Source organism: Lytechinus variegatus, chromosome 7 (assembly GCF_018143015.1).
Source record: "Lytechinus variegatus isolate NC3 chromosome 7, Lvar_3.0, whole genome shotgun sequence".
Lineage (NCBI taxonomy): Eukaryota > Metazoa > Echinodermata > Echinoidea > Temnopleuroida > Toxopneustidae > Lytechinus > Lytechinus variegatus.
Genome location: NC_054746.1, coordinates 20,613,965 through 20,758,143, shown reverse-complemented (window position 1 = coordinate 20,758,143; position 144,179 = coordinate 20,613,965). Strand labels below are relative to the sequence as shown.

Here is a 144,179-nt window from a genome sequence, read left to right as displayed (position 1 = left end):
GGCACTGGAGGAGAAGCGTAGTGAGGGCCACGCTCTTTCAACTGTGGAGCTTTGCATCAAAGGGAGGCGCGTAGCTGAGGCTGACCGGATTAATAACTTCACTGGGTCTAAGATGTGGGCTAATCGATTCATGGCCCATCACAACCTCTCAATGTGGCGATGAACCCACATCTCCTAAAGACACCCTGACAATTTCGACAGGAAAATAATGAACTTCCAGCGATTTGTTATTAATAAACGGCGGCTCCATGACTACCCAATCAGCCGCATTGGGAAAGTCATTCAGACACCCCTCACATTTGATCTTCCAAGGTGGTCCACTATTGCCAGCAAGGGAGAGAAGTAGGTCAACATCATCAGCACTGGGCATTAGAAAGACAGATTTATGGTGATGCTGGCATGTACAGCTGACGGCGGCAAACCCCCTCAGTATATCGTCTTCAAGCGGAAGACTCTTCCGAAAGAGAGAAGTTCCCAGCGGGAATCGTGAGGGCCCAGGTGACAGGCTTGTTTGATCAGGACATCATCAAGGACGGGGTGAATACGGTCTGGACGAGAGTCGGTGGCATCACAAAAAGACACAGCATGCTAGTTCTCAATGCCTTTCAGTGTCACAAGACGGAAGAGACAAAGGCCCTTCTTGCCGCCATGAACACCGATCTTGTTATCATACCGGGTGGTATGACATCGATGCTCCAGCCCATCGGCATCAGCATCAACAAGCTATTCAAGGATGCTCTTCATCAGCAATGGTCTGCTTGGATGAGAGGGGGAGAAATTCTTCATCCTGTCCGGTCGACAGAGGAAGGAGTATCTACAGACGGTGTGCAGATGGGTCTTGGAGGCATGGAACAGCATCTCCACAGATATCATTTGACGCTCACTCCTGAAATGCTGCATTTTGAATAGCATCAATGGGACAGAGGATGATGTCATCTGGGAAGAGGAAGAGCGAGTTGATGAGGATGATGACTCCGACTCAGATTAGCTTTGTAACATAAACAACATACAGCCCATGAAGAGTACACAAAACAATCTAATCCATTCGGCGAATCAGTGAACAACAGCAGTGCACTTAATAGAGAAGATGTTTTTCATTCATTTGGGCTTCTAAAAGGAAGTGAAAACATGACGAAGCATCCTAAGGTCTTAGATGTATATTTGCTGCAAGGCTACAAAAGAGCAACTAGCAAATCACCAAAACTCAGTTGGAAGAGATTCTCCCTCAGAAAATGACAACAATGAACATAAAATGACATACTTGTGGCACTCTCTATTAGCCAGAGGAAAGTAGCCATCAACAAATTTGCCGACAGTAGCAAGCAAAAAGTATGGTTGACAAGAAAGAATGAGAAAAAAAAGGCTGGAGGACCTGCTACTAAGCTAGCTGCATTGCCAGGTGATGAAACATTGTCTGTGGGAGATGCAGTCTCAGGAAAATTTCCTATGGCATCTGATGGTCCTTCAACACCATCTCTGCCATTTGGGGGAAAAAAGAAGATGGTGCATCTTTGGACACTAGGCAAAAGATATGAGGAGGCGGAAAACCAATTGTGGGCAGAAATGAAAGGAAGAAAAGTCATCAGAACATAACATTATATTCATATCAGAATCAAGGGATTCAAATAGTTCACAGGCTTCAGGATGGCATGGAATGGTTTAATCATTTCAGCAAGCATATTCTATAACTCTTGGGAGAATGAATGGATAAAGGCAGGTGATAGAATCCGCATATGAAGAGCCAGAGGAAATGTAAATAAGTGATTTTAGTAATTGAAAGTTGATTATGCAAAGAAAGAAAATCAGGTAAAATCTGGAAAATTGTGGAAAATTGTGGGAAACCCCCCAAGTAGCAAATCAGGCTCAAGATACTCATTGAGGCATCCCAATGGAAACAGCCATTGGTATTCCCTTTTTCAGCTAATGGTATCAGAGCAGGTCTACAGGAGAGGATCATAAAAGATTACCTATCAAATATAATAACAATCAGGTTGCATCCCATTTGTCTTGTTTGCAATCAAGGACCAAATAACAGGTTGCTGTTCAGTAATTTAGGAATGACAAGAGAGAATACATCATTTGATTATCAAAATCATGATACTTTATATGTACATGTCATGAAGAGTACACAAAATAATCTCATGAAATTGGCCAAATCTCAAGACTTTTATTTTAATACAAAGAACCCTCAATTTGTTCCAAAGATGACAAAGAGTCACTTCAAGATATCATCTTTCAGTAAAATGAGAGTTCTTTTGCAGTTCATGTACTCAGCAGGGCTGTGGTAGCAAGCATTTGAACACATCGTTCTCTAAGATGTCTCTCTCTGGAAACTGAAAATACAGCAGATTTTTGTGCAGAAAAATGCATAAACTGTTTGACTCTCTGAATTTGAGACCATCAAACGCCTGTTGAGACTGAAGGAGAGTAGCAAGAGAAAGTTATAGCCAAATGAAAAGGTTTAAATATGTGATAAAAGGGAAAAAAAATTACTGTACTGTACATCAAAAGGGGACTTAAAAAAAACAACAACACACTTTAGTGTGACGTTGTAAGACGTCAAATCACTGTCGAAGAGTAGTAAGAGAAGGTTCTTTCCATTTGATGCTGTGGAAAGAACTGATTGCATGGTTAAAAAGCTGGAAAGTTGGAAACAAATAAAAAAAAAATAAAATTTTTATGTGGTAATGCCATTGTTACTTAACTTATTATTATGTAACATCACTGGTTGCAGAGTTTGCATGCCTTTTGCATCAACCTGCAACGCGTTGTTATGTAAACATAAGTTCCTTTTCAAGTTTCTTTTGTCAGAGAAATAGATTTCCTTTCGAAAGCAGGAGTAACTTATTTTCTTGTGCTGATCAACAACAATTTATCATCTGAATATTATTTGCATTGTTGGAAAAAGAAAGTTTTACAACGGCTTACTGGTGAGTAGAAGTACATGTGCTATTGAATTGATGAAATGAATATGAACGTGAAATTGTGTGGTTATTTTATTATTTTCTTTTAACTTACTAATAATTAAAATAATGTGAACTGTGGTTGACGATAATTGCAGTTACGAATGAGAGAGCTGGAGGAATGACGGTATAAACTGTAGACTACTATGATAATAATAAGAAAGGGCGATTATCTCTTATTTGTATTTATTAATGCTTAAAGAGAAATTCCAGTAGTTGCAGTTAACACTGATTTCATGAGAAAGTCTGTAAAACAAGGCTTAATTGCAAGTATATCATCGAGGATCTAGATCTGGTACAGTTACATTAACTGGACTTTGTGAAATCTTGAAATCTACGCTGAAAAATGTTCACACCGAAAATCCCCAACACAGATAAGCGCACGTGGGACAATGTATAATTATTGCTCCCGTGCTTATTTGCTGATTTCTCAGCAATTACACAATTTCTTCCAGAATCCTTTGGCACATGCGTTTTATTTATACAAACAGACACTTTAGTGGTCATTTCATTGGATTCTGTACGAACTCATTTTGATATCGTTACCAAAACTAGCATTTACCTTTGAAATTGAATACTTGATTATTACTTGTTTGCCAAAAGTATCGTCACCGATTGATTAGACTTAGTTTACGATTGTTTCAGGACTGTATACACTGAATTCTCCATGAATTGGTTATCAATGGTTTACATGACGTTATGATAATTATCATGTTAAGTTACATAATAATAAAAATGTATTTGTAAAATTTCTGTAGAAATGATATCTTATTATTTGACTTAACCATATATGGTTGTTTTAGACTTTGTTTTGATATATTTTGTGGAAGGTATGTGACAAGATATTATTACTTAATGCCAATTGATATTTCTGTAAATGATTATATGATTTGGAAAATGTCAGCTAGTATCATATTCTGTCCATGTATAATATTCAATTCATATGATATTGAATATTAGTATTATGATGTTTATTTCATATGGATGTAGTATATTATTGTGTTCATGATTGATAATTTATATATTACCAAATGTGTTTATCATACAATTGCTCTTATTTCTTGATTTACCTCTCTGTGCAGGGGCTGTTTTGATTTTGACAAATAAATGTTCCTACAAGTAGACCTACAATTTCATGTTTCGTCTTTTTGAGCCCTCAATACTTAGATGGCCAGATTATCACAATACATCAGTATTTTTGAACAGATTAAACCAAGATTAGGTAGAGAATCTCTTTTTTTCCCACAGGATCGTGACCAAGGAGGAGACAGAGACAAACCTTCAGTGTATCATGTTCAAGCTATTTTGAAATGTGTCATGGTTGACATGCTAATGATGACTGCTGGTGCTCAAAATTGATTGCAGACTTTTTTTATTAGACTAAGGTGATTAATCACAATAACATTTCGTTTCACTGAATTTACAACAAAACAGTGCCGGGTTTCAGGACAAGCAACCATTTGAGGCACCATTTACTAATGCAAGTAGAGATCAATCAATATTATCGTATGTAGCTGGATTTTTATAGTTAAAAATATGCCTAAATCATCATTACAGGTATTGTTATTAAAAAGTACGCTCCAAAAGGAATTTTATGAAACAATTAAATGTTTATTAATTCATTTAAACACATGAGGCATTGATTCATGTGAGTTTGGAGAGGTCTCTGTCACAACAGGATCTCTTTCTCTCAGACACTACACATAGAAGAGAATGTAGTACCTGCCATGTGCAGGTTTATTTATGGCATGAGTGTAATGACAATATCAAGCAGTATGGAATGTTTTCAAAATAAAAATCACTATAATTGTAATAAAATAGGGCAGTGAAGCTGTACCTGTGGCTGGGCATACGACAACACCTACTTATGTGTAAATACCCATGATCGACATCAAGTTCTGGAAGTGAAAGAATGCTGCTTACCTCGGACTCTTGCCTCAAAACCAACTCAACAAAAGCAAACATCACATTCCAAAATAAAGATGGGTAGATTCTACTGAGTCAAAGGTGTAGGCCATCACAGCGATTTTATATAATCTTATTAGTTTGTAGCAGCAACTCTGTAGTACAGAGATGGTATTGGAAAGACAATACATCTAATGAGTGGGAGGTAATTAAGCCTAAGTTTTACTTGTAGACATTAGCCGAGCAAAGGGTAAGGAACAACAATAAACCTGACACTGACCTGTACTGAAATTGAATGTTTGGCCACTAAGCATTTCCGGTGCATTTTTTTTCAGTGGCCAAAAGATGGTTCAAGCCGGATGCAGTTTTTATAGCCCTCAAAATAAAGAGCCTAAAAATTGAAAAGCATCCAATGAAATGACAATAGTAGCCCCACTATATTCCCCTCAAGGAGTAGTGCAGTATGGAGTGTGGTTATGGAAATTCAGCAATGCATTCATAATCCTACCATTCAAATGATTTCTTGCGAAGGATGTTTTCATGTCTTTACTGATGGATGACTATAGGGAGGCCATCATTTCTCACAAAAATTACTATGACACTAGTAAGAACATTGTATAACGTTTTATAGCTCATTAATATAATGACTGTGAGTTACATTCTTCTCTATTCAGACCTTGACTCGAGCATTATATGCCAGACTTCAAGGTATTCACTGCATGCAGTCCAGTTGAATGACCTCTGTGAGACCTGCAGCATTGAGCGAGCTTCGACCTCCGGTAGATTATTACCTTGACGTAACCTTTTTGCTGATTGTTGATCTCTGGATGGTCAGCTACATTAAAACTTTCAACCTACCCTGTTACCTTGTACACCTCCATTGAGGTGCTTGATTTCGGAGTGACCTTTAGTACAGTCCCATTGCTTGACTTCTGTGTGACCATTTATTTCAGTACTGTGGTTAACATCCAAGTGAACTCTGTTACTGGTATGATGGCTGATCTTAGGGTGCCCTCTCTTGGTAAGTGTTATCTTCAGGGGGTAGTGGATATCCTCATCAAAGACCTCTTTTCCTTTGGCTTTGGCCTATATTATAAACCAATAAAAAAACTTCAACATCATGAATCTAGGAATGAAATTCCTCAAGACAAACAATGTAATGTGGTCTATATTCATATAGCTAAAATGACACTACTGCTGTGGGTAAAAAGGGTTAACACTTCCAATGTTGCTTTTTATCATTAAAAAATAGTTTCAATAAAATTAGTCATAGTTGACTTTAAACAAGTTTTCAAACCACTGGCATAAAACACCAAGTGATTTGAAATAAGATGTCAGTGCTGGTGTTTTGGTTGAAAGTCAAATTTGGATTACATTCCTAGCTCCAAAACCTAATCTTATTTTACAAAAAAGATCCAACTAGTGAGATTAATCCCAGGACTAGCTTCATTCAAGTTTGGTGCAATGCACATTGCACCCAATCAACCCAATATCTACACCAAAACGTAGACTGAAAATTGAAACCACCACTGCTTCAAATGTTTTGATGTGCACTACATTCATGATTGCACCTACAGGATACAGGGGAAGGCGAGGTAAGTTCAGCTGCAACCTCAGGCCGATAATGAATGAGTCAAACATAGTGGTGGTGCCATATACTGATGCATAACCCCTAACCCCACATTGTTTTCAACATTGAAACAAGAAATAATTTTTCAAAGGGAAAAATACAAATTTCAGTAAAAAGGTGTGAAATATATTAAGCGCTTTTTACCTACATGCATCTTTTAATATAATAAGGGCATAAGAACAATATTGTTAGTCCAGGTATGGATCCTCATTCTTGTCACAGTCTTTTACACGATGGTGGCATACAAAATGTGTGGATGTGGTAATATCACATTAAGCTCGTACTGGGGTAGGTTGAGCCAGCCAACATGGGGCAAGTTGAGCCATGGTAATTCATATGGTAATGTAAAAAAAAAACCCTCAAAAAGTCATTGATATCCAGGCAGAAAAGACCAAATTCACAAGACAGTTGTTTTATTTTCAGAGGATGTTAGCATTTATCACGAATTAGCAAGTGAAAAGACTTTAAATAAAAAAAAAATTGTCATGCTGGTTGTTGTCCCATACCTTGTATGGTACAACTTACCCGAAAAGAAGGCTCAACTTACCAAATGGAAAGGGTAAGTTGAGTCATTTAACATTTTTCTTTTTTCAAAATGTAACAGTGATCTTCAGTGTGGGGTAGAATAATATATACAAGTAAACAAGTGGAATGCCTCTGGCCGTCTCACCTGCATCACGCGGTTCAATATAGCAGCAGTGCTCACTTTGAATACTACTCTAACTCGCACAAGATGTTCAGTGATACATGGTTACTCTTATTTCCCTTTTTTATGAACTAGACCAATAAACTTACAGAGATATGATAGTTATTCAACAAAAAACCCCAACATGGCCAAAGTTCATTGACCTTACATGACCTTTGACCTTGATCATGTGACCTGAAACTCAAACAGGATGTTCAGTGATACTTGATTACTCTTATGTACAAGTTTCATGAATCAGATCCATAAACTTTCAAAGTTATGATGGTAATTCAACAGATACACCCAATTCGGCCAAAGTTCATTGACCTTTGACCTTGGTCATGTGACCTGAAACGCGCACAGGATGTTCAGTGATACTTGATTACTCTAATGTCCAAGTTTAATGAACTAGACCAATAAACTTTCAAAGTTATGATGGTAATTCAACAGATACCCCCGATTCGGCCAAAGTTCATTGACCCAAAATGACCTTTGACCTTAATCATGAGACCTGAAACTTGCACAAAATTTTCAGTGATGCTTGATTACTATTATGTTTAAGTTTCATGAATCAGATCCATAAACTTTCAAAGTTATGATGGGAATTCAACAGATATCCCCAATTCGGCCAAAGTTCATTGACCCTAAATGACCTTTGACCTTGGTCATGTGACGTGAAACTCATGCAGGATGTTCAGTGATACTTGATTAACCTTATGTCCAAGTTTCATGAACTAGGTCCATATATTTTCTAAGTTATGATGACATTTCAAAAACTTAACCTCAGGTTAAGATTTCGATGTTGATTCCTCCAACATGGTCTAAGTTCATTGACCCTAAATGACCTTTGACCTTGGTCATGTGACATGAAACTCTAATAGGATGTTCAGTAATACTTGATTAACCTTATGGCCAAGTTTTATTAACTAGGTCCATATACTTTCTAAGTTATGACATCATTTCAAAAACTTAACCTCAGGTTAAGATTTGATGTTGACGCCGCCGCCGCCGCCGCCGTCGCCGTCGCCGTCGGAAAAGCGGCGCCTATAGTCTCACTTTGCTTCGCAGGTGAGACAAAAACAATGTTTCCAAAGAATTAAATTTTAAGGCAAGGTACTTATTTCTACAAGATTATTATGTTAGTTCTAAACTGCAAATGCAAAAAATTGCTAATCTTAACCCGCCTTCCCTTATCTACTGACCTGTTGAAATACACTCCAAACTGTAGGATCATAATTATCTTCTATGGTGACATCAAATCTAGACTTTGCCTGCTGACAAAACTTCTCCAGTGTACGGTTCCTACATGGAGCAAATATTATGGCTGTGCCCTGTCAAAAATACACATAGGTCATATTATTATTCTAGATATATTTTCAAATGGGAGCATTGTAATGTTATCCCAATGCAATGGGGAAATCTGAAAAATAAAGTTCACTTCTCAATTTCAAAAATTATAAAATCTATTCTGCTATCATTCTTACATGAATCCATGACCAGAGTTTTAATTTGATTCATAAATGGGTCCTTCAGATATCACATAAGTGGGATATTTTCATCTTTACAGTTGCCTTGTCACCCTCAAAATGAAATGCAATTAATTCTTAAGCTCTATGTCAAGAAACTTTCCAGAATCAATGATGAAAATGTTCTTTTTTTTCAATTATAACATTTTTGCCCTTGGATCTGTATTCTAGAGACAAAAAAAATAATATATATACAACAACCTTAAGAAAATCAAATCGCATGAAGATAAGCACTTCATAAACAGTGAAAAAAGCTAGCCGACTTAACTGTGCAATTCATAACTAGTATAGAAGCATAAACTATATGATTTTTTGAATTTTAAACAATGAACACTGAACGTCTTTGGGGGAAAAATGATACTTACATCAGAAGACAGGAGACAATGAATCGTGTCTACCAAATCGGACCTATACTGGTCAAAGAATAAACTGAAATAAAAGAAAAATATTCAGATGGTTTTGATTGTTACTTCTACAGGCTTGTTGTCGTACATATATGTTCAAAGACCTGAATTTCTTTATGTATTCCAGGCACAATATACCAATACTGTGGTTACTGAATGAATGAGTCTCTTGGACCATGAACTGAACTGTACAGGCTTTGTCAAGAGAGATTTGTTAATATAGTTGAGTTTTAAAGAAACGAATCAATCCTTACACAATGCGGAATTAACCAACAAATAATCTCAACATTTCAAGAATGTTTTTATAAGAGTTGTAAAATGCTGCTTCATGTCAAAAACTTCAATTACATTATATCAAATTTAATAATCAATGAAGAACAGATTAACAAAATGAATACATTCAACTCCCACTCAATGTAGAATAGCAATATTAACATACACATCTGCCAACCATCAAACCATAGATAAAGCTCATTTGGAAGCAAAGTGAAGGTAAAATCTTTTCCACATAATTTCAAGAAGCCCAGAATTATTTTTTTGGTAAATTCAACACAAATTTTAAAAAGAAAATGTCATATTTTATTTTACTACTTCAAATTATGGAGTGTATTTCTTTTGAATATGAAAGAACCTGACAGCCTTTTCAGTGGAGGTACATGTAGATTAAGGCTGAACTATCTGGGTTTTTTTTACTTCTCTCATTCTACCCTTACTGACATAAGAACTTTTCATAGCTTACTTTGTTATTTTAAAAGGAAAATGTTTTTATCTATTCATTTTTCTTTTATCAAATCAGGGGGTGTAACACAAAAAGGCATAATTTACAAGAACAATCAATTTTGTACATGGATACCCATTGTATTACAATCGATTGTATCTACTGTTATGTGTACATCCTGTGAATCTGATTCAGAATTTGCCTGCTGATATTGCATATGCAAGTAATATGAGGTCTATCTATCTGTTTGTTTCTCTCGATCTAGCCTTCTTGAAATATGCTTTGGAAGGGAGTCAGATCGCTTGTCTGTCAACCATCTTGTTAAGGTATAACAGATTAGATGAGCTTTGGTATGATAGCATCATCAACTACTAAGTAAACACAATATTCCACTGCATGATAGAGTGTTCAATAACAATGCTTCTAGACTTGCTACACGACATTTAAAATAAAATTCAGACTGAACTCTCAACAGAATTAATGACTACTTTAAATTTCAAAGAGAGAGAATGAAAGAGGAATTAAAAAGGAGGAAGTGATAGAAAAATAAAGAGAAACAAGCAGAAAGAGAGGTAATAAAAACAATGTTGGAAAGTTGAAAATAATTCAGATAGTGTTTGAAGGAAATGATCAAGAAGGAAGAGAGATAGAGGGAAGAGATCAAGAGAAAGATAGAGGGGAAACATTGGGAGAAGAGAGATAAAGAGTGATAGAAAAAGAGGGGAGAGATCGGGAGTGTGAGAGAGGAGGGAGTGGGAATGAAGTGATGGGATGGCAGGGTGCAGGAGATGTACCACTGCACGGCTGGATGCAAATCACACAGACAAGAGTGTAATGTAGCATCAAGGTATGCATAGCTGGCATACCAAAGATTCCTTACCAGTCTGCACAGATGATGACATCTACACTATCCTTGAGGTCTATGTAGCTACTCTCCTCGTTCCATCTCACATTTCTACACATATCACATGACAAGAGAACAAAGTTTCAGGCACAGGTATTTAATGTCATAATGCTGCAATCAACAAATTCTCCAAATTATTGTTTTTAAAGCTATTTCCATCTAGTAGTAATATCATTTTTTTTTGTTATGACCCAAATAACATAGTTCAATTTTCATTCTCAACATCAACCCCTATGAATATATCTCAGTGAATTGGAGAGCTTGACCCCCCCCCTTTAAATGCATATTACTACTGAAAACAAGGTAAAGGCAAGGAGTAGAGGGCACAGAATACAAAAATGTCTGAAGTGATAATGAAGAAATGTGAAGAGGTTTGAAAAATGGATAAGATTAAAGTATCGATGCAAGACAATTTTTTCCCCTCAAGACATTTGAGTACATAAAGAATTGGCTACATCTAATAGTCCAGAAAGGGGTTTTCATTTTAAAACGATGTAAATCAAATTTTACCTGACATCAACTGGAGTATTTATAAATGTGCCCTTATTTTTCTCTACGATGACTTCTATATCTGGTTATATATTGAATTAAGGATCCATTCTTTTATTTCAAATACCATCTTATTCAAAAGTTTAATGATACATATAGCATACTATACTGCATCATTTATAATCACTATTGATTAAAAGAAAAGGACTAACCTCATATTTGGTTTAGTTTTTGAGTCTTTTGAACAAAGTACACAATTCTTGAGAAAAAATGCACACATGTACCTATGGCAGATACTACATAATCAAACTAGGTTGGTTCTCAAATAAAAAAAAAAAAGAGAGAAAAATGTACATTATTATTTCAACCAAATTTTCTCTCATTCATTTCATATTGTGTAAAATGTGTTTAACTAAAAAGAAACAGTTCAATGTGTGTTTGCAAAAAAATTTACATATATTTTAATCACAATATCTCTACTTATCATACAATCATAATGACAAGGATACTTTTACAGGATAAATCATTTCCATCGGTAAGAATGACCCTTGTAGCATCTGAAGAACATGCAACCTGCAAACAAATAGCACATGTCCATGCATAGTCTTTAGCCATACATATTTTATGGTCACATAAAATATGACAGTATGAGTTTCACAGTTGAAACTCATACTGTCATATTTAGTATAAAAAAATAATTTCTGAAAGCGATGATTGCTCAATTGCAACATTATGAAAAGAATATTAAACTTAAAAAAACTTTTAACACATAATATTACAAGATATACAAATAATCATTGAGATATTGACTTATTCTTTGAAGCAATAAAAAAAAACTGTTGAACTTAAAAATATAAACAAGTGGAATGCCTCTGGCCGTCTCACCTGCATCACGCGATTCAACATAGCAGCAGTGCTGACTTTGAAAACTACTATAACTTGCACAAGAAGTTCAGTGATACTTGGTTACTCTTATTTCCACGTTTTATGAATTAGACCAATACACTTACAGAGATAGGATGGCAATTCAACAAATACCCCCAATTCGGCCAAAGTTTATTGACCCTAAATGACCTTTGACCTTGATCATGTGACCTGAAACTTGCACAGGATGTTGAGTGATACTTAATTACTATTATGTCCAAGTTTCATGAATCAGATCCGAAAAATTTTAAAGTTTTGATTGTAATTCAATAGATTCCACCAAATCGGCCAAAGTTCATTGACCCCAAGTGACCTTTGACCTTGGTCATGTGACGTGAAACTCATGCAGGATGTTTGGTGATACTTGATTAACCTTATGTCTAAGTTTAATGATCTAGGTCCATATATTTCCTAAGTTATGATGACATTTCAAAAACTTAACCTCAGGTTAAGATTTTGATGTTGATTCCCCCAACATGGTCTAAGTTCATTGACCCTAAATGACCTTTGACCTTGGTCATGTGACATGAAACTCTAGTAGGATGTTCACTAATACTTGATTAACCTTATGGCCAAGTTTCATGAACTAGGTCCATATAATTTCTAAGTTATGATGTCATTTCAAAAACTTAACCTCAGGTTAAGATTTGATGTTGACGTCGCCGTCGGAAAAGCGGCGCTTATAGTCTCACTCTGCTATGCAGGTGAGACAAAAATCAAATTTGCTATAGAGTATTTCAATACATCACAATTCAGTTTGTCAAATGAAATAACCAAGTTGCACTTTCTTATATTTTAAGCAAGAAAAGTACTATGAATTTATGTACATATTCTTGAATTCTTATCAAGAAATTAAGATAAAAGTAATTGTATATTTTTGTGGCAAGGAAGAGGACACTGAAAAAACATTTCATTATCTATGGTTAAAATATTATTGAAGTTTTCTGGTTATCAATACCTACATGTACTCCAAACAACTTTGGTTTGCAACATTTACTTGGAGTGTACTAGAAGTGTTTATTATAATATATGGGCGATTCCATGCAACAAAAAGTATATTCTTGACAGTTTTCAAAGGAACAAAGGACAGTATTCAAACGGTTCAATCTCAGTAAATCAGACACACTTAGCATTCAGATACATACACAATGAATTTTTTGAAAATTTTCATGACTGTTATTTCACAAAAAATGAGTTTTCTTTACAACTGTTCAATATTATCGTGTAAAATATATTGTGTATCTAAATAAATGATGAATATGTGTGATAATAATCTCAGCAAGAAGCTAAGAACTGTTTGAATACTGTCGGTTTAAGTGTGATACTTTGAACCTGTCTGAATGCAATATAATACATCTTTAAGCTGGAATCCCCCATATTTGTTATAAAAAAGTGGCAATGATAAGAATAAAACTCATCATGCAATCAATGAAGTATGAAAATGGATGAATTTATGAATGAACTCACAGCAAGACCAGCCAAGCATGTCATGCCTCCTCCGAGCTCACAAACTGTTTTCTCTCTGAAAAATTAAAGCAATTTGAACATTGCACACAACAAAATAAAATGATGAAATGGAATGGAATGTTGTCACGCAGGATCATACCATTTTCTTTGAGATGCTTCTGAAAGAATTAGTTGTAGGCATATGTGGCAAGATTTGAGGCATTTAAATACTTTGTAGTGTAAGCAAGAATCAAATGCGAAGGGTAATAACATATTTCATTGTGTAAATAAATAGGGACTGAGTGAATTTCAGAATTCTAATGTGAATGTTTCTTTGTTTCTAACGCCTACTTTGTTTTGTAGCAATTAATATCTTTTCCGATATAGACGAATAATTCTGAACATTACACAACAGACATCTGCTGTTTACATTACAGCATTCTGGCTAGCCCCTGTTTACGCTTATTCAATCAAAACAATGCAATATTTTGTGGTATAGTGATACATATTCTGATGTGCATAGGTAATATTTCCATATTAGGAAACTGGGAAATATAAGGTGTTCATAACAGTCCTTTGAACATTAAATGCACACACTGGAATAATTTCATTAGCATGACTACATTGAATTTTTTAAGCGAGGAATTTCAAATAAAGATTGTTGTGCTTGTATTGTGCTATCAACACATCACAATCACTGGACACAATTTTATATAAAAGTAAAGACTGCAGAATTTTAGACATGCCAAACTTTCAGAATGTTGTGAAAGTAAATTCTGCTCTTAACGTTAAAAGCAACTTCATAACATACATATGTGTTATTTGTCTGTGACAAAGAAAGTAAACATTGACAAACAAATTCTTTAAACATACTCCTATTTAAATGGCAAAGAGCACAGCACAGTTGAGATCCTGATCAATAATAATCAAGTTGCAAGTAATTTTTTAATCTATCTTAAACAGAACATTAAAGCATGTGTGATGTGGATTCTTAGTTAGAATGATAGAACATGGTAAAAAAAGTCCTTCAACTCAAGGTCAAGTCAAAACAAAAGAGGTTTATATGATGGCCATTCTGAATCATTGGGGAATGTGGGAAGAGTGACTTACAGTGGCGGAGTTATGTGTCATAAGGTTTGTGACAGAAGGACGACGGATGAGTGACAGGTGACATTTGGATCCTTAATACCCCTTTCATATTGCCCTTTTCATTTTTCACCGGCGAACTTCGCCAGTGAACTTCTCCGCCTCGCATTCCTCACTTCACCGGCGAAGAAAAAAATGTACCCTTTCGCACTGACATTTCTTCCCCGGCGAAAGTCAACGGGCGATTGCAGAACAGAAACGAAAGAAAATTGTAGACATTACTTCTTACCTTTTACAAAAAGGTATCAAAAAAATTAATTACAACACATTTTGGAAGTATTTCGAGAAAAACAAACATTATCACCTTGTTTTTATATTTTAGCGCATTTTATAAATGTAAAAAGTGCTTTTAAATAAATAAAAAAAATATTTTCGAGGGAATATACTTGGCCACAGCATTCAGCTGAGCTTGCAACTTATCGCGCGCGGAATCTCGGTACAGGGGTCTTTGGGAGAGAAAAAAAAATTGACCTCTGACGTCATTAAAGAGGAGAAGTTCTCCGGTTTGCTTTCATACTGGCCGTTTCACCGGTGAAGTTCTCCACCTCTAGAGGTGGAGAAGTTTGCCGGCGATTTTCACCGGTGAAGTTCTCCTGTGTACCTTTCATACTGGACACTTTCCCCTTCGCTGGCGAACTTCGCCAGTGAAGTTCGCCGGTGAAAAGCGCAATATGAAAGGGGTATAAGTCTTGCCTTCCCCTCTGGTGGGCGAGACAAAAATGAATGAATACCGACCAAAGGGGTTACTCTGTTATTCTAGACATTTAAAAAAATCCTTTCTGATAAGAAAATAATCACAGTCTCTATTTTTTTGTGTTCAGCTTACCTGAATATGCTTCTGTGAGTCAGGCAGTGATGGGCCAAGACTTCCTCAGAAGGCCAAACACCTATGGGGGAAAAAGTTTCATAAGGAGAGAAGAAAGGAAGAGAATAGTGTGTTAGAAGAGGATGAGTGACAGAGTAATGTTGGAGAAAAAGAGTAGACAAGTAGGCCATCAAAGTGAGAGGCAGATATTGAGGAATAAAAAAGGGTAGAATATATACATGTGTGAATATACATATAACTAATGTGTACAAAGTGAACAGATAATGCACAAGTGACAAAATTCATCAAAACTTTAGAATGCATGTCAGTGCTTCAGTTTAGCCATGTTTTTCCTGTTGTTTATAACCTTTTCAAGGAAAATTCCAAGAATTTAATATTTCAAGATTTTACAATGTTCATGCATATCAATATGATCTTCATGATGACAACAGAATGCTCATTATGGATGGAATACTTGTGAAAGACGGGAGATGATAAAGCATTGTGAAAAGGGTCTCGTTGATGTATGACAATACATGTGATATGAAAAAAAGTAATTAAAATCTGTTTTATCTTGCTAAATTTTAACTTTTATACCATTAAATTATCATGAAGGATCATGTACAAGGTGGTAAAAAGAAAAAAAAATGGAAAAAAAAATCTTGTTTACCCCAGGACTCGAACCTCCGCCCTTTAGAAAGCAAGTCAAATGCGTTATCCATTGAGCCACGATACTCCCCATAGAGATTACACGTAAGCAATTTTGAGAATTACAATTCCAATTTTGCAAGCGAAATACGGGCATGATCCCGGCATCTGATCAATAAATGGAGGGTGCTATCCAAAAGCTTAGAATCTCAGCTACAACATACTAAAAGCTCAGGGAAAACTGATAAGCAAAAATGGAGATATGGCTCACGAAATAGAGGAATGTCGAATCTAGTTTTGACAAAAAGTCATTTCCCATAGACATTACACACAAAATAAGGAAAAATGACATGCCTCTTTTCATCGCTGTTTTACGCAATGATGCATTTCTCAAAACGAAAATTCATGTTAACTGAGGAGAAAGAGTACATTCTAAACTACTTCATATCAAAATCTGGGCGAAAAACGATCTTTTCTCAGGGAAAACTAACAAGAAAAAATGGAGATATGGCTCACGAAATAGAGGAATGTCGAATCTAGTTTTGACAAAAAGTCATTTCCCATAGACATTACACACAAAATAAGGAAAAATAACATGCCTCTTTTTATCGCTGTTTTACGCAATGATGCGATTCTCAAAACGAAAATTCATGCTTATTGAGGAAAAAGATTACATTCTAAACTACAACATATCGAAATCTGGGCGAAAAACGATCTATAAGATAAAGATTTTTATGGATAAATGTGCTTGGAATTTAATGTTAGATCATGGAAAATAAGTCCTCTAATGTTAGATGGCCAAAGCTCTTCATCACATGAATTTACAGTTGGCAGCAAAATTATTCAACCCCCCTCACATTTTCGACATTTTAGGGAATTGAACGATGTTGCAACTGCAGATTGTTACTAAATCATTCAAGTAGTCAAAAGATAGTTAAATACAATTAAATACCAGAGAAAAAAAATCCAGTTTTAATATCTAGTCTATTCTAAATTGCAGTTTTCACATAAAAAGCAGGTGGCAAAATTATTCAACCCCCTATAATTATACAGGGATGAATGCATTAATAATGACAAATGACAAGCCATGTGCACATGTTTAGAGGTGAGTTCAGCCATGACACACATAGCAACCTACATAATTTGCATTTTTGCATAATAATCCACCAAATGGGTATGCCTTGTATTAGTAGGCCCTACAGTTACACTGCATATGTCCCTTCAACTGTGCTGACAAAATGGTTAAAGCTAAAGAATGGTCCCAGAAGTTTAGGGAGGAGATTGTAGCTTTGCACAAGAAAGGGAATGGCTACAAGAAAATAGCCAAGCTCTTGAATGTCCCCAGAGACACTGTTGGGAGCATCATTCGTAAGTTCAGAGCCACTGGTACTGCAGCTACAAAAGAAGGTCGTGGACGAAAGAAGAAGTTATCAGCAGCTGAAGCAAGGTTCATGAGGAGATAAGTGGACAAAAACCCCAGGCTTACAGCAAAGGAGCTAAAGGAGGACTTGGCTAAAGGGGGCACTGAGGTTTCTGTGGACACAGTGCGCCGCACACTTCATGCCGAAGGCCTGAGGGCAAGGACCCCTAGATGCACACCATTCCTGAAGCCACATCAAAGAAAGGTCGCCTCCAGTTTGCTAGGACCAACCTGACAAAGCCACAGAAGTTCTGGGACAATGTTCTCTGGACTGATGAAACCAAGCTGGAGCTCTTTGGTCCTATGGATCAACGATACGTGTGGCGCAGGAAGAAGGAATCATACAAAGAGAAGAACACTCTGCCTACCGTTAAGCACGGGGGAGGATCTGTGATGCTGTGGGGGTGCTTTGCTTCTACTTCTACTGGCACTGGGAATCTTCATCGTATTGAAGGCATCATGGATTTTGTCAGGTACCAGGATATTCTGGCGAAGAACATCAACCCGTCTGTAAAGAAGTTGAAGCTTGGACGTCAGTGGACATTCCAGCAGGACAACGACCCCAAGCACAGCTCCAAATCTACAAAGGCTTGGCTCAAGAAGAAAGGACGGAAGGTCCTTTAGTGGCCATCACAGTCTCCAGACCTAAACCCAATAGAGAACTTGTGGTGGGATCTGAAGAAAGCTGTTGCAGCACATAGACCTACAAGCATCGCTGACCTTGAGACCATTGTGCAAGAGGAATGGGCAAAAATCCCCAAGGAGCGCTGAGAGAAGCTTGTGAGAGGCTATTCATCTCGTCTGCAGGAGGTCATTGCAGCAAAAGGATGCTGCACAAAGGATTAAAAGACACACCCATCTGGGTTGAATGACGTTCAAATTGTTTGTTGACATATAAATGTTCCAGTTTCAGGTGGAGGATAAATAAAATCAACATTCACCTCAGAATATATGCACTGGCTTTTAAATTGTCATTATTTATTTCTTGTGTGTAAATAGGGGGTTGAATAATTTTGCAACATGCTTTTTGGGTGCAAATTGCAATTTTGGATGAACTATGGATTGAAATTTGATTTTTTTTCTCCAGTATTCTTTAGTAATTAACTGTCTGCTAACTATCTTAATGGTTAAGAAGCAATCTGCTGTTGCAATGCTATTTATTATAAGAGAATGTCAAAAATGAGAGGGGAGTTGAATAATTTTGCTGCCAACTGTATGCCCTTCTTTTTTGGCTCTCTTGCTTGAAACATAAAGTTTGAAGGCGAAAATTTGAATTAGGATAATGTTGAAATTGTGAAGTAAATGAAAAGCATGTAATCATGAAAAAAGATTACGCACTGAATGACTTGTTGTGTTCAAAAGAATGTATCGTAATGAAATGAAATAAAGACAATGTGGTATACTTACAGACATTCCCAGTATTGTTGAAACCTATCAATTCCTCAGGGGAGAACTGCTGTTTGAGATGTCTACAAATTTTCCAAGAAAAGACAGAAATAAAATATCTTCTTTGAAATGTGACACTGACACAAATGCAAAGTCAAATGGCGTGTTTCTACAGAGAATCATTAAAAATGGTTCATCTTTTCTATAATAAAAAAAAATGTCTTGCCCTTAAACCAACCTGTTTCTACAAAGCGAATAATCTGATTAACTCACATTCCGCATTGCAAATAAACATAACCACCTCCCAGATAGTTGTTATGAGAAACTGTATTTTGCACAATTCAGTTTATCAATGTCTTGACCGGGAAGTTAACCGGAATTCTGAACACTTAAGCAGGTAATACCGTTTAACGATTCTCTGTAGAAACACACCGAAAGTCATAACTAATGGGGAAGGCTATGTGGGATTGGATTATTACAACAGAATATTGAGATACAAACAAGCATCACATGGGGGGGGGGAAATATTTTTTTCTAAAATGCACAAATGAGTGAGTTTTCTATCATTCGTATGAACTGTCAAATCTACATCCAGATATAGTACACAAATTTACCTTCAACAAGCCTCAAATACTCTTATTGCCAAGTTTTATGCTTTAGTAAGCAGCACATGTAAAGATTCTACACATTCTAACAGTGGTCATAATTTTATCATGCACGTGTGCAATATTGCAGGGCTCTCTCTAATACGGAAAACCAGTGGGGAAAACAATGCATCAGGCATTAAAATATGTGTCAACTGGTACATGGACAAAATGTTGTTCCTCACCATGTCATCTGGCATCAAATTAACAAGAAATATGTCTCTAATTAATTCTAGACACTGAAATATGCACAGTTGCACACTGAATTGTTTTTATTTCAATGAAGGGATGCCTGAAGTGTTGTTTCCATATTCCCAGAATAATATAATAATTTTGACAATTCAGATATTTTTGTTTTGATTATGAACCAGTTGTGTTATTTATTTATTTTTTTATATCAAGAAGTAGGTAACAAATTGCCTTATCCCAAATGGGTGGGGGCAATAGATGAGTCTTGCTGATAGTCTGCGCTGACAGCCCTAGTGTAACATCAACTTGCAAACTAGATCTCAAATAATATCATACAAACCTGATTGTGATGCAGAAATCTTTGTGTGATGGACTGGAATACTGAAACCAAGAATAGTTCTCTGTGTCCTCTGACAATGGTGAAAGCAAAATATTTTTTTTGGTTGTCAACAATCCGTAAGAACTGAATCTCCGTACAGACACCTCACTGGTTATGTTTTTTCTTAATCCTTTGTTTATAAGAGCCTGGAAGAGATTGAAAGAGGAAAATATCATTGGCCAATCAATGCAAGCGACTAGTTTCAAAGCCATGCACAAAAACAATAAGTGATATGAAGACAAGCGCAACGCGGTGGCATGAATCGCGATATATGGCAACTGGTAAAGACGTCTATAAGGATGAAGACGTCATTCAAATGGCAATTAACGATGACCAACGAAAGGATCGAGGATGACTATTTTGATCATCATTTGAAAGGAATTAGCGGTAACTAATGCCTGAGTCGAATCAATTCATTTATGGAATTTAATTTCATCAATCGAGCATGTGCTTTGTGCTTTAATCACCCAGATCAAAATCAATGTAAAATCAACCTTGCTTTCATTAACAATATTTCTTATGACCACAAGAAGAACATTAAACATCTACAATATTTAATCGTAACATTTTAACAATAATTTTCATTTCATCATTTATATGAATCTAGAACTTGATGTGAAACATTTGTATTTCGCTTTCATAATTACGGACATCGCAAATTCATGATCGAGGGATGAGCTGCACTTGTCTCAAAAAACTATGTCACGAGTGATTCTCGTACATCGTCTTTGCAGAAACCCTTCTCACTATCATAATAATATTGGGTCATTCCATGCCAATTCACCCAATGAATGTGCAATTTTGCACCCGACCCTCTCAGAATTCGTTTTAATTTGGTATACATAAAATTCACCATGGCCCAAGCACAAAACAAAAAAAATAAGTCCAATTGGTCCGTCGGTTCTCGCGTTACAGCCCGCCCTTTTCTCCTTGTTTTGACGAAAATGGGCGTGACCTTCAACTTTCAATGGCCACTGCGTCGTTACGTGTTGACCAATTTTCATGAAACTGGTACCATTTTATAGGAAATTCAGAGAGGAATCCAAAACATGCATCAAATAATGTATTGGAGCAATTTATAAAGTCATGAGCTTTGACCTTAACTTTGACCTTGAGTTTGACCCCCGGACAAATAATTTTTTAACTTGATTTTCGTGTATGTTAATTATTGGTATGATATTGACAAAATATGTTAAAATCAATGATGATATTTTGTTTCTTCACCTTTAAAAACACTTCCAAAGATACCATGAAATTTCACTCTAGTCCCACACACTGATATTCATGTTAGTAAAGTGTTTACCAGTTACATGATTTCTTCCAATCTTAAGTTACAGCATGCAAACACATGAAAAGAAATTAAGCTTAATCAGTTCACAAATAAAAGATTAAACCTTTATGCTCATGAGTAGGTATCTGTTTAGGCATTTTTTGGTTCAGCAATATATGTCATATACATATATATATATATATATATATATATATATACATATATATATATTTTGATGAAAAAAGTGAAGATTTTACTACCATGAGTATATATATGATATTCATTGCCGAACATCAAAATGAATATATATTGCTGAACATGTACATGGTCATTTTCAAACGTGAGTGACACGACAATCGGAGAGGTTTAAGGGCTCATATCTTCAAACTTAAAGGTTATGAATCAATCATGACTACTATATTATATACAATGTAGGACTGGCATGGGCCACTGCGAGTTTGATTTGAATTCAACAATTCGTTTAGTAGATATGATTAAAAAACGGTGCGTGAGTGACACGACAAATTTTGGACATGGGTTTCTGACCACTAACACATATGGTTGGATTCGTGCCCAAGTAATTGTCATGGAGTACTGTGAGTACCAGTAAATGGACATAAATAGTGTACCTATCTAACACATATAGTCAAAATCAATCAAACCTTCTCTATGGAAAATGGTACCCTCCTATATACCGTGAGTGACACGACATCCAAAACGTGAGTGACACGACAAGTGCAAAAATACAACATTTATCTCAACATTGAAAGTATTTTTTGCATGATCTAGAAAAGTAAAATACCATTAATCAAAAAACAAGCTTAATTACATAATAACTGCTTTCTTTAAAGTTCATAATATGTCATCCTGATGTTTTATTCTTGGTTTATGGTCATATTTGCCCATCAACTCACATTCCCTATACCATACCACATTGTCACACTAGGGCTTCTACCACTCTCCTCTTTAGAGGAGGGGGCACTTGAAGGAGGTGTTATAAGGTCTTGGCATTGACATCAACTCAAACATTCTTTTTGTGGCCTGATATCATTCAAAACTTTAACTCTTTCTCCCTATCTGTATATGAAAGTTTACAGGTTCCTACAATTCAGCATCCACAACGGATGGAATAATTTTTCCTTGTAAGAAAGGTATTCTCAATAGTCGCTAACATCATCTGGCATGGTCCCTTTATACCTCAATAGCTTTTCCCCCTCGAGGTCCAGCTCTGTTCTTATCAGGGTACCCCCCTAAAAAAAAATTTGATCTACTGGTACATGGCAACCCATCCAAAGTTGCTCAAATCAAAATGCGGTCTCGGTTGGGACTTGTTGGGACCTACATGAACATGCATCATTTTGTTGTAATGAATATGTGTAACTGCAAATCTGCTCTGAACACACATCGGCCCACTTATGGTAGTTTGCTGTTCAGACCCTACATGTAGTTAATCACTAGCGGTATGAATGGTGGCCGAACAAATAATGATTTTGAACTTGGCATGTAGCTGCTTCAAGCAATATCCAAAATGTTCTATCAAATCTCAGTACATTCTCACCTGAAATGTTTGTTTTCTTGCAAATTTGTTTATTTCATGTCCTGGAATACAAGCTTTATGGCAAATGAAAAGGTTGATTTAATCAATCAGAAGGAAAAGAAAAATATTTTCTTTTCTGAATTTGAAAAAATGTTTGGTGTTCATGGTGATCTCTTATATCTCATGTACACTACTTTACCACTAAATTTCTGCAAATTTCAAAAAAGGATCCCTGACTTTTCTAAAGCTCTATGAGTATAACAAAGAAATAACATTGCTCAAAAGAAAGGTGAACTTTCTGCTCATTTCTGTAAATGGAGACAGTGAATGTTCGAGTAATACCTAGGTATGACTTGAAACATCACCATCACCAACCCTTTATGCATTGTAAATATGTCCATTGCTAAAGTATAGTGGTTTTTCTCTTGATACATTCATAATTTGTGTTGATTGATTATGTTGTTATATTCTTAATCACAGTACATTCACCAAAATATGAATTAGGATCCGAGTCTTCAAACCAATGGAAAATTGTCAGGATTTTTTAAACCAAGGCAACCACGGAGAGGAGAGAAAATAGATGAACTCAATGTCAAATTCAATATTTCCATAAAAAGAAGTAAAATTAGGAAGATGGAGGAAATTATTAGCCTAAAATAGGCCTAAATGATGTCAGGAACAACATTTTGACTGTATCCATGGTAAAACGCTTCAAAAATTACTGGATGTCCTTTTTTATACACATTATAATACTGTGAGTGACACGACATTTCGTGAGTGACACGACATTGTGAGTGACACGACACAACTTTAACAGTTAATTTTAGCTTTACCTTAACACATTGGACCAAGTTACTTTATATACAATAAGGTACAGATAAACTGTATTTGCTCCAGTACTGGGATAAATTAATTTTCAGAATACACAGCTCTAGAAAACTTTTTGCATTTAAAACGTGAGTGACACGACAACCAGTTTTGAAAACTTCGAAACCCAATTTTTTTCAGAAAAACACTTCACAGAATTTTTTTTGCTATTTAGGAGTTAGATACAATACACAGCTTGTATCTTGCCAACAAATGTGCTTCTAATACAAATTTTATATTGTGATAGGCAATATGTGAATTTTAATGCAAAAATCAACATTTTGTAACATTTAATTTCCCTTGCATAAAATTCACTGTATCTCAAGACACGATTAATACTTTTATGTAAATGAAATGGAAAAATATACTTTAAGATGTCTAGTTTCAAAAAACATTGATGCCTAATGATTTCTAGCAAGTTTTAATTTTCACCCCCATGTCCACTTTTGTTTGAAAATGACCATATGTAATAAAGGCCCACATACCCTAACTTTTCATGCTTAGAATCTTGGATGTGGGTGGGTGTGTGTGTGACTGTGAGTTGGACTTGAATATAAATGAATTCAATATCTAATTTCTACTCCATCTATTCCAGTACAATACCCTGTACTCAGCCATGCACATGTAATAAAGGCCCACATACCCTAACTTTTCCTGAAGTTCTTTGAAAACGCAGATCTCCAAGAAAATTTAATTTCTCTATGGGGGAGTCTAAATTCGGTGAGAATGTATTCATTAAGAACTTAAATAGACATGACAATGAAGAAATCATCAAACTTTATTGGCAGTTTTGAATAATATTCCTGAAATGTAAACTCTGTCTGAAACTGAAAATCACCATCATTGAGGCCTTTACTGAGCGAATTGTCCCCCAGAGCTCTGGCAGAGAGACAGAGCTCCAACTGGCTAGCTAGTAAAAGCGCCAATGCGTGAGCCTGCCGCCGGCCTTGTAAAATAGATGGAGCTTTTTTATGATTTAATATCTGATATAACACCTCATCCCCTAGAAAAAGAAAACAAATGATTTTTTAGTTATCATTAATAAATAAGGTACCGGTAACTTATTTTGGAAGTTAATAAGCCATTTTGAAAAGCAAAGCCGAATGACAACTCACAAATGCTAGGTTACAAGACTCTGGGATTTATTTCCTGTGTAATTCGAATTATATAATCACAGAATTGTGATATCTGTAGGGGAAACATGTGCATTCGAAATTGCACATGGTGGTAGTCATAATGGACCCCTACACATGCAACTGTTTCCCGACCGTTGCATTTTTTTTTCCATACCTGGTACCATATGTATGGAAATACGTGGTACAGAAAAAATAACGCAACTTCGGAATTTGAAACTGCGCTATTCGCTATTTTTAAGGATTATTCATGATTTTGGATGATATTTAAATGGTAAGCGGAGCTCGATCATATGACGCTAGTGGGCCATTGAGTTGTTATCACTCGGCAATAAGCATGGTTTCGAGGGCGACTTTAGGCAATTCCGCGATCGCGAGGCGCGCTATTAATCGCGCTACTTAAAATGGATTAAGGCGCGCATGTAGCGCGCGATCGCTCTCGCGCGCCTTAAAATCAAATCCCTGGATTGGTCAACGGTCCAAACAGGTTGATGAGTCTCGATGGTTCGCGAGATCTTTTTTCTTTTTCGATTTGTCACTGTCGAACACCATAGACGTAATGGAGGCATCTTGATGAGGTTCACGTAGAGAAATCGGTGAGTTTTTATTCATTTTTTATATTGTATTGATGACTTTAATGTCATTTCGTCAGAATAACATTTTGATGCAACGAATCAGTTCAATTATGAACTGATTCGCGATGATTTGGGAAACACATTTAGGTAAAATAAGCGATGAAAATTTTTACAATTGGAAGGCATACAGCCGAGAACGAGGTTATATTATAACCTCGTTTGTAGGATGAGTGGCATGAGACAGAGATTTGAGGGGATGAACAAGAGTCCAAAATGCGTGAGACTTGGTAGCTCTGTGCAATCTTTTGCCAAAATGATACATGCAATTATTGAACCGTGGCGTGGATCAAAATAGATGCTCATAAATTTGCATGTTTTTTAAATTCGTGCTCGCCGATCTTGCTCGAAATAAGCAATTCCACACCGCGAAAATTTCCACTTTTACAGTATTAGGCCTACTGATATTCCACCGATTTCATGTTAGAATTTTGGCAGTGTATACAGCCACACGCGTGTGTCTTTACCATCCAGCCACACGCGTGTGGTTATATCCAGAACACCTATCTGTGGATACCGCCACACGCCGCCAGTAATAACAGTAAAACACGTATGTAGGTCTGACCGTCTATATCACGATCAAAATAACCTCATTTCTTCATTAAATTCTTACATTCTAAACCCCTTTGATATCCTTAGATCGTTTCAATTTCATTCTCACCGTCTTCTCTCCTTGCTTTTCTTGTCTTGTTACAAACGGTCGTCTGTTTAACAGCAAATTCTCTTTTTCTACTTGTGTCGATTCTGGCTTCCTTCGCGGTGGCAGACCCATACAGCGTTAGCGCAGCGCAGTAGTAGACATACACAGTTTGGGTTTACGTTTGGTACGAATTATGTACCAAGCGTTAAGCATGCACGAATCCCGAGTTTCGTACGTACGCACGTACGCGCACATAGCCTAGAGTCAGTAGAGAATCGACACAAGTAGAAAAAGTGTGGAAATTTGCTATTTAACAGGCGGCCTTTTGTAACAAGACAAGAAAAGCAAGGAGAGAAGACGGTGAGAATGAAATTGAAACGATCTAAGGATATCAAAGGGGTTTAGAATGTAAGAATTTAATGAAGAAATGAGGTTATTTTGATCGTGATATAGACGGTCAGACCTACATACGTGTTTTACTGTTATTACTGGCGGCGTGTGGCGGTATCCACAGATAGGTGTTCTGGATATAACCACACGCGTGTGGCTGGATGGTAAAGACACACGCGTGTGGCTGTATACACTGCCTTTAATTTTAGTGCCCCTTCAACTTTTTTCAAGCCAGGTCCTGGCCCCTGCCCCACCCCTCTCTCGTACTCAGGCTCTGCTGAGACCCTAGACCAAAAGCTTCAGTCTCTGTATTTTGGTTGTTCCGCTGAACTGCGTTGGCTCACTCACCAATACATAGACTGAAAAGCTTGGAGGCCCGTACGTACAGACAACGTATTTTGGCAGTAACGTTAGATCGAACAGCGGGAACCCGATTTTCCGATCGTTTTTTTGTACATAAAATGTCATATTATGAAAAAGAAATCACATCCATATTTACAAAAAAATGTTTAAAATTCAGAAATATCGTACCTTAGACCTCAGTTACCGCTAATTCTTTTGAAATGATGATCGAAACATTGTCATCTTCGATCCTTTCGTTGGTCAAGGTAAGTTGCCATCTTGGATGACGTCATCATCATTACAGACGTATTTACCAGTCGCTACCTATCGCGATTTGTGCCGCTGCTTTGCGCTGCGCTTGGACATATTGATGTGCGTGCGTTCGGAACTTGTCGCTCGCATTGATTGGCCAAGATATCGAAAATTTAATCGGAAAGCCTTGATAAAAGCACAACTCGTTGACGGCTGCCATATTTTCCTCTCCGGCAGAAAGTAAAAAAATAAGGAATAACCCGGGGAATAACTCATCGGTAACGTATATTTTCAAAATATTATAAAATGTATATGATATCAATAGAAAGATTAGAGTCTAACGAAAATAGTGGACCTTCGTCCAAGATAATATAATGTCATTTAGAATCTAAAAGAAGTAACAAATCTGGACAAAACCCGTCCGCCGAATTGTCGGACCAGATTACACATGAAGGCTCGTATTGACACATTGCCGTCGGTAAATGGGGATTGTAGTAAAATGTCAGAAATTGTTGAATAAATCCCCAGAAACGACGGTTATTCCTGTCTAGCGAGACCCAAGCAAGTGTAACGCCGATATCCCGCTGATTGAGCCTTGTTATTGCAATATTGTGCGGTCATGCGCGGCACCGGTCGCACACAAGTCTAACGTTAACGTTAGCGATACTGGGCGTTGTGGCGTGCGCCTGTAATCCAAGCTGTGGGGAAGTTACAAATTGATGCAGAGGTTCGAGCCCCGATCACGTCTTTCGGATGGTGACATTAAAGGTCGGTCCCAGACGTAAATAATCATACCTGATTGATACACGTCTGACAAAAACTCAAATACACACACAATTTCAGTGGGCTGAGAAGTTTATGACTTATGGCGCTTGGGCACAATACTATCAATAGCGAAATTGGCTGCCCATGGGCATGGGCCATGATGATGATACGATCCACAAAATTTCAAAAAAGGCTTTCTAATTCTAGATCTAGAGTCTAGGGCCTAGACCTAGTTTAGGCCTAACTTTATTAATTATCGTCGATTCAATTCAAACGCCCACAATTTTTTTTTGTTAGAAGTCTAGTCTTATTCCGATGACAAAAGTCATGAATATTATTAGGCCTAATTTGTATTGATGTCCGGAACAACTGCGACTGTGCGTGGAAAAATTATTTCGCAGCTCAGCACGGCAGGACCGCCGCGCCGGCATCCACACCCGGCCCGCACCGTACCGCAGGCCGGTCGAGCTTCTTCTTGACCAAAAATTGAGGCCTACCTTTCCAAGAAGTTTCCATCGTTGTTTTGCGGTACTTTCACAATCTTTAGACCTTCCAATTTTGTTCAAAGACATGTTTATATCTTCAAAGACTAGTATGAATCGCTTGAACTAAAAATAAAACATGATCGAAGGCCTCACAGACACAGATAACTTGAGATAAGAAGAAAAATTGCCACAATAGATCTGTCAACACCGTACCACCATCTGGCATTTTCGGACGATATCGATATCGCGATATCGCACCAGCTCGCTCTCTCATATCGTCTGCTCGCGCGCAGCTCCAGTACAGGACCAGTACCATATTATCATTAAAATGGATCATTAAAAAGAAAAGATTATTGAATTCATATAAAATTTAATCAGATCTTCAGTATTTTATATGAACAATGTCATACTGTACAATTCTATGTATGAACAAATATAATGCATAATGGTCATAATTTGTTGCTAATTTATTTGAATGTGATTGAGTAGCAGACAACAATACCGGTATTATGAGTAACATTAATAGTAGTTTTAAAAAATATATATAAGCATTAAAAATATTGATCATAATCATAAAAGACCATTTAATAATATATTTATTGTTTGTATATTTTGAACAAAAAATCAATGCCATTTTATCCCGAGCAAAGTTAAAAAATATATATATTTGAAAAATAAATTGATGGCTAAATTACCACAGCGTACGAATGCAAACAAACAAGGAAATTCGTAACCAACTGCACAATCCTCTCGGAAATTTGAACTATGGTGAGAATTGCTGTACTTGGCTGCGGCCTAATGGGTACTAAAATTGCCGGTAAGTATTAAAATGTGTTATTGGTTGACATAGTTCTTCTGGTCTGGCTCAGCCAGGCTCAAGAAGAGAGATCTAACCCACGTCCACGGCACGGCCCACCTAGCTAACCGAGGGCGAGACCGAGGGAGCTCCGGCCCGCGAAAGGAGCCGGATCCCAGGACTCGTAGGTGTAACAGTTAGCAGGCTTAGGCAGACATATTATACTCTCCAAAAATGAGGTAGAATGGGGTCACAATAGCACTCCAGGAAAGATTTCCATATGCACCCTGGTAAAAATGATAGAAAAATCTGAGGTGAACAAACCGCAAGTCTCAACAAAAGAACAATGAATCATGATCATGACATGACTAGTCATGCTAGTCTTGAAGTTGAGGACGCAATGATGATGATTTTTTTAGATATGTCATATACTTCTTCATCATTGACGTCTTGACACTCTCTCCATAGTGTCTTCAGCGAAGGACCAAAACAAAGATGGATTTCCCAAGAAATCCATCTTTTTAAACCGAAATCACGAGAATTCTATTAATTCTTACACCTTCCTACGCCTAATGCATAGGAAGGTTTTAAATATTATTATATAAAAATATAAAAAAATGAAGATTTCTTACCTAACTGATGCCGCCTAGACCTCTCGTTCCACATGTAAACAACGGAAATACAATAGCGTCGACCCTTGAACCGCTTATGTATGACGTACAAGTTTTTCCGGAAAGCAATGCAGTCTTATAACGAACAATTTAGAGATAAAAATTCTTATTTAACAAATATTAAAATTTATTGCGTGATCATAAATAATTTATATATATTTATATAAATTATTTTCAATCAAAAATAAATTTTAATATTTGTTAAATAAGAATTTTTGTCTCTAAATTGTTCGTTAAGACGGCATTGCTTTCCGGAAGTACGTCATACATAAGCGGTTCAAGGGTCGACGCTATTGTATTTCCGTTGTTTACATGTGGAACGAGAGGTCTACGCGGCATCAGTTAGGTAAGAAATCTTCATTTTTTTATATTTTTATATAATAATATTTAAAACCTTCCTATGCATTAGGCGTAGGAAGGTGTAAGAATTAATAAAATTAATAGAATTCTCGTGATTTCGGTTTAAAAAGATGGATTTCTTGGGGAAATCCATCTTTGTTTTGGTCCTTCGCTGAAGACACTATGGAGAGAGTGTCAAGACGTCAATGATGAAGAAGTATATGACATATCTAAAAAAAATCATCATCATTGCGTCCTCAAGACTAGATCATGACATGCATGACAAGACAGTTACTTGAGTTATTATAAACTTAATTTTGTGGGGGGGGTGCAGCCATATGGAACTCTTTCTGCACCCCACCAAAAATAACAAAAGTATTTTTCACTGTTGCTTTACTTGCTTACCTTAGTTGGACTCGTCCTGAAGAACTTTGCTTCGTTTTATTAAATCTGCAGTCAAGACCTCATCCTGCTAGTGCTGCTACTTTTGCTACAATGTAGCAAGAAGGGCTGATACTGTGTAAGGGGTATTTTAACGATTATCAGCTGATATTTTGACTTGTCTAGATTAAAAAAAAATACTGTTACAGGCCTACCCCTATGAAAGACATTATACCGAATTACAACATGGTGATGAAAGGCGATATGGGTAATGTTAAATGGATTCCATTGGTTGTAACCTTGTAAACTTGAGTAATAATCTTACAGCAATCCCAGCGAAATCTCCAATTCCAAAAAAATTACCGTTATCACCCTGATGAAACCGACATTTTACTGAGTTACCACAGGTTGAAAAGGGGTAATGGGTAATGTTGAAACGCTTCCATTCCCAGACAGCAAAGTATCTGGATCACATATGGTTTTATCTGGGATATCTGGGTCCCATATGGGCCCACACGGAACGGGGATGAAAATGTATACTTGAACCCACAATACACATGGGGCCCAGATAGAACCCAGATGGAAACAAGACCTCCAACCCATGCGGAATCCATTAATATTGGGTAAATGGAGTAATATGAAAATGCTGGCAATATTAGTTACTCACAAATACATGTATTCATTACTACAATACTGCAATGATTCCACCCAGAAAAGTTTCAGAAAGATATGCAGTTTATATATCATATTATTCATAATCATGACATTTAATTTTAGAAAAATGTTTTAGGGTTAAATAATTGTTAACCTTAATTTGTCAAGTGTTGTAAACTCGCTCAATATATAGAAGTCAATGTCAGGACTTGGTGGATAGGTTTAGGATAGGATTAGGATGTCGGACTTTAGGATAGGATAAGATGATATGGCTTTGAGTAAGGAGTTGTAAAAATGTGCTTCAATGACCTTAAAGACACTAATAATTTTTTTTTAATGAGCCCACAGTAATTGGGTAATATGGGATAATAAGATGGCAAATATAGCAATCTTCAACGCTTTATATATATATATATATAAGCATCAAAATCTGTAGCCATCTCCTTGTATTAGCCTATATTATACGACGTGTCAAACTGTAGCGAACTAGTTCACAATTTTTCGGATCTCCTATACATGAGGGGGAATTGTAGCGAACTAGTTCGCTATTTTTTCGGATCTCCTCTACAACACGACGGGAAATTGTGGCGAACAAGTTCGCAATTTCTCATCTCCTCTCTAATATTATAGAGCGTGTCAAATGATAGCGAACTAGTTTGCAATTTTTCGGATTTCCTTTATATAATATACGAGAGGGAATAGTTGCGAACTAGTTCACAATTTCACATCTCTTCTCTATATATTATACAACCTGTCAAACTGTAGCGAACTAGTTCGCAATTTTTTTGATCTCCTCTACATATACGAGGGGGAATAGTTGCCAACTAGTTTGCTATTTACGGAGGGGAGGGGAAAGAGAAAAAAGAAAAGAAGGGATTTAGAGGAGGGAAAAGAGGAAAAAGAGGAAAGGAAAAGAAGAGAGTACTGGGGAAGAAGAGGAGGAGGGGAAAGAGGAGGAGAGGGGAAGAGGAAAAGAGGACTGGGTAGGAGAAAGAGGATAAGAAGAGAGAGGAGGGAAGAAGGAAGAGGAAAAGAAGAGGAAGGAAGGGAGGGGAAAGAGGTAAAGTAGGGAGAGGAGGGGGAAAGACCCGGGGAAAGAGGAAAAGAAAAATAGTCTTATATCAGTTATAATGACAAATAAAATATTCATTTATAATTAACATAAATATGCAGAATTTACATGAACGCTTCCATTTCAGCATTGCAATTTTGTCAGCACGTTAGTATTGATTAATTCCAAGTACGTACACAATTTCAGAGTTTTGGGTCAACCCTTGGCCGAAATCCCCCCCCCCCACCCGGCTGGGATGTGAGTCAATAGGTCTGGCCTGTTTAGTGTCAATTTATTTAAACTATAGTTTTAAATTTAATTGCTTACAAATAAAATATAATTTACCTTTCACGTACTTGGAGCAATATTTGTATAGTTGATTAAATTAAAAAAGCTTAAAGGTAATATTGCTCAGGGGCCTGCTTGTGGTAATAATATTATGGGGAAAACTTAGGAGTCCTCTTCCTTCTTTCCCCTCCCCTCTTTCCTCTTTTACGTCTTTCCCCGTCCTCCCCCTTCATTTCCTCCACGATCCCCTCCCCTCCTCTTTCTTCTATTTTTCTTTTCCTCTTTCCCCCTCCTCTCCCTACTTTACCTCTTTCCCCTCCCCCCCCCTCCTTCCTCTTCTTTTCCTCTTCCTTCTTCCCTCCTCTCTCTCTTCTTTTCCTCTTTCTCCTACTGCTCCCCAGTCCTCTTTTTCTCTTCCCCTCTCCTTCCCTTTCCTTCTCCTTCCCATTTCCTCTTCTTCCCTGGTACTCTCTTCTTTTCCTTTCCTTTTTTTCCTCTTTCCCCTCCTCCAACTCCCTTCTTTTTCTCTTTCCTCTCCCCTCCGTTAATATCAAAATAATTGCCAACAACTCCCCCTTGTACAGTGCGTATCAAAAAAAGTATACACTTAGAAAAAATCCTGTAAAATTATATTTTTCTAATTTCTTGAAGGTTTTTCCACATTTTAACATTGGTACAGATCCATTTAAGCATATGACGAATTTAGCTAGTAAAATTGATTTGAAGATATCTTTTACCTTTCTTAACTTGTTTCCTTGCCCGAAACACTTCGAAGAGTGCATTGCACCCCACCCCACTCCCCTAAACACCGAGGCCATCGTGACGATATTTGGTTTACACTGAGCTGTGATTTACATGACATGGCTTAGGCTTGATTTTCATTTTGTTAATCATTGTCAAGGTTGTGAAAAGTGTGGAGAAACAAGTATTTAATGAAAAATGAAATGTAAACACACCTTAAATGATAAAAACTTAGTGGAAAAAATGCTGGAGATGTCTGATATAAACTTTTGTTTCGATTCAGTTATGTCCTCAGATCCAGTTGGCACAAAAAGGGTAAATGTTGTGCTAAGTAAGTGTTGAAATTTCAATTTTGGTGACAAAATAGTTACAAAATGCTTGAATGTATCCATTTGATTTCAATTGACCAAAAGTGCAAGGGAAATGTATGAGAAATGTGTCGCAGGGTAAGTTTTATTTCGCCCTTTCCCCTTGACACAGCGTGAAAATGAGCATTTCTGCGCAAACAGATTTCTGCGAGCTTTACAAATTTGGACAGTGCTCACTCAAGTGTAACATTCTGTCAAAACTTTTACTTTCATTGGATAGATGAGACCCAAACCCAAGTTTATATGTAAAAAAATTACCCACATGTTTTATATATTTTAATTCCCAGGGCTTTTTCAAAATGTAAACTTTTTTTGATATGCACTGTATATGTAGAGGAGATAAAAAAAAATTGCAAACTAGTTCGCTACAGTTTGACGCATATTGTATAATATATAGAGAGGAGATGTGAAATAGCGAACTAGTTCGCTTCAATTCCCCCTCGTGTATATATATAGAAGAGATCCGAAAAATAGCGAACTAGTTTGCTACAATTTGACACGCTCTATAATGTATAGAGAGGAGATGAGAAATTGTGAACTAGTTCGCTAGTTTGACACATTGTTTTGTATATAGAGAGGAGATGAGAAATTGTGAACTAGTTTGCAACAATTTCCCGTCGTGTGTATGTAGAGGGGATCAGGAAAATTGCCAACTAGTTCACTACAGTTTGACACTTTGTATAGAGAGGAGGTGAGAAATTGCGAACTATTTCGCAACAATTCCCCCTCGTGTATATATAGAGGAGATCCGAAAAATAGCGAACTAGTTCGCTACGATTCCCCCTCGTGTATACATAAAGGAGATCCAAAAAATAGTGAACTAGTTCGCTACAGTTTGACACGTTGTATAATATAGACTAATACAAGGAGATGGCTAAAAATGTTGACACTTATATATAAGCGTTGAAGATCGCTATATTTGCCATCTATAAAACACCGAGGTAATATTGGGTAAATGGAGTAATATCAGGTGGTAGCATCATGAAAACTTGTCCTTTAATGAAAGCAAAATAGAAAGAAGAATACTTTTTTTAGCAGTGAAAAAGTTAACAAAAAATTGAAAAACCCACAAACTTTGAACAAATCTAGTAGTTTCCCAAGCGGTAAGAGTTCCTGTTGCAACAGCAACCCAAAATGAATTAGGGTACTTAGGGTTATGTTTCATACAAATCATTTTTGTTTAAGTAAAGTTTGTTGAAATGTTTCAAAGCAGAATAGAAAGAAAAATACTTTTTTTAGCAGTGAAAAAGTTAACAAAAAATTGAAAAACCCACAAACTTTGAACAAATCTAGTAGTTTCCCAAGCGGGAAGAGTTCCTTTTGCAACAGCAACCCAAAATGAATTAGGGTACTTAGGGTTATGTTTCATACAAATCATTTTTGTTTAAGTAAAGTTTGTTGAAATGTTTCAAAGCAGAATAGAAAGAAGAATACTTTTTTTAGCAGTGAAAAAGTTAACAAAAAATTGAAAAACCCACAAACTTTGAACAAATCTAGTAGTTTCCCAAGCGGGAAGAGTTCCTTTTGCAACAGCAACCCAAAATGAATTAGGGTACTTAGGGTTATGTTTCATACAAATCATTTTTGTTTAAGTAAAGTTTGTTGAAATGTAGTTTTACCCATGCTTGATTCAGTGTGTTTTTAATGACCCCATGAGTGCCTTCTTCCCATGGGTAAATCTCAGAGTATCATCGCTTTTAAAAATTAAATCAGTAGAAATAAAGAAAAGTTTGTACTTTCATCTAGTGTTTTGGTTTTAGCATGCAAAGGTTGTGAATTCCTCTCAGTCAATCTATTATGGGAGTTAAACTTAACAATATAAGTGTAAGAATTTGAAGATTTTCTGAAATGAGTGAGTGATGTAACTTGTTAGAAATAGAGCCAATGTATTTTTCATTTCATTTCCATCACAGGATGCATGGCATATCATGGGCATCGGGTGAAAATATTTGATGTCAATGCATCAGCTCTTTCTGTTGTTCAGGAGAATTTAGACCAAGACAAAGATGAATTACATAGAGACGGGCTGATGACACACCCAAAGTTTCTGGTAATTATCAATTTGATGGAATTATCGATAGGCTAATTATGAAAAAAACCATTGATATCAGAACTCTTTAGTGACAACCCAATTCCAGAAAGCAACTAGTTTAGTCATGGATATAACCATAATTTTCAGTTCAGATTGGATATTGATTACTGGTAATCTTTTTGACAATGGTTTATATTTTTATATTTGAGTACGAATGTGTTGCTATGGATTTTTTATGCTAAAATTCTGAAACTTCATACGATATCTCAATGTGATCCCCTGAAATATAATTTCTAGGTATAAAGATGGGTTCAATTATCTTATCTGGAATTACATAGTTTTGTAATGATTAAAATTTCTTATGGTTATGCTCCTGATTTGATGAATGTAAAAAAATAATCTTGGAGTGAAAATTTGATCATTGGGTATTGGATAATGATATTTGTTGGAATGTCATGAAAGTTGATGATGGTGATGATGATTATATTTATGTTGTAGATGATTGTTTTTTTTGTTATTTTCATCATTATCATCTTCATTATCATCATCATTGTCATCATCATTATCATCATCATCATCATTTGTTACAATAGACTTGTTTATACATGGAGTGTAGTGAGAGTATTTTCATTTACAGGGAAACATTGAATAGATCAAGCATATATATACATCGAGAAATAGGCTCATAATTTTTTTTTTAGTATTCAAAATTAGGAAAATGTGCAAACTATTGAAGTATGAAAAAGAAGTAGAGTAGAAATCATTATGAATTTGAATGTATTCTGTATTTGATTTCTAGGGGCAAGTATTGTGCATGAGCCGATTAGAGGATGCAGTAGATGATGCAGAGTTCATCTTTGAGGCTGTGATTGAAGATTTAGATGTCAAAAAAGAATTGTTTGAAAGTAAGTATTGGTCTTCTGCTTTTCTGATGATCTTCCATTTTGTCTATTGATTTTCATGCACTTCTTATTGTTTTGAAGGCTTGTATATGTAGGCCTACATTCATCTCTGATTTTTTAATTGGAATGGGTGCTTCAAATTTCTAATTATTTTGATTTCTGAGTCTGACAGTTATTAATTTTCAGTTTGATTTTTTTTCTTTATATGCTTGGCTCACCAGTAGTGTCACTGGACTGGACATTAAGTTTACTACATAATAATTAGCATCATCATTGATGATAGATATATCCTTGTAATTCTGCCTTTTGACTCCTTTTATTTCTTTACAATCATTTCAATCATACATAATTGAATGTTCTGCATATCTTCATCTTACACTTCATTTTTATCATTCATCTGTTATTGATCTATAATTTCAATGAATAGACATGCATTTATCTAAGATTTACTGGTGATCAGTTTAATTCTATCATACTGAACTGCTTTAAGTGAGTCCATATTTATGTATATGTAATCTTATTTTAAACCGTCAATAAGCTGTAATTTACTGTCGTATTTATTTATAAAACTTACTTGCATTTCTTTCAATATGAATGTTGTATATTCTATAGATGCGTATGAAAATTTTATATCTTTAATTATCATTTTCTAGTCATTATTTAATTTCATAATTCAGTTTTTTTTAAATAAAATTGTGTCTTTCTACAAAATTCTATAAAATCATAATGGTCAAATTTTACTTCTTCTTCACGGAATAATTTTCAATCTATGAATATAATTTTGTCATTCTTGGTGTACAATTATTTCTTTACAGGGCTAACTCAGATGTGCAAACCAGATGCTATTATTGGCAGTAATTCTCTTCAGTGTAATATTGATGAAATTGCAGAACGGGCAAATTGTAAAGAGGTACATATCAAAACCTAATTGTGCATGTGTAATGGTTTTAACACCGTAAATCTGTAAGCCATATTTATTTAAACCAAGAAGAAAGTAACATCCTATGGGTTTTGCGATGAGCCAGGTGCATTGACGTGCTGGTGCATTGCCATATTCATGCAAAAATTATATTCTGTTATCCATACTGAAAGACCCTCTAGATTTTAAAATGAACTTAAAACAGCACCTAAACCCAATGTGGAAGTAAAGAGGATTTATAGGGGTTTCCATCGTGTAACCCTTTTTCATTCAATGATGTCACACTGTTCTACTCACTGTATTGTTCTACCAGCACTGTTTGTTTATATTTAATCAAGAGTCGGTGTCTGGGGTCAAATCAACTTTCATAATGACTGGCCTTAAGAGCAACAGTTAATGTGTTGCTTGCAAGAGAATCATGTTGCTTTGAGTCATAGATGAGTTAATGATTCCTTTAAATGCAACATTTGTATGTTTCCCATAGCTTCCTATAAATATAGCCAGTCACTGTCATTAACTTCTGGCCTGATATGTTTAGCAATGACAAATCATCGCACGCACCACAAACCGTCCTCTCTGCGCACTTCGATGCGAAAATTACTTTTGCAGAAAACGCATTTAAAGAAAAGTTTTTTTTTAACCAGCAATAAGTGCACCTACAATGAGAGCAAATTATTTACCAGTGTCTTCGTTAAAAAGTTCAGGTTCCAAAGTTTCATCCCGTATCTTTATATTTTCTTAAAGTTAATTATTTACGCCACAGTGGGCAACGTAACAGAGAGAACGGTTCGTGGAATAGATACAGTGCGCTTAACTTTCGCATCGAAGTGTGCAGAGAGGACGGTTCGTGGTGCGTGCGACAAAATATTTGCCCCTCTGATTTCAGTGATTCAAGCATGTAAAAAATACACATTTTTTAAATACAAACTATAATAAAGTCCTACTGAAAGGATTCATAGAAAATGACATCGTGCATTCCCCTAAATTATTACAGTGGTCTCCAGGGAAATATGGCAAAGGGCAAAATGATAACAATTTTCCTTTCCTGTAGGATTTGGAGTATTGTGCAAAATGCAGTTTCCATTTGCAATCCAAATGCCTTGCATACATAGGAAATAAAATTGCTTGTTGGACTATTGCAAGAGCTAATTTAAAAATGCTTTATAATTTCTTTTGTAGTCTGTTTGTATTGTGAATGTAGCTCATTTTTAGTTTGCAATGAATACTCTGATATAAGTTGCATTCCTAACTTTCATTATATCAAATACACATTGATGGTATACAATCACTCAAAGAATATCTTGTATTCGCTCATCAAATGAAAATGAAAATTTTAAATGATGTTGATTATTGCTGTTATCTGTTAGATTGTATTTTTTATTTCTCCTTTAATACTAAACAAACCAGAGGATTATGAACCTGAGGTTTCTTCATCCTGTCTACACAATTCCTGAAGTAGAGATTACTACAACTAAACACACAACACCTTATAATGTAGAGAAAGGTGAGTTCATCCTCAAGAAACTGTTGTAATAATCTATAAACAACAAGTTATCATATATCATGGAAAGATCTCTTTTTCTAAGTGAAGTATAGATTATCTCAACCAGTATTGCAAGACTATTTTATTGGTCCATGAATGCATCAATTCATACAAAAAAAAATCAATTTCCAATTGCTATTAAATACATACATGTATATGCACAAAGATGAATTATACAATTCATCATTACAATTTAGAAAACTATACATACACCAGAAAATAAATAACTTGGTAATGACTTTTTGCAATAGCTTAATACCCCTTAAAATTAATAATTCATATGTATGGTGATAAGATATCTGTATGCTGCTATACCCCCCCCTCCGCTTTAGCAAACTATACAAAAACAAATGAAACAACACCTAATAATGTAGGGAAAGTTTAGTGTATGTATTTGAAACTGTAATAATGAACATCAAATTACTATACATGTGAAAAAATGCATTATCCTATATCGTGAGCCTCATTTTTATGTGGTTTTCTTCATGCTTTGATAAATAAGAGACATTGCTTTAAAGTAAATGCCTATGATAATTGATTTAAGCAATTCTTAGTAACATACCTGTACTGATTATCAACCCTTGAGATAACCATTTCCAACTGCTAGCCTTTACCATGTTTTTCTACAAGATGTTTGTGTTTTTTAATTTAATAGTGAGGCAATTATTGGAGAAGATGGGCAAGACTCTCTTTTATCGTTCGGGTAAAGAACCTCTCATCCTCTCAGACATCCAGATAGCTTCAAGAAAATTGGGTAGGTTTGAATTTTGTTATTAAGAATATTTAAGAATATAAGCAAAAATCCATAGAAGAATGTCAGAAATTAAACATTCATGAAAAGCTGCCTTTGTCTTTCTCTTTCAAAAAGCACATTATTGGTAATATCAGCCTTACTAGTATGCACCTCAGCATCCTCAACTTATAAAACTACATAATCATCACACAATGGTTTTATGCACACCAGAAATATGTACAAATCAGTAATTGGATTTTGTACTCTGTTGCTTGTTAGAAAAAAATAAAGAGTTCACTTGTAGCTCTCTTAATGGATTCATTCTCATGGTAATTAGTTTCATTATTAGCTCTTTTGAGAGAAACTAATTCTGCATTTTCCAATCAAATTCCTTTTGTATTTTGTTATTTGATCCAAATAACACATTAGCTTGAGTAGCATACTTTAGGTAAAGGAGACGTACAGAATATGAAGAATTACAAATTTCAAAGAATATAATCAATAGGGCACATGTAAACAGTGTCATTGAATCATTTCAGCATATCTTATTGGCTACATTTTTGTCTCACCTGCATAGCAGAGTGAGACTATAGGCGCCGCTTTTCCGACGGCGGCGGCGACGGCGGTGTCAACATCCAATCTTAACCTGAGGTTAAGTTTTTGAAATGACATCAGAACTTAGAAAGTATATGGACCTAGTTCATGAAACTTGACCATAAGGTTAATCAAGTATTACTGAACATCCTATCAGAGTTTCATGTCACATGACCAAGGTCAAAGGTCATTTAGGGTCAATGAACTTAGACCATGTTGGAGGAATCAACATCAAAATCTTAACCTGAGGTTAAGTTTTTGAAATGTCATCATAACTTAAAAATTTTATGGACCTAGTTCATGAAACTTGGACATAAGGTTAATCAAGTATCACTGAACATCCTGCATGAGTTTCACATCACATGACCAAGGTCAAAGGTCATTTAGGGTCAATGAACTTTGGCCTAATTGGGGGTATCTGTTGAATTACCATCATAACTTTGAAAGTGTATTGGTCTAGTTCGTTAAACTTCGACATTAGAGTAATCAAGTATCACTGAACATCCTGTGCGCATTTCAGGTCACATGACCAAGGTCAAAGGTCAATGAACTTTGGCCGAATTGGGTGTATCTGTTGAATTACCATCATAACTTTGAAAGTTTATGGATCTGATTCATGAAACTTGGACATAAGAGTAATCAAGTGTCACTGAACATCCTGTGCGAGTTTCAGGTCACATGATCAAGGTCAAAGGTCATGTAAGGTCAATGAACTTTGGCCATGTTGGGTTTCTTTGTTGAATAACCATCATATCTCTGTAAGTTTATTGGTCTAGTTCATAAAATGGGGACATAAGAGTAACCATGTACCACTGAACATCTTGTGCGAGTTAGAGTAGTTTTCAAAGTCAGCACTGCTGCTATATTGAACTGCGTGATTGTCAGATCTTGGGACTGAAATTCCCAGTCTGGTAATAGATTTGGTTCTGTTTGAAACGAAAGTAGTTACCACTTGCAATAATCACACAATCATTCAATATCTATATGTAACATAAATTTAATTCAGAGCGACCAGCTCTATAAATGTACATATAATTAAAGAAATTGAACAATCAGAATTAAATCATGAATCACATGCATATCAACATAACATCAAACTGTATTCAGCAGTTAACATCAGCATGAATTAACCTATACTGAATATGTTGCAATAGGTATCTAATGAGAGTGATTTATTTATATTTAATCAAGGCCTAATAATTCGGCATCCAAACATGACAATATTTTTGGTTATTAATTCCACCAATTAAGTTTCATCAAAAGAGGGTTTATACTTGGATGAATACCTACACTGGACCGTAGTATATCTAATCTGGTTATAATTTAAATAGTTCAGAATAAGGACCCCTTCGACATCGTCAATGACTATCGTTGGTCCGATGAATATAGTCGTCTAAGAGCGAACTGCGGTGGCTTCGACGACGCGAAGTAAAGCGAGCGAACTCTCGACGAAAAGCCAGTCCAGAATCGCGGACGAAATGATGAGGGCTGAGAGCCACAAGATTGCTACGATGAATCACAAGTCACGAACTCTGAGTTCAAGGGATGAAGTACGAGCCCAGCTCGTCCCTAAAGAGAGTAAATAAATAACCATCTCCTAATAGACAAGGTCCAGTAATAACACTATAAATGTTCACAAGTCAGTTACGATATACTAGCTTGAATTCACTGAACTACTTACGGAAAATAATGTAAAAACAAACTACGGTATCTTTTATCCCTAAATAGCAAAAGGAAATCTCTCTTCTCCTAGAAGTATACTTCTCAGTTCAATGAATATTTACATCAACTATATCATATACAACATCAATAAACTGATCCTGGCTATTACTCTTGTTCAGTTCACAAGCCATATATCACATAACTATCAGTTTAAAATATATGGGAATCGTCATTGTCATTGAGCGTATAAACCAACAATTCTTCCATAATAAAATGTCTCATTTAGTAACATTTAATTACTTCATCTTTATATCATTACTTCATGTTTAGTTGGTTTCACAAAGTTTTCATTTATGAAATATGATTTACTATACAATACAACAAAGCATTTAATATTCTTTGCACTTTAGTGTTCAATACTCCAACATTAATCATAAGCAAAATAATTACTGAATTTCTGTTTTCTTTGAAAACACTAAGTTTTGCTTTTAATTACAATAATTAATTATACCAATAAAATAGTGAACTTACAGTTCTTTGGAACAGTCGTGCCTGGTGAGATGAGGGCAGATGTGGTGGCTTTACCTGGCCTGTGCTGCCTGGATCCAGCCTGCCAACGATGGGGATTAAGACTCCGCTGTGCCTGCACTACACAGCCTGCAACATACACCCAAAGTAATGGCCTACGAGAACCACACCCTCACACTCCGAGTTAAGACCAAATGTGGAAGGGTCTTCCTCTCCCGAGAATCAAACGATTTCTGATTTGCTTTTACTCAAACACCACTCCATCATGACTCTCACAAAGACAAAGTCATTAACATTCTCAATATTCCTCTGCTTTACTCTTCCACGCTGAACATATCCAATTAAAACTACTTAACTATCCAAGCTTTAATTTCACCTATTCAAAACTCCCATCTCAAACATTCTCAACAATCTTTTCCTCTCATACATAAAAACAAACATCTATAGAATTTTAGAGACCCATTGAACTTAACTAAATATATCAAGTTAAATGACCCAATGCTCATGACCTAAGATTGTCAAGAAGTCAAAGTAAAATTCTAATCCTTACACCCCAGCGGGTTTGATCACTTACTTAAAGATACAGTTGATTGACTCTGGGGCTATGACAAGAGTCAACCACCCAAATTCCTTTTATTATATACAAGCTGAATGGTTACTAGGGGTTAACACTAAATAGACTTACAGTCGCATTGTGACATATCTCCCCTTCCTTCAAGAAATTTCTATAATTTTTGGAGTGAGTTTCTCCGAACCTGGAAGGAAAATCAAACAATATATATATATATATACAAATATAAATGTATTTACAAGAAAACCAAAAACACTCATCCTGGTTTCTGCTTCATGTAGAATCATTATCCGGTATCCTACTTAGGTAGTCTGCACCGACGTTCTCTACACTTTTGATCGCTGTGATGGTGAACCGGAACGGCTGTAGTAGCAGAGCCCATCTCAGGATCCTTGCGTTTGCCACCTTCGACTTGGCAATACATTTCAGAGGTTGGTGATCCGTTTCTAGGTGGAAGTGCTTGCCATAGAGATACGGTTCAAACTTCAGAACTCCCCATACAACCGCTAAGCACTCACGTTCCATGACTGAGTAGCCTTGCTCTCTTGGAAGTAGCTTCTTGCTGGCATAGGCGATCGGAAACTTCTTACCTTCTGTTTCCTGAAGCAAGATTGCCCCGAGGCCATTATCTGAAGCATCGGTCCTCAAGATGAAAGGGTGATCTAGGTCTGGAAGATGGAGGATGGGTTCTCTAGCGAGCTTCGTCTTCAAGGTATTGAAGGCTGCCTCTTCTGCATCTCCCCATTTCACGAGAAGTGGTTCCCCCTTCTTCGTTCGATCAGTCAAGGGTACTGCTATGGCTGCAAAATTCGGAATGAATCGCCTGTAATAACCTACAAGACCTAGAAAGGATCGAAGTTGCTTTTTGGTCTTCGGTCTTTGAGCTTCTTGCACTGCTTCGACTTTGTCTTGCACTGGCCGAAGCTCTCCTTGACCTACTCGATGACCAAGAAATTCGATACTTACACATCCGATTGTACACTTCGTTGGTCTGGCCGTCAAGTTGGCCTTCTTCAGTCTCTCGAATACCTCCCGGAGGGTATCCAAATGTTCCTCAAAACTTACCGTGTGAATCAAAATATCATCAATGAAGTTGTCTACATACTTCAATCCACGGAGTAGATCTCTCATAATCCGACTAAAACTTGCTGGAGCGTTAACTAGCCCAAAAGGCATACTTCGAAATTGGTACAAACCTTCTGGTGTCACAAATGCCGTCAACTCCTTGGCTTCTTCTGTTAGGGGTACCTGCCAATAACCTTTGGTTAAATCAATTTTAGTGAAATACTTGGCCCTAGACAATTTAGCAAATATTTCTTCCTGATCGGGAATTGGTTCTGCATCAGTTATGGTGACTTGGTTTAATTTGCGATAATCACAACAAAACCTAATAGACCCATCTTTCTTTTTTACCATAACAACAGGGGATGCGTAAGGGGAATTGGACGGTTCCACTATCCCTAAATCCATCATCTTTTGAACCTCTTCGTTCACCTTACCTCGCAGAGCATGTGGCAATGGATACGGCTTACTCTTAATGGGCTCCTTAGTGACAAGTTTAATGTCGTGCTTACCTAGGTTTGTTGATCCCGGCATATCTGTCAAGACTTCTTCATACTCATGTAAAAGAGAGTTGACTTTCTCTTGCTGGTCATCATCCAGTTGTGGACTGATTTGCACATCGTTGAGTGATTCTGTAGGGTTAAGATTAGGGAGATGAAGAATGTCTTTTCTTACCGAAGGGTCCACATCTTCACTCTCTCCTTCACAATCCTGGGATACGTCCTCGTCCACTACAGAGACACAAACAACATCAAACACTCCCGCACTTACCTCTTCTCTCCTGTAATATTTCTTCAGAAGGTTTGCGTGAAATGTCTTCGTCTTCCCGTCCAAATCGATTTTGTAGTCGAGAGGTCCTACCTTCTGCACCACCTTGAAAGGTCCTTTCCAGTGCATCAACAACTTGTTGTTGTCGCTTGGAAGTAGAAGAAGAACTTCGTCGTCGACTTCAAATTTTCGCTCCTTGGCTTTCTTGTTGTACTGTCTTCTGTATGTCTCCGCTGATTTGCTGAGATTCTGCTGGGCAAGTTGACACGTCGACTCCAGCCTCTCCTTCAGATCCAGTACGTATTGGTAAGTAGTCTTGGTATCTGGCTCGTCAACCTCACCCGTCCAGAGCTCTTGAAGAATAGCAAGAGGGCCTCGAACTGCTCTCCCATACAGGAGTTCAAAGGGTGAGAAGCCTGTGCTCTCCTGCACTGAATCTCTGTAAGCAAACAAGAGGGGGTTAAGATACCTTTCCCAATCCTTGGGTCTTTCTTCACACATTTTGCGGAGCATGGACTTCAAGGTACCATTGAAGCGTTCAACTAGCCCATTGCAAGCAGGATGATAGGGTGTAGTAGTCATCTGCCGGATGGAGAGTAGACGACTCACTTCCTTCATCAGCTCTGATGTGAATTGGCTGCCACGGTCTGTCAACACCTCTCGTGGTATCCCTACCCTGGAGTAGATGTCCATCAGTGCCTCCGCAACCGTCTGTGCGTCAATACGGCGAAGCGCTACTGCTTCTGGGTAACGAGTAGCATAATCTACAACAGTTAGTATGAATCGGTTACCTTTACTACTAGCCGGCTCTATCGGTCCAACCAAGTCCATCGCCACACGTCTGAAAGGTTCATCGATGAGAGGGGTTGATCCCAGAGGTACCTTCGTGACCTTTCCCTTCGGCGAAGTACGTTGACATGGCCCACATGACCGACAATACCGGACTACATCTGCATGCATACCTGGCCAGAAGAAATGCATCAAGATCTTTTCACAGGTCTTCTTATTCCCTAGATGACCACCTAGAATCGACTCATGAGCCAGTTTTAAGACTTGATTTCTGAACTTGGTGGGCACGACAACTTGTAACAGAACATCTGACCCTGGGGTTGCATCCATGTATTCCCTATAGAGTACATCCTTCTTAAAGAAAAAGCAAGATGAATTTCCACCCTTACTTATCTTCTTTTCTCCTTTCTCAGCGGCTTTCCTAGAGGCATCCAACGAGCTGTCTTCCTTCTGGGCCTGGATGAGATTATCCACTGACGCAATGTCTTCTAGTGGCTTGGGTACAGGAAGAGGAGGCCTTGTCCGTCCCGCCTGCCGCTTCTGCCCTCTTGTCTCCACTGCACTGCCTTGATGATCTCCTGGCGTCCAGTCTCCGTCTGGATCAGCTGGTTGCCTCGCTCCAGGAATATTACCTAATACAAGATCATAAACAGGGGTTGGTACACATAGAGCTTCTACCTTACCCTTGAAGTATGGAGTATCTATGTCGATTTTGGCACGTCGGAAGTTTCTCAGCGTCCGGTCGACGAGCAAACACGTCAGCCTATCTCCAAAGAACTGCTCTTCACGCACCAACTCATATCGGACGATGACTGTTGTGCAACCACTGTCGCGAAGAACATCCACGGGCTTCCCATTCACCAATCCATCGACGACTGGCATCTCCACTTCTGATCCACTCGCCACTGCCGATAGTACCGGTAGAGTGTCACCAGATGCCAACTTCACTCCGCTTCCATCTTCTGTGAGATTCTCCTGCACGATTAGACTCAAACTCTTGTGGTTGAAGTGTCCGGCCATCTCTCTAGTGTCGGTAGGTCCTGCTGCAGCATCATCTCCAGCTGATGTGTCTTCTGCTGACCTGCCTGCGACAACACTGGCTCCCATCTCTCGACGACCTTTCTTGTTTGGACAATTAAAAGAGATATGTCCAAATTTATTACAATTGAAACACTTCTTGTCATCAAATTTGGACTTACCCGGTTTTTCAGACTTAGTGTGACTAATTGCATTGTTATTACTCTTATTCACATTAGGATTTACATTTTTAGAACTGGACTGATGGGCTTTATTCATTCTCCTTATTCTCATATCTGCATGGGCTTCATTGAATTGATCAGCTAGATTTAGAACTTCCGACAGATTACAGGGGTGACGTTCCTTAATGAACATCAATAATTCTTTTCCACATGAATTATATACTTGCTCCTGGATGAGCAAACTCTTCAGACCTTCCATATTGTCATCATAAGAGCTTAGCTCAATCCAATGATTGAGATACTTCTCAATCCTGCAAGCGTACTGCACATAGGTCTCACCATTATTGGGTTTAGCGTACCTGAACTTAGTCCTATACCCTTCTTCTGTAAGATCATACCCTTTAAGAAGTGAGGATTTTACTGTTTCATACTCCTGAGCCTGGGACACTGTAAGTCTTGAAATTATATCAAGAGCCTTACCTGACATCAATGCACACAATGCAGGTGCCCATACTGACCTATCCCAACCCACAATTATGGCGTGTTTCTCAAATCTAGACAAATAACTATCTAAGTCATCCTTTCCTTCTTGAAAAACAGGGAGGGGCGGAATACTAGGCTTATGTGAATGCCCTGCACGTGAAACATTTTCTGTCCTATTATTTTTCCTTAACTCTTCAAGTTTAATCTGTTTATCTAATAACTCTGATTCTTTTTTCCTAGCTTCATCCTCGGCATTCCTAGCTGCAACCTCAGCACTCCTTGCTGCTGCTCTTTCATCTCTAGCTTCTCGCACACATCCATCAACATATGCTCTCAATTTATCACCCTCTAAACCAAACTTCTCTCCTTGTGCAATGAACTTGTCTCTCTCCATACTGTAGGCCACTCCACAGGTTTAGTTACAAACTTACCATATGCAGACAGTTTACGCAGCGCAATGAAGTCTCGATGCACACAGCACTGGCACGTACAGGCGTACACGCAGTAAAGCCTCCTTGCCCTGACCTCCACATGCACCACTGTCTTCTACAACCTTGGACCTACAACAACTTTGTAAAAACAACCAAATGGAAAAGAGATCAAAATATCATTATCAGATCTACATACAAGTATAATTACAATCAATGATAACAATCATTTCATTATTAACCTAACCTATCAAATGGACAAGAGAGTCCCTTCGTGGTCGCCAAAATGTCAGATCTTGGGACTGAAATTCCCAGTCTGGTAATAGATTTGGTTCTGTTTGAAACGAAAGTAGTTACCACTTGCAATAATCACACAATCATTCAATATCTATATGTAACATAAATTTAATTCAGAGCGACCAGCTCTATAAATGTACATATAGTTAAAGAAATTGAACAATCAGAATTAAATCATGAATCACATGCATATCAACATAACATCAAACTGTATTCAGCAGTTAACATCAGCATGAATTAACCTATACTGAATATGTTGCAATAGGTATCTAATGAGAGTGATTTATTTATATTTAATCAAGGCCTAATAATTTGGCATCCAAACGTGACAATATTTTTGGTTATTAATTCCACCAATTAAGTTTCATCAAAAGAGGGTTTATACTTGGATGAATACCTACACTGGACCGTAGTATATCTAATCTGGTTATAATTTAAATAGTTCAGAATAAGGACCCCTTCGACATCGTCAATGACTATCGTTGGTCCGATGAATATAGTCGTCTAAGAGCGAACTGCGGTGGCTTCGACGACGCGAAGTAAAGCGAGCGAACTCTCGACGAAAAGCCAGTCCAGAATCGCGGACGAAATGATGAGGGCTGAGAGCCACAAGATTGCTACGATGAATCACAAGTCACGAACTCTGAGTTCAAGGATGAAGTACGAGCCCAGCTCGTCCCTAAAGAGAGTAAATAAATAACCATCTCCTAATAGACAAGGTCCAGTAATAACACTATAAATGTTCACAAGTCAGTTACGATATACTAGCTTGAATTCACTGAACTACTTACGGAAAATAATGTAAAAACAAACTACGGTATCTTTTATCCCTAAATAGCAAAAGGAAATCTCTCTTCTCCTAGAAGTATACTTCTCAGTTCAATGAATATTTACATCAACTATATCATATACAACATCAATAAACTGATCCTGGCTATTACTCTTGTTCAGTTCACAAGCCATATATCACATAACTATCAGTTTAAAATATATGGGAATCGTCATTGTCATTGAGCGTATAAACCAACAATTCTTCCATAATAAAATGTCTCATTTAGTAACATTTAATTACTTCATCTTTATATCATTACTTCATGTTTAGTTGGTTTCACAAAGTTTTCATTTATGAAATATGATTTACTATACAATACAACAAAGCATTTAATATTCTTTGCACTTTAGTGTTCAATACTCCAACATTAATTAAAGGCAAAATAATTACTGAATTTCTGTTTTCTTTGAAAACACTAAGTTTTGCTTTTAATTACAATAACTAATTATACCAATAAAATAGTGAACTTACAGTTCTTTGGAACAGTCGTGCCTGGTGAGATGAGGGCAGATGTGGTGGCTTTACCTGGCCTGTGCTGCCTGGATCCAGCCTGCCAACGATGGGGATTAAGACTCCGCTGTGCCTGCACTACACAGCCTGCAACATACACCCAAAGTAATGGCCTACGAGAACCACACCCTCACACTCCGAGTTAAGACCAAATGTGGAAGGGTCTTCCTCTCCCGAGAATCAAACGATTTCTGATTTGCTTTTACTCAAACACCACTCCATCATGACTCTCACAAAGACAAAGTCATTAACATTCTCAATATTCCTCTGCTTTACTCTTCCACGCTGAACATATCCAATTAAAACTACTTAACTATCCAAGCTTTAATTTCACCTATTCAAAACTCCCATCTCAAACATTCTCAACAATCTTTTCCTCTCATACATAAAAACAAACATCTCTAGAATTTTAGAGACCCATTGAACTTAACTAAATATATCAAGTTAAATGACCCAATGCTCATGACCTAAGATTGTCAAGAAGTCAAAGTAAAATTCTAATCCTTACACCCCAGCGGGTTTGATCACTTACTTAAAGATACAGTTGATTGACTCTGGGGCTATGACAAGAGTCAACCACCCAAATTCCTTTTATTATATACAAGCTGAATGGTTACTAGGGGTTAACACTAAATAGACTTACAGTCGCATTGTGACAGTGATGCAGGTGAGACGGCCAGAGGCATTCCACTTATTTTTCAGGAATCTGTAATGTATCATGTTTTCAAAACTTGACTCCATATTTTTTTGCTTGGTTCAGACAGCAGGATGTCAATGGATTTTAAGGGAAATAAGACTTACAGAATATCCTTATGTGAACAAAATATTAATTAATTGATGCAGAAGGCACATGTGTCTAATTTCAGCATATATCTTGTTGGCTACATTCTATTTTACCTACATTCTGAAAACTGTTTGATGGAATTGTCATGTTTCATGTTACTTGGTTCAAACAGCACGTCGGCAGCAGATATTGAGGCAAAGGGGACTTGCGGGATTCCCTCAAAATGATGTACCAGGCCTGGGCCACGATGGCAATACAACACCTATGCAAGATGATGAATGTGGTGAGTAGATTCTAATTCTACATGTATGTTGGTTTAGAAATAGCTACCAGAATATAACGACCTGCTATTTCATGATACCTTGTGCCATTTAGTGCCACATCAATGAAAGGTAACAGCTGAACTGTGAAAGAACTGTCCATGTTCTCATATTGCTATTGTGTAGTGCAAACCAAGATGGTTCTTGATGGTGTCATTGCTGGTGCATGACATCTAAATGGAAGTAGTTGTTTGACCTGTTTCAGATTTTATTGACAACAAATCTCATAGTCTCTAATGAAGTAGTGTTCAGGTGGATGGAAAACAAGGCTATTTTTTGAAATAGTATGGGATGGTGATCCCAATTGGTCTGGCATAATAGCTTTAATTTTTTTAAGATAGAAAACTGCAATGCAAATCAGACTTTTCACTAATATAATTGGTTCACAGCTGTGTGCAGAAGTACTAAGCACATGTACTAGTATGCAGACAGTGGTCTATGATATTATCTCTTGCAATTTTTTCTTTGGTCACCTCATATGTCTATGACTTTAAATGTTTGAGCTTTGTTTTACTATGTTTCAACATCCATAGCATGTTTTTTTTTTTTTGGGGGGGGGGGTTTTAATAGCAAATTCAAACTCTAATTTGAACATTAACCCATGTCACTGCTGTAAATCTTTTCTGTTAAAATTTGTATCAGGGCAGTGTTACCCTTTAAACGGCATATTTGTTTTGATGTTTAAAATTTGTTATTTTGTTCATCTTTTATCATTATTTTTCATTGATAAAAAAAAATGTGAGTTTATGATTTGTTGAAGTTTACCGCAATATTCACACCAGATTTCAATACCGTACATGCTCTCATCCAATATTTGAAATTATTCTTTTCTTTTTACTGACACATGCATGCTACATGGTGTTTGTACTAACAAGCATTCTACTTTCATGGTTTGACATTTCAGCCACGAGTAACGAATCCGACTGCGCAATTTGCATGGACCGAAAACGTGACTGCCTCCTGTGCCCATGCCACCATCTCGTCACGTGTCATGAATGCGCGAAATCGCTCGTAAATCGCCAGGACTGCTGCCCGATTTGCCGGAAGGAAATTTCAGAGATCATTCGGGTGTTTACAGCTTGATGCAATGATGATTAAGAACTTTATTGCACAGGGTTTCCCATCATAAAAGAGGCTTCAGGGCCTTTATGCTGAACTACAGTTTTATTGATACCATGGTTTATCTTGAGTAGCCAAAATTGTCAGAAGTAAAAAAAAAAAAAAAAATGTGTACAATTAATGTTCATTTTTTGTTTGTTGGACTTCTGGACCCTGTAACACGATAACTTGCAAATTGTAAAATGACATTGGCCAATCAGTATCTGTGTTGCATTGACACCTATCCCTTATCTACCAATCATGATAGTTGTACTAAATTGCAATTGGTCATAAATCTATAGTGTCACAGGGTCCTAGTCTCTTGATATGATGATCCAGAAAACAATTGCACTTATCATTCCCAGACAACCAATATGATACGAATACCAAAAATGCTTACAATTAATCAAATATCTATGTTATGTAGAGATTAATATTTCATCTGGCTACATGTGGTTAAAACATATATGTAAAGCTTTGAGTTAAACCAAGGGGTGTGTTCCTTTGTACATTAAACTCAGCTTTACACATGACTGTTGACATGTTCTTGGGATGCCAAGTCAGATTCTTAACCATTCGGATTCCCACTTGCTATAAGTTGAAGTCAGGGCCTCATTTTACAAAAAGTTATGATTGATCCGATCAACCTGAACTATACGGAAATCCATCAATGTCATAATTTTTCTCCAGGAAATTTGCACAATGTTTCTTGTAAACAAAGAGAAGCATACTGAATTTTCAAGAAAACAATACATCATATGTATAAAATATGCATTTGGATGTCGACGTTGCTGGCTTTTCATAGTTGTGGTCGATCGGATCACTTGCAATACTTTGTAAGACGAGGCCCTGATCTTTGTAATTTAAGATTCTTGTTGTTAACAAGCATAAGCATATGAATGAAAATTTTTGAAATGTCAGGATTTGATATTAAAGTGCTATAGAAAATTCACTCTCACTGTGTTATAAGAGGGAAAAAAGGGGTCTCATATTTTGCCCCCATGAACAGGTCAGTCACAAGTCATGTGTAAATTTATGGGCAATTCACGATCAGCTTTGTATAACGCCACAGTTCAGAATGTTGGTCCAGGAGTATTTACTCACTAAAATGAGAGCACCCAAAGTGAGTTGGGATGCTATTGCACTCTTCTTGCCCACAGTTGGAAATATTCATTCATAGTATGAACTTTTATTATGAATTATTATAGTAGTCTTTGACCAAAATCATTTTTATGTTCTTCAACCAATATTTAGATGTTTAGAATATAAAGATCTATTCCACAAAATTTAAATGTATGTACGCAAAAGGTAGAAAATGTTTTAACAGTCACTTAAATGTAGTAAGCTATTAATGAGTTGTTGAATAGGTTGGTGCAATATTGTATAGCTACATTTAGTGTGAAAAAATAGAGGCAAATATATAGTTAGAAGCGATGAAATACTTTTGAGTCTTCAGGGCCCCGTCTTATGAAGAGTTACGATTGATCCAATTTACCTCAAATGTATGGAATTTCATCAGTGTCATTTTTTCTACAGGAAATTTGCACAATGACTCTTGTAAATAAAGCAAAGCACCCTCATTTTTTAAGGAAACAATGAATGTATGAATGAAAAGCATGTCTAGAAAATATTTTGAACAACATGCATGTAAGATGTTGACGTTGCTGGCTTTCCATAGTTGTGGTTGATCAGATCAATTGCAATTCTTTGTAAGATGGGGCCCTGGAGTCTACTTTAAATATTTAATAGTTGTTGACTGTAGAATTATCTTTCATATGTAACAGATTATGTCATTAGATAATGGAAAGCCATTTTTAAGATTTCTATGATTGTATACAGGTATTTTTCCAGTTTTTGAATACAACTCTCATGCTATTTTTCTCTGTATCTGAAACAGGAATAGCAATGGATATCTATAGTTTATTTCATATATATCTGTTTTTAGCTGCTCATCGCAGATGACCAAATTAATTGTGTGGATTGTATTGTTTGGTGTCAAGCATATTGCCATACTCCAAAGACATACAGTATGGTATAGAAAATCTATTAGCATTTATTACATCTTGGAGGAGCTTCTTTGTATGCTTCCCTAGGAGTTGAGAAAGTTTGCTATCAAGCCACTATGCAATGCATTGGCATTGATATACCTGTCAAGTGCTTATTCAATCGTAATGTGATTTTTTTTTCAATGGTAGTGCTATTTCTTTTTCAATTTTGTAATACTTTGCCATTTATACTGCCTTGCATATTGTGTACATATTTGTTCTTGGAGATATGATGATAATTGTGTCACCATTTAAAAATTTTATGGTATATCAACAGAAGACTCTTGTATATTCACAGGATTGTTCTAAATTTGTACAATTCATAATATACACAACAAAAAAAGTAAGTCCCCCCTTGAACAAAACATCAATAATTTCCGAACCAATTCGAATTATTGATATATTTTTACATGAGCGTGTAGGTATTTTTATAGGCTACCCTCTGAGTAAATGTTATGGACGTATTTTACGTCATGCTTCAGTGAGCACCGTCAGAAGGCAAAAATGTCACTTTTCAAAAGTCACAGGCCAAATATCATGACTTTGATTCCATTTTACTGGAACTAATTCCACATTCTCATCATGAAAAATAGTCAGAAGGCTTGTAAAAGGTACTTTCTAAAGTACGATATAACTTTTTTGCTAAATTTCATGGTTGAATAAACACAAGTCCAAATTTGCAATAATTTGATTTTTTACCCATTTATATCACTAAGAATGAAAGAATATGATGACAGTTATTTTGGGGAAGAGTATCTTCAACAATATTCATCGTTTCACGGTTCAATGAACATTTATTAAAAACAAAAAATACGATTTTCAAATATCATAGGCAAGTTTTGTTTCATTTTGGTAACTGAAAATGATCTTTTCTCAACTTTTTCGTTATGTTCACGACCATTTAACATGCTTCAATGATTCAAAGGCGTTTAATTAAACATTCACGCTTGAATGAACATGTGGAATGTGATGCTCTCTTTTTTACGTTATTGGAAAAAATGCAATTTGTAACTATGGATATCTGTTAAAAACCTCCTTGCATAGTTCATTTGATTTGATTTTTATGAAAATCCCGATATTTAATGCATCAGTGAGCACAAAATATTCGAAAATTATGCAAATGAGAAGAAAGTTCAAAGCCTTGGCCCCACTCTGTGCCGTGTTGAATGGTTATTTTGGTGTGCGCGCCTTTTGGATAGTGTTACTCTGAAGCCATGTGCGAAGTTTCATGAAAAAACTGTTGGCAGAAGTAGCAAAAACCGTCCATGAAACAAACCCTCATTTCATATTTGTGAAAATTTTGACTTCTTCTCTCATAGACTTGTGTACATTATGAGTGCATATGTTTAAGAATAAGTAAACCCTTATTCAATATGGTGGAACTTTTTTTCAAGGCTGTCTTTAGCAATGTCATTTGGCAGTAATGTTTATTAGCCTATGGGCAGAATTCTGTGCAAAAATGAAATCGATATGTTTATTCATGGATGAGTGAGCACGCATCAAAGTGGGAAAATTGGTATTGTCAATGTCACAGACTCATTTTAAAGAGTCATAAAGTGCATATTGAGGCAAATTAGGTTTCAAATGTTTTTGTTTTATCATCCATCATTTCTATCACCACACACTTTTCGAACTTAAAACATTTTCATGGTTGAGCGAGCACATTCGAAAACTTAGGAATGAATACTCTTTATACGGCATAAATGTATTCTTTTCGTAACAATTTTTCATGATCAGTTTAATTTATGGGCAAATTAGTGGTGGACCCAGAATTTTAAAATGGGGGAGGGGCCTATAATCGGGGGAGCCACCAACATTTTCAAATTTTAACATGATCTATAGCAAGTTGTAAAGGATACTACCATAACCCCCTATGATGATACGTCACAATACAGGGGCCGCGGAACGGTTTTCAAAGTGGGGAGGGGGGGGGGGTAGCTGAGCCAAAAGTGGGAGGGTGGGGGCTGACCATGCAAAAAATCACAATCGTATGGGCATTTTTACATTTTTTACATGCTTTTTGAAAAAAGTGGGGGGGGGGCTGAATCCCCTTCCCCCGCTTCCGCGGCCCCTGCAATAGGCCCTACAATGTGCTCACTCAACCATGAACATACGATATCAAAATTGTGTGTGGAGTGGCTAAATGATGGATAGTAAACCAGTGTAACACCATAAAATTCACCTAAAAAAGAATTTTGTCCAACATTGTATTTGCACAACCTGAAACACGACTCTTGTGACTTTCAAAAATGGTCATTTTTAATTCAATCTTTGATTATTCATGCATGACTCAACCGATCAATTTCATATTTCCCCAGGAATTGCCTAATGAGTGTAGAAATCCACCTACAAAATATCATATCTCAAAATAATTCCGTTCAAAAGTTACAGCAATTTGATTTAGGGGGGACTTACTTTTTTTGTTGTGTATAGAAAGGGTACTTAAGTTGAATCGTCGTAAAAGCTATTGAAATTTTGCAGTTTTATACTTAATGTGCAAAAATATGTATGTTTATAAATGGTTTTATCATAATTAGGACAAAAAGATCAATGATTTTATTTACAGAAAATGTTGAAGTATGCAGAGATTTGTTTATAAGAAAAAAAAGTATTGTTTACTCTCATATTGTGCTTCACTATGCATATCATCACAATGTGAGTTATATTATTCTATACTACTTTGTCTTTATTTTCAGCTTGTAAAAACAAATAGTCAAGAGTTTTGACAGCCTTTATTTATTTATTATTTCTACTGTTAAATACTTATGTGTGTGACTACATTTATGATCTATTTTGTTAAAAAAATGAATTCTTATTTTTAGTAATGAATAAACTGAAAGAACAACTTTAATGTGAGGGAATATTTTTCACTTTGAGTGGATGATAATGGATCAGGTAAGGATGCTAAATGTGCTTCATCTTTTTCTACGCTTGATTTTAGGAAAAATCTACAGATTTAAACCTTATCACAAAATTCATGCTTATTCATGAAAGTTTTCTTTGTACTTGTAGAATATCATCTAAATTGATTTTCACTGTGGCAAACCATTTCATACTTTATCTTGCAAGAAATAGATTATCAAACAAATGTGAATTTGAAATAGATTTAAAAGACATAAATGAGTGATTTGAAGACCCAGTATTGACTTGTGTTTTATTGACTTTTTTAATCACCTTCTAAGCTTGATTTGTAACCTACTAGTACTAAATGCTTTGTGCACTAAAATAATGACAACCTTACTTCTTCATATTCATTGTAGGTCGTAACTGATTTTTTTACCTTAATTTGCAAATCTGTCATGTTTGCATTTGTTTCTGAAATCACAAGTCTTTTCTTGACCAAAATCACAGGATGAAAAGCAAATGAAATCATATAGCCGTTGTTTTATAAGAAACAGGAAAAAATAGAAGAGTGGTTAAAGGTTTGAACAGAATGAACAATAAATTATACTTGTAGGGATTTCCATTAGTGAAGACGTGTCAAGCCATTCATGTAGGGGGGGGGCTTGTGCTATAAATCGCCCCCCTTTCATGAATGATAAATTTGTTGCTCGAGTCTACACCAGTGGGAATTTCAAATTTTTTGAATGATTAACGCCCTTGTTACTTAGGGTAGGAGCAATTCTACATTTGCCCCAATACAAATGCATGACTAAAATGTGCCACTTTGCAAAAGTGGTACTGATCAGGATTGCCAATTTAAGATTCACATAAATTTAGTGATCTTATAATTATTCAAATTTCCATAATTTTTTATTGTATGTCTGGCTCACACTTTCACCATCATATTATTATTTATTTTCCTGCTCTCACACAAACCATTTGATTACCAAGGTTAGATATCCCTACATATATCTTTAATTTTTGTCTCAATTCAGAAAGAAGATAGTTTTGAGCAACACAGGTTTTCTTCCATTTTTTCTACTCATTGCCATTAAAAACAATTCTAACTGCCCTAGCAATGCTTGTATAAATATTGATATATATTTTATCTTTCTGTATGGACTCAATATATGATTATTGATAACGATTTCACAGTTAAATAAAATTATTTCGTATTGAAATGGTGTTTTGTTTTTTGAGAGATTTTTGAGAGAGAATGATATGATTATTGGAAAAATGGAGCTAATGGAGTTAATAAATTGTAAGGGATTTGTGCTGCAGTTGGCTCTCCATAGTTAAACCACAACTTTAAACCAGTGTTTGGGCCTGAGTTTATATTTTCTCTGGGAAATTACATTAAATTTGGGTTCACTTTTCTCAGACACACCGTACATTAACTGAATATAAATACACATTATCTTATTTGTTTGCTACAATTAATCATTGATTTATATCTTTATAAAGGGTATTTATAGAGAGAAAGAAAAGGCAAAAAAAGATAAAAGCAATAAGCAAGAAGATATGGAGATGAGATACATGTATAAATATGAAAAGTAATGTTAGACTCTGAGGGGGAGGGGAGGGGTCAGTTAATGTATGGATTATAACCAAGAAAGAAAATGGAAAATGATACTGCAGTGTATAGAGAAAGAGTGAGGGAGGGGTGGGTGGATGGGAGGTACAGAGGGAACAGGGAGGTTAAGAGAGTGGGAGACAGATAAAGTAGAAAAGAAAAGTAGGAAGTTGGAGAGTGAGGTTGAAAAGATAAAGATGGGAGAGAGAGAGGAAGAGGGCACTGTCAATCTTCAATGTGCACGAAACAGGTACAAAGAGAGAGATTAGAGAGAAAACGGTCGGGAGGGAGAGAGGAGGGTGATCAAGAAAGATTGGGTAAAAACGGGAGAGCGTTTAATTTTTTTCAAGTTGTCATATCAGACAATTTTCCTTGATTTCGATTTGCCAAGAAGCACAGTTAATATATGGTAACAGACTTGTCAGATAAAGCACACTTGTGTGGAATGCTGGCTTCATAAAATTTCTTTCATATTTGTGGCAATTATAATGTACCAATTAAAATTCTTTAGATTTTTCTATTTTCATATTCTTCCCATTTCACAATTCAATAAATTTTTGACAACTTTTTGCGGTAGGATAAGAATAATTTTTAACTGGTGAATAAGTTAACAATGACTTGGTATTTTATATAAGTGTAGTCTGAGTTAACCCACAGTCCTTTTATGGTTAACCAAGGTTCATGAAATCATGGCTATCAGAATAATACATATGGAGGTGAGAAAGAAAACAAGGAGAGAATGAGGATTTGATAAGGGGGTATTTTGGCTATTGAAGGAGGGGGGAGAGAGGGGGGATGTGAGAGGGAAAGAAGGGGTGGGCATTATTAGGCTAGAGAGGAAGAGGATGAGATGGAAAGAGAGAGAAAAGGATGAAGGAATGGAGAAAGGAGATGAGCATTTCAGATGGAAGGGGGGGTGCTCTGGCAGACTAATGATAGGGGGAGAGATGTGAATATGAATATTGAGAAGATAAAAAGATGAGGATCGAGGGGAGACAAGGGTGGATGGAGATAAGTGAGGGAGAGGTGAGGGAGGGAGAGCTGCATTCCCCCCAATCTGTTATATCGGGAGGAGAGACCTGCGGGTCACAGTGATTCAGTTCGCTTTTCACCTCCCAGGCACAGGTGATGCCAAACAAATAATAAGAGCAGCTGGGATGGGGCAACAGAGAGGAAAGAGAGAGGGGGAGAGAGAAAGACTAGAGGTTATTGAGTGATTTTATTCACTTGGGATGTTATTGTACATGTTCTGAATAGCCAGAATTCTGAAAGTATACTAAATTGTCAAGTTCGGGTGAAAATTAACCCGAGAGATTGCATTTCAAACATATTCAGACATGTACAATTATTTGCAACAAGTGAAAAGAATTACTCATTTTCAAATAATTCATTTTCACAACTCCAAAGAAGAGTACAACTCTTTATTTGTCTCCATAGATTCAACTGGCACAAAATATTTTCCTTCTCTTCTGTTTACTTTCAACTCAAATTGCCTTTCTTCCAACTATCTGTCACTCCCTCGTTTTTTGTCAAACATCTTCTCTTAAACCAGCACTATCTCTCATGGGAGGCATTTCACAAAGATGTAAGTTGAATCAAATTATGCTTCTTCCCAATGTGCACATTGTTATTTAACGTATAGGATCCCATGAGCATAATCAGGGCCTGTAATACAAAGCTTATGGTTTCATCACAAAGCTGATATTTTTTATAGATAGATTACATTCACTGTTACATGTAATCACTGTTCTAAATCAACTTTACAATCAATTGCTATACTAAGTGCTGTTTGTGGGCCTCTGACCAACATGAAACAGGGAATTTAGGTGTGATTTTTACCAACACTTTTGCCCTTGTGAAACACCCCCCCCCCTCCATTCTTTTCTCACATTTCCCTCTCACAATCAATCAACTCTGATTGAATACTCTTATCCTCACTCCAATCCTCTTTCCCACCTCTGTCATACTAATGGCTTCCTGTAAATGCAAACTATTTTACTCAAGCCTGGTTACATAAAAATGGTTCCTTTGATGATGGGGGGGGGGGGGGCAGGGGGAGGGGGAATGTTCCCTGGCACATCAAGATTGTATGATCCAGAGATGCCAACTGTTACAGAATATTTATCAGATAAGAAATTACAATGTGAATAATCAAATGCCTGCCAGTGTACCAAATGTTTTTTTTGCGAGACAAAACATGTTAACAGTCACTCAGTTGGGAAGTCAACACTAAATTACATAAGAACACATCTCATTAATATTCTCTAAGTTGTTGGCAACTCTGAATAAACCCATTTAGCCAAGACTAAGACTGAACAGCCAACCTCGCCCAAGCCGATTCATAAAAGCTGAAACACTGTATAAGCCACATGCATCAAATAAGACTCCTTAATCATTGGCTCACACTGTGTTTGCATGAAATTAGCAGTTTTTATTTTTCACAGTAGATTCTACTTCGGCAAGGCTGTCTGTATGAGACAAATCATTCTCGCCAAACGTTAAAATTTTATTTGACTTCTTCAGGTAACTCAGTTTTATTGATGGAAAAAACCAAGATAACATACGAGCATAGCATCTTCCAATTCATCTAAACAATATTCACAAGTAAACATAATCGGGTTTCAACATACAAAATTAATTTAACCACAATGACATTTTCTCCCATTTTTTTCAAACTAAACTGCAAAATGTCTCCTCAAAGACAAAGTGAATTGTGAATAATGGAGAAAGGGGCGCATGTGTAAGGCACAATTAGATCATACCCAGTGTCTCTTTACGTTGAATACTTGCTCTTAACGAATATTATTGCTTAATAACTAAACTGGTTATGCCTATTATTTATGTCATGCAATACAAACAAGCAATATTGTGAAGTCGTTTTTAAAAGTCAAACATGCGTTCAAGGTAATTTTCTTCTTATAGAACAGTCAAAATTACACATATTATGAAAGATACAAAATTGGGATAAATTTTTCAATTCAAGATTATACTGGGAGTGTTATATTATAGCCATACATGTCAGTACAAGAATTATTTACAATAAAAATATAGCCATTTTTGTAAATCCATTTGTTAACATTCATTTTTGTTCAGGTCATTCAATAGACTCTTTTTAATTGTCTTCTGTACTTCACAATAACTTGCTATAGGAATGGACCAAAATGCTAGGCCGGGATTAAGCACAATGATCCGTTCCTAGAAGCTAAACACTATCAACAATCATGAAGCAGACTTCACAATTTCAAAAACAAAAACATAACAAATGTCAGTGACAGCTATACACTTTTTTCCTCTTCACTCCATAATACATATATATTTATAAGTTATGCAAATGTGCTAAATTGAATCAATTACTAGATTAAATTTCATTCTGTAAATAATGCAAATACTAATTGTTAATCAAATTCTACATTTGAGAGGCTTTTTCAAAATATAATATCTCTAACATGACAGTTTTTTGTTTTGTTTTTTTCTCATTTATATTCATGCAGAGTGCTTTAATGGCTGCATACCTGTGCAGATATTTTGATAACTCTATGTCGGGTAAAGTTACCAAAATAATCAACACAGAAACAGCATCATGCATTATCACTTTTTTATCTGTCATGATCAACTACACATTTTAATTCTGGTAGTGATTCATTTTTTATATAATTCACATTTGGTGAAAATACACCACTTCGTTTTTCTTTCTTCTTCAATTCTTGTCATGCCTCTTTGTCATATGCAATGAAAATAAATAAATATAAACTATGCAGATATGAAAACTAAAGAGCACCATCACAAAAATGGATGCATCTTTATACTCAACTTTTGTCTGGAATTGATTTATGAAATGGGAATTTCAATTCTCCGTAATGTTCTTTAATTCTGCATAAAAGTAAAATAATAATTCTAACCCTGTGTCTTAAACATAGATAAACAAATGTGCAGGTAACTTGTATAAGGCACTCTCTTTTATCAAACATTCATTTGGATCAGAAAACTGGTTCAACATTTACATGTGTACAAAAATGTGATATCATACATCAAAACTAATAATTCTGTGATGAAATCAGACAAATAAGTCTCCAACATGAAAATGAAATGATAAATGAATAAATTTGATAGTAATAAAAGATGACTCCATGCAGTCCAAAAGCAATGTTCTTAAACAGCTTTTATTAGAAAGGGATAAAATCCACACCCCTTACCCAGTGTTCACTCTCATGTGGAATTGTTTACAAATATTGAAGAAAAAATAATTGTCCAGAAGAAAAATTAGGGGGGATGAATGGATTTTGAAAGACTTTTCAATAAAGGTGATGAAAGTAAATCTGTAATTTGAGATGGAATTCTCTTTGCCCTTCCCCCTCCATCGATGACCATGACACATCTGGTCACATAACTGAAAAATGTGTCATGAGGTCAAAGGTGAAGCGATAGTTCCCTTGAAGGGACTGTTACATAAGGCTTTTGGCCAACGTTTACAGGAAAAGCAATCCTTTCACTGGGAAAGGAGTGTGAAAGGCATCAAATCAAGTATTTACTCCATTATCTAGCATTCCTTGTATAAAAGTGGGTAATTGAAAATATAAGCTTTCAATATATACGATTTTGAATGAATGACATCTTTCAATAAAACCTCACATAAGTTTATTGGCATTTGAAAGGAAGCATACAGATTTTTCACAAATATTTTGCAATTCAATGAATTTTGTACCAACCTTATGGATCCATCAAAAGAGAAATTGGATGATTGTAATTTTGTTTGATAAAAAACCCAGTGTAAATATCACTTTAAATAGTATCTGATAATTTGAAGCTTTTTAATCTAATATCCACAAGTGTTACTTGTACAATTTTGACATTTATTGGTCCTTTTTTGTTAAAATAATGCCCCAAACTACCAATGTTTTCCAATTTTCAAAAGATCTTTATGCACTTATAAGGAAAGGTTAAATTCAATTTACCCATTTGTTAGACTTTTCAAGAAAATAACATTATCAATCATTTAAAAAATAATATGTTCTAGTACAACTGAAATAGCAACTGAATGTAAACAAACATTTGTAAACAAAATTATATAGACAAATAAACTTACATATTTTTTTAAATATTAAACAGCTGTACATGGTATAACTGACTATGTTGCTGTACAGTCTTGTTGGTTTATGACATCCAGCAATTAAGTGGTTGATGCCGGTTTTCCTCATTCACTTAGCCTCTGCTCAGGTGAACCTGATGATGTGGTTGTGACCGGTTGGACTGGTACAGGTTGGATTCCTCCTGGCATAGCTTGGGTCATGGGGTGGCCCTGCATTGGGAAAGGTACAGTAGGAAATGGCTGATAATTGCTAACAGGGTACATTCCAGAAAGTTGCACACTTTGAGGGGGCATACGGGGGTGAACATAGAACATGGGTTGTTGGACAGGTGGGACCATGCTTGAGGTAGTAGGGGCAATGACCATGCTAGGGTGGGTGAACATGTAAGGTAAGCCTGCCACAGGGGGTTGCCCAGGGACTGAGGATTGTTGGGATGGTACACTTGAGGTAGCAGTGGTTAGATTCGTGGATGTCTGCACTGCCTGCAGCTGTACTGCCTGCATCTGTTGCCTAAGGAGCCTCATTTCCTGCTGTTGCTGCAGAAGTAACTTCTGAAGGTCCATCTTTTCCATAGCCATGAATTCTTTGACGTCATCTGGAAGGGACTCATCACTTGCCGAGGGCTGAGTAGAGAGGTTTGTCATAGAGCTTGATAACCCTGATGATTCCTTCAAGGATGAAGTTCTACTGACCCTACCATCAGGTAAGAATGCTTTGCTTTTCACATTGACACGCCCAAACAGCTTATCTTCCAGGCTTGCTGTAGTTGCATGACCATGCTTCCACAAAGGTTTATTACTTGAAATGATAGCATCAGGTTCAACAGATGAAGATATATCAGAGAAACCAGAATCCATTCTTGGAATCACAGTTGTTGTCGACACATCAGACATGTCATTTTCAGATGAACTATCCTTATCTGAAAAATCATCAGTAGAGCTTAGTGGGAAGACACCTCTCTTAGCTACATATGACCGTTTCTTCTGTTTTCTTATCATCCTTGCTTGATTTGCCAGACTCGGTGACAAATTCCAAGGAACATCTATGGTTGAAGCATCTGTTAATGTGGTATCAGTGTCCTCCCCTGCACGATCACTTTCATTAATCATGTTACGGACAGCAGTCCAATCAAAGTCAATATTGGGACTAGATCTTGCTTTGCGTCTCTTTTCCCGCAGTCTTGCCTTAGCCTCCGAGTCCCTCAATGTTATAGTGGAGTCATCTCCAAGGTTTGGAGCAGGTTTTGTTTGAATGTGGGTTGAACTCAACCTTGCATCAACTAAGGAGTTCTGAGCTTTTATCACTTTAAGAATATTTTGGGTTCGCTGGTGAATTTCCCTGAAACGAGTCAAGTGATTAGTGTCATCTGATTTAATTTTGTCTTCATCTGACCCACTAGACTTATGTCTCATATTTTGTAACATTTCCTTTGTATCATCTGTTGACTGATCAGACAAAATTTCAACAGTGTCTAGCAGTTCTTCCTCTGTCATTTGTGTCTTATGCAATTGACTTTTCTGGTTATCTGTGAAATCTGAAACAACTTCAGTCGGTTGACCTGTCTCTACTGCGATCATCCCATTGTCTTCTGTCCCTACTGTTGTATCCGGATCTGTAGTTTCAGAAATAGCACTCACACCATTTGGTGAAGCAGATTTTGGGATCATTACTCCACTAGCTACCTGGGTGATACTGATGTCAGTATCAACAGGATTTCTGGAAAAGCGTCTGATATTTTTCCTCGCCTGCATAATCAAGTTAAAATGTTCTTCTTCATGCTCATCCTCAACCTTTCTGGGTCTGGACTCATAGGCTTTTCTTTTTTCTTCTGCTTCATTTTTTTTCTTTTTTAATGCCTCTTTCCAGGGTACATTAGTAGACGAGTTTGCATTTGTGTTATCAGTGTTTGCATCTTTCATTTTACTCTCAGATGCAGTTTTAACCTTGGTAGTTTTCAGCTTGACATCTTTCCATGGTGCAGACATTTTTTCATCTGTTTCTTGCTTTTGTTTAGTTTGTGGAACTGAACTGGAAATCTTATTGTCATCTGTTTTCTCATTGCTTTGCCGCTTCATCAATGAATCTTTCCACCACACATCAGATTTAGCTTCATCAGTTTTGATCGGGTCATTGTAAGATTTCTTGGCCTCAAATGAAGTCTTCTTTTTAAGTACATCTCTCCATGGACTGGCGACATCTTCTGAACCTGCAGGCTTGGTTGAACTGGTCAGTTGTTTGGGTTTCTCTTCAACTTTATCCTTTAAAGCCACATGAGTTTGGTCAGGCCTTACTTTCAGCAACTTTTTTGATGCTCTACTTAAATTTTCTGATTCTGGCTGCATTTTATCTTGTCCAAACATATTAAGTGTACTTCTGACCATACTGCGACTTGCAAGCTTAGCCAGTTCTTTTTGGTCTTGTGTGAGAGGTTTCCCTGTGCTACTGTGTTCTTGGGTATGTGTTCCCCTATTGTATTTACTCTTCAGAAAACCCCATCCACTCTGCTTTTCTTTTGCCGAGGTTTGTGTCTCAGGAGAGTTGCCTGCTATTTCGATATTTTTTCCTCTGTCAATTGTAGTGTCTTTACTTGTAATTGTGAAATCTGAAACTATTTCATTAGCTCCAGTCAACAGGACATGCCTTTGCTCACTGTCCATGTCTTGTTGTATGTCAGGTGATATTCTGCACTCTTTCCTTGTGTGGATGTTTGGTGTGGTGCTTTTATTTCTATCTTGTATTGTTAATTGAACCATGTCTATTTTCTCTGACGGAATGTCTGGTTCAGTAGTTTCATCTTGTTTTGCAGATATAGGCGAGTGCCCTCTATCAGACATGGCATGCATGAACTCAGAATCATCTAGTGTATCTTGTACTACCATTGCTTGGAGCTTGTCTTCAGCATTTTCTTTTTTATTTTCTATATTTTCAGGGACATCCTCTGATGCATTGTGATCAGTTTCCTCTTCCATGTGCAAGCAAGCTTCAAACAATAATCCACTTTTGTGTTCAGTCCGTGTATTCTCAAATTCTGTTTTATCATTCATCTCCTCACTTTCAACAGAGTTGCCCATCTCAGTATCCTGTCGGTGATTACCTGTATCAATGGGAACCCCCATTAAATGAGACAATCCTTCCCGCAGCATTCTCCGGTTATCGGCAGACCTGTCACGTTTGAGTATAGCAGCACCTTTAGCCATGTCAAGGGCAAGAGATGTGCCAGATCCACTTCTCTTATCAATATCTTTCAGCGAGATTGACTTTCTCCGAACATAAGGCAGGTCCTCTTCCTGTTGCAATGCACTTTGATTATCAATGTCAAGCACTTCTATTGGAAAAAAAGCATCCTGTCTAGTATTTTCAGTCCTATTTGTAACATTTTGGTTTGGTTTGGTTTCTTTGACCTCTCTTTTGATAGATGCAACCTCCATAGCTTTGCCAACCACTATTTCAGTTTCTCTCGAGGCTTTCATAATCCGAGAATCGTCTAATAAATCTCCAGTGATTTTACTCGATGGAATATTACCTGTAGTATATTCTCTCAGGATTTCTCCAAGAAGGGAGTCACCAGATGTTTCTGATTGCCATTTCTCTGATTCCACTTTCAGTTGAATGTCTGGTTTTGGAGAATCTCCAGTTCGTAAAATAAAATCTGGTTCATCTTCTCCAGTAATAACATCCAGTCCTAAAGTCACGTTATGAGGCGTTGTTTGGTGCACCTCAACAGGTTGGTTAATAGGCACATAAGCTTCTGTAGAGACAGGCTCATCAGATTGGTCAGTTTCAGCAGCAGATGCACTAACACGTTTGGGTTTAGGGGGTGGTGCACCATATGGGAGTGGCATGCTCTTCACAACTTCATAAATTTCATGCATATTTTCATGATGCATGCTATCTTCTTCATCAACACCAACTGGCAGAGCAGTTGATGATGATGAAGAGGGACAAATATCAGGTAGAGGTTTGACAGACAACACACGTGCACTTGCATTCAAAGGGGAGGGTTGTGCAGACTGAGGGTGCTCACATGAAACTTCACCAACAGTGGAACTTACCGTGACTTTTTCTGTTGCTGGCATCTCTATCCTTGGAATCTTGTCCTGTGGCACTGAGGCTGGAGACGTCAAATTCGATGATGTTACTGGCACAGGCTCAAGTGATGTAGTTGATGGCCAAGAACATTCTGAGATGGAATCATGAGATAATGAAACTGGTCTTTCTGCTGGAGGTAAAGGGGCTCTCCTCTTCTTGTTTCTGCTCTTTGGTACTTCTACTGTTTCTGCTGCTGCTTCTGGTGACCTTGGAAGAAATTCTGCCCTAGAGTACTGTGAGGGTACTGTGACTTGTTGGGATGGTGCGGCATCTGTCCTGCTTTGAAGTTCCGATAGAGGCTTGCGCTGTTCGTCGCTGGGTCTCCCTTCTGCAGCTTCAGCCGGAATTTCCAGCATGACATCACGCGGCTTCCTCTTGCCTCCAAATAATTTGCCAAGACCTCTTCTCTTTGCTTTGTCACTAGAATCTTTATGTTTTCCTCCAGACTTCCAATGAGGCAAACTCGTTCCTGCAGCTCCGGGTACCTCATCATCATTTGCATTATTATTGTGATTCTCTTGTACTTCAACATCATCTGAATTGTTGTTGTTAACATTTAGGATATTGCTATTGTTATTATTTGAGTTTGGGTTTTCTTCTTTATCATCTTTATCTGAATCTGAATCAAGTCCAATTGCTTCCTTGACTTTTGAGAAGAAACCTTCTGAATCGGAGGAAGAACTTGAAGATGATGAAGATCCATCACCTATCCCAATGGCTCCAAGTAAACTGAATCCAGATTTTTTCTCTTTCTTGGCTTTCTTCTTCTTTTTCTTTTCCTTCTTTCCCCCACCTACACCAAGGCTACCTCCAATGCTAACGCCACCCCCAGGCATATCTACATTGATACCAGCACCTGCATCACCACCTGCCGAGATATCTGCGCCCACAGTGCCATCACCACCAATGGATGCAGAAGGAATGTTGGAAGATAAATCACCCTCAGTACTAACGTCTCCACCTAGGCCTAACTTCACATCACCCTTTCCTTCTGCATCAACACCACCAATGCCGAGGCTGCCACTGCCAATACCTCCGATTCCACCTCCAAATCCTCCCATATTAGATTCTCCCCCAATGCCCCCATTGCCATCAATACTGATCTCTGGCTTGTCAACATTGGCATCCATGTCTACTCCTCCTGATCCACCAAGACCTCCTCCAATGCTTCCACTCGGTCCTCCTCCGCCCATGCTGAAGTCTGGTTTATCAACATTAGCCTCAACATTTATTCCTCCTCCGCCAATGCCGAATCCTCCTGATGAGCCGATTTCTGGTTTTTCAGCATCAGCATCTAGTCCTCCACTTAGGCCTCCTCCAAGGCTAATGTCTGGTTTTCCAACATTAGCATCTATGTCTACTCCTCCACCAAGACCTCCAAGGCTGATATTTGGTTTTCCAACATCAGCATCTAGATCTGCTCCTCCTCCCATACTGAAATCTGGTTTGTCAACATTGGAACTAACATCTAGACTTCCATCTCCACCCATATCTCCTCCGATTCCAATTTTACCTCCTACATCAGCATCAGGTTTTGGAATGTCTACTTCAGCATCTCCACCTCCAAAGCCAAAGCCAAAACCAAATCCTTTACCCTTCTTTTTCTTCTTTTTAGATTTCTTCTTTCCCTCTGAGTCACTGGAATCTGAACTGCTAGAACTGCTGGAACCATCCTTGGATTTGCCAAAGCCAAATCCAAATCCAAATTTTCCTTTTTTATCAGCATCAGCATCTCCACCCAGATCACTGCCTCCTCCAATGCTAACATCTGGCTTATCAACAGAAATTCCTCCTCCCAGTTCACCTCCTCTTAGGTTGTCTGGTTTTCCAACATTAGCATCTAGATCTACTCCTCCTCCTAGGCTGATGTCTGGTTTTCCAACACCAGCATCTACGTCTACTCCTCCTCCTCCAAGTCCTCCTGCAAGGCTGATGTCTGGTTTTCCAACATTAGCATCTAAGTCTACTCCTCCACCCAGACCTCCAAATCCTCCAAGGTTGATGTCTGGTTTTCCAACATTAGCATCTACATCTACTCCTCCTCCAAGGCTGATGTCTGGTTTTCCAACATTAGCATCTACGTCTACTCCTCCACCCAGACCTCCAAATCCCCCTCCAAGGTTGATGTCTGGTTTTCCAACATTAGCATCTATGTCTACTCCTCCTCCAAGGCTGATGTCTGGTTTTCCAACATTAGCATCTACGTCTACTCCTCCACCCAGACCTCCAATTCCTCCTCCAAGGCTGATGTCTGGTTTTCCAACATTAGCATCTATGTCTACTCCTCCTCCACCAAGACCTCCAAGTCCTCCTCCGAGGCTGATGTCTGGTTTTCCAACATTAGCATCTACGTCTACTCCTCCACCAAGACCTCCAAGTCCTCCTCCAAGGCTGATGTCTGGTTTTCCAACATTAGCATCTATGTCTACTCCTCCTCCACCAAGACCTCCAAGTCCTCCTCCGAGGCTGATGTCTGGTTTTCCAACATTAGCATCTATGTCTACTCCTCCACCAAGACCTCCAGGTCCTCCGAGGCTGATGTCTGGTTTTCCAACATTAGCATCTACGTCTACTCCTCCACCAAGACCTCCAAGTCCTCCTCCAAGGCTGATGTCTGGTTTTCCAACATTAGCATCTATGTCTACTCCTCCTCCACCAAGACCTCCAAGTCCTCCTCCGAGGCTGATGTCTGGTTTTCCAACATTAGCATCTACGTCTACTCCTCCACCAAGACCTCCAAGTCCTCCTCCAAGGCTGATGTCTGGTTTTCCAACATTAGCATCTAAGTCTACTCCTCCTCCAAGGCTGATGTCTGGTTTTCCAACATTAGCATCTATGTCTACTCCTCCACCAAGACCTCCAAGTCCTCCTCCAAGACTGATATCTGGTTTTTCAACGTTAGCATCTAAGTCTCCTCCTCCTCCAAGGCTGACGTCTGGTTTTCCAACATTAGCATCTATGTCTACTCCTCCACCAAGACCTCCAAGTCCTCCTCCAAGGCTGATGTCTGGTTTTCCAACATTAGCATCTAGGTCTACTCCTCCTCCTACACTGAAATCTGGTTTTTCAACATTAGAACTAACATCTAGACTTCCGTCTCCACCCATATCTCCTCCGATTCCAATTTTACCTCCTACATCAGCATGAGGTTTTGGAATGTCTACTTCAGCATCTCCTCCTCCGAAGCCAAAGCCAAAGCCAAATCCCTTTTTACCTTTCTTTTTCTTTTCCTTTTTAGATTTTTTCTTTCCTTCTGAGTCACTGGAATCTGAACTGCTACTTGAGGAACTGCTAGAACTGCTGGAACCATCCTTCTTAGATTTGCCAAAGCCAAATCCAAATCCAAACTTTCCTTTTTTATCAGCATCAACATCTCCACCAAGGTCACCACCTCCTCCAATGCTAACATCTGGTTTATCAACAGAAATTCCTCCTAGGTTGATTTCTGGTTTTCCAACATTAGCATCTACGTCTACTCCTCCACCCAGACCTCCAAGGCTGATGTCTGGTTTTCCAACACTAGCATCTACGTCTACTCCACCTCCAAGACCTCCTCCAAGTCCTCCACCAAGGTTAATGTCTGGTTTTCCAACATTAGCATCTACGTCTACTCCACCTCCAAGACCTCCAAGGTTGATGTCTGGTTTTCCAACATTAGCATCTACGTCTACTCCTCCACCCAGACCTCCAATCCCTCCTCCAAGGCTGATGTCTGGTTTTCCAACACTAGCATCTATGTCTACTCCACCTCCAAGACCTCCTCCAAGGTTGATGTCTGGTTTTCCAACATTAGCATCTATGTCTACTCCTCCACCCAGACCTCCAAATCCTCCTCCAAGGCTGATGTCTGGTTTTCCAACACTAGCATCTACGTCTACTCCACCTCCAAGACCTCCTCCAAGTCCTCCTCCAAGGTTGATGTCTGGTTTTCCAACATTAGCATCTACGTCTACTCCACCTCCAAGACCTCCTAGGTTGATGTCCGGTTTTCCAACTTTAGCATCTACGTCTACTCCTCCACCCAGACCTCCAAGCCCTCCTCCAAGGCTGATGTCTGGTTTTCCAACACCAGCATCTACATCTACTCCTCCTCCAAGCCCTCCTCCCACGCTGACGTCTGGTTTTCCAACATTAGCCTCTATGTCTACTCCTCCACCCAGACCTCCAAGTCCTCCTCCAAGGCTGATATCTGGTTTTCCAACATTAGCATCTACGTCTACTCCTCCTCCAAGTCCTCCTCCAAGGCTGATGTCTGGTTTTCCAACACCAGCATCTACATCTACTCCTCCTCCAAGCCCTCCTCCCACGCTGATGTCTGGTTTTCCAACATTAGCATCTACACCTACTCCTCCAAGGCTGATCTCTGGTTTTCCAACATTAGCATCTATGTCTACTCCTCCCCCACCAAGGGATCCTCCTATTCCAATTCCTCCTCCAAGTTTAGTGTCTGATTTGGCTCCTCCACCTTCCACATCAATCTTGGGTTTTGGAATGTCTACTTTAGCATCTCCCTTTCCTCCTCCAAAGCCAAAGCCAAATCCAAATCCTTTTTTACCCTTCTTCTTTTTCTTCTTTTTGGATTCTTTCTTTTCTTCAGAGTCACTGGAATCAGAACTGCTGCTTGAGGAACTGCTAGAACTGCTGGAACCATCCTTCTTAGATTTGCCAAAGCCAAAGCCAAATCCGAATTTTCCTTTCTTATCTTTCTTTGCTCCAATGTCTGGCCTGTCAATATCAATTTTTGCATCTAACCCATCTCCAGCACTGACATCTCCACCTAGTTTACCACTTCCCCCAATATCAATATCTGGCTTATCAATAGCAACATCTCCTCCAATGCCAAAGCCACCTCCACCTCCTCCGAGACTAATATCTGGTTTGTTGGCTTCAGCATCAATTCCCATTTTCAGATCTGGCTTATCAATATCTAGTCCACCTCCAGCTACATTGACATCTACTTCTCCATTTGTCCCAGCACCAATGCCACCTCCAATATCAAGTTTAGGCTTGTCAACATTGACATCAAGATCACCTCCTCCGATGTTCAATCCACCCCCAAATCCAATACCTCCACCTGGCTTACTGGACTTGATGTTGGCATCTATTTCAGGTTTAACAGAAATATCCATGTCTCCATTAGCATCAATCCCTCCTGACGGAAGCTTTACATCAGCTTCAGGTGCTTTGATATCTGCATCAGCTCCTCCTGACCCTCCAAATCCAAGTTTTCCTCCAATCTTGAACTTTCCACTTTTATCTTTCTTTCCAGAGCCTTTTTTTCCTTTCTTGCCAAATCCGAATCCGAATCCACCAGATGGGGCATCAATTTCAGGGCCTTTGACATCAACAGAAGCATCTGGTACATTAATGTCTGGTTTAGCAGATTTGATGTTTATGTCAACCTGAGGTTCCACAGATATGTCTGCATCACCAATGCCACTAGATGGTGCTTCTGCATCTATATCTGCACCTCCTGAGCCTCCAAATCCTAATTTACCACCGATCTTGAATTTTCCCTTTTTGTCCTTCTTTCCAGAGCCTCCTTTCTTGTCTTTCTTTCCAAAGCCAATGCCAAAGCCACCTGACGGTGTATCTATGTCCGGACCTTTAAGATCCACATCGGGTGAACTGGCATCTCCACTTATATTGGCATCTCCCCCTATACCTGCCGAGATTTCTGGGGCATCAAGATCAGCATCTCCATTCACATGTCCTTTGGTTCCACCTCCTAATTTCACCTTGCCAAAGTGAAATCCCCCTTTTCCCTTTTTGCCTGAACCTTTCTTCTTGCCACCAATATTAAAGTCACCTCCAATGTCTCCTTTAGGCCCTTCAAGATCAATATTCGCACCTTTTATATCACCAACACCAATGTCTGCACCGATGTTAGCCTCTGGCTTGGATGCTTTTATATTAATATCTGCTTCAGGCTTGACTACATCAAGGCCAGCATCTACATCAGCAGAACCAATGGTAATGCCACCTCCACCAAGACTAACCTTGCCATCTAATCCACCACTTAGATCACTTCCACCTTTTATTTCAGGTCCCTTTGCATCAATGTCTGCTCCAATGCCACCACCAAGCTTGATATCTTTCTTGTCATCATCAGAATCAGATCCTCCAAAGCCCAGATTCAGACCAAAGAAACCACCCTTCTTTTTGCTCTTTTTCTTCCCTTTACCATCAAAGTTGACTTTGCCCTCTGGGGAACTCACACTCAGATCTCCTGACAAGTCTGCATCTCCACCACCTCCAATGGAAACATCAGGACCTTTGATGTCGATTCCCATTCCTCCAGAGACATCAAGGTCAGGTTTCTTGACATTGAGACCAATTCCACCATCTCCTCCAATGCCACCTTCTATTCCACCACCAATGCCTCCAGTCACATCCACGTCTGGTTTAGTAATATCAATGCCCTTTCCACTCACATCTATGTCTGGACCACTTAATGATGCGTTTCCAGATGGTAGTCCAATGCCTCCTTCCAGTTTCCCTTTTCCATCCAAATCACCACCTAGCTTGATTCCACCATCTCCTCCTAGACCTCCCTTGACTCCTATTCCTGCATCAGGTCCCTCAATGTCAATACCCCCACCAATGCCACCTTTGATTCCACCATCTACGTCACCTGATAGGTCTGGTTTGTCTGCTTTCAACTTTGCATCAATTTCCGGGCCACTGACGGAAATCCCACCACTTGCATTGAGATCCGGTTTATCAAGTTCTAAAGCTCCATCTATTCCTCCACCCCCATTGATATCAGTTTTAACATCTGGTAATTCTCCATTTACACCAATATTCACATCAGGCCCTTTTACATTTAAGTCACCACCGGCATCTCCACCAAGCTTTGGACCTTTGAATCCAAATCCAAAACCTCCATGTCCATCACCATCTTCATCTGAACTTGAATCAGATGATGAGGAAGATGTGTGATCACCACCACCTCCAAATCCAAGCTTGAAACCACCAAATCCAAATTTTTTGCTCTTTCTTTTCTTCTTCTTCTTCCCCTTTACACCTGCTCCAATATTGACATCTGGTGCATTTACATCAATATCTCCTTTAATATCAGCATTGATGTCACCACCTAGTTTCCCTTCTGGGGCATCAAGTGAGGCACCACCACTTGGTAAATCAGCATCTCCTCCGGCCTTGAACTTGCCACCTATCCCAAAGCCTTTATCTTTCTTTCCTCCTCCAGATATTTTGTACTTTCCTTTCTTTCCACCAAGGCTAAACCCAGCATCAGGAGCATCTATGTCAAGGCTGGCACCATTAAGGGAAGCATCAGGGCCTTCAATTTTCCCATCACCTGACAGATCAAGATCTGGAGACTTAACATCAACTTTTCCTGCAAGGTCTGCATCTGGTTCTTTAGACCCAAACTTAAAACTTCCAAGTTTGAATTTTCCCTTTCCTTTGCTTCCTTTCTTTACTTTTGGTCCTTTAATATCTACATCAAGGTTAGCATTAGGGCCTTCAATATCAACATTTCCTACTGCTACTTTTCCTCCAAGTCCAGCTTCTCCAGAAGGCAAGTCAATGCCACCTCCAATATCAGGTTTGCCAGTCTTAACTTTGATATCACCTTCAGGTTTCACCACATCAACATCTGCATCTACATCAAGATCGCCTTTGCCTCCCATTCCGAAATTAGGTCCATGAATTTTGGGCATTTTTATTCCGAATCCAAATCCACCTTTACCTTTCTTTTTGCCATCGATGTCAAGATCAGGTCCACTTACATCTAGGTCTGGGCCAGAGATGTCACCTTCAACCTTTGGCCCTTTAATATCAACATCAGGTCCGTTACCATCAATGTTAAGTCCTCCGCCAATTCCTCCTCCAAAATCTAATCCAGCTTCTCCGGAAGGCAGATCTACTCCTCCTCCAATGTCAGGCTTGCCAGTCTTCACTTTGATATCAGCTTCTGGTTTGGCAACATCAACATCTGCATCTACATCAATATCACCTTTGCCATCACCTCCAAATCCAAATTTGGGCATTTTCAATCCAAACCCAAATCCACCTTTACTCTTCTTCTTTCCACCAATGTCAAGATCAGGTCCACTTACATCTAGGTCTGGGCCAGAGATGTCACCTTCAACTTTGGGCCCTTTAATATCAACATCAGGTCCGTCACCATCAATGTTAAGTCCTCCGCCAATCCCTCCTCCTATTCCTCCTCCAACATCTAATCCAGCTTCTCCGGAAGGCAGATCTACTCCTCCTCCAATGTTGGGCTTGCCAGTCTTCACTTTGATATCAGCTTCTGGTTTGGCGACATCAACATCTGCATCTACATCAATATCACCTTTGCCTCCAAATCCGAAATTAGGTCCATGAATTTTGGGCATTTTCAATCCAAAGCCAAATCCACCTTTACCCTTCTTCTTTCCACCAATGTCAAGATCAGGTCCACTAACATCGAGGTCTGGACTCGAGATGTCACCTTCAACTTTTGGCCCTTTAATATCGACATCAGGGCCTTCCCCATCAATGTTAAGGCCTCCGCCAATTCCTCCTCCAACATCAAATCCAGCTTCTCCAGAAGGTAGGTCTACTCCTCCTCCAATATCAGGCTTGCCCGTCTTTACTTTGATATCAGCTTCAGGTTTGGCGACATCAACATCTGCGTCTACATCAATATCTCCTTTGCCTCCAAATCCGAAATTAGGTCCATGAATTTTGGGCATTTTCAATCCAAAGCCAAATCCACCTTTACCCTTCTTCTTTCCACCAATGTCAAGATCAGGTCCACTAACATCGAGGTCTGGACCCGAAATGTCGCCTTCAACTTTTGGCCCTTTAATATCGACATCCGGGCCTTCCCCATCAATGTTTAGTCCTCCGCCAATTCCTCCTCCAATGCCACCTCCAACATCTAATTCAGCTCCTCCAGAAGGCAGATCTACTCCTCCTCCAATGTCAGGTTTGCCGGTCTTTACTTTGATATCAGCTTCAGGTTTGGGGACATCGACATCTGCATCTACATCAATGTCGCCTTTGCCATCACCTCCAAATCCGAATTTGGGCATTTTCAATCCAAAGCCAAATCCACCTTTACCTTTCTTCTTTCCACTGATGTCAAGATCAGGTCCACTGACATCTAGGTCTGGACCTGAGATGTCACCTTCAACTTTTGGTCCTTTAATATTGACATCAGGACCATCCCCATCAATGTCAAGGCCTCCGCCAATTCCTCCGCCTATTCCACCTCCAACATCTAACTCGGCTTCTCCAGAAGGCAGGTCTACTCCTCCTCCAATATCTGGCTTGCCAGACTTGACTTTGATATCAGCGTCAGGTTTGGGAACATCGACATCTGCATCGACATCAATATCACCTTTGCCTCCAAATCCAAAATTAGGTCCATGAATTTTGGGCATTTTCAACCCAAATCCAAATCCACCTTTACCCTTCTTCTTTCCATCAATGTCAAGATCAGGTCCACTTACATCAAGGTCTGGACCCGAAATGTCACCTTCAACTTTTGGCCCTTTAATATCGACATCAGGACCTTCCCCATCAATGCTGAGTCCTCCTCCAATTTCTCCACCAATTCCTCCTCCAATATCTGGCTTGCCAGTCTTTACTTTGATATCAGCTTCAGGTTTGGCAACATCGACATCTGCATCTACATCAATATCACCTCTGCCATCACCTCCAAATCCAAATTTGGGCATTTTCAATCCAAAGCCAAATCCACCTTTACCCTTCTTCTTTCCATCAATGTCAAGATCAGGTCCACTTACATCGAGGTCTGGACCTGAGATGTCACCTTCAACTTTTGGCCCTTTAATATCAACATCAGGTCCTTCCCCATCAATGTTGATTCCTCCACCTATTCTTCCTCCAACATCTAATCCAGCTTCTCCTGAAGGTAGGTCTACTCCTCCTCCAATATCAGGCTTGCCAGTCTTCACTTTGATATCAGCTTCAGGTTTGGCGACATTGACATCTGCATCTACATCAATATCACCTTTGCCTCCAAATCCGAAATTAGGTCCATGAAATTTTGGCATTTTCAATCCAAATCCACCTTTGCCCTTCTTCTTTCCACTGATGTCAAGATCAGGTCCACTAACATCGAGGTCTGGACTTGAGATGTCACCTTCAACTTTTGGCCCCTCGACATCAACACCAGCACCAGCACCTCCAATGGAAAGATCAGCATCTGGGCCTTTGCCATCAACATTTATCCCGCCTTCAAGTCCTCCTCCAATTCCTGCTCCTCCATCCAGTCCACCTCCAATATCTGGTCCCTCAGCTTTTAGTTTGGCATCTATTTCAGGTGCATGAATATCAACACCTGCATTAACATCAACGTCCCCTTTACCATGACCTCCGAACCCGTGGAATTTCGGCATTTTTATGCCAAATCCGAATGAACCTTTGTGTTTTTTGTTTTTCTTCTTTCCACTGCCCCTGCCTTTGAATTTTGGACTTTTTAGGTCAGCATCAGGTCCATCAAAAGAAACATCTCCTTTAGGAAGGTCATTATCAACATCGACTCCTGCTCCACCACTGACATTTAAGTCGACTCCTCCAGATGGAATGTCTGCATCTCCACTGAATTCAGCATCAGGTTTCTTTATTTCAACATCTCCATCTACATCAACATCTCCTTTCCCTTTGCCTGAAAATCCGAAATTAGGTCCATGCAATTTGGGCATTTTTATTCCAAATCCAAATCCACCTTTCCCCTTCTTCTTTCCACCAATATCAAGATCAGGTCCACTTACATTGAGGTCTGGACCTGAGATGTCACCTTCAACTTTTGGCCCTTCAATATCGACATCAGGGCCATCCCCATCAATGTTGAGGCCTCCGCCAATTCCTCCTCCAACATCAAATCCAGCTTCTCCAGAAGGCAGGTCTACTCCTCCTCCAATATCAGGCTTGCCAGTCTTCACTTTGATATCAGCTTCTGGTTTGGCAACACCAACATCTGCATCAATATCACCTTTGCCATCACCTCCAAATCCGAGTTTGGGCATTTTCAATCCAAAGCCAAATCCTCCTTTACCCTTCTTCTTTCCACCAATATCAAAATCAGGTCCACTTACATCTAGGTCTGGGCCCGAAATGTCACCTTCAACTTTGGGCCCTTTAATATCAACATCAGGTCCGTTTCCATCAATGTCAAGTCCTCCGCCAATTCCTCCTCCAACATCTAATCCAGCTTCTCCAGAAGGCAGATCTACTCCTCCGCCAATGTCAGGCTTGCCAGTCTTCACTTTGATATCTGCTTCTGGTTTGGTGACATCAACATCTGCATCAATATCACCTTTGCCATCACCTCCAAATCCGAATTTAGGCATTTTCAATCCAAAGCCAAATCCGCCTTTACCCTTCTTCTTTCCACCAATGTCAAGATCAGGTCCACTTACATCTAGGTCTGGGCCCGAGATGTCACCTTCAAATTCTGGCCCTTTAATATCAACATCTGGTCCGTCACCATCAATGTTTAGTCCTCCGCCAATTCCTCCTCCAATTCCACCTCCAACATCTAATCCAGCTTCTCCAGAAGGCAGATCTACTCCTCCTCCAATATCAGGCTTGCCAGTTTTCACTTTGATATCAGCTTCAGGTTTGGCAACGTTGACATCAGCATCTACATCAATATCACCTTTGCCATCACCCCCAAATCCGAATTTGGGCATTTTCAATCCAAAGCCAAATCCACCTTTGCCCTCCTTTCCATCAATGTCAAGATCAGGTCCACTTACATCTAGGTCTGGGCCCGAGATTTCACCTTCAACTTTTGGCCCTTTAATGTCAACATCAGGTCCGTCGCCATCAATACTAAGTCCCCCTCCGATCTTTCCACCAATTCCTCCTCCAACATCTAATCCAGCTCCTCCAGAAGGCAGATCTACTCCTCCTCCAATATCAGGCTTGCCAGTTTTCACTTTGATATCAGCTTCAGGTTTGGCAACGTTGACATCTGCATCAACATCAATATCACCTTTGCCATCGCCTCCAAATCCAAATTTGGGCATTTTCAATCCAAAGCCAAATCCACCTTTACCCTTCTTTCCATCAATGTCGAGATCAGGTCCACTTACATCTAGGTCTGGACCTGAGATGTCTCCTTTGACTTTTGGCCCTTTAATATCAACATCAGGTCCTTTGCCATCAATGTTGATTCCTCCGCCTATTCCTCCTCCAACATCTAATCCAGCTTCTCCTGAAGGTAGGTCTACTCCTCCTCCAATATCAGGCTTGCCAGTCTTCACTTTGATATCAGCTTCAGGCTTGGCGACATCAACATCTGCATCTAAATCAACATCACCTTTGCCTCCAAATCCGAAATTTGGTCCATGAATTTTGGGCATTTTCAAGCCGAATCCAAATCCACCTTTGCCCTTCTTCTTTCCACTGATGTCAAGATCAGGTCCACTTACATCTAGGTCTGGACTCGAGATGTCACCTTCAACTTTTGGTCCCTCAACATCAACACCAGCACCAGCACCTCCAATTGAAAGATCAGCATCTGGGCCTTTGCCATCAATATTTATCCCACTTTCAAGTCCTCCTCCAATTCCTGCTCCACCATGCAGTCCACCTCCAATATCTGGTCCCTCGGCTTTTAGTTTAGCATCTATTTCAGGTGCATCAATATCAACACCTGCATTGACATCAACGTCCCCTTTACCATGACCTCCGAACCCATGGAATTTGGGCATTTTAATGCCAAATCCAAATGAACCTTTGTGCTTTTTCTTTCCACTACCTCGTCCTTTTACTTTTGGACCCTTAACACTAACATCAGGTCCATCTATCTCTCCTTTTGGTAGGTCAGCATCAATGCCACCTTTTGCCCCAGCACTGACATCTAAGCCAACTCCTCCTGATGGAAGATCTGCATCTCCACTGGCATCAATATTCAACCCTCCACCAATTCCTCCTCCAACGTTGGGCTTTTCAGTCTCAATGTCGATATCAGCTTCAGGTTTGTCAACATTCACATTTCCACCCACATCAATATCACCTTTGCCACCACCACCAAAACTGAAGTTAGGTGCATTAAACTTTGGCATTTTCAGTCCAAATCCAAACCCTTTACTTTTTTTCTTTCCACTTCCACTGATGTTGAGGTCTGGTCCATCAATATCTAGGTTGGGGCCAGATATATCACCTTCAACTTTTGGTCCTTTTATGTCAACATCTGGACCTTTGGCATCAATGTCTATTTCTCCAGTACCACCTCCAATTCCTCCACCGATGCCACCTCCAACATCGATTCCTACTCCTCCTGATGGCAATTTTGAACTTCCTCCCATGTTGATGTCAGGTTTCGCAGATTTGATGTTGATATCAGCTTCGGGAGTAGCAATATCAAGATCTGGACCTTTGACACCAATACCAGCTCCCCCTTCAAGACCACCTCCTATTCCCCCAGAAGGTGCTTTAAAGTCACCATCAACTCCACCATCGATTCCTCCTCCAATATTTAATCCAACTCCTCCAGATGGCAGGTCAATGTCTCCACCGACCTTTGGTTTGGCAGTTTTTACATTAACATCAACTTCAGGCTTGGCAACATCAAGATCTGCATCAACCCCAGCTCCTCCATCACCTCCAAACTTGGGTCCTTTGAAGCCGAATCCAAACTTTCCCTTCTTTTTCCCTCCTGCATCGACATCTCCCTTTAGCTTTGGGGTATCAATGTCAACATCAGCTCCAGCCTTGACATCAGAATCAGCATCCATTTTAGCATCTCCTCCACCGCCAAAGTTGAAGTCAAATTTAGGGAACTTGAAACTAAACCCACCTTTCTTTTTTCTCTTCTTTGGTTTTACTCCAAGATCCATATCAAAGTCCGCATCTGGGGCATCACCCTTGCCACCGATTCCGATCCCACCTGATGGCAAGGAAGGACCATCTACGTCTCCTTTCATTTCTATACCACCTGAGGGTAAACCAGCTCCTCCAAGGCTTCCTTCTATACCAATGCCACCTGATGGCATGTCCGCATCTCCACCTATCTTTACTCCTCCAGATGGTAATTTACCTCCAATATCCCCTCCTCCACCTAGACCTATGCTTCCTTCAGGCAACTTTACATCTCCACCAGCCTTGAGGTCTCCAGATGGCATGTCCATTCCGCCACCTAAACCACCTCCAATTTTGACACCAGCAGATGGTAATTTACCTCCAATATCCCCTCCTCCACCAAGTCCTATGCTTCCTTCAGGCAACTTTACGTCTCCACCAGCATTGAGGTCTCCAGATGGCATGTCCATTCCGCCACCTAAACCACCTCCAATACCTCCTCCAATGTTGAAACCAGCAGATGGTAATTTACCTCCAATATCCCCTCCTCCACCAAGTCCCATGCTCCCTTCCGGCATCTTTACATCTCCACCAGCCTTCAGGTCTCCAGATGGCATGTCCATTCCGCCACCTAGACCACCTCCAATACCTCCCCCAATGTTGACACCAGCAGACGGTAATTTACCTCCAATATCCCCTCCTCCACCAAGTCCTATGCTTCCTTCAGGCAACTTTACATCTCCATCAGCCTTGAGGTCTCCAGATGGCATGTCCATTCCGCCACCTAGACCACCTCCAATACCTCCTCCAATGTTGACACCAGCAGATGGTAATTTACCTCCAATATCCCCTCCTCCACCAAGTCCTATGCTTCCTTCAGGCAACTTTACATCTCCACCAGCCTTGAGGTCTCCAGATGGCATGTCCATTCCGCCACCTAAACCACCTCCAATTTTGACACCAGCAGATGGTAATTTACCTCCAATATCCCCTCCTCCACCAAATCCCATGCTTCCTTCTGGCATCTTTACATCTCCACCAGCCTTGAGGTCTGCTGAAGGTATATCAACTCCACCACCAATGTTCCCACCTGCATCAATGCCTCCTAGACCAAAGCTCCCTTTAGGAGCATCGATTCCTCCAGATGGTAGGTTCACACTGACTCCTCCTGATGGAAGATTGGCATCACCACCTGCTTTGATGCCTACTTTAGGAGCATTGATATCTATGCCTCCTCCCCCTCCAAGTCCTAATCCACCTTTAGGAGTATCAATATCTCCTCCTACATTAACACCAGCTGATGGCACATCACCTCCAATGTTTATGCCTGCAGATGGTAAATCGGCATCAACTTTGAGTCCTCCTCCAATATCTCCAGATGGCAAATCTCCTTTCATATCCAAATCTCCTGATGGTAAACCGGCTTTTACATCTGCCTTTGGACTCTTCACCTTTCCACCGAATGATGGCATTTTGAAACCAAACTTCATTCCCTTTCCTTTTCTATCTATATCAGCATCTCCCTCAAGGCCTACATTTGCATCTGATCCATTTACATCAACACCGACATCACCCCCAATACCACCACCGAGTCCTCCTCCAATGTCTGGTCCTCCACCTATGGATACATCACTGCTTGGAACTTCTCCCTTCACCCCACCACCAATGTTTGCATTGCCTGATCCACTGGACTTGGGTGATGGCAAGGAGAATCCAAATCCAAATCCTTTCTTTGATTTTTTTGGTTTTCCCATTTTGACTGAAGCATCCACTTCTGGTTTGACTTCCAATGATGCATCACCGGATGGTAATGATGCACCAATATTTCCACTTGGAGCATTAATATCAAGTCCAGCAGAGGCACCACCCTGCGGTACATCAGCATCCATTTTGGCATCACCAGAAATTCCTCCTCCAAATTTGGGTCCTTTTAGTTTTATGTTTCCTTCACCCTCATCATCAGACGAGTCACTGGACGATGATGATGAATCACCACCGAATCCCAATTTCGCAAAAAAACCTGGCCGCTTCCTCTTCCGTCGTTTTGATTTAGCTCCAAGGTTCAGTGAAACATCTGCATCTGGTAAAGAAGCATCCCCACTGATGTCTCCTTTGGCTGCTGCACCTCCTTTCTTTTTGAAGACTCCTCTTGGTAATGAGCCCTTCCCTGTTTTGCCAGCATGAATGTGTGGTGCATCGACGTTTAGACTGGCATCGCCTCTTCCTCCAACATCCATATCTACATCTCCTGCTCCTCCCAGGTCAACTTTGGCTGACGGAGCGTCTCCACTTAGACCAACACCAGCTCCTGCTGAAGCATCGGAACCAGCATTACCACTCCCCTGGTATACATTGGAAGAAAGAAAATGAAAACATTAAAAGAGAATCGCCATAAAAAATGTCAAGAGAAGGTGTATGATTTTGTCACGAGTATAGAATAAGGTGGTGATGTTTGCAGGAATACTCACATACAAGTCTGTTCCCATGAATTTGGGATATTTTGATGCGGGGGGGGGGGGGAGAAGATAACCTTAAGGTGATGTCATATTTTTCTTAATTGTATCATATAAAGACAATTTTACAAATTTTGCTTTCTTCTCATTTCTCCCCTTTTTTTACCTTTTTTCCTCAATTTTCTTCATTATTTGAAAAATCTTAAGGGGGAAGCATATAGAATTAAATTCATGTGCTTATACATTCAACTAGTAAGCAAAACTTACATATTCTGAAGTTGCAAGAACAATTATTAGATAAATTGTGTAGCAATTTAAATGGTATTTAAAATGTTTTTAATCATATGAGGGTTATTCTCATCCAAACATCAGGAAAGATACCTGTAAATTTTAAATAATAATTATCATAATTTTTGCCACTCATATTTTTGTGCAAACATAAACAAGATGTGTATTGCATTGACATGTATTCTAAAGTTGACCTTTATTTCCTTGTTCAGATTTGAAAATACCAGATAGCGCCAACACGAAGCAAACACTTTCAGGATAAGTTCTCAAAGTTACACACATGTGCTGCATGGTTTGATTAGACAAGGTCAAAATGCTCACACCAAACTGCTTGCTGGGTTGCGAAAGTTCTCATAATTTGGTTTCACACTTGACAAAATACCTACGAATTTAGTAAAATCTCTGAATGTTCTTGTAAATTCGGCAAGCAGGTACCTACTATTAGGTGGGAATTTTTCAAGTATTTTGCTTTCACAAGGCAAAAATGTCTGGTATTTTCTCGATTGGGTTAGATCAGGATAAATTTCCTGATTTGAGGTAGTTTGAATACGTCTAAGGATAGTGATTTTTTTAAGAGAAAACAGTCAGATAAGATGCTCTCCATTTTGTGTTTTGATTTGTGGTTACAGCACATGCTTAATCGAATGTACCAATAATAATAATATTAAAAATACCTAACAATTCCTTCACATCTGCCTGAAAAAGTATAAAGTTCTCATAGTAATCAACCTGCAAAAAACTTTTGCATTCCTGTAAAAGGGGTTTAAAATTCTTCTTTCCATCTATTAAAATTTCACAAAATATTCGTTTGCATATAACATTGGGGAAACCCCTGCAAATGTCATTTTGGGGGGGGTTCTACTAGGTACCACTTAATTTGCGGGTATTTTCTTTTCAGGGCTATTTGCTTTCACACTGGGAAATACCGGATATTTTCCACAATTTAAAGACAGGTGAAACCAACTATTGAGATATTCTTTCAGATTCAAATGATCACATCTCTTGGTATGTGCACACTCACCCCGACAGAGAGTGATGCTGATGGTAAGCCGAATCCAACAGAAGCTGATGGTAGATCACCGCCGACTGACCCTCCTACAGACATCCCGGCACCTGAAGATTTACAGATACAATGTAGAATATGATAACATTTACAGATACAATATGGAATATGTTAAAATACATACACTCTACAACATCATTCATAATCATACAAAATAATGCAATTTCAATAAGGCAACTTGAGTGTTACGGACTGGTAATTTTTTTGATAAGGAGACAGTTTTAATGAATCCTTTTGTTAAGAAAATTAGGGTAAAATTTTGCTTCTCCCCCATTTGAGCTTAAAGGTAAATGCTAGTTTTGGTAACGATATCAAAATGAGTTCGTACAGAATCCAATGAAACGACCACCAAAGTGTCTGTTTGTATAAATGAAACGCATGTGCCAAAGGATTCTGGAAGAAATTGTGTAATTGCTGAGAAATCAGCAAATAAGCACAGGATTCGGGTAGGGCGTCAGACCCGACGCTCTAAGCATTAATTATACAGTGTCCCACGTGCGCTTATCTGTGTTGGGGATCTTTGGTGTGAACATTTTTCAGCGTAGATTTCAAGATTTCACAAAGTTTAGTTAATGTAACTGTACCAGATCTAGATCCTCGATGATATACTGACAATTAAGCCTCGTTTTACAGACTTTCTCATGAAATCAGTGTTTACTGCAACTACTGGAATTTCTCTTTAAAACAAAATTCTGTTTGAATATCAAAACCAGAAATTCATTATTTCATTAACTCAAAATTACTTGAATCAATTTTGCCCATTCATTATTCAAAGGCCTAATTGACTAACCTATGTTCATTTAAACTTTAAAGATTCATTAAACTTTTAAATATCTTTAAACTTCAAGAACATCTTGCAAAGTAAGTGTTATCACCTAAATTTACCTTTTTTACCTGGGTGCATTTAGGTAATTCATTTATCATGAAATGTAAACATTTTATGAAATTGAAAACATAATTTTGAACCCAGTGTACTTTTTTAAATCCCCTAATTGAACTTCAATAACAACATTTTGCAAAACGTTTCTTGTCATCTAACTTTATCTGAATAAACTTTGACCTTATTTTTTTCTCAAAATTCTGGGAAATAGCAATTATGTTTTCTTAGTTGAATCTTATTAGTTTATTGACATAAATCAAGGGGCGACGACGACCCCTATGAAAATAGAAATAAGGGGGAAGGAGAATAAAGAAAGAGGAGTATCAAAATAAAAGACTGCATGATACGACTCCGTAGTATACAGGGCCGTCATCAATGACGATATGGCAAGATACTTTATCTTGCCATATTATTTTATGTCAAAATGACGAGATATTTTATAGTGCCTTGTCGAATTAACAACCTAATTATGTCGACATGGCGAGATATGTTATCTTGCCAAGTCAACTAATCAAAAAATTAATGTCAGCATGACGAGACACATTTACTTTGCGACGTCGACTTATAAAAAGTTATGTCCGCATGGCGAAATAAGTCGACTTGGCAAGATAAAATATCTCACCATGTTGACATACATATTCCAACTTGGCATATCGCCATGTTGACTAACTTTTTACAAAGTTGACTTGACAAGATCTCGCCATGTAGACTCGGCAAGATCACGTATCAAACTTGCAACAAACTTTTAAAATCATGGTCTAATATTGTTATTTTTTCCTTGAAAATTTGAATGTTGACTTCGGTTGACTCCGAACCGCGATCGTGTTTGTTTGAATTTTTAGATATGCGCGTTTTATGCAACTCCTGCTCAAGCCATGCAACAAAATCGAACTCCGTTTGAACATTTTCTTTAATGATTTACTTGACCCCAAATCCCCGAATTTAAGGATAACGCAACATGATATACGGCGTTGTACACCAAGCATTAAATGTCCAAAATAAATCTCGCCTTTCGATATTTGAGAATATCTTAACTATCAATCTATATACTCACAGATAACCATTATACCTGATTTAATGCTAACCGATTTACTTTATATTTGTTTAAATTGAGCATAATAATATGGAACTCCTCACTTGTTTTGACCGTCCAGACAATTATTTTTCTGAGCATTGACATGGAAGAGACAAATAAAAGGCTAACATGAACTGTGAATATGAATTATGAATACCGGTACGTCAATTGCTTCACGAAGTTATCATTTACTCTTTGAGTTTCAAAGTAAAAGAGGATTCGACAAAAATGAGACAAGAAAGCGATGAAAGAGTCAACATAAATGTTATGTCTGTGAATGGCTCAATGCCTGTGAAAATTTCAAGCGCAAACAAAGATTGGAGGGGTATGGCCTTCTGCAAACTTGGGTATTTACATACATACTGATCTGAATTATGATAAAATATGAGCTTATTTATCTTGCACGAATGCACTTCAAAGGCAAAAAAACTGAATTGAATTAGCGAAATATCAAGCCCTGGGAGTGTTTTAAAGAGTGTTATAATAAATACATGTACATGGTTGAGAATTAAAGTACGATTTCTTTTTTAGTTTCCAAAATCACTGTGATATTCCTCTTTGACTACAACCTGTTGTATTCCATATTCCCGATACACGTAGCAACATTCGATCGAGAAGATTTGTTAAAAATGTCCAGGAAAAGTTAAATTCATTATCATTTTTTTTTTACAACATTCATAACATGTACATATCTTGCTAATGAAGATGCTTCCTTATTTCTGTTTTTTTCATAATTCATCAATCATTGGTACATAATTTATATTCACGATTGCACAGAAATATTTAAAGGATAAAAACAATAGATACACAGATTGGTCAAATTAAGATTTATGAGGTATCAGCTGGTATCCAGCTGAAAACCCGGAGTACAACTTTTAAGAGAGCTTTTTATAAAAAGGTTTCAATGTTTGTTTTGTACGATGTTTGCTTCATGCAAATTCGCTCTTCTTCCGATTATGAATATGAATGTTGGAATGGTAGGGTCTTATTTACACTTGGTATTTTGAAAATCATGTAGTGGCAACTTGTCAAAATGAAATCTGATCAGAAGAAAAAAATGATATATTTTGGGTTTGGCTTTGTAGCAGAAGCTAGACATAACGTAGTCGTTTTTCCGACGGCGTGCAGCGGCATTAGCGTCGTTAACACACACAGATAACTTCTCTGTATAAGATTCCAATTAATGAAAAATTGACATATTGGTAATCAAGACTCACTGATAATATTTGGCATGAGTTTCAGGTCACAAAAATTAAGGTCAAAGGTTATTTCAGGTCCATGAACTTTGACTATGGGATGTTCTCTTCATCACCAGATAGAAGAAATTCATATTTTATGTAACTTGAACACGATTATCAAGAATAAAGAATAATTATGTATTACATCGAATTTAATAAAAAAAATTGTATGCGAGGCTTAAAGCACATAAAGCACAAGGCACATGAAAAATAATGTGTTACAAAGGTCAAAGAAATACAAGGCCTAATAATACAAAGAAAAATTTGTAACTTTATCAAAAACCCTGTGAAACCTGCATTATAGGCTAAAATAATGTTCTATATTCGTATCTAAAGTTACTCATTTATTGCTTGACAAGCGACTGAAATGCTAATCTCAGTATTTCTTAATGTAATTATGAGAAACATTTTCAGGGCTGAGGTTATTTCTCCCATTTTTTTTTCAAACGTTGAAAAGCACATTCTTTCTAAAAAGAAATCTTTGGAATAAACTTTGGCTCGAAGTCTGACCAACATCTCCATGAAAAGGGGGCCTGGTCCATGATACTTACTTGCGTCTGTATCAAGGTCTGGTTGAGCCTGTGCGAATTCGTCTACTGCTAGTGGTGCCTTTCCTTTTACTGCGGCTCCACCACCTGCACTTGCTCCGGCACCTGCAGAAATAGGAGTAAGCAATTAGTAAAACTTAAATCTTGAGGGGGAAATCCCTTATTCATATCCCTCTCTTTCTAAAGTTATGAACATCATTTACAAGAATGCTCATTTTGACCCGTATATTGTGACAGATACACTGAGAAGTAGCTTTATCATCATCATCATCACCATCATTATCATCATCATCACCATCATTATCATCATCATCATAATCACCATTATCATCACCATCATCACCATCATAATCATCATCAGCATTATCATCATTATCAACATCATCATCACCATCATCATCATCATCACCACCATCATCATCATCACCATCATCAACATCAATCATAATCATCAATCATCATCACCATCATTAATATGCCATCATCATTACATTATTCTTAATAAAAACATCACTAATCCATCGACTTACTATTTTCATTACTAAACTTATTTTATACATCGTTACTATTTCATGTTTTTTATCATCGTAATTATCATACATTGTTCGGGTAGATAAGGTAGGACAATGAAGGGGCAATAGTCCGAACCGTTCAGTTACATAAATAATAAATTGTATTCGAGGGAGGCTTGCCAGGATATGAGGTTTTATTTGAATACGAATTTGAAGATCTTAATCCTTTTTAGCTTTCCATGGGTCCTTGAAGCATTTACAAAAGCGAAGTTACCACAACAGAACATTAATTTTTATATTCAATCGCGCATCATTGATAACCTACTTATTTGCATTCTAAGTGAAAATTCCGTGAAAAAGTATTTAGATAGTAAAACTGTGAATCATGTATTACAAATATACCACTAATCATAACCCAATAAACAAAATTACATTGTCTAAACCCACCAAACGTCAAAATGATAATAACGTGGGTTTATCTATCAGAAAAAGGACAAAATTTTTCCAATTTCAGTAAGCCAATATTTGTTCCATCGGCAGCATAACGTTACAAACAATATTTGACATTGTTCCTCGCTATTGTTCATTACATCAATACATATATGTTTAAAACAAAGAACAGCCAAATAAAATAATTGTCAAATCGCCAAGTGTGATGATAATACAAACACCCTTCAAGTAAATTCAATCATATTAAACAGCCCGGATCGGAGTTATTTACTCAAATTTTGAAAGACCGCCTACAGTCCTTGAACATACAATACATTAATTTGATAAACTCTTCCATTATGAGTCACTAAATTTTTATAATAGATCTTCCTCATTCTAGTGCCCGTCAATCCATAATCCATAATTTCCCTATATATCTATATATACATATATACACTCATTTGTCGAGGAGAGCATTCTTCACAAAGCATGATATTGGCTTATACCAGTGCAGGTCGAAACTGTTTGATTTTAGCCTTTTATTTGAATGCCTTTATGACTCGATCGATCGATCGCTTGCCATGAGACTGCAAGACGTCTCATGAACTAGGCTATAGCTTACAATGTTTGGAGGTCTACTTTATAAATTAATGAGTATAAACAACTTCCCTAGAGAGAAACGAAATCGAATGTAGTACAAAGACATTTTGCATGGAAAATTAATAACGCATGACTTATGTTTGTCATGTTGACATGGTCAACATTTTATCTAGGATTTTTATAGCTCCATGGTTCAACCATAGAGCCATTACCACATAACGCTTTCATACACACGCGCAAACGCACACTCGCGCACACTACTGCCTTTATTTATAGAAGAAAATACTGATGTGGCGGATATTCCCGGGATAATCCCAAACTACAGAAACGATTGAGCATCATCCATATTTTTCCAGATATAGGCTAATGTTAAACTGCAACCAACGCGCAAAGCGATATACAAATAGTACAACCAATACAAAAACAAAGTGTCTTGCCTCTTGACAATGAAACTCTTTCATAACAATGTACTGCTCAAAAGCACACTCGCTCCCTGAATTAGGACTTAAACCCCCTAAAATACAAAATGGCAGGTGGAGAAGTATCGGTTCCTTGTCATGTCATGGACGAATGTAAAATAAAAACGAACCATGTCAAGCGTGGTTGATCTGTCCACTTGACTGTCGTTGGGCATGGGTTGATAGATTACGCATGTTCATTACTTCCAACATTTTGGAATTTTCATGTGACCAACATTTCAGTCGATCCACAAACTTCTTATATATGACATTTACAAATGCTTTGGAACACTCCTATATTGAACAAGGATTACAACAGACGATAGCCGCCTGTTTGTAAGGAGGAGGGGGTGACAAAATAAAGGTACACTCTTAAAAAGGATTGGTCAAAATGACCAATCTGATGGTTAATATGTGTTGACCGATAAAATTGGTCAATATCAACCAACATTTTGGTCGATTTGAACCAATAATTTGGTTGCTTTTGACCAATTTTATCGGTCGGACACATATTAACCAACAGATTGGTCATTTTGACCAATCCTGTTTTAGAGTGTAAATAAAGATAAACTTATGTGTATAGATACGCACCATCTTCCTCCCATAAATCGGGAAGCCAACTAAAGAGTTGACCCATTTTTATCTTCAAATTAACATTCCAAGCGTGAGTTCAAATATTAGCAAAAATCACTTCCCATCTTAATCATTGATGACATGAGATAACACAGGTTTCAACTGCTGCATTGCAGGCATACAACTATAAAAGATCAACGTGCACAAAGTAGCTGCAACTATATAGTCTGCTACTAACGAAATGCTTTACCGAACTACAGCAACAGGCTATAAACACAAGAATGAAGAATTATACCAACCTGTATACATATATAGGTTACTTTGGTACTCCAATATCTTTGTCAACGAGAGCTGGGCTAACCCTTGGAAGCAAACTTCATTTATTCAACCATAAATCTCACGATTTGATGAAAGTCTGCCTTTATTTGGGCTCGATATTTACCAAGACACTTACAGTGTTTTCATACGGTACTTGCTGAACGTATAATACAAGAACACCAGCCAATCAAATCGGAATCAATAATCTTTGACATTTAAAAATGGAACAGGAATGTAAAGTACACTCTGAATAGTTGTAATGTTGGGGGAAAAGTTGGCTTTCGTAAAATGACAGCTGATTAGTTAAGAGATAAGAGGACTGTCAATACTCCTCATTTGGAGATTAGAATTGCTCGATTATAATTATTATTATTTCTATGACTACAAGAGAGTTCAAAAAGTCATCGCTATGAATGGAGTTGAATTAACAGCGCTCAGCTCAGGGACAGCATCATTTAATTAGGTACCACGCTCCGAAAGAAAAGAGGAACGCCATTTTCTAGTATAAAGTGCGTTGACCTGCTTAGATAAGAGACGAGACATGTACTATATCACTGATATTAATGTACTCAACATCTTTTGCCAATCGTAAGTTTTTGAAAACGAAACATATGTGATGATTATTTCAATATTTTCCCCTCTTTTGGGCTGTGTTCACTTTTTCAGCTCGATAAGCTGACCCCATCTCTGAGCGTCCTCCACGTAGCATCTGTTGTGCTAATAATGAGTAAATGAACACAAAGCGTCCTGTTACGACTAAACCTCCGTGGCCCAACTCAACGCTGCGAATCTGTTCATTGTATTCCAACTTCCAAGCTTTGCATAATTTCGAACCCCAAAAGAGGCCTTAAATCTCGGTAAGCGTATTGCTTTGTCAATTCAATACTACTGTGCTTTGTTCCCTGGGCTCAGCTCCCCGTCGAATTATTCCAAGACCAGGCTATACAGTGGACAAGGGAAAGTACTACTACAAGAGCTCATACCAAGCAATCAAAGAGATATTTCACGAACTACAATGGACTTATTTTATAGGTCCATGGTGTTACTACGCATCTGTCAAAATTTCATATCTAAAAATGATAACAAACTTGCCTGTTTCAATACTCCTAATTCGATAAATCCTTTATCTCCTCTATTTTTGTAAATGCCATTAAATCCAAAGACAATCGTTAGGATGATGATTTAAAAATCAGAGAATGCAAGAAAGAATAGTATTCCAGACGATGAGAGCTACGTCTCAGTGATGGAGTTGATGGTATCATCCAGGTTATGAATTCACGTTTTGTGATAGAGTGACGCGAGAAACGGGATGTTTATGGTGGTAGCACACTGGAACACCCCTCTCCACGCGCTCTTAAAGATCCACGCCCGAACCCTGTGGTACTCATGGGCGTTTTCACGCAAATGCCAACTCACACCGAATGAGCAGAACCGCACAGTGCGCTCTTACAATAAAGAACCATTCTCTGTTCTTTGTGGCTACTGCCCCTGCGCATAATAATAATGGACCGTCAGGCACTAAAAGATACTAAATTGAGTTGAACTTATTCAAGTGTGGAAGGTGTATATTGTCAACCCCCCCTTGTCTCTCGCCTTTTTACAACGCAAACAGGAATGCTTTGCATTCCAGGGTTTTGTGGCTTAGAAAAAGGGCTCCAGATTATCTCCGCATTTTATTCTTTCTTTCGGGTGTTTTTAGCACTTTTCACGACACAGTGCGTTCTCATTCTAACCAGAAGTTGTTTATTCACGATTCACCATAGTTGTATACCTAACTGCTGAAGTACGTTATATAAAGATTTGAATAAATTGATAGGTGATGCTGAGGAAAAGTAAAAGTTTTCAAAAGGGATCGAAATTTGATGACAGGAATAATTGAAATGGCGAATTGAAGACAAAAAAAATCTTTTTCCTCCTTGTTGAAATATATGAGTTGGAACCCCCACATTACTAAGAAATAAACAGTTCAATAGTTCAGTTCGATGAATCCTTTGTGAATTGTGAAAGCAAATTAATCATAGAAATTTGAGTGGGTAGTTTCATTACTTGCTGTTTCGTAAAAAAAAACCGAAGCATCACGAGAAAACAAGAAGCACCAGAGTGAAAAACACTTTCGCTTTTCAAAAGATATTTATCTTTGGTATTTTTCCTTAGATTCTCATTCATATTTGGTAGCAAAACATATTGGGGGAAGAACCAATGATTCACTCACTCTAGCAAAATATAAGTTATATTTGCGACGACCATTTCTGATTCGAAAAATAATGAAACAACATTGGGACATTCTCGTATACTTGAACTTCGGAAACTCTTTAACAAACTTTACTTCGGTGATTACCGAACCCCTTCTTTGGGCCTCGTCCAAATATTTCTCCATATAGCTGCAGTAAGCACCATATATTTTTATATGAACGACATTGAAAAGAGACCTCTACATCGTGTGGAACCAAATACTTTTTTTTCAGAGCCACCATAACTCAACGATCTGATACTACACACGGGTCAAATGGGAGTCACTTTCTTCAGGCGACTATCGTGAAGGACAACTTTTTTATTATTACCCCACCCCATACCTATCAACATGGATCCTACTATAAGGATCCATGCTATCAACGATCCCAACATCTTTATAGCAATACAACACCCAATATCTCATATCAAGCCATAGACATGTTAGAAGACCTTGAATAAACGATGGGCGTGTTCTTGACAAAGGGTTTATACAGCTAGATGAAAAAGTGACATCGCTTATGAAATGGTGAAATTATTCGATTACATATTAAGCATTTTTGCGAATTCCATCGTCCCTGAATCCAAACATGAACTTGAGCACCCTCCCTTTCATAAAAATAATCCTTAACATTGCGGGCATGTAACATAGGTCCCCATAATTGCCCATCTTATTGCTAAATCATTATCTTTTTAATAATACCGCACGGTAATGGAAGCTGAAGCCACAACTCGACATGTCGAATAGTGGCTTCAGCGGCACAACATCACAAGAACAAAGATTAAGACTGAGGATCCCCTCCAACTCTCTAACATGGCTTTTGTATCAATAAGTATATACTGTATCAGATTTATGGATAATCATCACAACAAATATGACAGCCCAGGCATTGAACTCGAAGGCTGAAATATGCTTCGGGGCATTAAAAAAGATACCAGGGTCCAAAACTTCCCTGGTGAGACATATCACTCGCTTCGGTCACCTCCAATGCCCCCCGCGAAGCGTTAAACCATATTTGGTAATGGTACCAAACTGCGGTCAAAGATGTTAACCTGGCAACGCCGGAGACAAAACCTGCTAATTAATCGCTTAGAGGAGACACTTGAATTGCCTATTTCAGCGATTTATACCGAAATTGTTGACACAATTTGAATTTTCTCAGTTTTTTCCGTCTCCGTAGTTTCTTGACTGCGTATAAAAGGTATTTGGTCACGACAGCTGTGTTTACATCTGAATTTAAAAGATGACATCATTACTAAGTTTTACTACCGTCACCATGCATGTCGGACAAAGAGATTTCAACTTAAGACATGAACTTGTCGAAGCCGGAGTCCTCCATACAGAGAGTCCGACTATCGGGTGCATCCATGGGACATATATTCATTCATAGTATGTTCTTACAGACAAGATATTGTTTCAATCTCACCCATGACCATGAATAACTAACTACTCGAATACACATTCAAGAGGCCTCATACGACCAGAAATTAATCAACCAGATTACCAAAATGACCGTAAAAGCTCCGCAGGGGGGGGGGCCCCCCGCCACCGACCATGCCATACCATCCCATTCTAACTGTGCATCATAACCGTCAATTTCAATTTAAAATTACCCAACATGCATTAGTAACAGATAACATTTTCGTATAGTAAATCAATTAACGAAATGGATGCGATCATAAATATTCTAAGGAAGTTAATATTTCTGTTGTGAGTGCACAGTAACGTAAGTCATATGGATTAAAAAACACACTTTCAAGGGAGAACGATATCATCCCTTGCAGCTGCACCAGTGTATGGAATTGATAATACTTAAACACGTGGAGTCTGGTCATCTGCAGCAATGGCTGGTGACCCTTTTTCTCGTAGCCATTGTGTTCGCTGGTCATACTATTGATTGGGGAAATCAGAAAATAATGAAAAAATGGCAATCCTGTTTTTCGCAGGGACTGCGTGGTCAGAGATCTAACAATGATTTCATGAGTGGTATTGATCGTGGGGATAAAAGGCGTGCCCAATCTTACGCGTTGTCGGGCATCACGAGTCGGCGAGTGGGAGCACATTACGCAATTTTTTTTAACTCGAATTCTCTGAATCGGAATATCCCGTGGCGTATTGATCAAACGTCTTACCCATAACGGCTAAGCCAATGGACTGAATAAATGGGCAAGTAGATCATCTGAAAGAAATGGAAGAAGCCTCCATCATTCAGTAGTTTACTGCTTCCGAGAATTGACATTTATAAATATTTTACTCGCTCAAATATTTCACATTCTAGACTGTTTTTTATTTTTTGGCAATATAGGACAATAAAATTAAGAGTATAGAGCTTTACAGTTAAAGAATACAATTCTAAGTATTCTTAAAGAATTAAATGTATCGTATCATCGACCGTGAGTGGCTAAAAATGGGAGTAGGATGCGCACTTCGATCAAATATAATTGAAGGATTTAGAATGAGAATTCAATGAATGAAAAGATTCAATGTGGAAACTATAGACGTAAGATCTGTATGTTGAGGGCGAATAAATAAAAACTAGTACTAGCATTTTAACTTTCACAAACCAGTTAACGCCGTCAGAAATGGGCGTAAACACATTTAACGTCATTTTATCGCTACAGCAAGGCCAACAGAAGAATCATAGACATATATATTGATAAAAAGAAAATATATTGGACAGGCCTATGGGAGCAAGCGAGCACCACCCCGCCCCCTTTTTATGTTGAGATATACCAGGCTTCTAAAAATATATCAAATTGGCCAGATATTCAGCCCAATTCTAACCAAATTACGTTGAAAATCATCATATTCATTTTGTAAAGCCAACAGGGAAACATATAGATTTTGTGATCATTTAGGGGGCAGTTGCCCTCTCAAGTTAGTGCACGTAAGCCTACAAACATGGAAAACCATCATCATTGGCGGCGGAAGCCAAAAAAATTAGGGGGGTCGACCTGAAATTTTGTGATGGGCACATGTAAAAAAATTTGACAAGCAAAAAAAAAAGGTCATCAACCTTAATTTTAGGGGGAAAAGAGGCATTTTAAGGGGGTCACCAGAATTTAGGGGGGACGCAGGAAAAAAATCGACAAGCAAAAAAAAAAAAAAAAAAAAAAATTGGGGGGGGATCCCATCCCCCGCTTCCGCCGCCTATGATCATCATCACTAACACCAACAAGTTAACTCAAGTCCAAACGAGGCTAGAAACGACATTTTCTGTTCATCTCCTGTGACTGGCAATTATTGAATGAAAAAAATAATATACTTAAATATATTTTTTTAAATATCAACAAGAATCAAAGGTAAAATCTGACAATACTACCATTATTACTATGACTACCCATAAGAATAACAAAGAAATAAAATAAAAACATTTTGAAATACGGGGCCAGAAAGGGCGGTTAAATATTGTAAATAAAGAGCTGGCTTTTAGTTTCTTTTTATTTGTATTTTTATAACTCTCTTGATAGACAATAAAACTTCTAATGAAAGTTGCCAGCAAGGAAATCCAAACAGACAAAAAGTATTTCCCCACGATTCTGTCCAAAATCTTGCAAGAAAATATTATATATCAATTAGATATTAACGAAAATTTAAGGCGGTTGTATTTATAAATAAATACAATATTTTGAAAACAAATCTGAAATATACACGAGATAATTTTGTGGGCCTCTCTAGCCATCCCACCCTCCCCTCTCGAAAAGAAACGCAAGAATTAAGGCCAGTTGGTATCATCGTAAGTCTAAGTCAAGCTTGTTTTGAGAGGAGGGCTGGTAATATAAACAGGACTGATAAGATTTAACAAACTTGATGTTCCAAAATACAATAAAATCGGAATTATTTCGTTGACACAAGCAATCCTAAAATTCGTAAGGTTGGTTCGTTTACCCTTGCAATCTCGAATTCACGATAAAACGAGATGTGAACAACAGAGTGGAATGCCATACAAACTAAACCTTAATGAGCTGGGCCTAGGAATACACCGAGAACAAGATAGGGGAGATAACTAATCAAATAATCTTGGTCAAATAATAGTAGTTCTATGTAAAATGTGATGAATTTTTGGAGGAATTTCCGTTGGCTTATCACAATGTTAGTCGGTAATATAGACGTAAATTCACAAACACTGATTTTGTTTTGCGTTCGCAATCTACCGTAGACATACAGAGGGGACTCTTTCTTTTTTCCGAAACGAAATTATACAGACCATTCATTTTTAATTTGAAATATTAAATCAGATTTGACTAAGATCTTACCTGCCCAACAATAAGTTAATAAATAGGTCTTTTCCAACCATTGTATGAAATAAATTGGTGTACTGTATTCTCTAAAATTTATGTTTAAATCCCAATGTGTCTTCAAAACAGAATTTGCAAGATCTACCTTTATTTTGAATATCGTTTTATCTGGATGACTCTTAAAGGGATGTTCCGGGCTGAAAATAATATTATTTAAACTAGGGAAAAAAATCAGACAAACAAAGCACTGAAAATTTGATCAAACTCAGAAGCGGAATAACAAAGTTATTGCGTTTTAAAGATTTGCATAATTTCAGTGAAACAGTTCTAGGCATGTCTTCATGAATATTATGTGAAATTAAGTTTATTCAATATTTGTTACAAAAAACTGAAAAAAAAATGGATTGACAACTGAAAAAGTGCATTAGATATCCATTGCGGTAATTTATGTCATTATAAAGGAGAAATATTTTCCACACATGTTTAAAAAAAATGAAATAATCACGATATCATGTAATAAGGGAAAGTGGTGTGTGACATCATCATCAGCCCACCTAATGAATAGTCATGACGACGTGAAACTATTTTCACAAAATATTTCTCAACTTTTAGAATTCAATAACTTCGTTTTCTTTTATCCGATTTTGATGAAATTTTCAGCATTTTGCTCTGTAAATTTTATTCTATTTATTCAGATATACACATTTCCAGCCTGGAGTACCCCTTGAAAAGACTAAAAACACTAATACACCCTGAATGGTCATGATAAAGAAAGTTCAACAAACATCCTTCGGAAAGAAATTGGCCCTGATTGTGCAGAAAGTGAAAATAGAGGAATTTAGAACAGAATGAAAAAAACAATGCCCCTGTTAATGAATTAAGACAAAATAAAGTCACCATTAAGTCGTTGCCTCATCTACCAAAATACCATGGTGTCGGCGTATAGCCCCTGATAATAGTAGTAATAGTAATAGTAGTATTAGTAGTAGTAGTAGTAGTAGTAGTAGTAGTAGTAGTAGTATAGTAGTAGTAGTAGTAGTAGTAGTAGTAGTAGTGGCGGTGGTGGTAATAGTAGTAGTTCTCTACTCTTCAAGGATACCTCGAAGAAGATTTTTTTCAAAGTCAACGAGAAACTATCGTTATCCTCTATATAACAATCCCATGAAACAAGGTCAACCTACCTAAAAATCGTCAAAGGGTCACTAATTTCAAGAAGCTTAGAATAGCTAACACGTTAAAAGGGCATCGTCTCCACTCTATTGGGTGCCATGAGCCTAATTACATCAGGAGGGCTAAAAATATTCGTTCGATCCAACCCATTCGAATTTTTTTCAATTTGATGTTGCTGATTGACAAAAATGTATGAATATGATTCAAAATCTAACACTGATTCTAGAAATGGTAACTACTGAACTTCCGTCGCCCAAATTGGGAAGATAAATAAGTGACTTGGAACTATTTTTTGACTGGCAGACTAATTAGGGCAATTTTACTGTTTCAGTTGATGAATTTGCTGCATTCATAGTTATCATCATAAATGGCGATTTATTTTTGAAATGAGCTGGCTACGGTACCCTTTCCTGATCAGATATGGAATTTCAGATATATACCCTATCCAATGGTAGTAAACATTCCACCCTCTAATTTCACATTTATTTTTTATGAATTTTTCAAAAGTACCATTTTAACACACAAGTCTATGGGGGAATGTTTTACGCGCGTGACACCATTGGGTCACTTGAGGACACCATCAGTGTCTGGAGAGGTCATGTGGGGACATCCTCTATTACGTAATGGTTACCGCGAACGCAACACCCAGAGGCATCCAAGGTCGGCTGATGAAATGGATACCTCGTAATCAGGAGATAGAGAGGGGAATGAGAGGGAGAGCAAGGGGCTTGGCGAGCTGCTGGGTGATAATCCTTCGGTGGGCGATTGTCTCGAGTACAAAGGTCAAATAAGGACAGCTGGCAAGCCAGAACATAAGTATTGGGATACATGGCATGGCGAAATGGACCATCCCCGCAAGGTAGATCGTTGTAGAACCTTCGGGAGGCAAACAGGGAATGTTCACCCGTGGAGGTAAGGTTATTAGACTAGAGGCCTACTGTACACATCTATAGTTCACAACATTAGGTTATCCTCTTCATTCAGTAATTCCATTGGAAACTCGGGAAATAATTTATGGACGAATTCTCGGAAATTAAAAATCAGGAAAAACCTTAAAAATCTCTGTTAAGCTCCTGTTCTAACAATTAGAATTTTCATAATACTCTGTAGACATCAGTTCTCACCACTGTTTAATTCTCATTTGTGATGTAATTATTTCATAAAGATAACGTGTGAATAGAAATCTATCATACAAGAAAAGGACAATACAAATAAAGATTTACGACGTGTCTGACAGGTCGTACTAGAGTAGGGAGGGAGATTGCTGTCACTCGCGTGTAACTTGTCCTCAAAATGGTGTAGTTAGCACGCTCTCAAATTGAACTTATCGCCTCCGGCAATTCTATTTTCTCTCCCCTTTTTATCCCACCTCTTTCCCTCTCTTTTCCAGAGGAATTCGGAAACCACCAAGCAAGCCAGTTTTGACCCACTATTGTTTCCAGTGACACGGTCATGCAAGGTCGTATAGGAAAACAAGATTCTGGAGCTAAATGTTCTTGCCTTGGGTCAAGTGTGTGTGAAGATGCCAATTTGAGACTGATCGCCAGGCAGGCCAAGGTAGGTGGAAGGAAGGGGTGGTAATGTTTTTCTTTACATCAAATTACCTGGTTTTCATTAAGAAAGAAATCTCAATGACCTAGCAGTAATGCTATCGACAAAGGGGACATACAGAGATAAAATTTATACTAAATTTCACACTTGGATATTGATGTCTATGCTTATTTTGGTTATGAATATTGCGAGGGAAAATGCAATTAGAGCCTGCTTTTGATCGGTCCTAGTTTAATGAAATAGTTTGTTCACTCGCAATTTTTGAGCAAGTTGGATAACCTTCAATTTCATCAATTTTACACGAAATTCTTACATCATTGTCAAATTGGAATTAGATTATACCTGACAATACTAGTGGAAGATCAAATGATATCAAGAGAAGAGTTTTATTCATCCCTAAAGCGCACTGGCAGACCAAAATAAACTTTCTAACTCTAGCATGCATGGAGAGGGGCGCTCCAAAATAAAACCAGGGAGTTGTTGTTTCCCACCCTCCTACATCTGAACAAATCTGAGGTCATAGGTCACAGAGCCAGCCCAAGAAGGACGGCAAGATGAAGTGTCGAAGGATGTCTCCTAACTCATCTGTCTGACCCCAAACTCCGACCTCAGAATTCCTCCCGAATTGAAACTTGTTACCAGACGTTACAGAAATAGATATTCCAGTTAAAGGTGAGAAATAACTTTTCAAGTGTCTTTTGGGTAGGAAATCACCATGGAAACACTGTCTGTATAGAAGTAATCACTTGACCAACACTCTCCGAAAAATAATGTTCAGTCAGAAAATTCGTATCATTTCTGTGAGGTCTTATATACCCAATCCTCTGAGCCTTTCAACTATTTGGTGGTGATATGTGATCAACGAACTTTATACAGCTTGCACATTGCTATTTGCGCCTGAAGACTACTTCCGAAGAAGTAAAATTTTGAAGTACAGTGGTGAACGAAACAAGGATTTTATATATATTCATATTGCAAAGTCCCAAGTTTTGAAAATTGATGAACACTTTGAGAAAACAAAAGTGTTTGTTAACTTGTTCCAAGCAGTGCCTTCAGGGTGGCGATTATTTACATACTATGTCATGTTAGAATCGGGGCCTGGGAATCTGCCGTTTCAGCGACCATTTTTTTCTTCCGTATAAAACAATAATTGGCCACCTTGACTTTTAAAAGTTGGGGCAAGACGGTGTATGGTTGATGATATATGATCAGTATGGGCGACTCCTTTTCCAATAGGTTGGTCAGTTGGCTCCAACGTACTACACCACACATTGCCATGCATATTTGGTTATGTCGCCCTCATATTTTTTTTTTGAAATTTACACCGAATGGAGGTAATTTGGTAAATTTAATGAAAGTAGGCCTTTATAAAATACAGAACCTATGGGCCTACAATCATCCAATTTTAGGAATCATCGTGATCAGTAATAATTTCATCTCGGTTCATATCGCGCTAGAGTGAAATAAGCCAGTGAACCAAATACTGACAGATTGAGAATGGTGGAAGTACAAAACACTATTACGTAGGCATGTACTCCTGCCTATAATTTCAATGTTGTAAAACAAAATAATTAGCAGATTGAACGTGAATGCACTTTCGGTGTGCAAAATGTGGCCATAATAACGCTGTTGGTGAATAAATGATCATTCATTCATCATTCATAATAGAGGGGGTTTACATTTAGAATACTATAAATCATTATTTCAATAAAATTAATGTTCATGCTCTATGATTATCGATGGACAATAACGGAATGAAAAGCGACGTGTACCACCCAAGCGCAGAACACGATTGATCATGCCCTGCGGATGGGATAAGCAGGCATTTTGGTTTAACTTCTGAACGTTTCATTCAGATAAAAAAAACATGTTCCATGGGAAAGTTACTTGATCGGAAGTTTTCTTTTTCACGAATCCCGACCGAGCTCTTGACTTGTTTTGCCTTTGACTTCATCATCTTACTTCAGCCAAAGTTTAGAGCAACTTGACTGGAGACCCTCCACGCCCCCTGGGTGCGTTATAATGCATCTTATGCCAACCCAGACACGTAACTTCAAGATACTTGGAGAGAAACTAAATGGATTCATGCCGAGGCCGTACTTTGGTGAATCTTTTAAATTTTCGGGGTTTTTTTCTACGTATAGGAAAACATAAGTTAGCTTTAGTGAAAAATAAAATTTCATTCTCTTTTGGACCGCGTGGAGCGAGGCCGACCTAATCCATAACCCCTTCGATCACGCTGTGCATTCATACTACACAAGCAAACATTCAACAAGTAGTAGCAGGCAGGGCGTGTCAATGGACCGTACCATTCATAATGAAGGGAGTTCGAAAGTATTGCTGTCGGAATCCTTCCAACTCCGCCTTCGGAAGTCGGTGTTTTTTTTGAGTAAACATTTACTTAACATAACCCAAGATTTCATCTGATAATAGAGTATATCGGATGATCAAAATATCTGCAAATTTTTGAACAAACATGGCGAACCCATTCCTGTTGCAATTGTTGGGTACATACATACACCCCACGAATGGAAGTGTCCTGCGTGCTCAGTGGGTATGAAAGGCAACTATTCTTCACAAACCGCAAAGAATAGATGAAGTCTTTTGAGTATTGCCAAAAAGTATAATAGAGTGGGGGAATAGAAAACAACATCGCTTTTCACTGTGTATGCACAACCCAAGGCCAAAAATGGACGCCATTGTGGTGCTTTACGATACTTGAGATTGGAAGCCATCGACATTAAGTTTCTACGACATATATATAAAAGTTTTCCAGTGATGGTCCAAGAGTGGTAACTTTGATTATATCCGCCAAGATATACCCCCTCCCACCTTGCTCCTCACGTGCTACACAGTTTGGTATATCCCGCATTCACAAAAGTTCTTTAAAAATACTTAGTAAAAATAAAATAATGATTTTGCCTTAATATGCCCACAATGTATTCACAACATAACTTCCGCTGATAATGTGTGCGCGCAAAAAGTTGTACCAAACTTTTAAACTAATAAATAGTTTGGTGAAATTTGTTTACGTACCTAAGCGAATGGAAGATGTCAAAGATCCCCGGCAGCACTGCATAATGGTTTCCAAAATGTTGGCATCATCGGAAAAGTGGCTTTGCGAGCCCCCACTCATATTGCACAAGATGGGATGGGCTTATCCCTCGGTATTATGATCCTCGCTAAACCGCGACATTCCTTTTAACTGCTCAGCTATAGGCCGCCCCAGCACTAATTACACAAAGCACCCATTTTCATTTCTCTTCAAATCGACTCTTTTTTTCTGCTTGTGTGAAGCGAAGCGAGTCTTGTGAAGCACAACGTGAATTGAAAGTTTGATTGTGTCTAAGTCCAGACTCACCATGCATAGGACCTTCAGTGGTTAAATTTACCCCCCCCCCCCTTCTTCTTTATCTATACACCCTATAAGCCATTGTGGTGGACCTCAGTAATCCCCGGATAAATTATACTAAGGAATGGTGATGAAAATAGGATATTATTTACCTCCTTCTGCGCTCAATCCTGCTCCCAGTCCGACGCCCACGCCCACTCCAGCCCCGGCACCAGCTGATGTGTCGATATCCATGTCGATGTTGGGCTTCTCGGCTTCCACACTGACATGTGCGCCCGCTTCGGCTCCGCGTCCTCCTCGTCGCTTACTTCGTCGTTCCCGGCCCGATCGACGAAATGAGTTCCGAAGAACACGGTTGAAACTTAGCTTTCTCTTCTTCTTAGCAGGCTCCCCCGCCGCCACATCGGCATCCACAGAGGCTGACGCCGATGCCTCGACCGAAAAACTTGCCGAGGCTTTATTCCCCATGCTGCTCGCTCGAGTGATCCAAACTAATTACAGCATGTATAGTTTGTCGAGTTACTCGTCTGGTTAGCAGTTGTTTTGTCACACGTTGATGCTGGTTCAAGTTTAGTGTCCAAGCACTGGGTAAAGTCTCGATTAGGTTGATGAAGATCCACGGGCTCGAGTGCGATCAGGAGTGGATGGACGATGCTGTGTATTTACAGCCCTTGAAGACCTGTAGGATTTCAATGCAGAGAAGAAAACGAGATAAGGATTGAATGCGGGGGTGTGCGGGGAGAGGCTTTGCTTGTATTCACAAACCATAGACTTTTTATGCGCAGACAATACCCTTCGTACAAACTCTTTTTTTCGAAGGGGCTTTTGACAATGTATTTTCAATGCAGAATGATTGGTGCGGAGCGGGCGACCTCGCTGTAGTCAACCGCTATTCAATAGCGAGGGCAATAAAAATCAGATTAAAATGTATCTAAATGACTGTAACTATTAATCAGAACTATATATTCAAATACCACCACAAATCAAAATGAAATAATTCGCAAGATTTAATCGATGCATTCCAAATGTTGCACCATCATCATGTACATGACCAAATAAAAGCTATAAAATAACAATCGGCGAGACTACTCAACATCCTCACCACTAAATACTTGATTCGACGTCCATCAAAAAACGAAATCAGCATCGAGAGCGATCAAAAGAGCAAAACATCCTCAATTGACCGACATTCTCATGGAACATCCTGACACATTATCCAGTGGAAGCCTATCCGAGCAGAGACATGAAGCACACGCTATATACCCACAGCACTTCCTTATGTACTAAACTTGAAGCCCGACACTAAATCAAACACCATCCAACACGAATGAAAGAGTGAGAGAATAGAGGCAAACTAAAGAGAGACAAGAAAAGCTGCGATGACTTGCCTTTGTTTACTTAATAGAACAAAACCCACCTCGGAGTTGTGGACACATGAGACTGTACGTCTTTTAATGGCCATGCCAGACGAGACACCATTGGTACAATGAATGATGATAATGAAAGAATCATCATAAGAAAGCAAACTGTAGCCTTGTGCAAGAATCTATTAACACTCTTGAGCGCGATTATTACCAGAGAACGTAAGGCTATAATAATACAGGAACAATACTGTCCACGAACTCTCAAGCCTTTCCAATACAGCAATAAATACGCACATTAATTTAAAAGTATTTAAGACTTTTTGAACTTATGAAAGAAATAATCAATCTGTGCAGTTAATAAAAACCTATTTCATATTTTTGCCCGTCATGTTACGTTGTAGGACTATGTCATCAACATGTTGGATAGGTCCATGGGATTACGAAAAAAAAATATTCAACCTTCCATGGCAATTTTATAAAGTTTGGATAGGGGCTCCATACGACTCTAAATCATCGTACATTGCTTTCTTACCAGACTGGACTACCAGGTCAAATGGTTTTGTGATGAAAAGAGGAGAGAGAAATCTGGCCATATCGCCTACCCTTCAGTGTGCACAGCGCACGGCAATGACCTAGCTCCAGAGAACTACTATTCATCGATTCGTCACCATGGTAACGGGTGGAACCCGAGTACAGCGTGGGATCGCAACAGGGAGAGATGGATGGAGAGGAGAGGGAAGAGGAGACTGGGTGGGGTGGGAGAAGTAAAGATACCGATGTTTGGGTATACCATTTTTCAACATGTGGATAGTTGGTTTTGCAGTTCTTAACATAAATGAAATGTACTGATGGCACTAGTACTGGGCCCCGTCTTACAAAGAGTTACGATTGATCCTATCAATCGTAACTCTATGGGAATCCACCAAGGTCATATTTTTTCTACAGGAATTTGCACAATGTCTTTTGAATTTTCAAGAAAACAAAGAATGCATGAATATACATCATAGCTTGAAAATATTTTGAACGAACATGTATAATAGATGTTGACGTTGCTGGCCGTCCATAGTTGCCATTGATCGGATCAATCGTAACTCTTTGTAAGACGGGACCCTGGTCTCCTAATTCCCTTACACATTCATCATCCCCACATTGTCTTCATAACCATCCGTACAACATCTTCACATCATAACATCCACACAATGTCCCTTCAGCATTTCCACATCTTTTCTTCACCATCACGTACGCACCTCTCCTCATCACCATTCATGCATCTCCAAAAGTATCGGCATCAGCACCACGACCCAAGAACGTTATCAAACAGTTTCCACACTGTTCATGCACCTCTCTCTCTCTCTCTCTCTCTCTCTCTCTATATATATATATATACCAACATGACATGGCTGTCGATCTCGATTGGTCTCGTTGTTCATAAGTGACATCATTTCCAATCGTTAAAACAAAATTTTACATGGACCCCAACAGGCCCTAAACCGTGTAAACATTGTGATATACAGAATAAATATTTACAAACGTCTAACAACTCCGTAAATTTACAGCTCGTTTAATAGGCTGATGCAACACCGCGTTGACCGTTATCTCTTGTAATTTGACCTAATCTAATCTACAAATTTGATAATCGAACCAACACTTTCATGAATTATCCCATTTTCGATTTTTTTTTACATTTTGAAGGAAAGGGCATGGAAATATGTTAAGATGAATGAAACATGCATTACACAGCTCTAGCGGAAAATTTACACGTGTGAATTGCACCAATCTGGAGCTTATACCATGTTGAACATGGCCTTCTTGTTAGTTGCTCGAAGCACCTCCATTAAATTGTAATGGTCGAGACTACAGAAATGGAGGAGCAAGAATCATGGGCAAACACTCCGGGGTTAGAGGTCATCTTGCTTTGTTCGAATTATGTCGTTATTTGATCACGAACATGGACTGGTTTGTCAAAAGATCTTAAGTTGAAATGAGCCGTGACACTGAGCTGAAATTGAGATGGAGATGTGTTTTAAACACGTGTGATGATATTTCATAGTGATGTGGTGTTAATTTGTAAAATTATCATAAATGTGTTGGTGTGTCAGTCTCTTTCACCCCTCCCTTTTTACGGTAATCATTGTCAGTTACCATCAAGAGACTTATATCTTAGATATCGTCGACCAATAAAGCTAACAAAATTCGTTATTTACTGTTTTATATTGATCATGATTGTTTATGCAATAACTACAGAAATTAGACTAGACACTGATGCAGGGTACACAGCTCCAGCTTCGTAATGAAAATGACGTCTGCAGAAAGATAGACAGGAATACACACACACACATATATATAAAGAGATGAGAAAGTGACTGACAGTGGAGAGACCCATAGATACAATGATACGAACACTTTTCCCCAATATATTGGAAAGTGGTATATCGGCAATAGCTCTCGGTCAGATATTCAGGCTTATTTCTCTTCCGTATTTCATATTACCTTCACGAGGAGCTACATCCATTCATGTTATTTGTTCTCATGGAGATGGGGAATCCACCCACTTTACTGCCTCAAACCCAAATCAATTCGAAGGTATCTCGTGTCACAAGAGACCGATTTGTCAGTAAGCCCACCTTAATCGGAGAGACGTGCCGATTTGCCGAGCGTTCACCGACTGAAAACGGCGATCTAAAGAATTGCCATCTTAACAACTCTTCATTCATGTTTGCTCGTAAATAGGAGAATGTTTTTCCGTATGTGTGTAAAAAAAAATACAAAAGCGGTTTGAAAAATAATTGTGCTCCTTTTAATATTTTTGAATAATCTTAGAATTGAAAAAAAAAACTACACCTAATGACATTCCAATGTGGTGTTTACAAGATTTATCCAACTACAACTATCATGACTATCCGTTTGTCCAGATAAACATACCCATGTTCCATTGGTGGTCCTCTTGAATCCATGTGTCAATAGGCTGTGGTATATAAACAAGGTTTTTTACGGCCACATATTTATTTCATTTTGCTATCCTCAAATATTTGATTTCATATGATTTGGTTCGGAGCGTGGGGTTAGAAGGTAAGTTTACTTTGCTACCATTTCCTGCCATGAGGCTATTGCCAAACTGTTTCCTCAAAATTTTGGCGTGGGCGAGCTGATTACACATTTTTTTTCCTTTTAAATAAACTCATCTCACCACTATCTTATACCTAGTTATTGAGTTGCATATCGATTAAAAGAACAACACTTCTCGATGAAGACAGAATCTTACCCCTTGTGCTTTTAATAGCCTATCCTTATTTTCGTTAAAAAAAACACCCAACATGCCTATACAACACATTTAGATAATGTGATCATGCCCTTCTCTCAAACCCCTCAGACAATCAAAAGAAATCATTTGTTTATAAGACGTATAATAGGGAACATGACTCCATTTCTTTCTAGGTTTTTTTTTTCCTTTTGACATAAACCTCGAAATTTAGCATTTGCCTTTATTTTTAAATGAATCTTTTGGAATCGATATTTCTTTTGACAATCATTGCAAAATTATGAACTATGGGATATATTCTAGAGATAGGCGTGGCATTTTATTTAAAAGGAATGCTACCTACAAAGGTCTGGAAGTGAAAGTTGTATTCGAGGTCACGGAAACAATGTCAGGGTGACGAATCTGTTCCCCAAGCTCACTACATGAGCTGGTTTTTCTCATGTTTTCTTTCTCGACGTCCACCACCACCCCTCCTCCCCTCCCTCCTGAAACAAAAAGAAAGGAACGGAAAATCTAATATGAAACAGTAGGAGATATTATAGACCATGGCGTGGGGAAAACAACTGCTAAAGAAAACCTTTCAGTTTCACCCAGAATATACTGAGACACAACATTGCTTCAAATATCAAAACATGTCTCCCAACTCTCAAAGACAAAGTTGCCCATTCTCATTATTAAACTTGTAAACTTAATGCATTGTATTGTGATAAACTTTTTGTGGGTATTGAGACACTGATAGCAATAAACTTGGTGGAAGCACTGCTTTGTCCAAAAAGCAAGATGTGCAATATGTACAAAACAGTTGGTTAAAAGAAACATGCATGTTTGTTGGGTAAAATATAAAAATGTGTGTGGGTAACTTATCACGTGCTAACCATTGTATGGAATTGACAGCGTCCATGTTTTACCCAACCAACATTCATGTACCCTTCTTAACCATTACAATACTGTGTAAAGTGGGAAGAGAGAGTGGCGAGTTGTACATTGTGATAGTCATACACACCTCACATATGAATGAGAATGGAAATGATCATAGGGGCATCGTAGTTCCATGAAATCGAAAAAGAAATACGTATTCCTCTTGATATCAAAGTGAAAACTTTTTGTATTGCAACAACTGGTAGTACAATGTTTTTGTCATTACCCAATCTCATTTTGTCCTTGGATATATGATACAAACTTTGCAGAAGCTTTGTTTTTACTTTAAATCCTAAACATGGAATCGATCTCCCCAATCCTGACAAACACACAAATGTAAATATTTAGATTCTATGTACCTCCAATGATGTCAGATTTCATCCTACTATTTCTAGGTCTCATTGCGAGATGACGTTTACAATACCGTTTAACCAATGCATAGTGACAAGCATTATTACGGACACGCATATGGCTGACTTTCCTTGATTAATCACCATAAAATCATCCTAAATAGAATTAAAATAGATATGAGCTTAAATGAAACTATAAACACTCTTAATAGCTAACGACCTCCCTGTAATGCAACAACATTGAAATAGAATACACACTTTTCGCTCTATGAGTATATTTAAAAAACAGTATGGGATCATATTTGAAATTAAGATAAATTAGGATATATAGCGTTGTATCACATTTAAGACAGTAAAAAAAGAAGATCATTTACATTACGAAATAAACCACCTTTCGAAAACCGTTTAAGCATCTTCACATCCTCAGATATTTGATAATAATTCAATAGATAATATTCAACTAGAAATTATAATAGGAAAGTTATGTTCTTTAGCAATATTTGCTAACTGTAAATATAAGATATGTTAAGTATTAGTAATAATTGTACCCATCACTCCCATTTACTTTCAATAGCTGTTCGCCAATCTGGGACACACTGCCTCAAATCATACGCATTGCATCCCATTACAAGAGACAACACTTATGTAAGCAAGCAAATAACATTTTTAGAGAAGCTCATGAATGGACTTAAATCTCCTCTGGAGCTTCTCATCAAAAGACGACCTTCGCCATTCGACGAAATCTTCTCTCCCGACAGCGTATTATCGGACACAGTCCTTCGATTTGATAGCGATTTTCTTTCGTCAAGACTCGAGACAAAGACACAGAATTCCTTTATATTTCTAAATTTCTATCAAATGCAAATACATCTGATGCTCCCGATTCAGCCATATTTTTGCTCACATTTTTTCAGAGATGCTATGATTGTGACCTTGCAGCTTCGTGATCACGTGACACATGCTACAGTCATTACCGTGAGCCGATTACACGCCATATGTGTACAAGCAGAAGTGCACGAAGTGTGTTTTTATGACACAGCGTAACGAGACAGCAAATCGTAGAAAGTCAGACAAAACAAGGCCAAATGATAAAATGAATATGAAGGGTAATATAAGAATGATATTCACCCATGAAAAAGAATTGTTTCGTCATCAATCATTGTTTCATTTGAATACTATTCAAAGTTGATGATAGACGTGATAGAAGACAAAATGGAGAAGGTTTCTTGAAGTTGGAGGAAGACAAAGAACATTGCGGGACTTTTAACCTCATATCCTCGTAATTTCATGAAACGCAACAATGCTAAGTGTCTATTTTACTGTATTAACCGGGAACTCATCTTCTCAACTGGAGTTTACCTTCAACAAAGGTCATAATTAGGATTTACCTAACATTTTAAATGATTTTTTTTCTTACAAACTTTGTTTTATAAGAACTCTAGTCAACCTATTTCACTACAAGCCCAGAATAGTGAATACACGATTTCACAGTAGGTCTAACTCCACTCCCTTATTTACTCACTGTGTTTTTCCTTTTCCAAACCCTCAATTATAATGGAAGTACATGAGTTATTGAAGAGGCAAGTAATACAATCAGTTTATTGACATAATGCTCAGGATAAAAAAATTATAATGTTCCATTGCGCATAATTATAATCACGCTTCAGTCATTACAAAATCCCGTATTCTTTAAAAAATAGAATGACGGAAAGCTTTCAAAATGGACTGGTATAGTTGAAAAACTGAGTGTGGAAGCAAAACATGCTCTTTTTTATGTTGAGAAACATGCATGGAAGAGGTGTGATCGAAATAATTGAGTGTAAGAAATATGGAGGAAGGAATAGAAGAGTGAGGGACATTGACGGAAAGAGACAGAAATAGATAGAAACAGACAGAGACATGGCGAAGGGGTGGGAAATGAAGGAGGAAAGGTATTAATCATGTTAATGAACAAATGAAGTACTCCAAGATAATGATGCTAGAGAATTACATAGCAATTATATGTATGGTTCTTAAAAGAGCAACACATGCACACTTAGCCAAATATCAACATCATTTATGTTCATGATGTTTTATAAAGTAAATGATTTCCATTAGAAATCACAGAGTTCAGCATTTTACAAATTGAATCCAAGATTAAATCACTTGGTGTAACAAAAGGGAAAAAAGTTTCAACGTGATATTGTTTTGGTTGAATAGCTTCGAATTCGTCTGGAATCCGTATTGCAAATACAATTAATATTTTGAACAAAAGCCATGGTTACGTGCATTGAAGAGTGGGGTGGAGGTATTAATCTATTACGCACGAGTCAATTTAAAATAGCTAACAATGATTAGTCACCGTCCATGCCTCATTGCTTCTCATAATTTTGATATATTCTCATGAGGAAATGATTATTTAAAATCTGACATTCGAGTATAGATCTAACGAGGTTCTTGGTGCATTTTAAAGTGATATTGCACCGAAAAGGAAAACATTGTCCCCAAAAGAAAATTTAATTTTAGTAGCTTACATTTGAAATAAATATACTGCTGAAGTTCTTGCGCGAGTTTATCCAAATTGAAAAACCAGAATACTGATGATATTCTGAACCTTTATTAAACGCGGTTATAGTACACCATACACGCACACACACACACACACACACACACACAACTTCAGAAATTAATCTTCCTATGATACAATTACGCATTGATATATATTTCTTTTACTATACGTGTTTCCACTTTTTCTAATTATTTGACAAAAGCTTATCCTATTAAACTTCCTGTACAAAACTACTCAGCCAAAACAAGTGGTTTTTCGCTTCTAGTCTATTGTGTTGTGGAAACCTTTGTGCTGATACAAACTTGATCCAAAATAAAGATTTTGCCCCAATGTAACAAAATATGAAATAATGTACTATCCTATTGCTGAAAGTGTTAATTTTCAATCTCATGTTGGGGTGAGAGTTCATCATCATTCCTGCATCGAGTTATTAGCATATTCTTGACCCTCCCACCCCAGTAGATTTTCAGAAATGTCAGATATCAGCCATAATTTTGTCATCATTTAGTCTCTGTTGTTTTCTAAATTTATAGGGAAAAAATCTGTGATTTCGGGCTCTATTAAGAATTCTTATTAATTTCTCAGCTGTATTCCTCTTGTAACTAACATCCATTTTCTTATGTCTACACACCAATTAGATAGATGAATATTTTCAATGAACTTGCCACCCTCTTTTACTGCCCCTCTTCTACTTTGTGTGCGGGTGTGTGGGTGCGTTATTTTCCTACATCTTTTCCTCTCTACCTAGTCCTGCCCTAATACTGATACCCCCTCCCTCTCCTTCACTTGCTGTCCTTTTTATCATGTAAAATCCACGTTAAATGCAATCTAATACGACTCATTATTAATTTCGATAAGTATGTAAAGGCCAGATCTGCTGAAGATCTGAAAACATTGTAAATCCTTTTTGGTAAGTGATATTTGACTATGTTCTTAATCCACAGCGAACTGTTGCAGGAGTCGTAAACTCAAACGGTTTTGGTTTTCAGTTTCAGTTTTGGTTTTATGCTTTGATAATTTCTTTATAGCTTTTCTGTCATTACATCATCCAAACCACACCCCCTTACACTTCAATGTTCCTTAACAATTAATAAGAACTGTATTAAAAAGGGACACACACACACAATTATTTCGAAATCATTCGGATGAGCCGCAAAAAATATCTTCATTGTCAACATTTTGATACGTAAAATTACACAAATCACAATGGTAAAATACTTGGTATAAATAAAGGAAAATGGTCCTCTGAAATATTTTTTTTTCAAAAAGGGAAATAAATTTTCACTACGAGTAAGCGTTCTTGAAATATCTGAAACGCACATTTGAAAAAAAAAACACAAAAAACAACACCTGAACCATTGTCGAAATATACACACACACACACATACACACACGACGTGTAACAACATGAATGTATACATCTTTGCACATACAAGAGTTTCACAATCTCTTCCGCAAATAACCCCTTCGACAGTTAACTTGCACGGAAAAGTCTAGACTAGACACTCACCAAAAGACGTCACAATTTTCCGGAAAAGGTATCATTCGATCACCAATACGAACTGGATAACGTTACGGAATAAATCTTTCAATCGCTGACACGACCACGGGTTCGATGACAACCAGATCGAAAGCAAGCTCGTAAACTAGAACTTTCTCACTTTTGCGTGTGGATCGCCGTGGAGAAATTTAGGCGAATGCCAACGCAACAATACAAAAGTGACAGGACTCTTGGCTTTATTCCGATCCGCCGAGGCATATCCATAGTTATTTAGATCCAGCTCTCAAACTCGCTGAAGTCCCAGTGTTTTTTATTCATCTTCACGCTCCACGCTTCGGGTTGAAAAGGCTGAGAACTTTTGAGTATTTTTTTCCTCTTTTGACTCTACACCTAGACAAATGATTAAACTGCCCCCGTTCCGATGCTCCAAACCTCCCTATTATCCATTTGTCGGGGATGAAAGTCTTCCATACCACAAAGTTAATCCCCATTCTCTAGCATTATACTGTCATGTACTTAAAGTCATAGAAAAGGTATATTTTACTCTAAAAATCCACATTCCAAACATATCTTCACTTTGTCAACTTTTTCTTCCAATTTAAAAACCACATGACAGAGTTGACTTTGCGTGTTTACAAACAAAAAGATAGAAGTCACTGAATGATTGAAATCTTAACGTAGTTTTGCATCTTTTGGTCTAATTTGGATTAAATTTGGCGTAAGTTAGTTTATCTTTGGTCCCTCACCTTTCGATTCTATACGTAACCTGACCATATTCTTTTTTGAAAACCCAAACTACCATGCCAAAGTATTCGATTCGATTCAAAAGAAGTTCCAACAGGTGTGGTAATTACAACAATAAAAAAATGATGAAATTCTTTGGCAGTCTTCTATTATCATGATTATTCGATCACGTTCAAACTACAACCAGATCTATATAGTACAGTGCTCCTCTGGAATATATATAATTGTCGAGACTTATGTCAGAAACGTAGAGTCAAACAAGTTAAGAAAGTAGGATACTAGAAAAAAAAAATTGGGCAACATTTTTTACATAACGTTTTCACATTTAAATGAAAATGAAATAACTTTATAGAACCGGCTCTTCCTGAAAACGAATCGGAGAAAAGTAAGTACAATGATTTTTAAGTACACGGTATTCACCACGATAACCGTATGAGTCAATTTCATGAGAGTTAAATCACACGATCAATATTTACTTATACTTTATAAGTACGTTATATGCAAACAATATCCAACCAATAAAATGCGCATTATGATCTCTTCCTGCCATCAGCAGTAGTGAAGAATAAACACCTGATAACATTTCCAGCCAAACTTAATATTCGAAACCTTACCCTTTTTAAACTTCGTACAAATTGTGTTCCTCTTTTTCAAACTTGTTGATGTCGTATTCATTCTATAAGCTTTTGTTTTATTCCATTGATCACAGAGCGGTAGGTTGGCTAGAATTACACTCTATTAATCACTTTGATATGTGGAAGGGTGGTTGGTGTAATAATTATAATAGTAAAAACGATAATTATGAATTAATTACAATAAAACAGTGATGATAATAATAATAACTTTCATAATAAGAAGAATAATAAAAATACTTCTTACTTCCATTTTTTTCCTTCTAATTTTATTGAAAAATATTTTTGACGTTTTCTCTTAGTGTTTTTATTTCATTGCACAATTTGAAAGAAATGAAAAAATGGCCACAGATACTCTTAAATTATAAGTTGGGATTACTTCAATCAAGTATACCTACTGCTTTACTACCTACTTCATTAATAATATTTTCTCAGAATGAAAAAAAAAACATGAATTAGAAATTCGTGCTTGATCTGCACTTATTATTTGCGGGGTTTTCTTAATTACCTCTGGAATTCATGACATAGAACAAACATTTTTAGTAATCACGAATGTTTGACATGTTGATTGTGTAAAACCATAACCAGAACAGAAATATGCGAACGATTTATTCACCTTGTATAAAAAAAACCCACTAGTATTCTGCCTATTGTTGAAAGTCATGATAAAATATTTGACCGATTTGGGGACAAATCACAAGGGATTGATATCGGATATTGCGAAATAATTTCTACGATAGATTTCCGGAAGTGTATTGCCAACATATTTTCCGAATAATAATCTTATTAAGTTAATTCAGTTTATTAAGTTAAGTTAGTTTCTCTTTGCGGCTCTTATGATATGAATAGATCTGTGTATACTTTATATTTGATCGCGAATTATTTCTAAATCAAAACAATACAGTTATGCAGGGAATCTATTTTAATATTTTAAGAATATTTATATATCTCTCTCTCTTTCAAGACAAAATTCAGAATTATGTCACTCCCATCATACCTAAGTCTCCACAGATCCTATCAGTGTGATGTAAATTGATACAGAATTTCCATGCGACGAAACAAATTTAGCCTAAGTTCCAAAGCAGGGTTATATTTCGGTGGCATATACAAACTTTTTTGATATAGATCTATAAAATCATCACTCCCTAGACCGTAAAATTAAAGATAAATGACATATTCAGAATGGTTAAAGAAGAGGATCGTGAAAATTCGGCGAAAATGGTCTTATGCAAGAATGGGTCACAATAGGCAATGGGTTACAAAACACTGAAATAACTTTCACTCAATAACTTAAATGGAGCTAAGCCGATTGAAGAAAAAATAATCTGTCTGCATGTTATTTTGCTATCTTCCTTTTATGAATATTCTAAGAATCATTTGAAATTAGATCTGTCTGTTCTAATAAAATTTGATCGCTCTGTCTCCATCCTCCACATCTCTTTATTCCAGTCTCGCCCACCCCCTTTCTCTCTATTTCTAATCTACCTGTGATTTTTTTGTGTTCTTTAATTATTTCATTATTATCTTGGGGCCAAATTAATGGCAATATATCACCATCCTTAATAAAATTATTATTGATCCCCTTTCCACGCATTAACAGTTAAACAAAATTCATACTATCATAGACATTATCAAACAAGTGTTACAAAATTGCTAACCAATACACTTTATTTTGTAACACACCTTTAAAGTGGTTCGAGACTCACGTAACCGGATGTTCCACGATATTTGTGAGTGCGAGAATATCAAATGACATGGAAACTGAGAATAATTCTGATGAGTATATTCCTGTCACTGTCTCAACATTTATACGAACTCCATCAAATCCATTGTAAGCCACAGTATACATCACGTTTACCACAGTGTGTGGTTGGCTTAGAATCTCGTCTAATGCCAGTATTACTTACATAAGTCCCTGTGACACTCCTTCACGGTCTGCTTTTCAAATTCAATATATTTGATAGGAGGACCTATCTGGTATATGATGTTAGACCCATCCTATTAAATATATTCCATGTTTTTTCTATCATTTAAGTGTTGGAACCTTGTAATATATACATTAGCATGTGTGCACATCACATTAAGATGTTTGGTCGGTAAAGGGGAGACGAATCGAATTAGAATACGAGCAAAATGAATAAGGGTTTACCTTCCTAAGTTAATTAGGTCGATGCATACAAATCCAATTTATATGGCGTATAAGACCATTAAGTGATGAGAATAGACTTGGATGCTATGAATCTGAGAGGAATGTTTACAAGCATAAACATGTCAATGCGTAGATTGATGCTCGTGACAGAATGAACACAACCCTTCACTCTGAAAATTGGAGCTCATTGTTTCTATAATCATATTGACGTCCATCCATTCACCATTACAAAACACATTTGTTATACGAAGTTTCCATCTTTTTCATACAACCAAGGGAAGTTTAACAGTGGGTATATATTCTACTAGGAAAGATTGAAAGGTAATGTTATCAAAGCACAATGTTGTTTTTGATCATTTTACTATTCAGTCATATTCAAAATTTTGATATAACACTGGCGTGTATAATTCATCACTCTGTGGTCAAAGAAACTTCGAACTTTATTTGATTAAATTCACACTTATACACGCAGGTTAAATGATTAGTCGTACAAAGTCAGCAAAGTGTCCATTCTGTAATTCTTAATTTGATGGCATTGATACTTAATTCAAATATTATGAATATGTATATCTGCTACTTTCTAGACGCTAGAGAAGTGTTCATGTGTTTACCATCCTTCCGCCAAATTTCTTCTTACGTAATTTCATATTTATTTTTTTAACGAAATTGCACCATTTTGGCTCTTTATCATTCTCCAATGACTGAGAGAACTTGATTAAACTTTGATAAAATGATTTTGAACCACCCTCCCCTTATAACAATGTTAGCCATATTTCAAACTCTCATTACTCATTTGGATAAGATGTAAGAAGATGTTGAAATTTCACGTCCTCGTGTGAAAAATTATCTCTCCCCCCGTGACAAACCCTAGAACTGAATTTAACAGTGTAAAAATAAGAACCATGCTCCGAATGGAATTGCAACGGAATCTGTTAACCTAGAAAGCAAATCGTAAAGAGTCACATGATATGAATAGCGTGATAAATTTCACAATAATTTCACCAAGCGAACTAAAATGGATCCTTAGATTTCATGTGAGTAAATTGTATGTACATTTTTCCCCTGAAAAATCACTGTAGCTCAGAAACATCGCATTTTTGTAAGGCTTGATTAGGACGATTAGATCAAACTTCAAAACGGGGCTAGCAGTTTAGCTATTTAATGAAATACCGCAAACGAGGACTCTTACTAACTTAATATTTTCTATCATTTTACATGAAATACAATCTAACTGCAAAGTTTTAAATTCAATAAAAAGGAACTTCACTAAATCATGATACTGCATTTTCCACGAGGAAGAAGCAAACCTACTCGACTACGTAATTTTTTGTCTTATATTCATTTGAATTCGTTCTTATATACTAGACAAAACAATCCATGCACACCAAATTATATAATAACAACATTAGCCAATTTTGTGCGACTATTTGATGAATAGGCACTAATGAAGGCGCCATAGCGGTACGCTGAATAACGTCACAATGTTGAACTGCGGTATGTCAGTGTGTTTCATTGAAAAGACACGTACTTCACTGTAAAAAGAAACGACCTGCTACTCCAGGCAAATTCGGTGTTATAATTCGTCCAACGGCGCGTATCAGCGATCACCATACAACATGGGAAGGACCGTGTCTAATTAAAACGGCTCACCTATAACAGTGAAATAAATTGTTTTCAACACCAGATACCCACACTCTGCCAACAAGTCTGATCATCAGGTATACAACGTGATGGTGGTTAATTTGTCAGTTAACACACAGCCGCCATGTTTTATAGTTGGTTTTTGAGGTTCTTAAATATAAAAAAAATGACTACAATTAAGCGTACACGGTTTGTTTTATAAGGATGATCTAGGTCCCGTAACACAAAGATTAGGAATTAATCGTACGCTTGATTTTCATAACTGATTGTACATTAAAATTAATGCAATCAATCGTAAAAAATGTTCTACGATCATTGCTAAGCTTTGTGTAACGGACCACTGATTATCATTTCTGAAAGTATTAAAAGAAAATACATCATTGCTCATCAATTAAATGCCAGCAAACAAAACAATAAAAACAAGAGGAAAGAAGTTGGGAACAGTCCGCATTAATGTACAAAATGATGAGTAATAGCTTGGAAATGGTGGCTGTCAATTTATCCACACTGTGTCAGCAGGGATTCAATGTACAGATACGTCAGCTTTCACAACAGTGACATAGTGTGGCATTGAAAAGGACATAGAATGGATGCCAGCTGGTGTGGCCAAAAATGCACGGGAAACGCCAAAAGTGTGGACACTGAGCACACACCATTTCCACATCATTGCTCTTATTACTGTGGCACTGATGTGGCAAAAGCGTATAAAGCAAAGCACAGTTTCATTATCTCGCCTCATTGCTTTCTGTCTGTTTTGCTTATGGAATACTTACAATGCATTTTTATTTTCGATTCCCTCTCGACCATGTATTATGTTTATCATTCGAGCTAAATTAATTCGAATGTTACTTTAGACACGTATTCTTAATCTAATTTGATAATCACAACATTCGTCTGTCCTTGCAAAATGGATGTTTGAAAGACACAAATCTGTAAAAAGCCTTCGCGGTTGCATTGTGGTAACATGCGTAAATCCTCGTACCTCAGACTGGCAACACAGCGCGTGGGGCATGGTTTCCTTCATCCTTTTTATTTTCAAGATATTATTTACATAATACTTTGAGCCTCAACATGGCAGTTTTTTGTTTGCTTTGAAATGGTGAATCACTGTATCTACTTGATCTGCGATGTTTTCCTCTTTAGAGACTGCATGATCCTTTTAAGTAAACAGAATATAGATTTGTTTTAAAAAAAGTTCAAACTAAATGTTTAACGAAACCTTGATTTTCAGACAAGGTTGTCTTTATCCAGATCTTCATTTCAAATGGCAGATTTCTAACCACATCTAAAACTCATAATATCAGTGCTCAGAAGACCCAGCCAAATCTAATAATATGCTTTTCATCACCATCATCTGCTGTGATCTTCAAAGGGCTCTGCAGCCTATTTCGAAGATATAGGTTGCAGAGCCTATATCCTCGAGATGTAGGCTACATGTGATATCGTTTGCAAACTGAAGTATCAAAATGATACATACATACTTTAAATCTACGAAATGTAATATATACATATATATACTAAAATAAATTCCTTAAAAAACAATTGCTTCATATATTCAATGTCATGATTTTGGTCTTAGCAGTCTATTAACTCTAGCTTCGTAAAACATTCAATACTCATGAAAATCAATCTGGATGGAGAAAATATTGTTATTCATTTTAATAACAATATCTATAAAAATATTAATGATTTTATTCAAAGGATATTCCAGTAGTAAGTGAACACAGCTGTAGAATCATTTTTCCCCTTTCTTTTTTGTTATTGCAAATGAGCAGAAGGCAGGTATCACCAAACAGGGTTATATTAATGTTCTATTACACAGTCATGGTAGTAGGAATTGTTTGCCAAGCTCCTGATTACCACATCACATCTCAGCATAATTAGCAATGTAACACACTTCGTGTGAATTTTCAGTCAAAGTCATCACGATAAAACCGTTTAAGTTGAAAAAAAAATCATCCTCACTTATCCTGCCAAACGTCATCTGGAAAGAAAAAGAGCAACCACGATTAATTTCAGGACTGCCAAGTATATGTTTATTTGGATTTGTCCAAGGAACGGCTGAAAATCGCATCCATCATCCAGATGGTAAGAAAAGGAAAACCATTCCATTACCATGGTAACCAACTGATGTGGCGTGCATGCTTGGGAAATAATGTACACTTTTTTGGAGACAAGGTAATCATACTCATGACTCAGCGTAGGCATATAATCCAGTGACGTAAATTGATGCTCATTAATACACGTCAAAACAAAATTGCCTTTGTTTTGCAATACGCTTATTTTCTGGTACATTTTGAAGGTGACATCTGTGTACATACAGATTCTATATTCTAAGCTCTTTATACTCACAGATTTAATATTTTATTTGAATAACCAATTTTCATTGGAATGCAATTCGATGATGCCTTGATTTGTAATTGGGTTCACCTGGTCATACCCCCCCCCCCCCTTCTTACCGCCACATTCTTATAAACTTCTTACCATTAATCTATCAGGATTTCATATAAACTAGATACATTCAGGAAATCACGTTTGGAAAATAAAATCAGCTTTCAAGATATTGTGTTGTATCATGGACCTATTACGAAGTCCATGGTTGTATGCAGTATTATTGGCAGGAGCACTCACTTCTAGTACATTAATGAGTCTTAAAGTTAATGAAATAGGCAGATATATTACAGTACGAGGAGCAAAAGCATCAAGGTCAATACCAACAAGTCAATTGAGATGAAAATATTACCTACAGTGTGCAATTACGCAACTTACCCACTACTTGATGCAAATAAATTCACAGAAAAGGGGTTTCCTCAAACCAGACTCCAATCAGAGACAATTACCATTTCACGTTCCTCACGCAAATACATGAGCGTCAATAGTTATGGCTTCGTGACAGCCAATGCGCACTGAATACACACCTTCACTTCATCTCCTCAAGTGCAAGGGCATCTCCGATCACGTTTTACACGCTTTATATCAATCATGATATGGCTTTGTGCTTGCTCTCCCAGTCATGTCGACCAAACACAGAAAAAAGGTCTAATTGTATCCTGATCTATTCAATATCTTGCTACACCATAATGATCTATCAAAATCAGTGCATCGTCACAATGGTATATTTTTTTTATCACCCTCATGGTTTTCCTTTGAGCGTGGAGAACGGTCACGGTTGTGTTGATATGCGACAATAATAACGCCTTCTCTCCGCGGGACGCGATCCACGTGACTTTTCTCAAACCCTGGAGGGAAGCAGGATCATAGCTTTGGAAAGAAGACTCATTCCGTCATTTTTTTGTTTGTAAATTATTCAAGTCTGAATAACTGCAAGACTCAAGGGATGAGACGCACATTTAAATTACAGACGATCGGTCATTATTACGGTTTGAACAAAAATGAAACGAGGTGCCATTTCACCCAGTATTTATGTATCTGTTTTTACAACATATATCTTAAAAAAACGGTTATGTACAACATTGCCAACGAGACTACTACGAGATGCAGAATGTGAAAGATGAGCAACTAGGACGTAGAGTCTGACACAAAGTATCGTAAACCTTGTATTGATGAGAGACATAGTATAATTGCACAATAGTAAGAACGCGTGCAATATGCCCTCCTTATTCCATAAGCGAAATGAAGGTTGGTACAGATTCCCTTTCAAAATGTCAAAGGAATGGCAATATCGATCTGAAATAAATCCTCATTCTGGTGTTACTGTGAAAATAAACATTTCATTTACAAATACAAATACCATTGCTCCGCACATCTAAAAAATTAACGACTCATTCTATGTTATTTGTCATTTCTAAAGATCCCAAGATGAATACAGATGTTTTTGATAAAGTACCATCTGTCGAGTTTTTATTTACTGAAAAATGAGATATTGACTTGTTAGGGTATTTCCATTTGATCAGAGTGACAAGGTCAATGCAATAATGAAATAGATCGTTTGGTTATTACAGATAGCATTGAATCAAATGTCGATATTTGATTGATATAGGTGTAGTTTATAATATAACATCGGGAGCTAATGCTCATTCGATAAAAGTTATTAAATGACAATTTGGGGAGTATAATTTTCTGAGTAGAATTTATCTTGATTCTTGCAGAAGATTTCAAATCTATTTCGCATCCATAATATGCCTTGCTATGATGATTGCAATGCACGCACGTTCAAACGCTATGATACACACGCACACCTTCGCACAGACCTTCATCACACATCCACACACAGAAATAAGGATATGTACAACATACTAATCAGTAGTAAATCATATCCCTTCGATGCTATTTTGGAAGAAGAAACAGTGTCTTAATTAATAAATGTCCTCAAATTCATCCAGGAGAGGGCTCGTATCAAATAAGGAAACGTGAATCGGCCAGTGAAACATATGCTCATCAAATTATGCTAACGAGGAGGAGAGGAGGAATCATACTTGGCGGAATTGATGAGATTTTAACGAAAGAGAGAGAGATGGAGGATGAGAGGAATAAGAAAAGGACATCCATCGCTCCGGGAAGGTTTGTGAAACAGCTGCATGCTGCGCGTGTTTCGGGGACTCTAACAATATTAAATGACATCATTTTCCTTAGCCTATTCCTAGTCTTTTGTACATTATAAATATTACAAATATTTATAATCGACCTTGAATTTCATTGACTACTGCCTGGCTAAAGTGACTTGCCCTTTATGTCATTATTTCAAAAAGTGTGTGAAATTAACGTGAAATGAATGTTTTAGTTAAAGAAGATCACAATATGACGCCAAAATATGCAACGAAATATAACAGATAAACTAATAGATAAATAAACAGTTTAGTCAGGTAAAAGATCGCATCCCTTTGTATACTCCTGATCCATACTATGATTTTAAAGGAAACAACCTGAAACAATACAATGCTCACCACAATGGTGCACTTGATAATGCGATGATAAAAACGAACTAAAACAATTAAGATTTAAACGAGAAGTTGAACCAACTCTTTACTGTGATACTCCTCCCATCCAACAAAAGAAATTTAATTGCTATTATTCCTGTGCTCAATTTAATTCACCCCTGTTTCCATGACAACGCCACCTCCGATATCATACTCGAATGTCATCATCCTCTAATCCAATAAAGCATATATACATTGCCGTAGGGTATACCCCTCTATCAATTCACTATTCGCCAGAGCAGATGGTCGCTGCAATATTATACATCGAAAATCATGCACTTTGAAACCAAATATAAAGCCACTGGGATGACGAAGACAGGTCCACCTCGCAAACTTGCATAGATTACATCAGCAATTTGGTATTTAATTAACAAATTCTGAATACTGCCAGTATAATAAGATAATTTACACCAATTTTGTTATCATCAACCCGAAAAAATACTTTACCAGGCATCGAAATAATAATGGATTTCAAGTACATTACAAGGACAAATCTTCATCCAAGCAAACAGAAACTCGAACTGTCGTCGGAATGTTTTTTTTTCTAGCTCTGTTTGACGATTTGCACTGCCATTACTACCACATTACTCGCGGCTTTATGAATTTTAACTCCACTGTGCAAAAATGTTTGCTGATGACGTTTACATGATATGCATCCAAACTTTATACCCTGAGGTAGTTAGTTGACACCATGTTAAGCTGTGTAATGACGTCATTGCATCAAATAATTTTGAATTATTGTGTAATATTAAGAGCTCCTGTAATAACATCAGAGTTACTCTTTATGATTTTGTTCCTCATAGATTTTCAATATAGATTTAACAAATATATTTTGGTTCTTCACGTGATATGCTATATTTTCTGGGGTTTTTTTTTCTTGTTGATGTAAATCTGCTGATCAGCCTGTGAAAACCACAGGGATTTGTTCACATCTTCCTCTGTTGTGTTGGCGGGCTGACCCATCTTCAGATGAAAGTTGAAGCGAAAATCTATTTCATGGCTCTCCCCCAAATTGAAAAAGAACGTAACAAGGCACGTCCAGTTTTTAAATTAGTGGGTTGGGCGGAAAGCAGTAATATCGAAAACTGACCTCTGACGGATGCACTTGTGTATGATTGGAATTCAGGTTTAGCTACCTGAAGTGAACAATAGCTGATGCTCAAACTGTTTTCCATTGTCTATTTTACCAGTATGCAACTCTTAGAAAAAAATAAACGCAATATATACTTATGATTACTAATGTGATTACTATTATATTTTTCTTTCGTTTGTTTCCTGTTGTTGAAGTATGATCACGCAGGCCTATGTTTGATTTTATTTAACACCAATGTTCTGTAAAAAGTGCAAACCATTCTGGCAATTCCATTAAAATGTCACGATGTGAATATATAGGTAGAAAATAACGATAGGATTGAAGTGAAACATGGATATATCTTGTAGACATATTAGAGATTAAGGAAAGACAAAACATATTATGCTCTTGCCCTGATGCTATGTATCAATAAACAATTTTCATATCCAGTAGACTTATCAAAGTAGAATATTGTACCTATTTTAATAATAATAATAATATACTGATTTGTATAGCGCAGAAACTATGTGCATACATTCTTCAAATTCAATAGATCTACATCTATCTACAAATAGATAACTTTTTATCTACGAAGGTCTCGTTATACATTATATCAACAGTATGATTACAGTCATCAGACACGCTCTTATGGAAATTCTCACCAAATAATTTCATAACGCTTCAGGACACAGTACACATGTTGCTTTCTCTGCATTAGTGCATGTGTACAAAATACTCCATAAACCCATAACTCATACCCAAGCATGTAATCATATGTTATTCTCAGTGAACATCATTACCATATATTCATTGTGCCACTGTGAGCGATATCACATTTTCTCATTTTACACCAAACAATGGGCGTAAATTCGTAACAATAAAGGCGTACATTCTCCTATATCAGTCCAACGCCGAATGCTTCGGTGTTTAAAATGGCGCCGCATTAGGAAAATACCAAAACACACCCGCAATTAACCTGTACAATTAATATGCAATTTCTCTCCAACGCCACCAAAATGGTGCCTGATCAAAGAAAATGGAATGCACTTCCCTATAGAAATGCTCGAACACGCACAAGATCACGGGTGTTCTTTTGTGATGATATACAGAAGGCATGATGATTCTGCATTGTGACATTTCTGCACGGCACATCAAAGGTGAATTAAACTTTCTGATAGTATAATAACTTAAGTGTCGAGTAATGATGTCCCATATTGGATAATGAAGTTTGGCCATCATTTCTCACTCAAAGAAACACCCGTCTTTTACACTAAACTCCGCCAGTTAGCTTCATTAATCAATTATAATGAAATAATGTCCCGTGGAAACTTGGCAGAATTTTCTGATTTTTTTTACAATAAAGATAAATGTTGTTATGAATGTTGATTGTGTGAGATAAAATAGAGCAATACAAACCAGCTTGCATGGCTTAAGTCATGTGCATTAAATGTGTGCAGGGGATGGGTGTAGTTAGATTATTTCTACGTAGCTTTAGCCCAAGCCCCCCTTGGACTTTATCAATTTCACCGAGCTTTCCACCCGTGAAAAGGTCAAGATCAACGGTGTTGTCTTTATTGTATTAGAAATATTTTTCTTGTCTTATTTTCCCTCTTCCCTGTCCATATCTCACGGGGTATGACATCCTAATTGGGGTTACCGGCCCACCTCCTCGGTCCTGTACCCCCTTGAAGAGCCGAGGGTTTTTTTTTTGCTATGTCTATAGATTTGCCAAAGTCAAGGGGATTTAAAGTACACCCTACTGAAGGACGCGCCCATTAGTATTTAGGTCGCCCGTGAAATGTCTTCATTTTCATCTCCCAAAGAGGGAGGGAGTGGTGGGTGGAGCGTGGGTGAGGGTGTAATACTACTGATGATCATTTTTAGAAATGAGTCGTAATTAGGGGTAGCAAGGGCGTTGGCTACAGAGAGACAGGCTGTATGGTAGCCTATATAAATTCCAATATCAGTCTTTCGATCACCAAGTATAAAGATGGCTCCTAAACATTCAAGTATATGAATCTAACAAACACTGTAAATATCATTCTATACATTTGTTTGTAAACACTGTAAAAAGGGTAAGTTTTTTAACCTCCACGGGGGTAATTATGTATCCAACCAATTTTGGGTATTATTTTACCCAATGCGGGAAGCATATTGTCCAGTAAGGTTTAACAAAATAAGCAGCTATTACTCTAGAATAGGCAAAATTTCCATCACACTGCAAAAATGCCCCAAAGAAATGCCCAATGTTGATTGGACTCATAATTACCCTCATGGAACACATTTAACCAATATTTTTTTTAGAGTGAAGTGATATTAGTATTCAGCGCAAATTAGAAAATGGAATGGATTTGGTTGGTTATTTGTTTTGGTTGTGGCTGAAGTCATGCTGGTAATGGTGGAAGTGATACCCGTCCTGTCGGTTTACCAGTTTTGGTGGTCAACCACTACGAATGGGCGAGGCATATGAGCTGGTAATTACCTATTTTGTATAAAGAATATTTATTTGCATAAACCATTTTACCTCAATATTGTACTTAAACAACGTGGTTTTCAAACATTCAGTCCCTTCCTTGATCTGACCACATATTGAAATAAGAAAAAAAAACATAATAACAATGTTGCTATAGGTCCAAGGTGAACAAAATCACAATGCATGTAAAAATTACAAATCGACCCAATTACTACCAAATTAAAAAATACCCAAACTTTCGCTGTAAATTGACCTTTTTGAGGAAAAAAACAACGAAAGAATGTAGCGAGCAAAGATTTTGCCATATATTCTCATGTAGAAATGAAATTTTGTCATTTTTGGAATTAAAGTGTAAAAATGTCAGCAGATTTGCTTCGTTCCGAAATGAGTTTTCATCAATATTACTAATCAAAGTTACTTGAAATCTCAAAAATACATAACTTAGTGAAGTTGAGAAACAAGATATATACAAAAGTATAATGAAATTTAAACAAGGGGAGTAAGTGAATATCACTATGATGATGGTGGAGAGATGAGTGTGTGTGTGTGTGTGGGGGGGGGGGAGGGTGACCACACTTGTCATGCAAACGACCGGCGTGACACCGTAACGGAATGTTGTAATACCATTATGATGATGGTGGAGAGATGAGTGTGTGTGCGTGTGTGTGTGTGGGGGGGGTGACCACACTTGTCATACAAACGACCGGCGTGACACCGTAACGGAATGTTGTAATATCACATCTCCCGCAGGTTTACACAACATCTCCGAACAAATGGCCGCGAAAGGTCACTTCAACAAACAAAGCTCGCCTTACCGTGAGAGAGTAAAAGAGAAATAGATACGATAACTGACAGGGGAACCTTCGAGGAGTGATAGGCCCGGGTGATAGGCAGACATAGACCGATGAGAAAAGAAAATAAGAGTGTAGACGAGAGAGAGAAAGAGGGAGAGAGATATTTTTATATACGAGACACGGACAAACATAGCGATATAGAGATGACTTGTAGGTATTTTTATACAGCTTAAAAAAGCAAAGTCATATGATTGAATAAAAAGGGATCACTCCAATAGAGCCTTCAGAAGACAGATTACAACAAAATATAGACCTACCAGACACGGCAGAGGTAATGACGACGAGGAAAGAATCTCTGTGAAGGTGGGAAAAAATGAAGGATAACGAATATTCACATGATTTACAGGACCATGCTACAATATTTATTGTCCGGGATTATTGTCCACTTGATAATCATCGTTTGCTGACAGTACGAGTATTCACAAGAGACAGGACATTGACAGACACAGACGCAAGAACAGAGGAAGAGATGGGGAGTATCAATAAATGCCAATGAAAAGTACCCAGGGAAAAGTAGCGGATCTATAAAAAAAAGGCCCAGAGTTGTTCCTTTATAGGACACATCTTTATAAACCTACACCCATCCTACCTATTCCCCCTCCCATGTCCTGTATATTTCGCAATTGCCATACAGGATATCCATCTTCGCACCAGGGACGCCAAAAGATTCATCGATACTCCAAGGTCCCTCCATGGGGTCGACAAGCTTTTCTACCTTAAAGGTAAAATACAGTAGTTGCAGCAATTCATCAGAAAGTCCTCAAATGAAGGTTAATAGTCAAAAATATTATCATACATCTAGGTCTGGTTCATTAATGTAAACATGCAAACACTTTGGTGGTAATTTAATTGGATTCTATTCGAACTCATTTTTAAATCGTTATACCTCAAATGGTAATTATCTTTAAGCATGTTAGGTACATGTATATACCATGGCCAGTGAAACTATTTTACAAATGTTTTACGTGAAGAAGTGCTACTTCCAAGAATAAATGCTATAAAACTTAATCCTAAAAAGTGCATTACTAGCGTGATCTATCGGAAAAGACGAGTTACGCCTTAAAAACACAGTCTTTGCAAGACCCAATGACAGAAAGAGATCCACCTTTTACTTGAAATGAAACAATTCATGCGTATCCTTGCGTGGTGATCTCCTCAAGTATTTCCTTTGTCATGGTTCCTAAATATAGTCATGTTATGAAAATCAAATGCCTCTTCTTTTTAAATAAGACTTTAACAAATCAGAGAGTACGAAAAAAAGCTCGATGATTTGGCGTGTTTCACTCGATGCCTAGCTGATGTTCTGCGCGTCGCTTTACGTCATGCAGTGCCGGGGGCATCGAATGCCTGGAAGCAACATGCTCAACAAAAGACACATTTGAACTTCATCAATTGACTCTCTCATAACCTTGAATATTTTACCCAGGCACCAGATGAATCATTCAAACAAAAGATAAAACATGATTAAGCCCTTTATAAAATCATAAAAAGGGAAATTTCGAACGCCAATCCCCGGACAGACTGATGGCACTGAAGCTAGCAAATTCATGGTTTTCTGTTATAAATTTTAGAAGTTTTAGCTAATCGGTAAAACATAACCGAATAAAACAAGAAGCTAAATAAAACATGGCTGCACCTTACGTGCCAATTTGAGGCTTGAGAGTTTGTTTGCAATTAATTATCCACTGTCAAAATGTGTTCTCATTAATCACTTTCGTCATTAGTCATACTACCCTTGATCGTTCCCACCATCGCAACTGGTAGGAAGCCTCTGTTTTAATTATCTCATGTAAAATGTTTTGCTCTTCATCTTTTTCATCTTTACAGGGGTTTGAATGTGAAGATGAGACGCAGTAGACTTCTTGAAGGTTTTCGCTACCTAACATTTATGGACAATCAAACTGAACATGCGTGTGTCAGTGTCTGGTCAAAGTTCACGGATTCCTCACGATTGAAAGACAATTAACATTCTAGAAGTACGCGATCTGATACCCCACCTACCCCTCATAATCGAAATATATTGCCAATTGATATGTTGAAGTACGAGGATACTATCCTAAGTCAGTTATTCCTTTTAAGCAAAGAATCATTTTGACACTACGAAAAGATGTGTAGTGAATAAGGTAGTGTTTTAAACAGAAAATTGTATCAAGTTGGTGTAAACATTCATATTTGGATAAAATAACAGCGCGCTGATATAACTTATAGGAAATTACCAAAATTATCTCAACGGAGCACTCCAAGTCGTAATGTAAAGTGCATTTTTATGGGAACATAAGTTCATGCGAAACGAAGTCCACGAAACTTGAGATTCAGCCCCCGCAGAGTCGGTCGGCCTCGACCCTGCCAAGTCGTCCACCGTCACGGCGAGTGACGAGCAGATTGAAGATGGTCAATTACAATACGACTTGCAACATGAACACGTGCGAGTGACATGAAGAGTGGCTTATCTGGAGGCTAAGGGGAAGGATAGAGTGTCTAGGAGCCCCGCCATCTTGGAGCCCAGGATCATCATTTCATCAAAGTAAGCTCATGGATGTCATGGGATAGAGAGCAATATGTAACTGTCATATCGGGAGAAATCACAAAGGGCCATAAGGGACACAACTCCACCCCCTATTTCTAGTCCCGTGTGGATCTGCCCCTGCATTTGAAGTGTGGACATTAAACCTCCCCAAAACCCGCATACACCTACTACAGATATGATAATGTTGCAATACTGCTCTGATGATTTCCTGATTGAATTGAATTACCAATAGAAGCCCTGGAATAAAATCACTCTGTTTTGACGAGAGTAAATGTTGTGTCAAATAGATAATACTGCAATATTCACCCAGGTTCTATGAAGCCCAGGTACCTACAACTAGTCAAAGGGTTCTTATGTAACATAGGAAGCATGAATGGCTACCCCTCCCAAACCTCGGCAAAATTCACAAATTATGCCAAATACAGGTGGAATGACCCGTGAGTGAACTGTATTTAACAATGTCTTTGGATGTGTTAGACCGTATCAAACAGGTTTTTGGTCAGTGGACTGGGAATCGACAAAAAGTTGTAACTCCATGGGTAATGGATATCTACTGTTTAATATAATCATCCCTGATTCAAAGGTAATCTCACAAAAGCCTTGTAACTATTAAAACAATTTTTAACCAGTGTCGAGACTTAATAGACGCTTATCAGAGAATGTATGGGAAGACTTATTAGATGCTTATCAGAGTAAAGTATAAGAGGGGACTTAAACTGAAGATGAAGGGACACGCCCCCCTCGGAAGGGAATGAATATACAATAACCATTCTTACGATACGTGTTTGAAAAAAAGTTATACAACCACATTCTACCACACGCCCACTTTCACTAGGGCCTCGCAAACTTGTATCTTATGAACGTTTTTTTTTTTGGGGGGGGTGTCTTCTTTCATCAAATCAAACGGAAGGGTTTCAGAACCTGAAACTTTACTGCCAGAAAAGCAGACCCCATTCTGAGCCATGTCAAATAGTCAAATGAAAGCAAGATGTCACGCACATTACCAATGCAATAATTGTTTTCTTGCCTGGTCAAGTTAAATCATTCACTGGCATTTTTCCAGATCTATCTACATCGTTTGCCGACAACAACAAAAGCAAGGGCCGACGAAACATTTGGTAAGGCTATTACACACCCGTCGATGATGAACGACGTAACGTTGCCAGAAGGATGGCATGATGGCAAGCTTGGCTTTGGCTTAGGGTTTAAATTGATGTGGATCAAAGCGGATTTGCCTCCCAATCTACGTGCCTGGCGTACTTTGAAATCTAGCGTAGATCTGGAATTAGAACCCACCAAACACTTTCCAATCTTTAACTGTATGGTTTAGGGAGTCGAAAGTGAAACAAAAATGGTAATAGTGCAAATAACATGTAAAAGGGTTGATCAATGGAAGATTATCGAAAGGCAGGATTATGAAAAAAATGTACTGTAAGCTCAGCCGTCTTTGACTTATATTTCTTTATCTGGAAGTTATAGGGCTGTGTGAGTTAAAAAAAAAATGAAAGGGCCTTGAAGAAATTATGCGCCTTGTATATCTCTATGTAATTGCCAATTTATTACACAATCATAAAATCAAGAAAAATATCTCAAAGGTATATTTTAGAAAACGATAGGCCTACAGGTAGACTTGGTTTATATTTTGTAATAAATGACTTATGTCACGTTTATGGTTAAGATTTCAGTCATGCTGAAGAATATCATCTGAACAATAAACCCGTCTAGACAGCAATCAGGTTAAATCTTCATTCTCTCAAGTTCATTTTGTGTGGTGTCAAAGACTGGCTGCATGATCGTAGAAGGTGTTGGCAAATTCAACAAGGCGACGTGATTTTTACGTTCTTTGGCGCCTACTTGTGACATATCCCTGGGGATGACGTCATCATGCAATAGCCATGGCAGGTAAGTTCTGACAGCTGTTTAGCTGGTCGTGATTTGGTATAAGCAAGGAGTTAGGTAGAAGGAATTAAATCCGTATCCCGTTTGTTTTCACCACCAATAAAGGTGTCAAAATCATTCTGAAAAGTGATGTAATTTTTGCAAGACACATATAGATTTATCATTGCAGACGACGCTTCAACATAGTCGTGCAGGAAACGATCATCGTTTGAGGATGATCAAATGATAGAATTTTTAAGCTTTGACCAACCTATTCATTGAGAAGCCTTGCTCTCTCCTGTCATGCCTGTGGACTATTTAAAGTCATTCATATTAATCATAATAAAAAAGGTAAAGATGTCAAACAAAATTCCGACAAGTCGACAAAACACATTTTTTATAACAATCTCATGAACATGAAAGATTATATTGCATACTATATTAAAATGGTCAATATTTAATCGAAACTCTAAGCAGTTCAATGTCTTTCCATTTTAGTTACATTTCTGATACAAAATTGAATTATACAATCAGATTAAAAATATACATCAAAGCCGCAGGAATTTATTATTATATTTTTTATTACTACTTTTCTAGTGCTGAAAAAACGGGAAAAAACCCAAAACAGTAGAAGGCAAAAATCAGAAAAGAAAATGAAGGGGAAACGGTATTGACAGACAATAACACTGCTTTTATCATTGAAGTCGACTTGAGTTGAGGTCACCTTGTATGAACAGCCTGCTAGGAATCACGGAGTATGCTTCTCTTTTATGGAGAAGTTATCAAGCATACTCCTAAAGTTAAAAGTCCGTAAATCTATCTATGACCATCATTGATAATTACAGAGATTTTTCTGATATTATTTTGATTACGAAAAAATGTATTTTCCCAACATTTACTAACCTTGGGACTGTCATCAACGAATCATATCAATTTAAATTTGAATGAGGTGAAGGCCTATTTAGATTTGTGTAGAGAAGTCCAATAATATTTGCTTTCATTGTTTATTGACATACGTCTGTTATTGATTCAATTAATTTGATATCTGTTCAAATTTACTCTGTTTTGTATACCGGATCGGAAATTTATAAAGGTGTTGATTGTAACAACAGAGGTGTTAATAAATAACGAACAATACATGCTAATGGATTCAGATGACCAGCAATGTCTGCAAAGACAAGACAAATAAAAAAAATGGTTTATTAGAAAAAAAATCACATTGTGTTATGGTATATGCCAATGTGATTGCAACACCAAACGATACTCATCCGCAGTAGAGGTATTTCTAGTTTTAATATATTCCAAGAATTTAATTACTCTATGGATTACATGGTATAACATGGCTTTATTCATTTGTCGAAAAATACAGCTAAAGACAAATTTTAACTGAAATAACTTCAAATATTCCAAAGCCACACTACGAAAACGAAATCCAAACATAGCCGCCCCCTGAACATATTTGCAATTAAAATGTATGCATTACAATATATAATATCTCTGATAATGAAATATTAATGAAATTCGATATAGATAAGAATTATGGTCATATGCGCTGTACAGTACAGCGCATATGAACGAAACCTTTTAGGCACATTAGACAATAAGGACGGAATTGCTTTCATGAGGACAAGCGTATATGCATTCCTAAGGCGAAATGCTATTTTAAGAACTTGTATCGTTAAATCGGGAACTCTTGGCTGAATAGTCATGCCAAACACGTCCATGTAAAACTAGATTTAATGGGTTAATTAAGTCAGGGCTTTCTAAACAGCCAAGAGGCATACAAAGAATATCTTTGATACTTGCTACAGCCATGACAAATAGGTGGGTAAACAAAGCCGAACACATAAAAGACGAGAGAATGTGAATATTCAGGATTCACTTTGTTTATTTACAAGAGTATTGACAAGGATTCGTGCATTTTACTCTGTCCAAATGACAAATGCTTTCCGCCATTGTAGAGCATGGACATTTTTAGTGTATTTGTAAATATGCCACGATGAAATCTGTCAGCAAGAACTGAAATGTATAGGACTACTATGGATTTTTTTTCGCTATTGGAAATAAACAGGAAAACAAGGTGGTGAACTATCGCACAAGTAATACTGGCAACAATGTCTGGTAAAGACTGAGAGGGATGCAATATATTTAGGATATAGAATCTTTATTATGATCACTTTTATTGACCCATTAAACTTAAAGAAAAAATACGTAACATTATCTTTTTTTATGGTTTGGCTAAATTACATATATACCTTAATGATCAATAACCCGATTTTGAACTGTGTTTGAAATATCACAAATCCAAAGACGGAGCTGATATTTTAGATTTCAAATATATAGCTTGATTTAAGAAGTTAAATGTAGTGACTGTTTAAAATGTGATTTTATAGTTAATATACTCTTAGAAAGGTATCAGACCGCCGCATGTCAATGTCAGTCCTACGAGTTTTAAAGTCTTTGGACCTCTTCTACATCTCAAGCAACACTCTTACTCATTCGCCTCTTTGCTCCATTCTTCTGCTGCTAATAATAAGCATTCTCAATCCCGACCGCATCATTTAGTATACGAGGGCTCTTGACAAATCTAAACAGACTACTCTTACGATATCCGCAGCAAGAACTGTCCCTTCAATCCATTTGTCAAGAGTGTCCCAGTTTACCGTTTGGAAACGTCAAAAGATTACGATTCAACCCTGTACAGGCATGTATATTCATGACAACAGATTTCAAATACTACACCATGCCTTCATAGGGTTTTCTTTTTTTCTTTTATTCATATACAACTGATTATGATGCCTGGGCACATGAATCATGAGGATTAACAAAACTATGCTGAGATATGCTGCCTATCCGTTCATTTATTAAGTTTTATCTATTTTTTGGACAAGAATATAGGTCATATCCCCTTATCTGCAACTACCACAAGTATTCTGTTTCATGTTCCGAGAAACCCCATCTTCCAACTTTCCAACTATTTATTGTATTGTATCAAAGATCTACCTGTTTAGTGTTCCTGATCGTTTATGATTAAAAACACATTATAACATCACTGATGCCATTTTATTCAGTTCGAACGCGTATTCCTGTTCGAGTCGGCACCTGTCGCACGCACGTAAACTCAAGCATCGATCGGCACTCACCATCTTCCATCTCACTACCTCCCAAAATGCCCACCATCACCCAAGACAGCATGTTGACCTAGATGATGCCTCCCCGACCTGGGACCTATCATGTAAACAAACTCCATCCTCAACTCTCCATTCCGACCAATCTGGATGAACCTATCTCTTCTCAATCCCCACCGCAACGCTCACTTTCCTCTCATCATTAAAGCATTCTTGTGTCATCCTACTTGGCAGTAGCAGGTCAAGCTCGTCTATATATTTTTCGCTCCCTTGGTCACCCAAGTGATGCGTTCCTTCAACTCCGTTTCCGTAGTAACGAAGAAACAATTTCCCATCTATACATATACCATGTCTACATAAAAGTATAAATTATATTCCAGATTTTGGCTTTACATTTAAAAATTCACTTCCAGTTGAAGCCAGTGAGGGAATTCATGTCCCATCACTTCGGTCTAACTACATCACGGCCATTATTTACCCTGGGTATTGACTGGCAAAAATACCTGCTTCAGAACTGCCGAAATATTTATACCAATTAGTAACCAGATGAAAAGTTTAGATAGACCAAGCTGATGATAAGGATTCTAGCTAATGTACCCCACGCTATCAATACTGCTTTATTACTAAAATATATCAAACTTCCCTTAAATTGCGATTAGTAATATGTAATCCATATCAAGATATCCATCATTCACCCACTGCTCTTCTCATCCTCGGAGTGATCTAAAAGAGAATCTATCCTCTTTTCCAGGTAAAGTTCATCAGGTCCATCCATCTACGCAATGACGTAAACAATAATATACAGTGCAAGGCTTGATTTGACCCCCTTTTACCTTCAAGTTGAAGGGACATCGAACTGATTTCTGAATTACAAGTCCGATGAACCTTAACTCCTTACCAAAAAAGAATGGATATAGCCTCTGGCGTTGAACAATTCGCATTGCGTTATGGCTTTTTTTAACAGGTGTAGGAAAAAACCAATTGAGAGACGACCCTAAACATTTAAAATTTGTTTACTTGCCCTATCCAAAGCCATGTTGAAATATATTGATACATGAATGTCATTCTAATTTGGATGCTCATGAATATTTCGTGTATAATGAATTGCATTGAATCTATTCGTAATGAAGCTTCGTAAAGACCTGCGAATTATGAATCTAAGCTTGGTTTCGACAACATCATATTTTTTGCGGAGTTAATCTATTCTTCTTTGGTGCATGTCTTTGGCTAATAATATCAAAAGGAACAACCCAACCCTCCTCTATTTCTAAGCGAATTATTCTATCTAAATAGCATTTTCGATTGAAAAGAATCTATGCTATTCATGTTTTCAAACATGGGCTAAGAAACAGAAATACATTATACCAGCGTCAATGTGAAAACAGCAACATACCATTTACATTGTTCGCAATACAGCGTGACACGCATGAGTCATAATCCATGGTGAATTATCTCAATTTTGCAATACCATTCCCCATTGAAATGCTACGTCACGTGACTGATTTGTTCTCATAATTGGCTTCCAATCCAATGGCTTTACTGCCAAGCATGTTTACAAACCTTCCAAGTACACTCACACAGATCTGAAATACATCATACATGTTTGTATTTACATTTGAAGATCGGTAAATTTTTTAGGCTTCCTTTATTGATCACGTTGCAGTTGAACTGCTGGGTTCATCAGTGATGTTTAAATGAAAATAAACAAAAGCATTTCAAATTGACTATAAGACAGGCCTTATCGTCAGTTTAACGATATGGAGCACAACATACTAACAAGGTACAGATTAATATCTTAGACCAACGCGTGGTATAAGATGAAAGTCTATACTAAAAAGGCGTTACGTACTATAAAATACATATTACTTAGAATTAAAAAAAGCACACAGGAGTGGGCCAAAAGCAGACTGAAAACGAAGCTACATGTAAGGCTAACCTAAAAGTTATGTTCAAGTGTTATATGTTATAAATTCAAAACGTGTTTCAACTTGAATCAGCCCAATCGATATTAGCCATGTAGAAGCAGCAAAGAAGACAAAAAGCAAAACAGTATTAATCTTTTAATCTCTTTGCCTCAAAATCAATTGACCGGAGGCATGTGACAAACATGAAAACAAAGCGGTGGGACTGGGTTTGGGTAATGTTGATCAAGCTATTATGTATTTCAATCAATATGTGAAGTGGGTGAAATGGACTGCTAGCAGTCTAGTACTAGTTCAATACCACCATTGTATTCCAATATAACGATAACTTCCACGCTTGGTTTCCACTTGCAGGCAACAACAACCTCACAAAATTGGGTGATGAAAATTGACTCCTTTTTTTACTTGCTGCCAGGCTTAATTCAACTGCATTGTGCCCACATTGACTACAAGGAAAGTCAATACAATAATTAGAGAGATGAACTGGAAAAGCAATAAACATAATGGTACTTATAAAGCAATCAATAGCCAGGTTTAGCAATATAATTGGGGTTAAGGGGATGGCCTCCCTATTCCGAATCCGGTGCCCTACACAAACTCGTGACGGAAAAAATTAACACCACACTTTGCGAAAAGGTGAAATAATGTTGACAGATCAGCAATAGAGAAGATGAAACATATTTTCCGCCATTTTTCGAGCCACAATGTGACAACCCCTTTTAATGTCGTTTATCGGATTATGCCCGATTTTAACACCATAATTCCTTTCTTCATCGAGGTAAACAAGCGAATTAGACAGAGCTTATCGGTGGGAGGCTGTTTGGAAAGAAGGTGGATTAATCTACCGTCTGTTCCACTTCATTTCTAAGTTTCCCCAGATCCGAAATTAAATTTACCCTTGGATATTCATCGCATCAAATTCCACAGTTCATGAAAATTATAATTGCAAGTAATGTTCACTTCATATAGGCGAGGCATGAATAGCATCTGTAGAATCAAAGAGACATGCATGTTTGTGTTGTTCCTGCTTTTATTATTGTTGCGTATGGGCCTATAGGAAGGTGTGTGCGTTTGTGCGAGTGTGTTTAAAATTAGTGAGACAATGAGAGAGTAAAATTGTGAAAGAGAGAAAGAGGTGGTTTATGAATGTAAACGGGTGTGGTTATGTAATAGAATGGATAAGTTACCATCTAACTTAGATATCGGGCTTTATCACTTTCGCTTTCCATAGGTGTGATACCAATGAGAGATGACATACAGTGATAAAAATATTGAATGTTATTCCGACATTCATGTAATTCCATCTATCGTCTACTCCCAAACAGATCTAACTATAGGGTGAGTATTTCGAGTCGAAATAAAGGGCACATGTATAGGCCCTGAGACTCGAACCTATACAACTCGGAAATGCCAAAATCGACACAGTTCAGAAGAAGGCTACTAAATTTTGATTGCAAGATTTCATCTTACGGGAATTCTTGTATATATTCACTAAGGTTGTGTCAGATTATTACTCTTTTTTCTACTTAAATACCTACGACATCCGTAGGATCTGGTACTCTAATAGGCCTAACTATAAGACTTCGTCAAAGACCAGATTCTGCTCTTTTATCAGATTTCTTTTTAAATAAATAATCCAATAATATGTTTCAGCATTTAGTATAGATGGAAATAGTTGTGGAATAGTCAATGTGTCACATAACGAAACGAGATTCACTGGCTTCATTTAGGACAAGGGTTTCCCGATAGCCAATGCAGAGTAAACTACGGCCTCCTTTAACCTTTCCCGATGAACTCGAGTGATTATCGATTAAAGTAGACAGAAGCTTCAAAGTGAGTGGGTCCTTTATAAAGTTTGTTCAACTCTGAAATGGGAGCCAGCTCAAGCATTGGAGCGTTATCATCTCTTTTCCCATCATACATTGCAAGGAACCACGTGCTCCCATACACGACGGTCATGTAGAATTGTCATGGAGAAGAACATAAGCAGAGAAGCTCGAAAACGATGTTAAGAATCATTGCTGAGTTCAAGTCGTCAATGATAGGTACAGGGACAGGGTCCTGTTTCACAAAACATGTTGTTCATTTCAGTGCCATAAAATTCTGTGTAAGAAATATGCTCTCAATCAAACTGCACCATCTTAATAGCTTACACAAGTTACTCGAAATGAATTATTTAAAACAAAGTATGAAAAAAAATACAAAGCCCAGGTTCCCATTACACGTCTAGAAATTAATGTCCAGCAATATAATGCGCATATCGGAAGATCTATAAAGCCAGTCTCACACTATGATTTCAAGAAATCGAAATTTGCATTAAATATGAAAGTTCCAAGAAGTAAAATTATTTTATCTAAAGTTTGGCATATTGTTTGGCAAAATGAAATCTTATTTTTACTTTGCGTCAAGCCCTATGTGCCTATGGTCGGAATAAAGTCCAATCGGCTTCAAGTCGCAGCTGATGATAACGTCATTACGATTTCTAATTGAATATGTTTTATTCATCCAGGGAGGCTCTGACTGGACTGAATTTCGATTTCAGTAATCCTACCACTATTCTAAGCTCTGATCCATAATATTTTATTTGTTGGAATATCCATATCAAATGTTATCACAATTAATTTGAAATTCGGATCGCAACGAATCGCATATATAGTGTAAGATGGGCTAAAACCTAAATAGGTTGTCAGACAATCAGGTGTCCCTGGATTCATAACTAATGGTTCAAATAATGAAGGTCAGAGTTGTATAAGCTGTCATCAAAGTTTTCCAAATAGCAAGGCGACTTAAAGACCTGGGGGCTGTTTCAGAAAGATGTTCGTAAGTTAAGAGCGACTTTAAGATCGACTGGTTAACCTTTCTTATGCGTTTAACCATCGCCAATAAATAAGCCATTGCTACATTTAATAAAATACCTTACTTCCTTAAATCAAATATCGCCAATACTCCGTCTACGGCTAGGGTATACAGATAAGCATCACTGTTAGAAAATTTGTCCTTAAAATAAAAGAAGTTCCTGCAGCAGAGTCTTGAGAACACCTGTAATCTTACCAAATAGCGTAATCTTACAGGAAATTGGTATTGGGTGTATGGAACCTTACATATTTCCCTTAATAAAACACCCTTTTCCCCTTTTTAAACAGACCTGATCTGTTAAATTGCAGAAAAATTCCTGTTTTATGAATTTACAGAATGATTCTGTGATTGCTCTTTGCAAAATAGTCTTTATTTTTTTCTGTAAAATCAGGGTATTTTTAACAGTGTACGTGACCATTTTAAATGACATATTTTCAATAAGTATGCCTACAAGAGGAAAGCAAAAGTGAAATCATTTAATGCACACATCAGATGGTACATAATGAATTGCTACAGATCATGCTTAATTCTTGGGCCTAACCAACAGGACTGTGTGTTGAAGGCGACTTACACGATGGGACGGAATTCCACCAATTATGTATGTCAAACTGTATCATAGCTCTGTCAGTACTTTCATAGAATTTTACAACCATATTATTGGGATCATATCAGAAGCTGGTATGCTTTTTTCTGTAGGTATTATAAAACATATAGAGCGTGTACAAAGTCATTCTAACCCATTCTTATCAGGTTTTGCACCGATGCTTTTCCATAATCGTCATTAAATCTTTAGCCAACCAGAGGAAAATCATCCCAAACGAAAAGGATTTAATTGGTTTACTTCTCTAACAGCCCATGTGATGAACTAACAATTTTAGTTTGTAAAGATACCCCCACCCAAGGATCTACAAAATACTGAGAAAAGAGCCCATAGTCCCATGCGCGCTATTGAATGTGTGCATGCAGCTGTGTCGTGTGGTGCCAACTGCGGAAGTAAGGCTTGCTAAGGGCTTGGCAAAATCGGCTTATGGTCGAATGAAAAATCACTGGAGTAGAAACTTTCATGTCACTTTATTACAACACATGAAATAGTCGCTTGACAAGTTAGGGTAGCGACTCTACAATGTTATAAGAGAGTCTCCCATTGTGTCTCTGGTGTCTTCTAACCCGAGTTGTCAGACCCGATTGCGAGATAACAATCGGTCACGACTATTTTCAGTAATTTCAGTAGCAATGCTTTGATTGATATCGTCACAGGTTCGAAACAATATACAGGCACTGTCTGGAAAATATGAAAAAGGATCGGATACAATATTCATGAAATCATTGTCTATTGGATTAGTGGTTGCATGATCTTCAGTGAAGTGCATGAGTGGTTCCTGGTGAGATCGTGTGATTGAGAGCAATAAAATTGGGAAGTTTTAAAGCTTCCCTTTTTTATAGATCCAAATGAGAAGTTAAAGAATGATCACATATACTCTGAAAACAGTATTAACACCTCTTCCTCCTTCATAAACAGGTCTGTGTGGAATAAATTAGAAAAAAGTCATGCATATAAACTGTTTTTGATGGCTAGACAGCAACGCCTACGAAGACATAACAGAACTGTGAGAAAAAGGGGTCGTTTACAGGGGAAAAATGTATCAAAGAGAAGGAAGAAAGTTTAGTTATAACAATAGAAATGGATCAGAGACAGACATGAGAGATAAATGAAGAGAGAGGGCGAGAGAGCTAGGGGAGAGAAGGGGTAAAGATATAGAATTTTTGACAGTGAGAAGCAAATGATACGTATATTTATATTTTGTACAGACGGATGGATAAATACATCTGGATATTGATAGAGAGAAAGAGACCTGGAAAGATAAAAAGAGTGGGACAAGGACAAAAGGAAAGAGAGAGATAAAGACATGGAGAAAGAGACTAAAGAGGAGAGCACATTGAGTGTGACAGCTCTGGGCATGAGACAGAGAGAGGGAGAGTTGGTTACATCCAAATAGGGGCAAGAGACGTGCCATGGCATTCCACACACGCCTGCAAGGGGCGCAGAGGCCAGCCGCCTAGGGATCGCTTTATTGATGGTGTACTCACATGGGCGCATCCAGGGGGCAAATGGGGACAAGTTGTCTCCCGGGCGGTAAAGCACCATGCAACAAAATTCAATGCTTTCCCCCTAGCTCCCGCCCAGTTGTCATCTGAGAGCCAATGCCATGCCCTTCAGCAAGTCATCAGAATCCGCCATTGCTGGACTCTTAGATAATTCGATTTTCATTCAACCCTTAAGTATCCGCACTTTCTGTTGAACCTCACCCGAGCAAAAACCCTTAACCCACACCCACATCACTTAACCCTATCCTCGATCATATATCTCAAACGCCATGTAGCATTAGTTCTGCTGAGAAAAAGGACTTCACATGCAAAAGTCATATTTGAATTTGGAGCCTTCAAGTATGGATAGGTATTTTTGGCCCTCCAAATGCATGTTCTGAAACTTATTCTCTTTCTATTCTTCACACTCCGGGTGGATTACTCTTATTATGAGCTTTTGTCTGATCATTAACACAAAAATTGTATTTTTGCGGTACCACTTTACGTATTGAAACTCTCCTATATAGAGCGCATTCGGTCCAATTAGGATACAAGAAAATATTTTGTAGGACACTTCTGCGATCACTTTTGAGATCATGTCAATATGAAGACTAAACGGTACTTATTCAAATAAATTAAGAAAATATTGACATCAAATGGAGGCTCTTGATATTACTGGACATTACCCGGGAAACTCCATTTTCCTCTAACGCGACCTTTTTAAAGTTCATGCACTTCTAGGAGACCATCAAGTCGATAATTACTTAGACTGATTCTCATTTCAAGTCGTTATTTCCTTCATTAAATAAAAGCAATTCAATACTTTGAATTTCCTCCCCGGATGCCCTAATTTCACATGCTTCACACTCAAAATTAAATAACCAGCTAATAAGGTGATAGGACAATACCCATGCAAAGACAGCTATCCACAATTTAGAAATGTGTTCCAAATAATGAAAAATTTCAAAAGTCGTCGTTGCCTGAACTGAGGCTAAATTCATGTCACGCTGGTTTTGAGTCAACATCGAAA

At 37.7% G+C, this 144,179-nt stretch overlaps 3 protein-coding genes across 53 annotated transcripts; 1 reads left to right on the top strand and 2 right to left on the bottom strand.

The window, feature by feature from the left end:
• Nucleotides 1-4,170: 4,170 nt before the first annotated feature.
• Nucleotides 4,171-28,727, bottom strand: LOC121418708 (calmodulin-lysine N-methyltransferase-like). Its single transcript, XM_041612770.1, has 11 exons — nt 28,537-28,727; nt 20,173-20,357; nt 19,021-19,082; nt 15,567-15,627; nt 13,616-13,670; nt 11,734-11,797; nt 11,246-11,306; nt 10,712-10,786; nt 9,075-9,138; nt 8,386-8,514; nt 4,171-5,954 (listed from the first exon to the last, which is right to left on the bottom strand). The coding sequence occupies exons 1-11, from the start codon at nt 28,609-28,611 to the stop codon at nt 5,718-5,720; spliced, it is 1,068 nt and encodes a 355-aa protein (XP_041468704.1). The 5' UTR covers nt 28,612-28,727; the 3' UTR covers nt 4,171-5,717.
• A 472-nt stretch (nt 28,728-29,199) lies between these two features.
• On the top strand, nt 29,200-54,267 carry LOC121418707 (3-hydroxybutyryl-CoA dehydrogenase-like). Of its 2 annotated transcripts, none has more exons than XM_041612767.1 (8): nt 29,200-29,341; nt 35,727-35,863; nt 36,645-36,750; nt 37,563-37,657; nt 39,074-39,170; nt 39,865-39,963; nt 50,622-50,732; nt 51,674-54,267. In XM_041612767.1, the coding sequence occupies exons 1-8, from the start codon at nt 29,290-29,292 to the stop codon at nt 51,850-51,852; spliced, it is 876 nt and encodes a 291-aa protein (XP_041468701.1). In that variant the 5' UTR covers nt 29,200-29,289; the 3' UTR covers nt 51,853-54,267. The 2 variants fall into 2 exon arrangements, with proteins under 2 accessions (XP_041468701.1, XP_041468703.1); XM_041612769.1 differs by lacking the exon at nt 29,200-29,341 and adding an exon at nt 30,700-30,850.
• A 6,511-nt stretch (nt 54,268-60,778) lies between these two features.
• On the bottom strand, nt 60,779-122,342 carry LOC121418701 (neuroblast differentiation-associated protein AHNAK-like). Of its 50 annotated transcripts, none has more exons than XM_041612749.1 (11): nt 114,261-114,448; nt 104,464-104,990; nt 88,884-88,985; nt 85,098-85,189; nt 79,036-83,677; nt 71,035-78,720; nt 70,525-70,536; nt 70,402-70,413; nt 70,051-70,341; nt 67,508-69,708; nt 60,779-63,664 (listed from the first exon to the last, which is right to left on the bottom strand). In XM_041612749.1, the coding sequence occupies exons 2-11, from the start codon at nt 104,777-104,779 to the stop codon at nt 63,560-63,562; spliced, it is 15,459 nt and encodes a 5,152-aa protein (XP_041468683.1). In that variant the 5' UTR covers nt 104,780-104,990; nt 114,261-114,448; the 3' UTR covers nt 60,779-63,559. The 50 variants fall into 50 exon arrangements, with proteins under 50 accessions (XP_041468683.1, XP_041468685.1, XP_041468686.1 ...); XM_041612751.1 differs by having other exon boundaries at nt 70,051-70,413; nt 70,525-70,533; nt 71,035-71,097; nt 71,170-78,720; XM_041612752.1 differs by having other exon boundaries at nt 70,051-70,413; nt 71,035-71,094; nt 71,170-78,720.
• Between the last annotated feature and the right edge of the window lie 21,837 nt (nt 122,343-144,179).

Bases quoted from the DNA above. Each gene is read 5' to 3' on its own strand.
- LOC121418701 (XM_041612717.1), bottom strand. From the start codon at position 104,779: ATGGGGAATAAAGCCTCGGCAAGTTTTTCGGTCGAGGCATCGGCGTCA. The intron at 85,190-88,883 runs GTAAGTATCATG...GTAAATCTTCAG, and splicing joins AGACCTTGATACAGACGCAA to GTGCCGGGATGTCTGTAGGA. The intron at 83,678-85,097 runs GTGAGTGTGCAC...AATGTATACCAG, and splicing joins CAGCATCACTCTCTGTCGGG to GGGAGTGGTAATGCTGGTTC.
- LOC121418707 (XM_041612767.1), top strand. From the start codon at position 29,290: ATGGTGAGAATTGCTGTACTTGGCTGCGGCCTAATGGGTACTAAAATT. The intron at 39,171-39,864 runs GTGAGTTCATCC...TTAATTTAATAG, and splicing joins ACCTTATAATGTAGAGAAAG to TGAGGCAATTATTGGAGAAG. The intron at 50,733-51,673 runs GTGAGTAGATTC...TTGACATTTCAG, and splicing joins TATGCAAGATGATGAATGTG to CCACGAGTAACGAATCCGAC.
- LOC121418708 (XM_041612770.1), bottom strand. From the start codon at position 28,611: ATGTCTTTGAACAAAATTGGAAGGTCTAAAGATTGTGAAAGTACCGCA. The intron at 15,628-19,020 runs GTAAGTATACCA...TTTCCCCCATAG, and splicing joins CAACAATACTGGGAATGTCT to GTGTTTGGCCTTCTGAGGAA. The intron at 9,139-10,711 runs GTAAGGAATCTT...CTTTTATTTCAG, and splicing joins GTCATCATCTGTGCAGACTG to TTTATTCTTTGACCAGTATA.